Source organism: Ovis canadensis, chromosome 3 (assembly GCF_042477335.2).
Source record: "Ovis canadensis isolate MfBH-ARS-UI-01 breed Bighorn chromosome 3, ARS-UI_OviCan_v2, whole genome shotgun sequence".
Classification (NCBI taxonomy): domain Eukaryota; kingdom Metazoa; phylum Chordata; class Mammalia; order Artiodactyla; family Bovidae; genus Ovis; species Ovis canadensis.
In genome coordinates, this window is record NC_091247.1 from 89,405,623 (window position 1) to 89,549,801 (window position 144,179).

Below are 144,179 nucleotides of genomic sequence, written 5' to 3' on the forward strand. Positions count from 1 at the left end.
CCTCCCCAGCCACCGACCGCCTAAGGCCCCAAGCAGTAGGAGGGAGAAACTGGGGCCAGGAGAGGGACAGTGCAGGAGCAGGGAAAGTGCTCCAACACCGCTGTGGTCACTGCAATGTGGAGAAGTCTGTTGCCCACTTCAGTCTGCAGAGATCAAACCCTGAACCTTGGGAGTGGGAGCACTGACTCCAAGAACCTAGATTACCAGAGAACTAATCCCTCAATTCAGATCAGTAGCTCAGTCGTGTCCGACTCTTTGTGATCCCATGAATCGCAGCATGCCAGGACTCCCTGTCCATCACCATCTCCTGGAGTTCACTCAGACTCATGTCCATCGAGTCAGTGATGCCACCCAGCCATCTCATCCTCTGCAGTCCCCCTTGCCTCCTGCCCCCAATCTCTCCCAGCATCAGAGGCTTTTCCAATGAGTCAACACTATGCATGAGGTGGCCAAAGTCCTGAGTCTCAGCTTTAGCATTATCCCTTCCAAAGACTACCCAGGGCTGATCTTCTTTAGAATGGACTGGTTGGATCTCCTTGCAGTCCAAGGGACTCTCAAGAGTCTTCTCCAACACCACAGTTCAAAAGCATCAATTCTTCGGCGCTCAGCCTTCTTCACAGTCCAACTCTCACATCCATACATGACCACTGGAAAAACCATAGCCTTGAATAGATGGGCCTTAGTCGGCAAAGTAATGTCTCTGCTTTTGAATAAGCTATCTAGGTTGGTCATAACTTTTCTTCCAAGGAGTAACCGTCTTTTAATTTCATGACTACAGTCACCATCTGCAGTGATTTTGGAGTCCCCCAAAATAAAGTCTGACACTGTTTCCACTGTTTTCCCATGAAGTGATGGGACCAGATGCCATGGTCTTCATTTTCTGACTGTTGAGCTTTAAGCCAACTTTTTCACTCTCCACTTTCACTTTCATCAAGAGGCTTTTTAGTTCCTCTTCACTTTCTGCCATAAGGGTGGCGTCATCTCCATATCTGAGGTGATTGATATTTCTCCCAGCAATCTTGATTCCAGCTTGTGTTTCTTCCAGCCCAGCGTTTCTCATGATGTACTCTGCATATAAGGTAAATAAACAGGGTGACAATATAAAGCCTTGGCGTACTCCTTTTCCTATTTGAAACCAGTCTGTTGTTCCATGTTTAGTTCTAACTGTTGCTTCCTGACCTGCATACAGATTTCTCAAGAGGCAGGTTAGGTGGTCTGGTATTCCCATCTCTTTCAGAATTTTCCACAGTTAATTGTGACCCACACAGTCAAAGGCTTTGGCATAGTCAATAAAGCAGAAATAGATGTTTTTCTGGAACTCTCTTGCTTTTTCCATGATCCAGGGGATGTTGGCAATTTGATTTCTGGTTCCACTGCCTTTTCTAAAACCAGCTTGAACATCAGGAAGTTCACAGTTCACATACTGCTGAAGCTTGGTTTGGAGAATTTTGAGCATTACTTTAATAGCATGTGAGATGACTGCAATTGTGCAGTAGTTGGAGCATTCCTGACCTTTTCCAGTCCTGTGGCCACTGCTGAATTTTCCAAATTTGCTGGCATATTGAATGTAGCACTTTCATCATCTTTCAGGATTTGAAACAGCTCAACTAGAATTCCATCACCTCCACTAGCTTTGTTCATACTGATTGCTTTCTAAGGCCCACTTGACTTCACATTCCAGGATGTCTGGCTCTAGATGAGTGATCACACCATCATGATTATCTGGATCGTGAAGAGCTTTTTTGTACAGTTCTTCTGTGTATTCTTGCCACCTATTCTTAATATCTTCTGCTTCTGTTAGGTACAGACAATTTCTGTCCTTTGTCGAGCCCATCTTTGCATGAAATGTTCCCTTGGTCTCTCTAATTTTCTTGAAGAGATCTGTAGTCTTTCCCATTCTGTTCTTGTCCTCTATTTCTTTGCATTGGTCACTGAAAAGGCTTTCTTATCTCTGCTTGCTATTCTTTGGAACTCTGCATTCAGATGCTTATATCTTTCCTTTTCTCCTTTGCTTTTCGCCTCTCTTCATTTCATAGCTATTTGTAAGGCCTCCTGAGACAGCCATTTTGCTTTTTTGCATTTCTTTTCCATAGGGATGGTCTTGATCCCTGTCTCCTGTACAATGTCACAAACCTCACTCCATAGTTCATCAGGCACTCTATCTGTCAGATCTAGGCCCTTAAATCTATCTCTCACTTCCACTGTATAAGGGGTTTGATTTAGGTCATACCTGAATGGTCTAGCGGTTTTCCCTACTTTCTTCAATTTAAGTCTGAATTTGGGATTAAGGAGATCATGATCTGAAACACAGTCAGCTCCTGGTCTTGTTTTTGTTGACTGTATAGAGCTTCTCCATCTTTGGCTTCAGAGAATATAATTAATCTGATTTCGGTGTTGACCATCTGGTGATGTCCATGTGTAGTGTCTTCTCTTGTGTTGTTGGAAGAGGGTGTTTGCTATGACCAGTGCATTTTCTTGGCAAAACTCTATTAGTCTTTGCCCTGTTTCATTCTGCATTCCAAGGCCAAATTTGCCTGTTACTCCAGGTATTTCTTGACTTCCTACTTTTGCATTCCAGTCCCCTGTAATGAAAAGGACATCTGTCTTGGGTGTTAGTTCTAAACGGTCTTTTAGATCTTCATAGAACCGTTCAACTTCAGTTCCTTCAGCATTACTGTTTGGGGCATAGACTTGGATTCCTGTGATATTGAATGGCTTGCTTTGGAAATGAACCAACCTTACGAGGGCAGAAACCAAAAGCAAAAAAGAATTCAACCTTCTTCAAGGGAAACATTGAACTTGAAGCCTGTAACAAGGAGACCTCAAACACAATAACATTTAAAAAAAAAAAAAGATAAGGCAGAGAAATACTGCACAAATAAAGGAACAAACTAAAAACACAGAAGTCCAAACAAATGAAGAGGAAATAGTAAAATTATGTGGAAAAGAATTCAGATTAATGAAAACAAAGATGATCAAAAACCTTAAAAACAAAATGGAGAAAATGCAGGAATCAATTAACAAAGACCTAGAAGAATTAAAGAATAAATGTACAGAAACAAACAACACAATTACTGAAATTAAAGAATACTCTAGAAGGAATCAATAGCAGAATATCTGAAGCAGAAGAACGAATCAGTGAGCTGGAAGTTAAAATGGTAGAAATAACTTCTGAACAGCAGAATAAAGTAAAAGGAATGAAGAGAGCTGAGGACAGTCTCAGAGACCTCTGGGACCACATCAAATGCACCAACATTCAAGTTATAGGGGTCAGAATAAGAAGAGGGAAAGAAAGGGTATGAGAAAATTTTTGAAGAGATTATAGTTTTAAATTTCCCCACATAGGAAAAGAAATAGCCAATCAAGTCCAAGAGGCACAGGGAGTCCCATACAGGGTAAATCCAAGGAGAAACACACCAAGACACATACTAATCAAACTAATAAAGACTAAACACAAAGAGAGAATATTAAAAGATTAAACACAAAAATATTAAAAGAATATCAAGTTAACAAAGACTAAACACAAAGAAAGAATATTAAGAATATTAAAAACTAACAAAGACTAAGCACAAAGAAAGAATATTAAAAGAATATTAAGCACATATTAATTAAACTAACAAAGACTAAACAGAAAGAATAAATATTAAAAGGGAGAAGCAACAAGTAACATATAAGGGAGACCCCATATGCTTAACAGCTGGTCTTTCAGCAGAAACTGTGCAGGTCAGAATGGAATGGCAGGATATATTTAAAGTACTGAAAGGGAATAACCTACCACCAAGATTACTGTACCCAGCAAGGATCTCATTCAAAATTAATGGAAAAATAAAAAGCTTTTCAGACAAGCCAAAGTTAAGAGAATTCAGTACCACCAAATCAGCTTTATAAGAAATGTTAAACGGACTTATATAGTCAAGAAAAACAACAGAAGAAACAACATCTACAAAATCAACCCCAAGCAATTTGAAAATGGCAATAGGAACATATATGTCACTAATTACTTTAAATGTAAATGGATTAAATGCTCCAACCAAAAGACACAGACTGGCTGAATGGATATAAAAACAAGACTCAAATATATGCTGTCTACAAGAAACCAACTTCAGACCTAAAGACACATATAGACTGAAAGTGAGAGGATGGAAAAATATATTCCATGCAAATGGAGAGCAAAAGAGAGCTGGAGTAGCAATTCTCAAATCAGACAAAGCAGACGTTAAAATAGAGAATATTACAAGAGATAAGGAAGGAGACAATAGATATATCAAGGGATCAATCCAAGAGGAAAACATAACTATTGCAAATATCTATGCACCCAACTTAGGAGCACCTCAATACATAAGGCAAACACAGACATAAAAGGAGAAACTGAGAGTAACACAATAAAGTAGGAGACTTTAACACTCCACTTACACCAAAGGACAGATCATCAAAAAAGAAAATTAATAAGGAAACACAAGCCTTAAAGGACACATTAGACGAGATGGATCTCATTGATATCTTCAGGACATTCCATCTGAATGCAGAATACACCTTCTTTTCAAGTGCACGTGAAACGTTCTCCAGGATAGACCACATCTTGGGTCACAAATCAAACCTCAGTAAATTTAAGAAAATTGAAATTGTGTCAAGCATCTTCACGACCACAATGCTATGAGACTAGATATCAGTTACAAGAAAAAAAAAAACTGTAAGTAACACAAACACATAGATATTAAACAACATGTTTCTAAATAACCAACAGATTGCTGAGGAAATAAAAAGGGAAATAAAAAAATTTCTAGAAAAAAATGACAATGAGAACATGACAACTCAAAACCTATGGGATGCACCAAAAGCAGTTCTATGAGGGAAGTTTATAACAATACAATCTTACCTCAGGAAACAAGAAAACACCGAATAGACAACCTAACTTTACACCTAAAGCAAAAGAAAAAAGAAGAAAAAAAAAAAGTATGGGAAGGAAAGAAATCATAAAGATCCGAGCAGAAATAAGTGAAAAAGAAATGAAAGAAACAATAGTAAAGAATAAAAAACTAAAACCTGGTTCTTCCAGAAGATAACTGATAAACCCTTAGCCAGAATCATCAAGAGAAAAAGAGACGAATCAAATCAACAAACTTAGAAATGAAAAAGGAGAGGTTACAATAGACATTGCAGATATACAAAGGATTATAAAAGACTATTAACAACTATATGGCAATAAAATAGATAACCTGGAAGAAATGGACAGATTCTTAAAAAAGTTTAATCTTCCAAGACTGAACCAGGAAGAAATAGAAATTATAAACAACCCAATTCAAAGTACTGAAATGAAACTGTGATCAAAAAATCTCTTAAAAAACAAAAGCCCAGGACAAGATGGCTTCACAGGAGAATTCTATCAAACATTTAAAGAAGAGCTAATGCCTATCCTTCTAAAACTCTTTCAAAAAATTGCAGAGGAAGGAACACTTCCAAATTCATTTTATGAGGCCACCATCACCCTGATACCAAAGCCAGAAAAAGACAACACAAAAAAAGAAAACTACAGGCTGATATCACTGATGAACATAGATGCAAAAATCCTCAATGAAAATTTTAGCAAATAGAATGCAAGAATATATCAAAAAGCTCATACACCATGATCAAGTTTGATTTATTCCAGGGATGCAAGGATTCTTTAATATAAGGAAATCAATCAATGCGATACACCATATTAACAAATTGAAAGATAAAACCATATGATTATCTCAATAGATGCATAAAAAGCCTTTGACAAAATCAGCACCTATTTATGATTAAAACCCTTCAAAAAATGGGCATAGCAGGAACCTACCTCAACATAGTAAAGGCCATATATGATAAGCCTATAGCAAACATTATTCTCAATGATGAAAAACTGAAAGCATTCCCCATAAGATCAGGAACAAGACAGGGTGTCCACTTTTGCCACTATTACTTCAAAGTAGTTCTGGAAGTCTTAGCAACAGGAATCAGAGAATAAAAAGAAATAAAAGGAAACCAGATCAGAAAAGAAGAAGCAAAGCTCTCACTGTTTGCACATGACATGATACTGTACATAGAAAACCTTGGAGATAGTATCAGAAAATTACTAATCAGCGAATTTAGCAAAGTTGCAAGATACACAATCAATACAAGAAATCACTTGCATTTCTATATACTAGCAATTAAAAAATCAGAAAGAGTAAATAAGGAATCAATTCCATTCACCATTGCAACAAAAAGAATTAAATATCCAGGAATAAACTTACCTAAGGAGACAAAAGAACTGTACACAGAAAATTATAAGACATTAATCTAGTCAAGACTATGGTTTTTCCTGTGGTAATGTATGGATGTGAGAGTTGGACTGTGAAGAAGGCTGAGTGCTTTTGAACTGTGGTGTTGGAGAAGACTCTTGAGAGTCCCTTGGACTGTAAGGAGATCCAACCAATCCATTCTGAAGGAGATCAAACCTATCCCAGGGAAGGAATGATGCTAAAGCTGAAACTCCAGTATTTTGGCCACCTCATGCGAAGAGTTGACTCATTGGAAAAGATTCTGATGCTGGGAGAGATTGGGGGCAGGAGGAGAAGGGGACGACAGAGGATGAGATGGCTGGATGGCATCACTGACTTGATGGACGTGAGTCTGAGTGAACTCCAGGAGTTGGTGATGGACAGGGAGGCCTGGCATGCTGTGATTCATGAGGTTGCAATGAATCAGACACAACTGAATGACTGAACTGAACTGAACTGAATGAAACAAATCAAAGATGACATAAGCAGATGGAGAGATATTCCATTTTCCTGGGTAGGAAGAATCAATATTGTGAAAATGACTCTACTACCAAATGCAATCTACAGATTTAATGCAATCCCTATCAAATTACCAATGTCATTTTTCACAGAACTAGAAAAAAAAAATTCACAATTCATATGGAAACCAAAAGACCCTGAATAGCCAAAGCAGTTTTGAGAAAGAAGAATGGAGATGGATGAATCAGACTTCCTGACTTCTGGTTATACCACAAAGCTACAGTCATCAAGACAGTATGTTACTGGCACAAAAACAGAAATATAGACCAATGGAACAAGATAGAGAGCCCAGAAATAAACCCATGCACCTAGGGTACTTTATTTTTGACAAAGGAGGCAAGAATATACAATGGGGCAAAGACAGCCTCTTAAATAAATAGTGCTGGGAAAACTGGACATCTACAAGTAAAATAGTGAAATGAGAACACTTCCTAACACCATACACAAAGATTAACTTCAAATGGATTAAAGACCTAAATGTAAGGACAGAAACTATAAAACTCTTAGAGGAAAACATAGGCAGAACACTCGATGACATAAATAAAAGCAAGATCTTCTATAACCCACTTCCTAGAGTAACAGGAACAAAAACAAAAGTAAACAAGTGGGACCTGATTAAACTTAAAAGCTCTTGCACAGCAAAGGAAACTATAAGCAAGGTGAAAACCCTCAGAATGGGAGAAAATAATAGCAAATGAAACAACTTAAAAATGATTAACTTCCAAAATATACAAACAACTCTCACAACTCAATACTGGAAAAACAAACAGCCCAATCAAAAAATGGGAAAAAAACCTAAACAGACATTCCTCCAAAAAATACATACAGATGGCTGACAAACACATGAAAAGATCCTCAACATCACTCATTATTAGAGAAATGCAAATCAAAACCAAAATGAGATGTCACCTCAAAACGGTCAGAATGGCCATCATCAAAAAGTCTACAAACAATAGATGCTGGAAAGGATGTGGAGAAGAGGGAACACTCTTGCACTTTTGGTGGGAATGTAAATTGATACAGCCACTATGGAAGATGTATGGATATTCCTTTAAAAACTAGGAATAAAACCACTATATGACCCAGCAATCCCACTCCTAGGTATATACCCTGAGGAAACCAAAATTGAAACAGACATATGTATCCCATTGTTCATCACAGCACTGTTTACAATATCCAGGACCTGGAAGCAACCTAGATGTACATCAACAGATGAATGGATAAAGAAGTAGTGGTATATATACACAATGGAATATTACTCAGCCATAAAAAGGAACACATTTGAGTCAGTTCTAATGAGGTGGATGAACCTAGAACCTATTATACAGAGTGAAGTGTGTTAGAAAGAGAAAGATAAATATATTCTAACACATATATAAAGAATCTAGAAAAATGGTACTTAAGAATTTATTTACAAGGCAACAATGGAGAAACAGACATAGAGAATAGACCTATGGACATCAGGAGAGGGGAGGAGAGGGTGAGATGTATGGAAAGGGTAACATGGAAACTAACATTACCATATGTAAAATAGACAGCCAACTGGAATTTGCTGTATGGCTCAGGAAACTCAAACAGGGGCTCTCTATCAACCTAGAGGTGTGGGAAGTGGAGGGAGGTGGGAGGGAGTTTCAAAAGGGTGGGGATATATGTACACCTATGGCAAGAATACACAGAAGAACTGTACAAAAAAGATCTTCATGATCACTCACCTAGAGCCAGACATCCTGGAATGTGAAGTCAAGTGGGCCTTAGAAAGCATCACTATGAACAAAGCTAGTGGAGGTGATGGAATTCCAGTTGAGCTATTTCAAATCCTGAAAGATGATGCTGTGAAAGTGCTGCACTCAATATGCCAGCAAATTTGGAAAACTCAGCAGTGGCCAGAGGACTGGAAAAGGTCAGTTTTCATTCCAATCCCAAAGAAAGGCAATGCCAAAGAATGCTCAAATTACCACACAATTGCACTCATCTCACATGCTAGTAAAGTAATGCTCAAAATTCTCCAAGCCAGGCTTCAGCAATATGTGAACTGTGAACTTCCTGATGTTCAAGCTGATTTTAGAAAAGGCAGAGGAACCAGAGATGAAATTGCCAACATCTGCTGGATCATGCAAAAAGCAAGAGAGTTCCAGAAAAACATCTATTTCTGCTTTATTGACTAGGCCAAAGCCTTTGACTGTGTGGATCACAGTAAACTGTGGAAAATTCTGAAAGAGATGGGAATACCAGACCACCTGACCTACCTCTTGAGAAACCTATATGCAGGACAGGAAGCAACAGTTAGTACTGGACATGGGAAAACAGTCTGGCTCCAGATAGGAAAAGGAGTATGTCGAGGCTGTATACTGTCACCCTGCTCATTTAACTTCTATGTAGAGTACATCATGAGACACACTGGGCTGGAAGAAACACAGGCTGGAATCAAGATTGCAGGGAGAAGTATCAATAATCTCAGATATGCAGATGACACCACTCTTAAGGCAGAAAGTGAAGAGGAACTAAAAAGCCTCTTGTTGAACGTGAAAGTGGAGAGTGAAAAAGTTGGCTTAAAGCTCAACGTTCAGAAAATGAAGATTATGTCATCTGGTCCCATCACTTCATGGGAAATAGATGGGGAAACAGTTTAAACAGTATCAGACTTTATCTTTTTGGGTTCCAAAATCACTGCAGATGGTGACTGCAGCCATGAAATTAAAAGATGCTTCCTCCTTGAAAGGAAAGATATCACCAACCTAGATAGCATATTAAACAGCAGAGTCATTCCTTTGCCAACAAAGGTCCATCTAGTCAAGGCTATGGTTTTCCCAGTGGTCATGTATGGGTGTGAGAGTTGGACTCTGAAGAAAGCTGAGTGCCAAAGAATTGATGCTTTTGAACTGTGGTGTTGGAGAAGACTCTTGAGAGTCCCTGGGGCTGAAAGGAGATCCAACCTGTCCATTCTAAAGATCAGCCCTGGGATTTCTTTGGAAGGAATGATGCTAAAGCTGAAACTCCAGTACTTTGGCCACCTCATGTGAAGAGTTGACTCATTGGAAAAGACTCTGATGCTGGGAGGGATTGAGGCAAGGAGGAAAAGGGGATGACAGAGGATGAGATAGCTGGATGGCATCACTGACTCGATGGACGTGAGTTTGAATGAACTCCGGGAATTGGTGATAGACAAGGAGTCGTGGCGTGCTGCAATTCATGGGGTCGCAAAGAATCAGACACGACTGAGTGATTGAGCTGAACTGAACTGATGGCTGATTCATTTTGAGTTTTGACAGAAAACAGCAAAATTCTGTAAAGCAATTATACTTTAATAAAAAATAAATAAATTTAAAGAAGAGACAAGCTATCTTAAATCAAAGATAATATGTTTTAAAATATCAAATTTATTTATGATTAAAAATTAGACTTATTTATGTGTGTTTGATTCCTTGATGAAAAATTGTGTGTGCTACATATGTTAATCAGCAAAACTATCCACCAAGCACTTATAATTGGCACCTTTTTAGATGCAACCTGTAATTTTTTTGAAGTGTGAATTTATCTATTAGTTATTCAGTAAGTTATATAGAAAGTAGCATAGCTGAGGGAAGTGGCTATGTTGATGCAGTAAGAATGCCATGAGCTCACCAACTCCCACAGACACTCAAAAATTATAATAATTATGTAATTAAAATTATTATAAAAATTATAATACATGATAATTACAGAATATCAACATAAATGATGTGAAGACTAGCAGAAAAGATATTTCACAACTGAAGATATATTGAAGGAATAACAATGAGATGGGTATGAGGGCAAACTCTTGGAACAGTCCAGACCTGAATCTCTGGAGAACTGAGCCACATGGAGAAGGAATACTACAACTGTGAAAGTTCTCTCCCAAATGTAAGAATCTGAGGCCCCACACTGGGCTTCCATGCCCTGGGATCCTGCACCAGAAAGAAGAGTACCCAAAATATCTGGCTTTGAAAGGCAGCAGGTCTTGTGTTTAAGATAGCCAGCATGCTGCAAGAAAGAGAGTACCTGGTCTTAATGGATATGTGCAAGATTTCACACATTCTGAGATCCAGCACAGAGGGAGTAATTGGAAAGGAGCCTGGGTCTGACTCACTTGATGATCTTAGAGAGCCTCCTCAAGAGACAGGAGGCAACTAGGACTCCCCCTGGGGACATAATTGCTGGTGGGAGCCAATTTGGGTAGTTTTTTTCTACCACAAGGACACTGGTGCTGGAAAACACCATTTTGTGGCCCTCCTACTGTATTAGTTCCAGGAGCTTACCCACCTATCAGTGGATTGACACCAGTCCTGTGACCTCCTGGGACAAGTAGTCAACCCTACCAGGACACAACACCACCCACAGCCAGTTGGCACCAGCTCTGAGACCCTTAGCCACGAACCTTGGATCCTGGCTCATCCTACAAGCAAGCTGGTGCCAGAATAGAATCCTCTGGGCCCCACAGCCAGTCATACAAGGACAAGGCCCTACCCATTAGAGGCTCTGTGCAGCAGGACCAGGGACAGCTTTGCCTACCAGCAAGTCCATGGTAGTCAGCCCAGCCACAATAGAAGGGCCCAAACAGCCCACATAGGGGGCACCCTTAGAGCACATAGCTCTGGTGAACAGAGGGACATGTGTTGTTGGGCACCATGGAATGTCTCCAACATAAGACCACTTCTTCAAGATTGGAAAACTTAGCAAACCTACCTAATTCATACAAATAAACACAGAGGATTAGGCAAAATGTGGAGACAGAATAATGTTCCAAATGAAAGAACAACACAAAACCTCACAAAAATAACTAAGCTAAGTCTTTATCAATTGACCTGATAAAGAGTTCAAGATAATGAACATAAAGACGCTTTCTGAATTCAGGATGAGAATGGATGCACACAGTGAGAAGTTTAACAAAGAGTTCAAAAACCTAAAGAGAAACAAACAGAACTGAAGAATATAATAACTGGAATTAAAAAATACTCTAAAAAGGAATCAGTGGTAGACTAGATAATATACAGGAACTGAGCAGTTAACTGAAAAGCAGAGTGGTAGAAATCACCCAAGCTGAACCAAAAGAAAGAAAGAAAGAAAAAGAAAAAGAATTTTAAAAACATGAGGATACTTTTGAAAACCTCAGAGAGAGCATCAAGCTTACACACATTTGCATTATAAGCGTCTCTGAAGGAGAAGAGAGAGAAAGGCAGAGGGAACTCATTTGAAGAAATAGCTGAAAACTTCCCTAACCTAGGAAAGGACATCCAGGTCTAGGAACCAACAAACAAGATGAAATCAAATAGGCCCGTTTCAAGACACATTATGATTAAAATGGCAAAAATTAAAGATAAAGAATATTAAAAAAACAGCAAGGGAAAGCAAAAGTTTCATAAGGGTAACTCCCATAAGGCTGTCAGCTGACTTTTCACCAGAAACTCTGCACGCCAGAAGGGAGTAGCATGGTACATTGAAAGTGATAAAAAGGAAAACCAACAACCAAGAATACTCTACCAGGCAAGGCTTTTATTCAGATTTGAGGGCAAGATCAAAATTTTATAGAGAAGCAAAAGCTAAGAGTTCAGCATCACCAAACCAGCTTTATAAGAAATGTTAAAGGAAATTTTCTAAGAGGAAAACAAAAGGTCAAACCTCAAAATGTGAAAATTATGAAAGGAAAAATAATCTCATTGATCAAAGCAAATATACAGTAAAGGTAGTAAAGAATTCAGGTATAAAGCTGGTAGGGAGGTTAAAGATAATAGTAGTAAAATCATATATATCTATGATAAATGGTTAAGGGATACATAAGACAATCAGATGTAAAATATGATATCAAAAACAATAATCATGAGGAGAAGTGAATTAAGTATGGAGGGTTGTTAAAATGCATTTGAAATTAAAAGATCAGCAACTTTAAACATTTACATTTGGAGTATATTCAGATGCCAGTATTTAAATGCTAAAGCATTTTTACTGATAGTAAATACTAGTTCAGAGTGGATAGAGATAAATAAAACTGAGAAACAGGAGACTGTCTCTCACCTAGGGAGGAGTGAGTTTTAGATTAAGGTTTGAAAGTTGGCTCAAATTGGGGAGACAGAGACATTTAAGATGAAAAGAGAATTTAAATAGATTCAGAAGTAATATGAGTTTATGAACCAGCATAAAATAGTATACAAAATAAAACTGAAAAGACAAAAGTAGAAGAAAGATGTTGAGTGATCTTGAAAATTAATGCTGTATAGGGAGAAACAGCTTGAACAAAACCTTGAAAGTCAGGCAGGGATTGTAATATACATGGTTGAAAACAATGCTGTTAAAAGCTTTTGAGATGAGAAGAGATGTTTTTAAAGCAGGGCTTAAGGAAGCTGGATGTGCAGAGGCTAACACAGGATGGAGGCTAGAGCAAAGGCCTCTGCGGGGACCTCACTCTGCGATGGATGTGCCAACAGTAGAACTGAGTAGAAGTCGGGGAAGAAAACTCAGCAGTGTGATGTGGTGACAGAAACAAATTAGGCATCATACAGGAGGCTGCGTCCCAAGTGATGCCAAGATCTCTTATCTGGCTGACTGGAAACATGAACTCTCCTCAGAGAAAAGGAACATAGGGAAGGGGTGAAGTCCGTATACCGTCTGAGTTGGTTCAGTGCAAATATGCAGGTCCAGACATCCCTCCATCATTCTGAAGTCACATGACTGGTGAGTGGGGTGGGCATTGGAACAACACACAAGCAGAGACAAGTACAAGAGCAATACACTAGCAAATCTTCATTTTAAAGGGACCAATAAGACTGAGGGACAATAAACCCAGATAAGCAAAAGTTTCACCTCAAAGAAAGCCACATCATTAAGAGCAGGTAGGTTTGGAGACCAGCCTTGGCAGTTTTCTCCTTGTGTTTGTTTATTTTCCTTGCTATAAGGCAATGTCAAAGATTTGAAGTATATAATAAACCCAAGAGAGGAGAAAAGCACCCACTTATATCACTTCGTGGTCTAGTCACTAAGCCATATCCAATTCTTGCGACCCCATGGACTGTAGCCCACCAGGCTCCTCTGGCCATGGGATTTTCCAGGAAAGAATACTGGAGTGGGTTGTCATGTCCTTCTCCAGTATATCACTTTACACCTTTACAAGGTGAGAAGTAAGAAGGAGGGAGGAAAACGCTTCTCTGGAAAAGGATGTTTGAAGATATGATAAGAAATGAGTTATGCGAATGGAGGAGCAAATCACACAAGAAAAAAAAAAAGATGACACTAAGAACTCTCTTAGTCAAGAAACTATTAATAACATCAACCACTGAGTAAGTTAAAAAATAAACAGGATAGGAAGAAATGTAAGACAGTTACTCCAAGTATAACATTATAGGATAAAAATGACAATATTAATATACTGTACACATACTATGTGTAAGTCTTTTGTCTCAAATTTTACATGGAGTCAATTACCCAGACAAGAGATATAGGTGAGAAAAAATTAAGCTTAGGCAGAGTAAGCGATGAAGCAGAAATTACACAGCTTAAAAGTTCTAGAAACAGAATATGAATCTTCCTTATACTTGCCATACAATGTTCCACTTTCTACAAAGTGGGGAAAGTAGTATTTCGCACATGTGGGTGGGTGTGATGGTCAGAAAGATTTTGTAAAGAAAAACACTTGGCATACCTTCTAGACCATCAGTTCAGTTCAGTTCAGTCACTCAGTGGTGTCCAATTCTTTGCGACCCCATGAATTGCAGCACGCCAGGCCTCCCTGTCCATCACCAACTCCCGGAGTTCACTCAGACTCACGTTCATAGAGTCAGTGATGCCATCCAGCCATCTCATCCTTGGTCGTCCCCTTCTTCTCCTGCCCCCAATCCCTCCCACCATCAAAGTCTTTTCCAATGAGTCAACTCTTCGCATCAGGTGGCCAAAGTATCGGAGCTTCGGCTTCAGCATCAGTCCTTCCAATGAATATTTAGGACTGATTTCCTTTAGGATTGACCGGTTGAATCTCCTTGCAGTCCAAGGGACTCTCAAAAGTCCTCACCAGCACCACTGTTCAAAAGCACCAATTCTTCGGTGCTTAGCTTTCTTTATAACTCCAACTCTCACATCCATACGTGACTAGTGGAAAAACCATAGCCTTGACTTGATGGACATTTGTTGGCAAAGTAATGTCTCTGCTTTTTAATATGATGTCTAGGTTGGTAATAACTTTGCTTCCAAGGAGTAAGCATTTTTTAATTTTATAGTTGCTGTCACCATCTGCTGTGATTTTGGAGCCCCCCAAAATAAATCTGTCACTGTTTCCACAGCTATTTGCCATGAAGTGATGGGACTGGATGCCATGAGCTTAGTTTTCTGAATGTTTAGTTTTAAGCCAACTTTTTCACTCTCTTCTTTCATTTTCATCAAGAGGCTCTTTAGTTCTTCTTCACTTTCTGCCATAAGGATGGTGCCATCTGCATATCTGAGGTTGTTATTTCTCCCAGCAATCTTGATTCCAACCTGTGTTTGATTCAGCCCAGCGTGTCTCATCATGTACTCTGCATATAAGTTAAATAAGCAGGGTGACAATATACAGCCTTGATGTACTCCCTTTCCTATTTGGAACCAGTCTGTTGTTCCATGTCCGGTTCTAACTGTTGCTTCCTGACCTGCAAACAGATTTCTCAGGAGGCAGGTCAGGTGGTCTGGTATTCCCATCTCTTTCAGAATTTTCCACCGTTTGTTGTGATCCACACAGTCAAAGGCTTTGGCATACTTATTAAAGCAGAAGTTGATGCTTTCCTGGAACTCTCTTGCTTTTTCCATGATCCAAAGGATGCTGGCAATTTGATCTCTGGCTCCTCTGCCTCTTCTAATTCCAGCTTAAACATCTGGAAGTTCACGGTTCACGTAATTTTGAAGCCTGGCTTGGAGAATTTTGAGCATTACTTTGCTAGCATGTGACATGAGTGCAATTGTGCGGTAATTTGAGCATTCTTTGGCATTGCCTCGCTTTGGGATTGGAATGAAAATTGACCTTTTCCAGTCCTGTAGCCACTGCTGAGTTTTCCAAATTTGCTGTCATATTGAGTGCAGCACTTTCACAGCATCATCTTTCAGGATTTGAAATAGCTCAACTGGAATTCCATCACATCTACTAGCTTTGTTCATAGTGATGTTTCCTAAGACCCACTTGACTTTGCATTCCAGGATGTCTGGCTCTAGGTGCGTGATCATACCACCATGATTATCTGGGTCATGAAGATGTTTTTTGTACAGTTCTTCTGTGTATTCTTACCACCTCTTCTTAATATCTTCTGCTTCTGTTAGGTCCATACCATTTCTGTCCTTTTGTGCCCATCTTTGCATTAAATGTTCCCTTGGTATCTCTAAGTTTTTTGAAAAGATCTCTAGTCTTTCCCATTCTATTGTTTTCCTCTGTTTCTTTGCACTGATCGCTGAGGAAGGCTTTCTTAAAATCCAGATGCTTATGTGAAACTGACATAAACCGGTTACATAGGAAGCCTTATAGATCTCAGGTTCACTGCCTTCCCTTCTGTTATTCCATTCTCAGATTGCTGAATCCAGAAGAAATGTGCATAATTTTCCACAGGAAGTGTTGTGGCTTTTTAGTTTTGCTTGCCTGGAATCCATTTTACATTCTGAATCCACTCTATAATATTCCGTTAACTATCATTATCTCTCTTCCTTCATTATTTGTTTGCATAGCCCTTATAATCATCATGTAGTATACTATGCATTATTTCTTGCTTGCATTTGCTACCTGTCTCCCCTGATAGAATATAAACTATGCAAGTGTCTTGATTGTTTTGTCTTGTTTTGTTTCTTTCTTTCTTTTTGATTACTGTCCTTTGATAGTCAGCATCTAGAAAAGATGCATAATAGGTCCTAAAAAACCTGATGAATGGATGAACAGATAAATGCATATATGAAGGGGCTTTCACTCCCTACTTAGTGTGGATAAACTGGCAGTTTATATTTGAATGTTACATCTCCTTCTTTTTAGTTTATTGTATATGTTTGTTTCATTTCACTCAAATAAATTCTTACCATTCTCACTTCATGAATGCATTCAGACATTCATTTGGTAGGCACTTACTGAGCACCACTGGACAACTAGCATTCTTTCTCAAGCGGCTCTTCTGCTGTCTCCATAAAAGGCTGAGTAAGGAACTACCCCAAATATTATTATAGAAACATATAGTCTCCTTTAGTTAAGATTCTGATGTCCAGAGTGGGAAGTCCAGTGAAGTAGCATTCTTAGAGAATGTAATTTTGGCAAAGGTTGTCTCTCAGGCTGTTAACAAGAGGTCCAAGTCTACTAGCAAGAATCTGCTCAGTCAGTAGTGTAGACATCTAGCCAATTACAGCCACTGGTTATAAATATGTCACTAGGCTGCTTTTTGGAACTTTCCTTTAAAGATATTTGGAGTATACCCATTACCCTCAGTATATTCTTGTCTTCTTTAGTCCTGCTCCCTGGAACATAATGCCACCTGGACCATGAGAACATGACAACACAGAAAAATGATAAGAAAGTGAAGACTAATGAAGCTTTGAGCTTGAGGAGGATTTGAGTTTATCTTCCATCTTACTTCTGAACCACATGATACTAGACTTTCAAAAAAAAGAAAGCTATAACTTATTTATAACTTTATTACTTGGGGATTTTATAATATCCATGAATAGAATTATTTCTAACAAATACAAATTCAAATTCAAATACAAACTCTGTCATTTATTAATTTTATGAGCATGCACAGAGTCCTTAGTTTTCTTATCTTTAAATGAAGAATACTCAATCTTTCAGTTTAAAGAATACTCAATCAGCTTCTCTGGTTGCTCAGTGGTAAAGAACCCATCTGCTATGAAGGAGACCTGGATTTGACCCCTGGGTTGGGAAGATCCTCTGGAGGTGACGGCATGGCAGGGGAGTAGGCATGGCAACCTACTCCAGTATTCTTGCCTAGAGAATCTCCATGGACAGAGGATCTTAACAGGCTCCAGTCCATGGGGTTGCAAAGAGTCAGACACAACTGAGTGACTAAGGACAGCACAGTACATTAACTCTAGTCACTAAACTCTAACCATCTCTCAGAATAATCCATATACAAGATTATTATGAGGGTTAAATAAGATAATTGATAGAAATAAATTAGCCTTGTGTCTGATGCAAAGTAAGTGTTCAGTAAATGATAGCTGCTATTTTTATTGTAAACATAACAATCCCTATATCCAATTGCTTGAATGAAGACTTAGGGAATTTTTTGAAAATTTCTAATAAAGAAATATACAATATTTGTTTGCTTTTTAAATATATGAGCTGTTCTTAAACCTGAGAGGATTGTAGGATTCATCGTACTGGAGGAAAAAACAAAAGTTTCTGTATCTCACAGCAGAAATGCAAAATGTCATAAATCAATGCAGCTTTTCCAGTTGATTCATATTAAAGTACAAATGTATGTTCTAAGATCCAATGCCTTTAGAATAAAGAAATGAGAGACATACTCTGGATTGTTTATTATAATTACAACATTCCAAAATAAAATTAGGGTGATTTAGGAATATTGTTGGAGTATTAAAATATGGTTAGTATAAAAGATAAGATCAATCATGAAAGTCAGCATGTAGGCATGATATTCAACCTAGTACCTGATATTAGGTACCAGATACATTCCCATGTTTGCCTAGTAGGCAAACTAAATGGAAAACAAGACTAGTTAAAAGAGATTATTGTCTGTGAGAGAAGGTATGCTAGGTTGCTTCCCAGGTGGCGCTAGTGGTAAAGAACCTGACTACTAGTGCAGGAAACATAAGAGACGTGGGTTCAATCCCTGGGTCAGGAAGATCCCCTAGAGGAGGACATGGCAACCCACTCCAGTATTCTTGCCTGGAGAACCCCATGGACAGAGCATTCTGGAGGGCTACAGTCCATGGGGTTGCACAGATTCAGACATGACTGAAGTGACTTAGCAAGCACGCTGGTGAAAAAAAGATTTAGTGTATACAAAATTTATTTCACAATAGAAATTAGGAAAAAATATCTTATCTTCAAATAGTGATATTCTGAGCTGCAACCAATCTCAGAGGATTAAAGAACTAGGACTAAGCCTAGATTAATTACTTATCTGTAGTTTCACTGATCACATTGCCTATGTCTTCAGGTTTAGGAAGGCTTGATTTTTGTGATTTAATGAAAAATTTTTATCTTGAATTCAATTTTCTTGATAATCATAGAAAAAGAGAATTTGTTTTTGAAGTTAGGGATGTGTATGTATGTGTGTGTGTGTTTTCAGAAATAGTATTGGCAAGGGGATTATCAACACATATGTTACTATTCAGAGTAGCCAAAATCCCTATATTTTTCCACCCTACTTTTCATACTATGCATATGTTTACAAACACATATGTTCACACATCCCACATAAACATTCCCTGGAGTACATGTATGTGTGTTCACTCAGTCGTGTCCAACTCTTTGTGACCATGTGAACTGTAGTCCACTAGGCTCCTCCATCTATGGAATTCTCCAGGCAAGAATACTGGAGTGGATTGTCATTTCCTCACCTCTGGGGAACAAACCTGTATCTCCTGTGTCTCCTATCAGGCAGGTGGATTCTTTCTCTACCAATGAGCCACTTGGGAAGCCTCTCTCTGAAGTATACTTATCATTAAATTTTTACTAGTTAAAAATAAAAATAGTTTTTGCAGGGATAAGTGAGATTAATTAGTGGTAAAAGTGATGAAAGAGCCACCCAAATTGAGACCTAACACCTTACTCTTGTGAGATTGGTTTTAGCTGACAATATCATTAAATATACTACACAAAATAAAAAAAAGGAAGTTGTGTTAATTTAAAAAGCTCATATGGGTTCCTTGTGTATCTGGAAATATTTGAATATATTATGTATTAGTATTCATCCATGTCACAGGAAAATGGCATACACAGAACAACTCATTTCCAAACGTATTTTAACAAAGTGATTAACAATCCTAAAGGAAACTGAGCTAAGTTATTTATATTTGAATCAGAATTACATATTATAGTTACTTGGGCTTTTGTTTTTCCTCTGGGGCTTATTAAAATGCTCAGAATAAAATGTATATGTCAATTCCTGTACTCTTATTTACATTCAAAACTGGAAAAAGAGTTGGTTAGGGATATACTTCCTCTCATCACATTCAAAAGGAAGAGACAGCCCTCAAACCAGCAAAAATAAATAAATCTGCTGCAAATCCTTTATATTTTTTGTCCCCCATCAGCAATTTTGGAAAACCTTTCCACTGTCTTCTTCATTTGATTTTGGTACAGGAAGCCACACAAGTTGTTGCTTGGGGAGAAGTCACAGCAATAAATCCAGAAAATTCTATTTACCTTATAAGGAAAACATAGGAACATACACACACATAGGAAAGGTGTCTTTTCCCCTAGAGATAATTCATCAGTGTTGGGCAAACCTTCAAATTTGCATTTTCAATATATGTTCCCTCTTAATTTACCAAAAACTGATTTGTTTACTGAAGGACACAACAAGCCATCTTTCCAGATTATATAGCTGAAAGAGTCAACATTTGCTGGGCTGTTTAAATTCTGGAGTTTCTCAAGAAATGCTAGAGACACTGTAACTTTCAGATGATCTTAAGTCTTATGTTTTGTAAGAGTTATGCTGGTTCATCTTTATCTTTACATTGAATCACTTCCTGAAGGTACATGGGCAGCTGTAGTGCTGGGAGAAGTGGCATTTTGCCCGGGTATCCAAGGCACAGACATCACCATGTCTGTGTAGACATCTGCATAGACAGCCAGAATTGCATCAGCATGTAATTCTGTAGTTTTGGCACAATTTTTAAATTTGAAGCAATATATGTTTTTCTAATATCACTTAGAGTTCTTCTACCAGAATTCCTTGTTGTTAATGTTCAGTCATCCAGTTGTGTCTGACTCTTAGTGACTACAGCACGCCAGGCCTCCCTGTCCCTCACCATCTCCTGGAGTTTGCCCAGGTTCATGTCTTTGCATTGGTTATGCCATCCAGCTGTCTCATCCTCTGACTCCCTCTTCTCCTTCTGCCCTCAATCTTTCCCAGCATCAGAGACTTTTCCAATGAATCATCCATTTGCATGATGATCAAAATACTGGAGCTTCAGCTTCAGCATCAGTCCTTCCAGTGAATATTCAGGGTTTATCTCCCTTAAGATTGACTGGTTTGATCTCCTTGCTGTCTAGGGGACTTTCAGGATATTCTCTAGCACCAGAGTTTGAAAGCATCAACTCTTTGGTGTTCTTCCTTATTTACGGTCCAGCTCTCAAAACCATTTGTGACCACTGGGAAGACCATAGCCTTGACTATACAGACCTTTGTTGACAGAGTAATATCTCTGCTTTTCAACACACTGTGTAGGTTTGTCATCACTTTCCTGTCAAGAAGCAATCATCTTCTGATTTCACGTCTGCAGTCACTGTCCACAGTGATTTCAGAGCCCAAGAAGAGGAAATCTGATGCTATTTCCACCATTTCCCCTTTAATTTGCCATGCAGTATTGGGTTGGATGCCATGATCCTAGTTTTTTTCACATTTCGTCTTAACCTGGCTCATTCACTCTCCTTCACTCTCATCAAGAGGCTCTTTAGTTCCTCTTTGCTTTCTGCCATTAGAGTGGTATTATCTGCATATCTGAGGTTGTTGATGTTTCTCTGGCTTATCTTGGTTCCAGCTTGTAATGCATCCAGCCCAGCATTTCTCATGAAGTGCTGCTCAGTGTATAGGTTAAATGAACAGTAACCAGAATCCCTTGACAGGCCAGCAGAAGTGTTGAATACATGATGGCACATTCAACTCTGTGAGTGTATGCTCCCCCATCCATTCCTACTAATTGATTAGTATAATAAGGACTTTTGCTATCTGGGGGAAAAAAAAGATTAAGGTACCTAAAACAGTGTCCCTTGAAAGATAGCTTAATCAGTCCTTCTCCATGTTTGGGCAATTACATGAGAATGTTCTTAGCCTAGAGTTCAATAAGCTTATTAAGTCCACTGAACACCTCAGGTGTACTCAAAGCACAAATAGAAGAAAAGAGGTGTAGCAATCTAATGAATAAAGACCTAATTTCAAACAAAGTACATGTAGTTATTATCTGTAGAATCTTAGACAAAATGTAGTTTCTCAAAATACAATTTTCTCATCTCTAAAATGGGGAAAATTAATACTTGCCTTATTGGTGTTACTCAGCTGAGGACAAATATTGCTTAAAACTGGGTAACAGATAGCTCAGTTCAGTTCAGTCGCTCAGTCATATCTGACTTTCTGTGACCCCATGAACCGCAGCATGCCAAGCCTCCCTGTCCATCACCAACTCCCGGAGTCCACCCAAACCCATGTCCATCGAGTCGGTGATGCTATCCAACCATCTCATCCTCTGCCATCCCCTTCTCCTCCTGACCTCAACCTTTCCCATCATCAAGGTCTTTTCAAATCAGTCAGATCTTCACATTAGGTGGCCAAAGTATTGGAGTTTCAGCTTCAACATCAGTCCTTCCAATGAACACCCAAGACTGATCTCCTTTAATATCGACTGCTGGATCTCCTTGCAGTCCAAGGTACTCTCAAGAGTCTTATCCAACACCACAGTTTAAAAGCATCAATTCTTCAGTGCTCAGCTTTCTTTATAGTCCAATTCTCACACCCATACAGATAGCTCAACACTGTAAATACCCTGGAGTAGGAAATGACAACCTATTCCAGTATTATCGCCTGGGAAATCCCACTGAGAAAGAGATGCCCGGCAAGTTACAGTCCATGGGGTTGCAAAGAGTCAGACATGACCCACACACAGACAATGTATGGCTCAAGACTGTAGCCACTATAGAGATAGTATAACTTGTTGTTTTAGACATAGTGAGCACACAGTAAATGTTTGCCAATCTAAAATCAGAGACGCATTTAAGCCTAAATTTAAGGCCCTATGTTATGTGCTGTCCTGACATCTGATACATATGTGAGGGTTTCAAATGGCCTAATGACAATTGCCCTATCCCCTCTACTTTGTGGATGAGGTCCTCTAGCTCAACAATCCTCCTTATCATGGGGACAAGGTACAGTTGCTGCTTATCTCTGAGTAGCAGGTTTCAGTTCTTTGCTAGTCCTTTGAATTATTAAAAACAACAACAACAACAAACCTCCCACTCCCCACATGAATAAGGAGTCACCTCATCCTCTCAGTTCTAAAAAGGCTGCCTCTGACAGCACCTAGTTGTTCACTCTTCCCTAGTGCAACCCCATGTGGCCATGCATGGCATGTGGGTCCTCTTCTCCATACTGTGAATATATGTGATCAATAAATTGCTGTCTATTTCATCTGTCGAATGTCTGATGTTTTCTGTGTGTGACCATGTGACCATCCCCATAGTCACAGTTATTTGGGAATTTTTCCCTTACCAAATGGGTGATCAGGAAATGATTTAAACAATAGGTAAATATTAATAAAAGAAGATGAGCGAATGAGGGGCAAAGGGGAAGAAAATAGGAGAATGCATATAATGGGAAACTATGATCATAAAGAGACTCACAGGGAGAGGGTATTATATAGCCAGCCAAAATAGCCTTAAAAACTGCTTCTTCCTAAACTCTGTGGCTCAGGGGTAAAGAATCTGCCTGCCAATTCAAGAGAAAGGGGTTCAGTCTTTGGGTAGGGAAGATCCTTTTGAGAAGGAAATGGCAAACCATCCAGTATTCTTGCCTGGGAAATCCTATGGACAGAAGATCCTGACAGGCTACCCCTAGTCCATGGGGTTGCATTGAGTCATACAGGACTAAGCAACTAAACAACAATATTCTTAATATATTCAAAGAAAAGGGAAAGGGACTTAATAATATTTTTCAACACAAATCATTACATGGATTGATGGGGACATTTTTTTCAAATACAAACTGGCAATTTTTTTTTTGTTTTTATAGATGAAGAGAAAGAAATAGAAGTCTTGTATGCATTTATTTAAGACCTATTTTGTAAGATCAGCAAATGTAACTGCTGTCATTTAGTGTATCAGCGTGGGTTGGTGAATGTGGGCAGAGAGCCTTGTTCTTGTGAAGAAATCTCACTTTGGAGGCTGACATTTACTGATTTTATATTAGTTATGTCTTCTTTGCATTGCTCAGAGGACAGGAGGGCTTCATAAATACAATCTTAATTAAATATAAGGACTGGGTGGTGGATTTGAGATGAAGAGGTGGGGAAGGCCCACATTGCCATGTTCTTTAATGAATCAGTATGGTTAAATAAATGGGAAAGTCATGATAAATCCCCTGCAAAAGTTCACTCTGTGTTTTAGGAAGATGCTGCATGTAATTAAAATATTTATGAAACAGTCCTCTGCTTCTCTACAGGGAATAATCAGGAGAGGAACAGCAGAATTTGCTTTTTCCTTAGAAATTGGGTAACAGATAACATAATTTTTTGACATAAAATTTTACTTTGTTACATTCATAAAAATCTGTCCTCTTAAGTCAAAAAGTCTGACATCGTATCCAGCTATAATGAGGGACAAGTAATAGTCTTCTTCATGTAACTGAAAAAATAAAAAGTAAAAAAAGAAACTCATGAGTAGCCTCCCAAACTCCCTTAGCTCAAAATTGCCATAATATCTCCTAAGGTACTTATTTTGTCTTTTAGATCATATGCATATTTATATATTTATTCATCGATATCATCAGGAACATCTGCTTCTGCTGCTGCTAAGTCACTTGTTCAGTAGTGTCTGACTCTGTTCGACCCCAAAGATGGCAGTCCACGAGGCTCCCCCGTCCCTGGAATTCTCCAGGCAAGAATAATGGAGTGGGTTGCCATTTCCTTCTCCATTGCATGAAAGTGAAAACTGAAAGTGAAGTCGCTCAGTCGTGTCCAACTCCTAGTGATATCATGGACTGCAGCCTACCAGGCTCCTCCATCCATGGGATTTTCCAGGCAAGAGTACTGGAGTGGGTGCCACTGCCTTCTCCATCAAGAACATCTGACATGCTGTATTACTTCTTTTTCCCCCTCCCATTAATTCCTTCTTTAAAAGATTCTCATAAGAAACAAAAAAAGATTGAAGCGTCTTACTTACAGAGGATCATTCTCCCCTTTCATACTAATTCCTTTCTCATTCTCCAATATCTCCCAGGATATGAGATTTTCACCCTCCTTTAATGGGGTCAGAGGTACTATTTCTGTAAACAGTGAATTTCATTAAAATTGATCTGGTCTGTAGAGTGATAGTGCTGGATGCAGGTCTGATCTTTAAACTGCTTATATACTGAGTTACATTTTAAAGAAAGTATAACCCAATCTCATCTCACTGCTCTTTGGTTATTGATACATTACAATTTTTTTAGCTGACGTAGGCTTTATTGAATCAGCTAAACAAAAAATAAGGCCTTATGAGGTACCAGGATTAGCCCAGTGAATTTTTATTATAAAAATCAATCCTCTGTGTGCATACATGTGTGTCATAAATGCACACTTCTTGGGGGTGGGGCTGAGAATGGTTTTGAAACGAAAGAAAGAACAGAGAAAGTAGGATGCAAAGGCATTAAAAGTAACACCAGTTACAATGCTGTTTTGCAGAGGAAGAACTCTAGTTTTGAATCTTTGCTAAGATTCATAGTTTGTTTCTATACATTTCCCAGTGATTATATCAACTCCCTCAGCATTCTCTCTCTCTCTCTGACTTCTCCACTGTTATTACCATGTCCTTACCAGAAACACTGGCTAACATAAAATCTGGTGCTTATTTTTCATGAACATGGTTGAAGTCATTAAAAAAAAAAAAAGCAACAAGAGCAAGACAAATAGCCCATCTCCACTACTGCTTTGTTTAAACTCAGTTCATATTATATTGGAAATATTTCTTTGACTGTTTTTTGTTTGTTTGTTTGTTTTGCTGTTTTTAAACCCAGATGGCACTACTGGTAAAGAACTTGCCTGCCAGTACAGAATACATAGGAGACATGGGTTCGATCCCTGGGTCAGGAAGATCCTGTGGTGGAGGGCATGGCAATCTGCTCTAATATTCTTGCTAGGAGAATCCCATGGACAGAGGGGCCTGGTAGGCTATAGCCCACAGCATCACAGAGTCAGACATGGCTGAAGCAACTTAGCACAAACCATCATGTATGCGAAAGGTCCAGAGAAACCAGAAATTAACAAGACCCTGACAGAAGTGGCACTAAGATAAGATTATGAAACAGATAGAAGAGAATGTAAAAGAAATCAAAGTTTTATAGGGAAACCAAGAAATGGAGATAACCTTTGTTTGATCTTTTAATTCTGTTAACAAAAAAGAAAACAAAATGTCTTGGAGGAGGGCATTTTAAGTGCACCAAAGTTTCTTGAATTTGAAAATAACTATAATGGAATATGAATTTTGTATTCTTTGAGATTTTAATGCTGGGAGAGGTGAGAAATATCATTCGAAGCCAAATTTGATGCCTGATAAAAATCATTGTGCTTAATCAGTGCTATACTTGTCTTTGTTTCCATTTCTGGAAAGATAACTGATGCTCCCAGGGAAGAAACCACACCTCCAAGCATCCATACAACCGAAATATTAACATTAGATCTTGGGATTCCATTGTCTGTGCCTCTCTTGCTACTTCACCAACGCTTCACTGGAAGACACTGTTCTCATCTCTAACCAGCCCCTATCAACCCATTCAACATTAATTGGCTTACTTCCAAAAGCAGATTTTCCTGAGCATTTTCAAAGGGATTAGGCACATTACTTCTATTACAATATGACTGCAGGCAGAACAAGAGGCTAATTTAGTTTCCTCTTAAATTGGATTCTTTCTTATATTAAAGTTGATTATTGAAGGATCTGATTGGGCTCCTGTAAAAGTCCAAGTTAAGATCAGCTGACTATCTGGTTGATGGCCTCATTCTTGCCCATATTTGTGTTTAGGCATCTTCAATTTCAAGATGCCCTTAGGCAGTTCTTCCATGAAGAAATTTCCATTCCTGTTAATACTTCTATCAGCTGAAAGTACTTTTTAAAATTCTATATTGAGTGGGTATATTGCACTCTACTGAGCAAAATGGAGCATATAAAAATAAGGTTGATTGGGGCTTTGCTTTCAGAGTTACAATCTAATGGAAGAGTTGTCTTGCACATAAGCACTCATTTCCTGGGGGTTCGCTTTCATATCATTCACGTCGTTATGACTTCGCCCCAGAGCAAAATCTAACCAATCTTATAAATAACTTATTGTAATGAATCAATCTTCTTTGAAAATTAACAATGCTTTTAAAAAATACTTCTATTTTTTGGCCACTACATGCAGCATGTGGGATCCTAGTTCCCCAACCAGGGACTGAACCCATAACCCCTGCAGTGGAAGCAAAGAGTCCCAACTACTGGACCACCAGAGAAGTTCCAACAATTGCTTTTAAATAATAACTCTCTGGAGAAATTAATAACCCAGATGAATAACTCCAAAAGAAGGAATGTCAGGAATTCTAGCACATTGCTTTTAGAGGCTTTAGAGAGGCAACAACAGCATCACTTAAGTGACATCTGCCTACTTCTATCTAGCTATATGGCTAACTCTGATATGTGATATGTCATTCACACTAGCAATCAACTAAATTTTGATCCATAAATCAGACCCACTGCATATGTAAGACAGTGGCATTACTTTTAATTTTCACCTTCTACATACGGCTTACTGTGTTTGGTGTCTTTACAAGATGGTATTTTAGGAGAAAAGCAGTCCTTATGTGGCCTGAATAATGTCAGACTTTTCACATTATTAGTATGCAGCTTTGGGTTATGGAACAAGGTTGCCAGCAGACTTGAAGATGTGTTTAGAATACACACAGTGCTAAGAGCCTTTTCAATGATTCACAGAAGTTACAGTTTTTACTTTTATTAAGCTAGAGCAATTGAAGAGGAAAGATACTTTGCTTTTTCTTTAGGAAAGAGGGGATAAGGGGAGGCCTAGTATCTTAACCCAAAACCAAAATATTGAGTATATGCAAATTTGCCCTTTTACAGTAATATAAACCAAATTGTTCACTTCCACACAGAGGAAAAAGGGATTCCCAAGGTCATGTTTCCTGAATGCTTCACTGTACAATGACAATTCAATGACCTTTCTGAAGTATACATATATGAAGATCAACCTGATTTGTTTAGTCACTGGTAATGTTATCATGATCACCCATAAATATCAATTATATGAAAAGGAAAAGAAAAAAAATAAAGACACATTCAGCTATTTAAAATAAACTACAATCTTCGTGGTGCAGCAGAAACTGGCATAACACTTTGAATCAACTATAATATAATATTGAATCAACTATACTCCAATAAATACTTTTAAAAATAAAAAAGTAAAATAAAATAAACTACTATCATCTCCATTTTAATAAACTTTACATGACTATCTTAATAAACGATTTTCCCTTGAATCTTCCCTTAGACATTTATGATTAAAGTCTGATAATCTGAAGACAAAATAAGAAGATAAAGAAGACAAATGTTTGCAAACAGCTTTTGCATATGTGTAAGTAAGTCCACTTTTGAAAGTTAGCAATTTGGGAAACAATTTGAAAACACTGGGACAAGAAATATACTATACAGAACATTATCATATAACATTCCTAATGCTTCAGGAAAATTATAAACACCTACTATAGACTAAATTAAGACTAAATCTCAAGCATTATAGTTGAGCTGCAATTATTACTAATTATTAAGGGTAAATATTTTTTAAACTACCTTAATAAAATATTCAGAAACATGAGTATCTGTGCCACAAGCATAGCCTTTAAATATTAAAATTTAGCACTCTGTCTAGTGAGGTTTCAGGAATGTTTACCTCCTAGGAGGGTGTTTAGGAATCCTTTTGGTTCAGAAATCACTTAAAAGTCTACAACAAAAAGAGAGCATCTCCTGAAACTGTATGAAGTTAAATTTTTTCCTTGATAATAAGAACAGTAACACCCAAATTGGAACAGTTATGTACAAATATAACTATATATGCATTCTCTTCAACTAAAGATAGCCATGGTTAATAGTTTAATTTTATACTTTAAGGTCTTTGAATGCAGTTAAAATCATACAATATGTTAATATATATTTTTCACTTAAATATAATTGGGATTTCCTTATAAATTAAGGTTTCAGTTCAAAGAGAGTAGAAAATATGTTTTCTTTAAAGGACTCAAGAATAATACTCACCCTCCATTTTGATTTAGAACTCAAGGAGCATCTTTGATCCTGGTCAACAGAAGCTGAGAGGAAGTCATTACTATTCGACAATTCAATATGTGAATTTTTTTTTAATATGTAGAACAGAAAGATTTGAAGAACTATATAAAAGAAACTGGGGATAAACACAAAAACTTGTCATAATACCATGCATCACTGTAGTAATAGGACTATTTTGGTTTACAGTTCAGCTCTCAGAAACTGGTTTAGAAACTACCCAACTCAATAAAATAAGAGCAATCTCATCTTGTACTACTTATAAATGAAAAGTGCGTTTCAGTGGGTACACCTGCCATTTACTATGACAGGAATTTTCACAAATATGAATTAATTTAAATATTCAAACAACCCATATAAATTAAAATATCACTCCTAATATTAATACTCAGCCTCACAATAGCTAATAGTGATAATATTAATAGCAACCATTTTAGTACCTGCCACTCAAATACTCATTTCAGGCATTTCCTATGCGTTTGAAATGCATTATCTCATCTAAAACTTAGTCTGAAACATTATCATGAAGGTAGATATTTACTCCTATTTTATAGAACACAGAGGCTCAGAAAAATTAAGTAGTTTGTCTGATTCATTAAGCCATCAGATGGAAGGAACTGTCAGCATCAAACTCAGAGCAGTCTGATATCATCATCTGTACTTTCTCTTTCTACATATCCTGGTACATTACAGTTCTGAAACATCAACAGAGTAGGCAGATTCTGCATGGAATGATACTTCTGCTTGAAAATAAATATCAATATGCCTGCCTGAAATCCTCATCTCCTGGTATGATCCTTTTTTTTTTTTCCCATGAAAAATCTTAACAAGCAATGCTTTAGGTTGTGAAGAAGCAGAATATTGTTTTTAGCAGCAAGCTCAAAGTCGGTCCCCATTAAATGGAACTGGCAAAAGGACGTTAAAAATGCATGTGAGGTTCAACAATAATGTGTTCAACCGCTACACAACTGTTGGTAGGGACAAAATACAGAACACTAACCAGAGAGCAAATCCCAATGAGGATATAGAGCAACAGGAATTTTCACTTATTGCTAGGGGAAATTCAACATGGTATAGACACTTTGGAAGATGGTTTCTGGTTTCTTACATGACTAAACATATACACTCATCATACCATTCAGCAATCCCACTTCAATCTATTTACCCAAAGGATCTGAAAACTTATGTCTACACAAGAACCTGCACATGGAGGTTTATAGCAATTTAATATTACTCCTTGGAAGAAAAGTTATGACCAACCTAGATAGCATATTCAAGTTCAGTTCAGTTCAGTCGCTCAGTTGTGTCTGACTCTTTGCGACCCTATGAATCGCAGCACGCCAGGCCTCCCTGTCCATCACCAACTCCCAGAGTTCACTCAGATTGACTTCCATCGAGTCCGTGATGCCATCCAGCTATCTCATCCTGGATCGTCCCCTTCTCCTCCTGCCCTCAATACCTCCTAGCATCAGAGTCTTTTCCAATGAGTCAACTCTTCCCATGAGGTGGCCAAAGTACTGGAGCTTCAGCTTTAGCATCATTCCGTCCAAAGAAATCCCAGGGCTGATCTCCTTCAGAAGGAACTGGTTGGATCTACTTGCAGTCCAAGAGACTCTCAAGAGTCTTCTCCAACACCACAGTTCAAAAGCATCAATTCTTTGGTGCTCAGCCTCTTCACACTCCAACACTCACATCCATACATAACCAAAGGAAAAACCATAGCCTTGAATATATGGACCTTAGTCGGCAAAGTAATGACTCTGCTTTTGGATATACTATCTACATTGGTCATAACTTTTCTTCCAGGAGTAAGCGTCTTTTAATTTCATGGCTGTTCCACTGTTTCCCCATCTATTTCCCATGAAGTGATGGGACCGGATGCCATGATCTTCATTTTCTGAATGTTGAGCTTTAAGCCAACTTTTCTACTCTCCTCTTTCACTTTCATCAAGAGGCTTTTTAGCTCCTCTTCACTTTCTGCCATAAGGGTGGTGTCATCTGCATATCTGAGTTTATTGATATTTCTCCCAGCAATCTTCATTCCAGCTTGTGTTTCTTCCAGTCCAGTGTTTCTCATGACGTACTCTGCATAGAAGTTAAATAAGCAGGGTGACAATATACAGCCTTGACGTACTCCTTTTCCTATTTGGAACCAGTCTGCTGTTCCATGTCCAGTTCTAACTGTTGCTTCCTGACCTGCATACAGATTTCTCAAGAGGCAGGTCAGGTGGCCTGGTATGCCCATCTCTTTCAGAATTTCCCGCAGTTTATTGGGATCCACGCAGTCAAAGGCTTTGGCATAGTCACTAAAGCAGAAATAGATGTTTTTCTGGAACTCTCTTGCTTTTTCCATAGTCCAGCGGATGTTAGCAATTTGATCTTTGGTTCCTCTGCCTTTTCTAAAACCAGCTTGAACATCAGGGAGTCCACGGTTCATGTATTGCTGAAGCCTGGCTTGGATAATTTTGAGCATTACTTTACTAGCATGTGAGATGAGTGCAATTGTCTGGTAGTTTGAGGATTCTTTGGGATTGCCTTTCTTTGGGATTAGAATGAAAACTGACCTTTTCCAGTCCTCTGGCCACTGCTGAGTTTTCTAAACTTGCTGACATATTGAGGGCAGCACTTTCACAGCATCATCTTTCAGGATTTGAAACAGCTCAACTGGAATTCAGTCACCTTCCACATGCTTGGTTCGTAGTGAGACCCACTTGACTTCACTTTCCAAGATGTCTGGCTCTTGATGAGTGATCCCATCATCATGATTATCTGGGTCGTGAAGAACGTTTTTGTATAGTTCTTCCATGTATTCTTGCCACCTCTTCTTAATATCTTCTGCTTCTGTTAGGTCCAGACAATTTCTGTCCTTTATTGAGCCCATCTTTGCATGAAATGTTCCCTTGGTATCTCTAATTTTCTTGAAGAGATCTCTAGTCTTTCCCATTCTGTTCTTTTCCTCTATTTCTTTGCATTGATTGCTGAAGAAGGCTTTCTTATCACTTTTTGCTATTTTTTGGAACTCTGCATTCAGATGCTTATATCTTTCCTTTTCTCCTTTGCTTTTTGCTTCTCTTCTTTTCACAGCTATTTGTAAGGACTCCCCAGATAGCCATTTTTCTTTTTTGCATTTTTTTCCCATGGGGATGGTCTTGATCCCTGTCTCCTGCACAATGTCACAAACCTCACTCCATAGTTCATCAGGCACTCTATCTGTCAGATCTAGGCCCTTTGATCTATCTCTCACTTTCACCGTATAATCAAAAGGGTTTAGATTTAGGTCATACCTGAATGCTCTAGTGGTTTTCCCTACTTTCTTCAATTTCAATCTGAATTTGGTAATAAGGAGTTCATGATCTGAGCCACAGTCAGCTCCTGGTCTTGTTTTTGTTGACTGTATAGAGCTTCTCCATCTTTGGCTGCAGAGAATATAATCAATCTGATTTCAGTGTTGACCATCTGGTGATGTCCATGTGTAGAGTCTTCTCTTGTGTTGTTGGAAGACGGTGTTTGCTATGACCAGTGCATTTTCTTGGCAAAACTCTATTATTCTTTTCCCTGCTTCATTCCGTATTCCAAGGCCAAATTTGCCTGTTACTCCAGGTGTTTCTTGACTTCCTACTTTTGCATTCCAGTTCCCTATAATGAAAAGGACATCTGTTTTGGGTGTTAGTTCTAAAAGGTCTTGTAGGTCTTCATAGAACCATTCAACTTCAGCTTCTTCAGCATTACTGTTTGGGGCATAGACTTGGATTCCTGTGATATTGAATGGTTTGCTTTGGAGACAAAGAGAGATCATTCTGTCATTTTGAGATTGTATCCAAGTACTGCATTTCAGACTCTTTGGTTGACCATCATGGTTAGTCCATTTCTTCTGAGGGATTGCTGCCCGCAGTAGTAGATATAATGGTCATCTGAGTTAAATTCACCCATTCCAGTCCATTTTAGTTTGCTGATTCCGAGACTGTCCACATTCACCCTTGCCATCTCTTGTTTGACCACTTCCAATTTGCCTTGATTCATGGACCTGACATTCCTGGTTCCTATGCAATATTGCTCTTTATAGCATCAGATTTTGCTTCTATCACCAGTCACATCCACAACTACGTACTGTTTTTGCTTTGGCTCCATCCCTTCATTCTTTCTGAAGTTATTTCTCCACTGATCTCCAGTAGCATATTGGGCACCTAATGACCTGGGGAGTTCCTCTTTCGGTATCCTATCATTTTGCCTTTTCATACTGTTCATGGCATTCTCAAGGCAAGAATCCTGAAGTAGCTTGCCATTCCCTTCTCCAGTGGATCACATTCTGTCAGACCTCTCCACCATGACCCACCCATCTTGGGTTGCCCTGCAGGCCTGGCTTGGTTTCATTGAATTAGACAAGGCTGTGGTCCTAGTGTGATTAGATTGACTAGTTTTCTGTGAGCATGGTTTCAGTGTGTCTGCCCTCTGATGCCCTCTTGCAACACCTACCATCTTACTTGAGTTTCTCTTACCTTGGGCGTGGGATATCTCTTCATGGCTGCTCCAGCAAAGCACAGCAGCTGCTCCTTACCTTGGAGGAGGGGTATCTTACCACCGCCATTCCTGACCTTCAATGTGGGATAGCTCCTTTAGGACCTCCTGCACCTGGACAGCCACCACTCCTCCATATGCTCCTCCCAGCCGCTGGCCCTGGCCTCGGTTGTGGGTGGCTCCTCCCAGCTGCCGCCCCTGGCCTCGGGCTCGGGGTGGCTCCTCAGGGTCACCGCCCCTGGCCTTGGGTGCGAGGTGTCTCCTTCCCGCCGCCCCTGACCTCAGATGCAGGATAGCTCCTCCCAGCCACTGCCCCGACCTCCGACGTGGGGTGTCTCCTCCCGGCTGCTGCCCCTGACCTCAGACTGGGGTAGGTCCTCCTGGCTGCGACCCCTGACCTCAGACACAGGCTAGCTCCTCTCGGGTGTTCCTGCGCATATTCAACAGCAGAGCCATTACTTTGCCGAATAAGGTCCGTCTAGTCAAGGCTATGGTTTTTCCAGTAGTTATGTATGGATGTGATAGTTGGACTGTGAAGAAGGCTGAGCACCAAAGAATTGATGCTTTTGAACTGTGGTGTTGGAGAAGACTCTTGAGAGTCTCTTGGACTGCAAGGAGATCCAACCAGTCCGTTCTGAAGGAGATCAGCCCTGGGATTTCTTTGGAAGGAATGATGCTAAAGCCGAAACTCCAGTACTTTGGCCACCTCATGTGAAGAGTTGACTCATTGGAAAAGACTTTGATGCTAGAAGGGATTGGGGGCAGGAGGAGAAAGGGGCGACCCAGAATGAGATGGCTGGATGGCATCACTGACTCGATGGAAGTCAATCTGAGTGATCTCTGGGAGTTGGTGATGGACAGGGAGGCCTGGCGTGCTGCAATTCATGGGGTCACAAATAGTCGGACACGACTGAGTGACTGGACTTAACTGAACTGATCTGAATCTTGTAATTGTCTAAATATGGCAACAATCCACAAGCCCTTCTGTAGGTGAATGAATAAATGAACTGTGGCATATCCAGGCTATTAAATAGTACTCAATACTATTTTAAAAAGAAATGAGTTGCCATGAAAAGACATGGAGGAAAATACAAATACATGAGGTCAACCTGAAAGACTACATACTGTATGATTCCAACTACATGATTCTGGACAAGGCAAAACTACAGGGACAGTAAAAAGATCAGTGCTTGCTAAGGATTAGGATGGTAGAAGGATGAAAAAATGCAGGTGAATACCAACAAGAAGGGGAACATCAGAAATTCACTTGTCCACTTTGCCTTGGCTTAGTCATGTTTATGCGTGTATGTCTAGATCAAGCAAAACGTAGGCAACCAGCATTATTTAGCTAGACAAAATTCATCCAGCATACAAAATAACTGTTTTGACTTGAGAATTTTCCAAGATGCAATTTGTATGAATCTTATTTATTGGCTAATCATTCAATCATATCTTTCCTAATTTGCCTGGATGAGCACAGTCTGAAGCACAGGGACTGGTGTGCTACTCTGAAAATGAGCCAGCAATAAAACACAACTGTGTGAGATCCTTTCATGGGTTGTTCACCCTTCAAAGCCACCAGCTGAGGTTGATTTTCTTTCTTCATTTCTAAGTTAACATCTTTCTTTTCTTGCCGTCATATTTTTGTCAATCTTGCCTTACAATTCCCTGTGTCTGCCAACATTTGACTGCATGAAGTAAATTTATTGTTTTCTCTGCTCGTCATTTTCCTCTCTACTTCCTTGATACTTTCAGACAAAAAAATGCTGTTTTTTTTTTCCCTTAAAATCATAGCAATGGGTTTCTCTTCTGTTGATTCTAAAGATAGGTGCTATCCACTTTACACTCACACTTACAGAGATAGATAAAAAAGTGATTTTAAAAGTTGGCCTCACATAAATATTTTTCTACACTTTTTTCTCTTATTCTGAGTAGTGTTGATAGTATATATGTGGAACATGAAAAAAATATAGCTACCTGTCACCTATCTCAATCATCTATCTGTGATGGTTAATTTTATGCATCAGCTTCACTGAGCACAGAGATACCCAGATAGCTGGTAAACATACCCATTATTTCTGAGTGTGTCTCTCTGATTATTTCTGGAAGAAATTAGCACCAGTGGGTCCCTTATGCCAGTAGCCCTCTGGTTCTCAGGCCTTCAGATTTGAATTACATCATTGGTTTCCTCATTCTCCAGCTGTCAGAACACCTACTGTGTGACCTCTTGTCTTCCATAATCTGGTGAGCCAATTTCTACAATAAATCTCTATATAGATATGTTTACATAAATATACATCTGCATAAATATATATATTTACATTCACTCTATTCATCTTGTTTCTCAGGAAAACCCTGACAAATACACTTTTCTATACATTAGGTTCAGTTCAGTTCAGTCGCTCAGTTGTGTCCGACTCTTTGTGACCTCATGAATCGCAGCACGCCAGGCCTCCCTGTCCATCACCAACTCCTGGAGTTCACTCATACTCACGTCCATCGAGTCAGTGATGCCATCCAGCCATCTCATCCTCTGTCGTCCCCTTCTCCTCCTGCCCCCAATCCCTCCCACCATCAGAGTCTTTTCCAATGAGTCAACTCTTCGCATGAGGTGGCCAAAATACTAGAGTTGTAGCTTCAGCATCATTCCCTCCAATGAAATCCCAGGGCTGATCTCCCTCAGAATGGATTGGTTGGATCTCCTTGCAGTCCAAGAGACTCTCAAGAGTCCTCCAACACCACAGTTCAAAAGCATCAATTCTTCGGCGGCACTCAGCCTTCTTCACAGTCCAACTCTCACATCCATACATGACCAAAGGAAAAACCATAGCCTTGAATAGATGGACCTTTGTTGGCAAAGTAACACCTCTGGTTTTCAATATGCTATCTAGGTTGGTCATAACTTTTCTTCCAAGGAGTAAGTGTCTTTTAATTTCATGGCTGCAATCACCATCTGCAGTGATTTTTGGAGCCCCAAAATATAAAGTCTGACACTGTTTCCCAACTATTTCCCATGAAGTGATGGGAAAAGATGGCATGATCTTAGTTTTCTGAATGTTGAGCTTTAGGCCAAACTTTTCACTCTCCTCTTTCACTTTCATCAAGAGGCTTTTTAGCTCCTCTTCACTTTCTTCCATAAGGGTGGTGTCATCTGCCTATCTGAGGTTATTGATATTTCTCCCAGCAATTTTCATTCCAGCTTGTGTTTCTTGCAATCCAGCGTTTCTCATGATGTACTCTGCATATAAGTTAAATAAGCAGGGTGACAATATACAGCCTTGACGTACTCCTTTTCCTATTTGGAACCAGTCTGTTGTTCCATGTCCAGTTCTAACTGTTGCTTCCTGACCTGCATATAGGTTTCTCAAGAGGCAGGTCAGGTGGTCTGGTATTCCCATCTCTTTCAGAATTTTCCACAGTTCATTGTGATCCACACAGTCAAAAGCTTTGGCATAGTCAATAAAGCAGAAATAGATGTTTTTCTGGAACTCTTTTGCATTTTTGATGATCCAGCAGATTTTGGCAATTTGATCTTTGGTTCCTCTGCCTTTTCTAAGACCAGCTTGAACATCTGTAAGTTCACGGTTCACGTATTGCTGAAGCCTGGCTTGGATAATTTTGAGCATTACTTTACTAGCATGTGAGATGAGTGCAATTGTGCAGTAGTTTGAGCATTCTTTGGGATTGCCTTTCTTTGGGATTGGAATGAAAACTGACCTTTTCCAGTCCTGTGGCCACTGCTGAGTTTTCCAAATTTGCTGGCATACTGAGTGCAGCACTTTCACAGCATCATCTTTCAGGATTTGAAATAGCTCAACTGGAACTCCATAACCTCCACTAGCTTTGTTCATAGTGATGTTTTCCAAGGCCCACTTGACTTCACATTCCAGAATGTCTGGCGATAGGTGAGTGATCACATCATCGTGATTATCTGGGTCATTAAGATCTTTTTTTGTACAGTTCTTCTGTGTAGTCTTGCCACCTCTTCTTAATATCTTCTGCTTCTGTTCCGGTATATATAAATATACACATGGTATATATGCGCATATATGTTATAGTAACATATATTAGGGCTTCCCTTGTAGCTCAGTTGGTAAAGAATCTTCCTGCAGTGCAGGAGACCCGGGTTCGACCCCTGGTTTGGGAAGATCCCCTGGAGAAGGAATTGCAACACACTCCAGTATCCTTGTCTGGAAAATCTCATGGTCAGAGGAACCTTGTGGATTGCAGTCCATGGGGTCACAAAGAGTCGGGCACGACTGAGCGACTAACACACACACACAACATATATTATACTTCGGCTACCTCATGCGAAGAGTTGATTCATTGAAAAAGACCCTTATGCTGAGAGGGATTGGGGGCAGGAGGAGAAGGGGACAACAGAGGATGAGATGGCTGGATGACATCACTGACTCAATGCACATGATTTTGGGTGAACTCCAGGAGTTGGTGATGGACAGGGAGGCCTGGCATGCTGCAATTCATGGAGTCACAGAGTCAGACACGACTGAGTGACTGAACTGAACTGAACTGAACTGAAGATATGTTATAACAATGTTAAAGTCTTGGAAATTGAAAATGAAAGTTCAGTGAGATTTTTGTATGCAAAGCCCAAATGAGATACTAGGCAGTCATTTTATTGAAGTACACATTATTTAATCCCTGGTATATCTATTTCTATTTTTAAAAGATTTTAAAAATATGTATAAACCTTTAAGGTCTTCCCTGGAGGCTCAGTGGTAAAGAATCTGCCTGCAATGAAGGCGAAGCAGGAGACACGGTTGATCCCTGTTTTGGGAGGATTCCCCTGGAGGAAGGTATGGCGACCTATTTCAATATTCTTGCCTGGAGAATCCCATGGACAGCAAAGTCTAATGGGCTGCAGTTCAGATAGTGGCAAAGAGTTATACATGACTGAGATAACTGAGCATGCATGCATGAAGATTTAAAGAAAGAAACAACATCAAAACCAAAAATAATTTGGAGAAAATTTGGTTTATTTTTGCTATGCTTGGTGTTGTTTTAAACACAGTCTCTATTAAATGGTCCAGGTGAGTATAATAGTCAGGGTTCTTCATAACCAATAGGAATATATATCTATATAAACACATATATTTATATACTACTGCATATGTATTATATTTATATGTATATATAATTGTATATTCATATATAGGTAACTGAGAGAGAAAGAGATTTATTATAAGCAGTTAGCTCATGCAATTACAGAGGCAGAGAAGCCCCATATCTGCATGTGACAAGATGAGAGCTGGAGACTCAGTAATACAGTTCTAGTCCACATCCAAAGCTCTGAGAACCACAAGAGCCAATGCTGTAAGTTCCACTCTAAGTGCAGGAGAAGATCAATGTCTCAGCTCAACAGCCAGGCAAGAGGGATTCCTTTTTACTCAAACTTTTCAGGTCTTCACTTGCTTAGATGAGGTCCACCAAGGGAGAACACATGCTTTATGCAGCCTGTCTATCCAAATGTTGATCCCATCCAAAAACACCCTTAATGAGACACACAGAATAATGTTTGATCAACTATCTGGGCACCCCACAGTCCAGACAAGTTGACACAAAAAATTTTACTATTAGAGTGAGTGTTTTTGGAGTAACCAAAGTTTACTAAGAAAGAAAACAAAGTAACCTGAGCTATTATCTTGAAGGCTTGAGTAATGATGTCATTATTAAGTATATTTTTAATCAATTTTTGTTAAAGAAACTAATCATCATATTATAATGATTTTTTTCCCTCAAGCATTTATTGAGTACCTATTGCATTCTTGGTCTTCATGTGTATTTGGTAAGGGGAATGAATAATTTTACTACAGTACTATTTTAATTCATAAAATCTTGCTATCTTTATAAATGTTCAAAAATGGGAGATTACTTGAATCAACTATGGCACATAGATACATTAAGCACAGTGCAGTTATAAAAATAATAAAGGCCTCTATGAGCTGATACACAGTGTGTCTAAAAGATACTAAGCAAAAAAAAAAAAAAAACTTCAAAAATATGTACATGTATGTGTATACACACATACCTATATATTTAAGCATACATGACCTGAATGAAATTCAGGATCTGAGAATGGTTCCCTTCAGAGGTAAAATACAAGCATTTATCTCACGACTGAAGAAACAGAGACTCAGTCAGACAATGGCCTGCCTCCTAGATCGGAGATCAAATAAGCAGCAATATCTTCTACTTCCCCGCATGTACAGACTTGCAATGAACTGGGAGAAAGTTAGCATAAATCCTGCTGGAATGACTAGTAACTACAGTGTTTTCATTGTACCCCAGTTCTAGATGAAGATACTCTGCCTAGATGTATGAAGATAGATGTATCTTCTAGATGAAGATAGTACCTGCTGGTGGTTATCTTTACAAAAGAGTGATTTCCCCACAAGTTATAACATCATACACTCACTTTGGAGAATAAGTCAGATAAGTGATTTTGAAAGGACGAGTGGGAATGATTACCATAGGCTGCTTCACCTTAAAACCAAAAGAAACAGAATCCTCATCACAAACAACATTCTTCTCTAGCAGGTCATTTGTTGTTTTGCACATTGTGTCCACTTACACGATTTTGCTTCTTATTTGAATTCAGAGATAAAGTTGGAGATTATAGAACTGTGGGAGTTACTGAACACAGCTTTCAATTTTAAAGAAATGTATATTGATTACTCCCTTGGATGCACATAGAAAATGATTCGGTGTACATCAAAAATTATTTTTTTAAACCCTCAACAATACTCAACACAAAACAAAGATAGACCTTGTCTCATTTTTTTACAGTGTAGTAAAGGGAGGACAAATAGATGAAGCCTCACCAAAGATTAGAAGATGTTATTAATTTAATTCACTCACTGTGGGTGTGATTACAGCAATTTTTCACAATTTCGTTCAACCCCAAATGTTTACAACATCTTTCTTACTGACTCTATATTTCTAAATCCAAAACTAAATTTCCATTAATAAAAGAGTACAAAATCAATGAATTGATTTTTAAGGTACCCAGGTAGATGAAACTCTTTCAGTATATAAAGCATGAATTTAGAGAACACATAAATGTGTGTGTGTACATGTGCCTGCATGTGTGTGTGTGTGTGTGAGAGAGAAGTGAAAGTTTCATACATTCTTCTGCTTCTTTTCTAAGATTATATCAAGCAAAGGGAAGAATGAGGGCTCCAGAATAATTGTATTAGTCTCTCCTTTACTCCACAGAGTACTGGAGTTTCAGATTTAGCATTGTTCCTTCCAAAGAAATCCCATGGTTGATCTCCTTCAGAATGGACTGGTTGGATCTCCTTGCAGTCCAAGGGACTCTCAAGAGTCTTCTCCAACACCACAGTTCAAAAGCATCAATTCTTCGGCGCTCAGCCTTCTTCACAGTCCAACTCTCACATCCATACATGACCACTGGAAAAACCATAGCCTTGACTAGACGGACCTTAGTCGGCAAAGTAATGTCTCTGCTTTTGAATATACTAACTAGGTTGGTCATAACTTTTCTTCCAAGGAGTAAGCGTCTTTTAATTTCATGGCTGCAATCACCATCTGCAGTGATTTTGGAGCCCCCCGAAATAAAGTCTGACACTGTTTCCACTGTTTCCCCATCATCATGTGAAGAGTTGACTCATTGGAAAAGACTTTGATTTGGGGAGGATTGGGGGCAGGAGGAGAAGGGGACGACAGAGGATGAGATGGCTGGATGGCATCACTGACTTGATGGACACGAGTCTGAGTGAACTCCGGGAGTTGGTGATGGACAGGGTGGCCTGGCGTGCTGTGATTCATGGGGTCGCAAAGAGTGGGACATGACTGAGCGACTGAACTGAACTGAACTGAGCTTACTCCACAAACTTCCATAAAAGTATAGTTTCATTGCTAGGATTCCAGCTTCTTCTCTATCCGACTGAGTTTACAGATCTCAATTCTCCAGTCTATAGGACAGAGACTTTTTCACAATTCCTATCTCATAATTCATGGTAGGTTACATGGTTACTGCCCTTCAGAACACAAAATTTTGATGTTTATTTTTGAATGAATATATAATCTTACCATCAGCTCAAAATTTGAAGTTCCTTTAAGTAAACCTATTTAAATGATCTTATCTCCAAATGAATACATACTTTGCAGTACAAAATAGAAATAGTCCTTGTTATGGGCTTCACTCATAGCTCAGTGGTTAAAGAATCTGCCTGCAATGCAGGAAATCCTGGTTTGGGAAGATTCCCCCAAAGAAGGAAATGGCAACCCACTCCAGTATTCTTGCCAGCAGAATCCCATGGGAAGAGGAGCCTGGCGGGCTATAGTTCATGGGGTCACATGAGTCAGATATGACTTAGTAACTAAACCACTAGTCCTTGTTATTTCACCTGGTAATGCAGGATAACAAAATGACTATGCAAGCTGAAACTGTAAAAAACAACCTCAGAAATCAATGAGAAAAATTTGAAAAGTCTTGTGATGGTTATATGGTTTTTCTAAATGTTAAAACTCTCTTACCGTTGGTTATTAATGTATGCAAAATTTAAGAATAGTAAAACTAATATTTACTTAGTATAATGCAATTTTAAAATTAGAAACATTAATAATCTGTGTAATTTCTTTTTGAGAAGATATGAACTATTAAAGTTAGTTTGAACAATATATGCCTTCTCATTACATAATTACAGTATAGAACAAGCATCATTTATCTGACTTGGTAATTTATCATGTTCCATTCTAAGTTGGGATATCTAAAATTTTATTCTTTGTATATTTAATACTTTGAGATATCTCCCAGAGTTCTTTTACTGCGAAGCTTTTTTGCCATTGCTAATTCCTCTAGGATATTTCATCTTTCTCATCACAACTGTTTCTCAGTTGTGTTCATAAGTCTCTATTCACTAACTTTGTCTGGAATAGTAGTGGTATGAACATTTCCATATTCAGTACTTCTTTTCTAAATCCTTTATATTCTATATGAATTTCAGTTTCAGCATTACTTTTCATTTCTATGTTGCACTTTCATCTTTTGAGGACAATATCCTCTTTCAATTACCCATTTTTGTAAAATTGTATGTGGATTCACATCACTGGAAGTCAAGGAGGAAACATATTTTGCTACCTGTATGTGAAGTGAATAACAAAAAAAATCATGCAGCAAATAATTATTGACAGGTCTTTAAAGAAATGATGTGACTATCCACTTATCATGATGGACTCCTGTTATTCACATAATGATTTGTGGACTGAAAAGGTAGCAATGAATTTTGCACTTCATTTTATTATTTTGGTAAATGAAACTTAAACTACACTGTGGAGAAGCTGATCTATTTCACTAAACTGTGGTAATAAATTCATGGATATTAAAAAATGCAAAGCAAGGATTCCCTATATATTTTTATACAGAAATATGCATGTATTTATGCATGTAAGATTTCTTTCAATATGAAAAAAAAACTTGTTCAAAAAATAATTTAAGGCAAATAATCCTAAAAATTAGTTTGATCTTTAAGATTCCTTTTCCTTTCACTCTTCGTTGAAAATTATCAGAACAGGTGTGGTGAGACAGCAATCTGGAACTTCAAAACATGTGACAGGAAGCACCTTTCCAGGCCAACTGCTCCTTGGCACTATCAACATCCAGTAAAGATGGTCTGTGTAAGCCCGTTCAAAAGTATCTTTTCTCCTGTAAATAAACAGATGTCAGCAGCCTTTAACTCTGCAAAATTCCATTCCATTTGTTAAATTTACTTCACACAAAAATGGAGTCGATGACCATCAATGTACATACCATAACTAGCGTTAAAAAACCTAACTGTTACTATATAGCATTGAACTTCATGCTCTTAGAGCAGCAAAAAACAAGATGATTGCTTGCTGTGCAGTAGTGCCTTCACGGATCTCTTTAATCATCAGAGAAACTATAGAATACTGGAGAAAACTCAGAGATAAGCTCTGAGATACCCCTTACTCGGATTCAAATGTAAGAGCACCTTCAGCTCATGGATGCATGATTTTTCAACAGCACAGAAAAGTGCTGCTGCTTGTTCATCTTCCTGTCATTGTTGTCCTCTTCCTTTTAACATCACTAAAGTATATCTGAACCACAGTCATTTTCTGTTAGCTGAGTTATGTCAACCATTTGTGCTGATGAAAAGATCATGTGTGTCAGATAGTGGCAGCATTGGACATTCTAGGAAAGGTGAGGTTGAGCTGGGAGTTTGGGTTACATATAGGTCTTAGAAATACCAATTATCCCGGTTAATCAGTGTAAGAGAGAATGGTAGACAGAAAAATGTTGCTATAATAAGTTCACTTCTTAGAAAGTCTGAGGCTAAAGAAGATAGAGATACTAAGGTCAGTAGAGGTGGTCTAATAGAAAAGATAAATGTCACTTTCAGCAAATTCAGTTCAGTTCAGTTCAGTCACTCAGTTGTGTCCAACTCTTTGCGACCCCATGAATCGCAGCACGCCAGGCCTCCCTGTCCATCACCAACTCCTGGAGTTCACTCAGACTCACATCCATCGAGTCTGTGATGCCATCCAGCCATCTCACCCTCTGCCGTCCCCTTCTCCTCCTGCCCCCAATCCCTCCCAGCATCAGAGTCTTTTCCAATGAGTCAACGCTTCGCATGAGGTGACCAAAGTACTGGAGTTTTAGCTTTAGCATCATTCCTTCCAAAGAAATCAGCAAATTAGTTAATAGCAGTCTTTTACTAATAGTGTACACAAAATAGATGATGACTTTAGCACTGGCACTGGAAATATCCAGCAATGGAGTTCAGAGACAACTCTCAAAGAATGCAATTAAACACTACCTGAGAATTGAAAAGAGCAACAAAGTCACCCCAGATCCAGACACAAAAATGAATTGCACTTGAGAACAACTGACACATAATTCCCCACTTCCTAAAGTTGTCCATTAGTTTTAGATTCAAATATGAAAAGAAATCCACTAGAGAAAATAGCTACATGTGGAATAGTCATTATGATGAAGGGAATAGCTGTCTAATTTATTATAATGAAAATTGTGAGTTTGCACCTACTCTGGTGGAAAGTTGAACTATGATAGTTTGGAAAAAAAACTGCATTCTGACAGATTGGCAATATCCATCATAGGCATTAGCAGCATGACTTGCAGCATATGTGTATTTTCCAGTTCTGGACTAACCCTATAGTAGGAGTAAAGGGAAGGATTAATGTTCAAGGACAGTGAGTTGGAGGTAAAAGACAAACAAGCTTCTATAATTAATCTTATTCAGAATCTCACTCTGAAAATTCTTCCTTCTGCTTTTCTTTCCCAGTGGGACATCACAAGTGCCTTGGCTATCTGTGGAGGACTTCAGAAATGCTTAGTGTGGGGTGAGTTAGAAGTTAATCCTAGGGTATGCCAAGATTACAGAAAAAGCAGCACTTGTGTATAAGAAAATCCTATTTGCTTTTCCCTCTAGAGTTAGAATACCAGGGTGTTGGTGCTCTGGGGATATTAAATTATTTATATGAGGGTTATTAGTGTGTGGTTAGCGAGTCCTTATTGAAAGTTATACATGCCAGCAACCTGCAGTGAAGCTATGTAAGACAGTGTTCTTGTTAAATTATTAAGATATAAAATGAATAATGAAGGCTCTTTTAGTGGAAACTAACCTGAATAAAAAGCTGTTCAAGATAGGGAAAGAAAAGTGAGAGTTGGGTAATGAGTCATTCTATCCCTTATGGGAAAGTAAAGCAATCTTTTTCATAAATTAGTGGATGATGGATATATTCATAGCAGATGACACACAAAGCAGCAATATTTGGACCTACTGTACTCGGAACTTTTAACAAGGGCATCATTGAGGGCGCTGATGTTCTCCCTACCAGTGTTTTATTGGACTATGGTACTGTTTTGCCTGTCTTCTATATCCATAAACCTTACTTCCATCCAGATGTGTCTTTCAACTTAGCCTTATCTTATCCATGGGAAGGGAAAACATAGGCAGTTCTTGAAACAAATACAAGGATAGCTCATTTGTTAATGTTTTTTCTTGGACCTTCTATTCACACTCTGTTGTTCCAAGGTTCCTACTTTATTATTGTTGTTGTTGTCATTTAGTTGCTAAGTCTTGTCTGACTCTTTGCAACTCCATGGACTGTAGCCCACCAGACTCCTCTGTCCATGGGATTTCCCAGGCAAGAATACTGGAGTGGGTGCCATTTCCTTTTCCAGGGGATCTTCCCAACCCAGGGATCCAAGCTGTGTCTCTTGTGTGTCCTGTACTGGCAGTCAGTGGGAGGTGGATTCTCTACCACTGAGCCACCAGAGAAGCCATTTTCTTATCACCTCTGTGTTAATATGATTTCTAACCTTTATTGGGTATTATCTCCCTTCCTAGGTCTCTGACTCATGTCCCTTCATTCCTATTATATTAGCTTACAATTGCTGCTGTAATAAATTACAGCTAAAGAACCTTAAAGGAATACAAATGTATGATCTTTCTGATCTTGAGATCAAAATTCTAAAATGGCTTGGCAAGATTTCATTCTTTCTGTAAGTGCTAAAGAAGAACCTATTCACTTGCCTTTTCCAGCTTCAAGAGACTCCCCATATTTATTGGTTTATAATCTTGCATCATTCTGGTCCATGTTTCTATCATCATATACCTTTCTCTCCCTTTGCTTCCATAATCACATCATTTTCTCTGACTCTGACTTTTCTGATTCCTTGTTATAAGAACTTTATGACTACACTAGGCCAAAATAATCTGAGATAATCTCCACATATCAAAATCCTTAATTTAGTCTCTCCTTTAATGAGCCTTTTGCCAGTTAAAGTAGCACACTGACAGATTCTGGGGATTAAGATATGGACATCTTTAGGAACAATTTTCCAATCTTCCACATCTATGAACTTTTTTGATCTTGTCATTTTGATATATCTTAACCCATGTCTGAGAACTTGCTATTTCATGTAGCTCTTATACCTGCATTTCTTTCATGTGATCTCTCATGTTTCCTGCACTTGAACTTGGTTTACCAGTTTGGACCCTTTCCACTTGGCTTTGTTTAAATTGGTGTCTCTAAATCCAATCCTTTGGCCAGAAAAATTTCCTTCTTTCTTGTGTTGAACTTTAGGATTTAGAGTCAATCAGTCTATTTAAGAGCCAAGCATCCCTCTCATAGATAAAGGCAGAAATTCTTCATCAACTCACAGATTCTGAGCCTGTGGTCCTATCCAACTGTCCCCATTTTTAATCCTTCACATTCTTATGGAAAGAACATGTCCCTGCCCTATAACTTTAACTATAACTAAGTCTAACCCTAGAGTCCATGTGTGTTTTATTCCTAATCCCAGCATCTGTAGCCTGGACCTGCCCCATGGCTGAAAGCCTGTCTGAGACACTTTGAGTTGGCATCTTGAACAAGTGGAATTTGTCAGGAATTTCTCATTGTGTTTGGTGCAATGTAAGCCAATCATTCAATGTAAACCAGAGTAGCAAAAAGTAAGAGAAGTGGGAAAAAGAGAACCCAAAACAAGCAAACCAAAAGCCTCTGGCCTATTTAAAGTGAAATGTTTTATTTAGTCTTTCTCACCTTTTTATCCTTACCTACTCTGTGTCTATGCCTATGGAACAGCAAGTTCTCAGGCACCAGAGCAAATACCTTGCAAATACAGAAATATCTGACAATGCTGTGCTTGCCATTTGTCCAGTAGATGTCATGTGATTTCCCATGAGCTTGTGATTATTATGCTGACTACCTGGCCATAGAGGTGGCTTCAGTTTACCACAATTTGCAAAATCTCTCTACAGATCTGATGTTCTGATTTACAACACCAATATTTGTCCCAAATGTCCACAAGGAGATTTCTAAACTGTAATTCATGGAGCCACATATGGAAAAGGAATTTTCTGCTCAATTGTTTGTAAAACTTGAAGAAGTGTTTCTTCCATGAAAAAAGACATCATTACCCTTTTGAATGATTCATCAAATCGAGGGAAAAGATAGAAAAAAGTCTTGGGTAGTTAGAAAAATGACATTCAAATAAAACGTCATTTTATAACATTATTTGTTTTCATTACACCACATAAAATGTGTTCTGAAATGATAAATAACATTAAATAAAAGATTTTGGTGTGTTTTTGTGCTTGTTTTGTATACTTAAGGCTCATGTCAGTTAAAGGGTCTGAGACACAGTCTTCTATCTAGAATTTTCCCTCTCTTTGCATAAGTTCCAATGTACATTTTCTCTTCCATTAACATTAAGTTCTTAATGACATTTTTCTATGTAGTCTCATTTTTTTGTGGTTTCTATGTTAAGAGAATTAAGCACAAAAAGAAACCAATGAAAAGGAAGACAGAGGAAAAAATAAAATACAGTGATGTATGTAAACAAAGATGAAATTTGGTGTAGACATAAATTTGAGAATGTTGTAACAGCCATTGGAAAGACGAAGGACATTCAAGTTTCCTTGCAAGAGAGAACTGTTTTAAAAATTGAGAGAACATTATTTAAACATGAGTCACTTCCTGGGTGCTAAATCTAAAATATTTCAATTTTCTATGCTTCTGCTATCCTCTCCTGCCAGGTTTCCTGGATTTTGTGTGATTCAAAACCTTCAGATGAAACTTAGATGATGGAATCTTTTGGAAATATTATTTACGTAAAACATAATTTTGTTCTACTTTCTAAATTACTACCTTTATTTTTTTGACAAGTATAGCAAATGAAAAATTGGGGATGGAAAAGTTGGTTCACTGGTGTTTAGTTCTGTTTTCTGACTGAAATAGGAATATAACTATATTCATATGGCTGGCATTGGTCCACTTTTCAGGGCTTCAGTTCAGTTCACTTCAGTCGCTCAGTCATGTCCGACTCTTTGCGACCCCATGAATCGCAACATGCCAGGCCTCCCTGTTCATCACCATCTCCCGGAGTTCACTCAGACTCATGTCCATCGAGTCCATGATGCCATCCAGCCATCTCATCCTCGGTCGTCCCCTTCTCCTCCTGCCCCCAATCCCTCCCAGCATCAAAGTCTTTTCCAGTGAGTCAACCCTTTGCATGAGGTGGCCAAAGTACTGGAGCTTCAGCTTTAGCATCATTCCTTCCAAAGAATTCCCAGGGCTGATCTCCTTCAGAATGGACTGGTTGGATTTCCTTGCAGTCCAAGGGACTCTCAAAGAGTCTTCTCCAACACCACAGTTCAAAAACATCAATTCTTTGGTGCTCAGCCTTCTTCACAGTCCAACTCTCACATCCATACATGACCACAGGAAAAACGATAGCCTTGAATAGACAGATCTTAGTCGGCAAAGTAATGTCTCTGCTTTTGAATATACTATCTAGGTTGGTCATAACTTTTCTTCCAAGGAGTAAGCGTCTTTTAATTTCATGGCTGCATTCACCATCTGCAGTGATTTTGGAGCCCCAAAATATAAAGTCTGACACTGTTTCTACTTTTTCCCCATCTATTTCCCACGAAGTGATGGGACCGGATACCATGATCTTCGTTTTCTGAATGTTGAGCTTTAAGCCAACTTTTTCACTTTCCTCTTTCACTTTCATCAAGAGGCTTTTTAGCTCCTCTTCACTTTCTGCCATAAGGGTGGTGTCATCTGCATATCTGAGGTTATTGATATTTCTCCCAGCAATCTTGATTCCAGCTTGTGTTTCTTGCAGTCCAGCGTTTCTCATGATGTACTCTGCATAGAAGTTAAATAAGCAGGGTGACAACATACAGCCTTGACGTACTCCTTTTCCTATTTGGAACCAGTCTGTTGTTCCATGTCCAGTTCTACCTGTTGCTTCCTGACCTGCATACAGATTTCTCAAGAGGCAGATCAGGTGGTCTGGTATTCCCATCTCTCTCAGAATCTTCCACCGTTTATTGTGATCCACATAGTCAAAGTCTTTGGCATAGTCAATAAAGCAGAAATAGATGTTTTTTCTGGAAGTCTCTTGCTTTTTCCATGATCCAGCGGATGTTGGCAATTTGTTCTCTGGTTCCTCTGCCTTTTCTAAATCCAGCTTGAACATCAGGAATTTCATGGTTCACATATTGCTGAAGCCTGGCTTGGCGAATTTTGAGCATTACTTTACTAGCATGTGAGATGAGTGCAATTGTGCAGTAGTTTGTGCATTCTTTTGCATTGCCTTTCTTTGGAATTGGAATGGAATCTGACCTTTTCCAGTCCTCTGGCCACTGCTGAGTTTTTCAAATTTGCTAGCCTATTGAGTGAAGCACTTTCACAGCATCATCTTTCAGGATTTCAAATAGCTCTACTGGAATTCCATCACCTACACTAGCTTTGTTCGTAGTGATGCTTTCTAAGGCCCACTTGACTTCACTTTCCAAGATATCTGGCTCTAGATGAGTGATCACATCATGATTATCTGGGTCGTGAATAGCTATTTTGTACAATTCTTCTGTGTATTCTTACCACCTCTTCTTAATATCTTCTGCTTCTTTTAGGTCCATACCGTTTCTGTCCTTTATCAAGTGCATCTTTGCATGAAATGTTCCCTTGGTATCTCTAATTTTCTTGAAGAGATCTCTAGTCTTTCCCATTCTGTTCTTTTCCTCTATTTCTTTGCATTGATCGCTGAAGAAGGCTTTCTTATCTCTTCTTAAATAGATAATGTTATAGGTATTAATTAAGATTTTCATCTTAAAAAAAATCTTTCCATGAGGAAGCAGAACACTTCTGACATTTTTTTTTTCTTTCGGACACAGTCTTAATTTTTTTAATTGGAATAAGTTTAAATTACAGAGAAGCACTGATATTTTCCCTAAGAAAGTGGTTAGCAAAAAGAATGAGGATAATTCACAGTATTTTCAGAACAAGAAATATATGCCAACCCCCAAAGGACCAAATATGTCATAAAACTCTTAAAATCACAAGACACTCATGCTATTGCCAGAGCATTCAGGAATGAGACAGAGGGTGGTTACATCAGGGGAGTGAAGCTGGAATAGAAGAAGCTTTGGGAATTTTTTCCCTATTGAATAATTACAATTCTATTATAATTTCTATATACACAGAAGTGATCATGTGTGTACAGAGTAATATTTTGAATGTTATTTCAATGTTATTTTAGGTTTCTATACTGCCAAACATTGATTGCAGAACACAAGATTTGTGTGTCTACACAAAAGTGTTTTCATGTAGTTGAGGAGAGAGCCTGAAATATTTGTTAGGCTTCCCTGGTGGCTCAGAGGTTAAAGTATCTGCCTGCAATGCAGGAGACCTGGGTTCAATCCCTGGGTTGGGAAGATCCCCTGGAGAAGGAAATGGCAACCCACTCCAGTATTCTTGCCTGGAGAATCCCATGGACAGAGGAGCCCGGTGGGCCACAGTCCACGGGGTCGCAAAGAGTCGGACACAACTGAACGACTTTACTTTCACAGTAATTTTGGTACATGTCCTACAGATTTTTAAAAAATCTAGTTATTCTACTCAGAGTGTACAATACAGTAATAAACTAGTACTTTTCTTGATAGAACAAGCTTATTTTTACTGTAGTAAATATGTAACACATTTGGTAATATACATGTTTTAATGCTATTCTCTCAAATCATCCCACCCTTGCCTTAATGCATTAATACATAGTATTTGTCTTTCTCTTTCTGACATATTTCACTCTGTATAATATGCTCCAAGTTCATCCACCTCATAAATTTGCCACTTTAATGATTTTTTTTGTTTTGTTTTGTTTCGTTTTTTTAGTTTTTTAGTTTTTAAATTTTAAAATCTTTAATTCTTACATGCGTTCCCAAACATGAACCCCCCTCCCACCTCCCTCCCCATAACATCTCTCTGGGTCATCCCCATGCACCAGCCCCAAGCTGACATTTTTAAATAGGATATTAATGAGAAATCATGAACAATGGTTTCTCTCCTGGACTTTTCATCCAATATGTTAGAAATGAAATTGTGATGGTTTGTTCTGTCTCTGGGATAGTGTTCTTCTGTCATCCTCCAGGACAGGCTGTCATCTGGAGCACAATCATTTTCTCCACAGGAGCCAGCACTTTCCCACTCATCCATAGCTTTTTTCTACTCTTTTCTAAAATGTATACATTTTGACAAGAGGTTATAAATCTGTGACTTTACAGAGGAGACACCTGAAATAATTAGCCTTTTCCCTAGAGGAGCTCTCTTAGAAATTTTCTACAGATGCTACCGAAGGTATAAATATTATAAATTACTCCCCATTTGGCATTTGTCTCTTTTCTCACTATAATTCCATTAACTCTCCTAATGTTGCCCAAGTCTGATCTTTCATCAATAAATAATTTTTGACCACGTGGTTTGTGTTTAAATAATTGCTTATTGAATTGCTTTCTGAAATTAAGAAGAACCTTTGGTCCATAACACAAGGCAGAAGAAAACAACTGAAGACTATTCCAAGAGTGGACTTGGTTTACTATGGTACGATTTTAAAAGTGTCAGTTACATAAACAAATCTGAATTTGCTATAATTCACTGATTCAAGGCATCAATCAACAAACACTGCTAAAGCGCCTACTTTTAGTCCCAGCAACTTATGTTCATTTATATTTCATGTTTCCTGCAGTCAATCTTATCTCTTTCTCCTTCAAATATATATAATGCTTTCTCCAAATGTAGATATTATCTCTTTCTGATCAACTCCTATTCTACTTGTAATTAACCAATTATGATGATCCCAGTGCCTGTATTGTTTGTAATGATTGAGTTATTGCAGTGTCAAAAGTAGTGCTATCACCCTGAAACAGAATCAAAGACACTGTTCCATAAACTAATGAGCCTTCAATAATGACATCTTTCTGTCTGAGCTGATATAGATATTCATACTGTATACTTCCATTTGTTGATTCAGCAAATATATAATAGGTGCTAAACATCTACGAGATGTACTAGGCTTTAGCAGGCATGTGAATGGGAGATTAGAATACATTTGGAGATCTCCTTTTCAACTCCATGAATGATATATTTTGGATATGGAAACTCATTTTCATCAAATTTCATTCGTTATTTTTAAAAATTTCTTCCAGACTAATTCAATAAGGGGCTGTACACTGTAGTGGCTAAGAGTATGGGCCATGAAGTCCTACAGTCAGAGTTCAAATCCCACCCTTGCTAGCTAGATGACCTTGGACAAATTAGTTAATGTCCCTCTGTCTCATTTTTCTCATTGATAAAATATATAAGAATTGGGTCATATAAAAACAGTAACACTTCTGAAACATTACCACAGCTCTTGGCACATGGAATATTTGTTACACATACAAAAAAAAAAAGAGAGAGTGATAGAACAAAATTAATTCTTCATTGGGGTAGTTTCATAATTGGTTTCTTTAAACATGTGAAAGTGACTGAGAATAGTATTCTTTTGTGATCCTGTCCTTACATTTTGTAACTTGCTATTTTTGCTTATTGAACTTGGGATTCTAATTTAGAAAAAGAATGTGTGCTGAGATTGGAGATCTGCATTCTCACTAAGCTTGGAAAATCTTAAAAGCATAAGATTTTACCTCAGTGAGGACTTGAAAATGATTAGAACAACCTCTCTTCTGGTGGAAGCACAAATTATTGCAGTCATTTAGTTGAAGCAAGATAATTGTTTCTCAGTTCCTGATTCAGTTTACCACAATCTTCTGTGACCTAGTAGAGATTACAGCATGTGTAAATATCAACAGAGCACATGAAATTCACAGTGAATGTATAAGGAATTATAGCCTCTTCATGGGAGTGTTTCTTGTTTTTCCAATATGAATGAAAATATTCTGTCTCCTTTGGAACCACCAGTGTTGACTCCATCTGAAACCACTTAACAAGAGAGAAGGGTATGAAATTGACTCTCATATATTGTATATCCAGGTGCTGTTTCTATTATTACAGAGTTAGTTATATTTGAATTTGTTTAAATTATTCTCTTGCTGTCAAAGTTCATGATTATTTGTAATTTTTATTGGGCCTTGTTTGTTTTGTTGTTGTCATAGATAAAATAAGAAAGAAGTAAAAATTTGAATTAATGTATCTATCTTTCATGGTTATGAAATATAATTACCTTATTTCTTATGTACATAAGGAAATATATGGTTTGTGTGTGTGTGTGTGTGTGTGTGTGTGTGTGTGTGTATAACAAACTTATGACTCTGTGGATGCTGTAATATTGTTGTCTTTTGGATTGAGTTGGGCAGTGATATTACTCACAGTTTAAAACTCAGCCTTCACATGTATTTTTCTTAAACATTAAAGATGCTATATAACTGGCAATTCCAATATCAAATATTTTGGCTGGAAAACTGATTATTTAATTTTAAACTGTGTTTTTCTTTATTCCACTAACATTCATATAAATAAAGCAGCTCATTTATCTCTCTAATTTTTAAGTTATAATGTATTTTTCATGATATGTCAACTCAACTTATCTGTCAGCACTATTCTGACAAATGATGCTTCCTTTAGCATAGTTTGACTGCTCATAGGCTAAGCGAGCCCCTTTGTTACATTCTGTTAATTACTCTACATTTGTTTTTCCAGGTGATGTATTGTTGAGCAAATACACCAACAAGATGGAAAACCTCCTTTGCCTACGAGTTTGAATAAGGATGAATGTGTTTAGAGGTCATAATTCTCTGATGTAAAGTGGGTCTGTAGACTCTGTCCTGAAGAGAAACAAGTTTGTGTTACCTATAAAATGTGGCTTGCCCATGCTTAATTCTATTAAAGCTAGTATCCATAGAGTCTATCAAAATTATTTTAAAATGTCAAAATACAAATCACCACTATCCTCATATCATTTTTTCTGATACTACTTTGAATTACCAGCATTTGGCTTGATAGTTTAAAATGCAACCAAAATAAATTTTGTTGATAAATAAGCAACGTTGATAAATAAGATAAATAAGCAATGATCATCAATACCAGATTAAACAGCTTAAAAATTAAAAATAAATAAACGCTGATGTTTGCTGAAGTCCACTGTGAAAACATTGCTCAAGTTTTCTTTTTGTTAAGTGGCATTTCTTCCAAATGGCTTACATTACTTCTCATACAGTAGGTAGGCAAATTAGTCTAAAGGAATCTCTTTTCTAATTTCGTTTCCTTCAAAAGGAGTTTTTTTCACTATTTCACCTTCTTGACTTTCCTGTCCTTGTATTGATGGGGTAGTATATTTCTATTACCTTTGCAGTCCTTTTTCATTCCCCTTACAATTGAATTTAATTTAGCCTGCCATTCTAGACATGAAGTGTTGGTCCAACTGAGTTATTTAAGCTCAAAAAAGTACAGGATTTTTACTATCCCAATTCACTCTTTACATGTGACAAGTTTGTCAAAGATGGAAGCCCAGGGTTATTTTCAAAAGAGGAAACAATTCTGTTGTGTTTGTGACTTTGGATAATGCATATAATAGAACTGATAACCATCCTTACCGCTGACCCCTATGATCTCCCAGACCATCTATCAGCTGTTAATCTATGAAATTTATCGTACATTTTTCCTTTCATCTTAACCTTACATTAAATGTTTTTTTGCCATATAGATATCTGAGCCACTTGAATACAAATAGCCTATTAAAGTTACATGGCCTAAAGGTTATTTCAGTGCAGAGAGCATAGTTTTTACCTCAACATCTGTTACAAACATGATTCACTATCTAAGCAATATGTGTATATCTCTATGGTAAACATGTGAGAATACGATTACAGCCAAACAATATAGGAGGTTCTTTTCCCTATGTCATATGAGAAATTACAGGAGTCCAGACTAAATGAGTGGCAATGGAAATGTATAAAACACACGTGATTAAAGAGACCAAAGCTGTAGAGATCAATAAGATTTGATGTACTATTAGAAGGGGCAAATTAGAGAATAAAATTGTTAAGGAAACAGCTGGATATTATACCTGTTATACCTGTCTTTTGAAGTCTTACCTAGGAGGTAAATAGATCTGATACTCTTGAAATATCTTGCAATGCTGTTAATCAGTACTTTCTGTAATCAGTGCTCCAATGTAATTATGACTTTTTTTACAATGAAATAATGGACATAGAAGAAATGTGTTATATGTTTTAAAATAGTACAAGGTGGATATCTGGAGATTTTAAATAACCTTGTGTTTGTTAAAAGAAAAGTGTTACTCAACCTTAAAATTAAGCTGGAACTGAAACCAAGTACAGACATTTTAAAAGTTTACTCTAGCTCTACTCTAGATTCTCTCAGAACAATACTATTTATTCTGTATAATCTACATAGCATAACATAACATAGTTGACAATGTTGGAGACATTTCAAAGTTGACATTGCTGGTATACTTTCTGTCAAAGTGTCAGTGTCTAATTGAAACTTGAGAATCTTTAAAAACAGAAAAGCTATTATTTATCTTTTAAAAAAGTGTTTATATCTTCAAATGATCTCTTAAAAGAAACTTTGCCAAAGATTATCTTTTTTTATGGGTAAAGAGGAAAATTACTTCATCCAAGTATAAGTAATATGAATAAGAAAATTTTCATTGCAAAAAATTTGCTAAGGTCCTTTTATTTAGCTCAATTGCACTCAATTGGCTATAGTGATAAACTTCAGAGTTAGCAGCAGTGGAATCTTTTTCCATGTAATATCAAGCTGATACTGAAGAAAATTGCTGCTATATTTTCTAAGTTATTAACCTTTACAATGAGATATATTTTATGCATAGAAAAGAATATTTTCCTATATTTTAGTGTGAACTTTAGTTAGAGATACTAATCAAATAAATAAATTGAAATCAAGCCATACACAGATGTTTTCTTTTGTCCTTTCTACATTTGCCTAACATTAATCTACATATTGGGAAAATGCAGGAAATGTTTAAAATTCTTTTACTGATTATAATAAAAGTGTTTGTATGACTTGAAGTATATGCGTTGTTTTTTTTTTTAAGTGTGTGATGGAATCCTGTTGTAATTAAAACCCCTCAAAATCATTATGTCTGAATTACTTCATTCAAACTCCCTATTCCTTCACGGTGGTTCAAGCCAACTTCCTGACAAAAAGCAATCACAAATGCTTTTATCCATTTGCTTCCGTCTGCCTTAGAGGATTTTCCATAGTATTGCATTCCCAGGTTACCCAAATTTCCTCTTTTAATGTTCCCACAAGTTGATCTCCCATAAATACTTCCACAATTTAACCCTTCCCAAAACCTTGCTCAGATTTATCATGGTCTGCTTGAGAACTTCTTTCTTCTAACCTATCTGGATACAGCACTCCTGCAGCTAAACTGAAGAGTTCTCTCAGTTTATGCACTTATCCTGCATAAAACCTCCCTTTGTAAATAATTTATTCCAGACTTTAATTTGACAGTTGTTATCTTTTTCACATTTATCATCCCCTATCACACACAGTAAAATGCATGAGTTTAGATTAAGACAGCTAGAGCATAAAATAAAGTTCCAAGCATGTGACTTGATTCCCTAAAATTCAGTTTTTGCATCTGCATTATAGGAACAATAATATTTATTACAGAGTATTGTGTGACTCTAACATGAATAATACAAGACACTTTGCTAAAAGCCTAACACATTGAAAGAATTGAAAATTTAACCATTCTCATTCTCAATAACTTTATTTTTCTACTGTTTATGTGTATCTCCAGGAATTGTAAAATAAGGTGAGATACAGTGAAATAGGCATGGGATTTGAAGTTAAACATATCTGTATTAGTAATCTGACATAATTTATTAGCTATGTGACTTTGAGTAAGTGTCTTACCCTCTTTAAGCTTTATAGTGATGATTCAATAACAATATAATATCATTATATATATGTATATATATATATAATATGCAGCAGCTAAAATAACATTTTTCCTTATTAAATGTCTACTGAAAATGTAAATGAGTGATATACATTTGCTCTTAATAGTGCCAAAATATTTTCAAAGAACCATTCACAAAGGTTTATTTATCATATATGGACAGTAAACTGTACTAGGCACTAGGAAAAATTTCAAATAGGCCTGGTAAGGACCATTATCTATTTGTGTGGTATACAATATAGCACTGCCTGTCATTAGATTGGTTAAAAATTCTTTGTAACCTTAACAGGTATCTCTGCTCAAACTTAAATTATAATTCATATACATCTGATATTTCTGGAAAATTGATGAGTCAAGCCTTCCCCTAATCAATTTCTATAATTTTCCCCCATACATAATTATTTTAAGCCACCTGAGACAAAGGCACCCCACTCCAGTACTCTTGCCTGGGAAGTCCCATGGACGGAGGAGCCTGGTCGGCTGCAGTCCATGGGGTCGCTAGGAGTCGGACACGACTAAGCGACTTCACTTTCACTTTTCACTTTCATGCATTGGAGAAGGAAATGGTAACCCACTCTAGTGTTCTTGCCTGGAGAATCCCAGGGACAGAGGAACCTGGTGGGCTTCCGTCTATGGGGTCCAACAGAGTCAGACAAGACTGATGCGACTTAGAAGCAGCAGCAGCGGCAGCGGCAGAGACAGTTATAAATGCAGCCATAAGAAAAGAAAAAAAAAATAATGTTTAGAGTGAGATATTAAAACATTGATCCCTGGGTAAGGAAGATCTCCTGGAGGAGGAGGACATGGCGACCCACTTCAGTATTCTTGCCGGGAGAATCCCATGGACAGAGAAGACTGGTGGGCTGCAGTCTATAGGGTTGTGAAGAATCAGTTACAACTGAAGTGACTTAGCATACGCACATGCATTCAGGGTCAGCAGTAGAAATGCTTGCAAGGTAGATTCTGAAATAAACCACAGGGGAAGAGCACCGATGAAGGTGAGTGGAATGGTTGGAAAGCATCCATGGTTCCAGGCTGATTGACAGAGAATAGCACTGGAAAGTTTTGAGCCTTGATGTGGAGATGGTGGGTCTGGATTATATACAAGATGATGATTTTGACAAACTCAATCATATAATCTGTAATTTCCCCCCCCACTGCAAGGTTGTGTGTTAGTAAAAAGAAAATATTATTTGGGTCTTACATATTAGTATCAATAATAACAACTATAACAATCAAAATAAGAATAGTTCATTTTAATATTTATCAGATTAAATGTGCATTTCTTTTTCGTAACTTTTTATTTTTTACTGCACAGCATATGAGATCCTAGTTGCCAACTGACCCCTTGCCCTCTTCATTGGAAGCTCAAAGTCTCAACCACTGAATCTCCAGGAAAGCCCCATTTTTTTTAATTAACTATTTTTAAAATGTGCATTTCCAAAGTTAAGTTCTCATTACTTACTAACTTCTCAAAGGGTAGTATTTCAATGAATTTTATGAAGTCAACAGGATATGCATTATAAGCATATAAACATTAATTGCATTAAAACATTTCTAATATATCTTTAAGTATATGATCCCTCCAAAACTTTTCATTATTTTTTTCAAAATCATGTAGTGATAAAATTGCCCATAAATAAAAAGTGATACAATATATATGAATGTACAAGGTGCTACCTTGAAACTAGCTTATAAAAATTAATGGTTAATAAATGCATTTTATGAACTGTTTTCAGTTCATAAAATGCATTTATTTAACTTACTCTTGAAATATCTGACAGTTAAAAGCATACTATTATCACACTGGAATAAAATTCAATTAAATCACAAAGTTACATTCCTTCCTTCAGAAATTTTCAGAGAAACAAGGAACAGCTTTTGAATAGAGATCTTGTCTAGATATTCTGTGGAATTATGCTGGGAATATAATGAAGGTGAAGAATTAATTGGAAAAAACAAGCTGCAACACTGTAATGCTATTTCTAAAAACAGATATGATGATTGACACATGCCCATGAAATTTTTGAATGAAAGTAAATGGAAATCTCTTGCCACTTGACATTAAAATTCCAACAGCAAGTATCTATAGCTGTATCCCAAGCTGAGTAATTCTGTTTCATCCATAGCATAAGCATTTGATGATTTTATGCTTCTCAGTATGTTCTGCTTTCACAATTTCACCCAGGACTACATTAAAAAAAATTCTAATACTAAAATGGCAAAATCAGAGAAAGTCAGAAAAAAGGCAACCAAATAAAATTGAAACAAAGTAGACACATGGAGAGAGAGCTTTCAACACACAAATAAATAAGCCTTCACCTTGAATGACCATTGAATTCTATATTAAAAACAGTCTACACATATTTAAGAGAAAAAACCCTAGTATGAGCTTCAGGCTCAGTGATTGCTAGGCATTGCATGCAAAAATGTAGTGAAAAGGAGAGGGAAAATATCTGCTGCTATGATGAGTGATGGGCAGGCCTATGACCAGGAGTTATTTTCTATCTTTTCATAAAATCTTCCAGTTGAACTCAGAGTGACAAAAAATATCTCGGTCCAGGTTATTCTGGGATCTCTTTGGTTTCCTAAGTTTGATATTGGCTAGTAGGCATCAAGCTTAATAACTCCCAAAGTCCTTTAGATACCTTGCTACTTCAGCATTAAAAGAAAATGTGGCCAAATTGTTTTAAATTGCTTAATCAAGTTTGCCATGCTAGTTTGTTTTAATATATGCTGCTAAAAAAAACAAACAAACAAAAAACAAACAAACAAAAAAAAAACTAGAATTAAGAGTTAAGAGTAAGAAATATGATTCAGAAAAATAAATTTCAAAAAAAGTATACCAATTAAACTGAAGAAGTAAGCCATGATCTTCAAGCCTTGAATACGTATTCAATTAAAAGAAAGGGGCCAACAGCTGCTATGTTACATAAGCTGCTAAACTTTCATACAGCACAGTCTGCTGGAGAAACAAATCTTGTGATCCTAGCTGCATGAGTAAGGTTATGGGCAGGTGCATAAGCTAGCTGGGAATCAGTCGGCAAGATGGGCACAAATTGTAAAGGAGCAAATTCTGCCTCTCAGAGATGTTCTGTACTGCCCATTAATAGTCTTTTTTGGAAAGTTCAGTGAGCAACGAAAAGATAGGCCACTGGGTCTCACTGTGTTACTCTATGTGCATTACATATTCTGGAAAAACTAGGATGAGAGAAGGATGCAGTTTGTGATATTTCTCCCCTTTGCCCTCATTCTTGTGGGTCCTTGCAGTAAACCTCCCTCGGAGAAGATAATCTGTGTATCCCTTGAAACATCAAAGTACTTGATCTTTTATGAGAGACAGACGGAAGAATATAAGCATTTACACTCTGAAACTGTTGTAGTATGAGAGACCATTGCCAAATCAGGGTGAATTCAGAGTAAAAATTTTTTTAAAAAAAGTTAAGTTTCAGTAATAGTATTTCAGTATTTTAGTATTGAAGAGAATTTTGAAACCTACAGAGCATCATATGCAGCTTTTATCACATTTTTGATCCCCAAAGTAGCTTTTATACTACTTTGATCCCCAGTTCAGTTCAGTTCAGTCACTCAGTCGTGTCCAACTCTTTGCGACCCCATGGACTGCAGCACTCCATGCCTCCCTGTCCATCACCAGCTCCCAGAGTTTACTCAAACTCATATCCATTGAGTCAGTGATGCCATCCAACCATCTCATCCTCTGTCATCCTCTTCTCCTCTCACCTTCAATCTTTCCCAGCATCAGGGTCTTTTACAATGAGTCAGCTCTTTGCATCAGGTGGCCAAAATATTGGAGTTTCAGCTTCAACATCATTCCTTCCAATGAATATTCAGGACTGATTTCCTTTAAGATGAACTGGTTGGATCTTTTTGCAATCCAAGGGGCTCTCAAGAGTCTTCTTAAACACCACAGTTCAAAAGCATCAATTCTTTGGCACTCAGCTTTCTTTATAGTCCAACTCTCAGATCCATAAATGACTACTGGAAAAACCATAGCCTTGACTAGACAGACCTTTGTTGGAAAAGTAATGTCTCTGCTTTTTTATATTCTGTCTAGGTTGGTCATAACTTTTCTTCCAAGGAATAAGCGTCTTTTAATTTCATAGCTGCAGTCACCATCTGCAGTGATTTTGGAGCCCCCCAAAATAAAGTCTGCCACTGTTTCCACTCTTTCTCCATCTATTTGTCATGAAGTGATGGGACCAAATGCCAAAAGTCCCATTTTAATCCCCAAAGTAGCCCCCAATAGAGGAATAACCATTATAATTTTACAGGTGAAGAAACTTTAGCCAATAGAAATTAAAAGATTTTTTTCCTACTTTATTAACAAGGATGAGTGGTTAGGATTGGGACAGAAATGTTCTGAATCTATTCAATAATTCCAGTCAGGTGTACCTGTGTTTACATACATCTGGGCATACTATGTAATCTGCCTTGAAATGGATCTCTTCAAGTGTTGCCATACAATTGAATATCTATTCATAAGTGATCCACCTTAAAAATGAACATTGCTGTGTAAGTGAGAAGAGTTAGAAACCTTGGTAAAGTTGTGTATAGTGTGAAAAGACTTTTTCATTTTCATTTTTAAATCAAATTGGCAAGGTTATAATGGGACAAATGAAATTTCATTTGACTTGCAGAGTTTTGATTTAAAAGAAGAACTGAATATTTTGTAATGCAAAGTGAATAGTAGTGTACTTAGGAAAATTGATTCCATCAAACCACATCTATGCATGAATTGGTTATAATCCCATGACTCTTCTTTTGATGCAAGAGTAAGGACAAGAATAGCAATGGCTAACATTAGTAGTGCTTATTCTATCAGACACTGTCCTAAATACTTTATGTATAGTAACTTTTTTCAATCTCATAATAGCCTTACTTCATGGCTAATAGATGAGGAAACAATGGAAACAGTGACAGATTTTTATTTTCTTGGGCTCCAAAATCACTGCTGATGGTGACTGTAGCCATGATATTAAAAGACATTTGCTCTTTGGAAGTAAAGCTATGACAATCCTAGACAGCATATTAAAAAGCAGAGACATCAATTCACTGACAAAGGTCTGTTCTAGTCAAAGCAGTGGTTTTTCCTGTAGTCATGTACAGATGTTAGAGTTGGACATAAAGGCTGAGTGCCAAAGAATTGATGATGCTGGAGAAGTGTTGCTGGAGAAGACTTTTGAGAGACCCTTGGATTGCAAGGCGATCAAACGAGTGAGTCAATCCTAAGGAAAATCAACCCTGAATATTCATTGGCAAGGACTGATGCTGAAGTTGAAGCTTCAATTCTTAGGCCACATGATGTAAAGAGCCAACTCACTAGAAAAGACCCTGATGCTGGGAAAGATTCAGGGCAGGAAGAGAAGGGGGTGACAGATGATGAGATGGTTGGATTGCATCATTGACTCAATGGACATGAATTTGAACAAACTCTGAGAGATACTGAAGAACAGGGAAGCCTGGAGTGCTGCAGTCCATGGAGCAATGAAGAGTTGGACACGACTAAGTAACTGAAAAACAACAATAGCTTTAGAAAAAAAAGAACAGTTTTCATCCTCAATAATCCTCATGAGAACACTGATCTCCTCTCATCTCTATGAAACTGAGACCTGGGAAATAAATAAGTTGTTTGAGGTTGCATAGTGGGTACGTAACAGAGCTGGGTTTTGCCTCTGGAAGCTAGCTGCAGATTGAATGCAATTCAAGAAGAAAGTGACCAGTCTTTCATAAAAATAGGATTAGGTAACAGAGAAGAAGCACAGAAACTCTGAAGTCACACAGAATCAGTTAGATTTCTATCTCTGTCACTGCCCTGCTGTGCTACTCTGAGCAAGAGGCTTACCCCATCTCTGCCACAGTTTATTTACCTGTAAAGTGGAGATGTTAGGGAAACCCTTTTTTATAGGATCATTAGAAAGTTCAATGTTTCATTGCATTTTAGGTAATGAATAAACAAAAATTGTAGAAGAGCAGAAATCCTACCTAAAAATAATTTATTCAAAAACCTTAATTTAAAAAAAAATGAGGAAGCTGAAGCCCAAAGGGGTTAATGATCAAGTTTAAATCATGTTTTCAGTGGCCAAACAAAAGTAGAAGCCAGGTCTTTCAACTCTATGTTTAGGGTCCTTTGAACCACAAAGGAGTAAATAAAGGATTTTATCTATCAATTTGTTTCAGTTCAATTTTTCAAGTTCACTATTGATATATTTTTGATTTACATTGCCTGAGAGAGGAAAATGTTTGATATTTTAGGGTTTAAAAAATGATATTTTCTTTTTACTCGGTCAACATCATGAAAAATCACTATGTGCAACAAGATAACAAACACTTTGTCCGAGCTGAGGGTGCCAGATCAGATTCTAACACCAAGACCTAGCTCAAGGGTGAAGCAAGTTCCGGATTTTTAGAGAATACCTTTTTATTTATTTATTTTTTTATCATGAATGAACTATAAAGTAAACTACACATTTGTTGTCAAGTCTCACGTCAGTCCATTCGGAAGGAGATTAGCCCTGGGTGTTCTTTGGAAGGAATGATGCTAAAGCTGAAATTCCAGTACTTTGGCCACCTCATGCGAAGAGTTTACTCATTGGAAAAGACTCTGATGCTGGGAGGGATCAGGGACAGGAGGAGAAGGGGACGACAGAGGATGAGATGGCTGGATGGCATCACCAACTCGATGGACGTGAGTTTGAGTGAACTCCAGGAGATGGTGATGGACAGGGAGGCCTGGTGTGCTGAGATTCATGGGGTTGCAAAGAGTTGGACAAGGCTGAGCGACTGAGCTGAACTGAACTCATGTATTATTAAATAGATACAAAGAATCATGCTGATGTAATTTAATTTAAAAATTACACATCATGCCTTAAAACAAATCAGCTCTCTTATGCTACTATGCTGTTTTGTTTTGTTTTGTTATCCCTTTTTCTGTTTTCCACAATTAAAGATATTTAAAGCACTGTATGAGCTAGCAGAGAAGGCTGGGATGGCAAATTTATAGTATGATTGTGGCCAGATCTCATGTTTGAGCAAACAATCAATACAATCCAAAATGTGGTCTAATGATTACAATCCCTCTTGACAAATAATATATCATTGGAAAAGCAATAGCTTTATAATAATGTGACAAATATTATTTCCGAATTTCAAAGTCAGCAGTAAAGTCTGAGGTCCTCTATTTATATTCTAATCTTTCACTAGGTTCTACACTATCAATTTACCAAGTTTAGTGTTAACCTTGGGTATTTAAAGGACACTCTTTGGAGTAAATCATCTGTTTGTCCTTTAGAACAGTGAGTTCAAGTTAAATGCAGACTCATGGGAAAACCTGTTTTTAAAACAGAGTCAGTGTTTTATAATTTTACATTTTATGAAGTACACTTTTAAAATAAATTTTTTTCTATTTCTGTCATATTTTTAAGATAACCTGGCATCAGAATTACTGATGAATTTGAAATTATATATATATATATACATATATATATGTCCTATGTACATTTTCTAATTTTTATATAATATTTATTTTTATTTTATATAAAATTTATTATATATATATAATATGAATTGGGCTTTCTTTGTGGCTCAGTCAATGGTAAAGATCCTGCCTGCCAATGCATGAAACCTAAGAAATGTGGGTTCAATCCCTGGGTTGGGAAAATGCCCTGGAAGAGGGCATGGCAACCCATTCCAGTATTCTTGCCTGGAGAATGCCAGGGACAGAGAAGCCTAGTGGGCTGCAATCCATAGTGTTGCAAAGAGTCAGCATGACTTAGTGACCAAAACAAACAAAACATACATAAATTAATTAAATAAATACATGTGATAGAATAATGGGTAAAGGATCCACTTGACTTAGATTGAGTTTTGAATACCTACTAACTTCAAAATAAAGCAATAATCAGCTACAAATCTATTATAACTCAGTTTTCTCTCCTTGAAAATTCACTTTGCATTTTCTGACCATAGCTTGATTTAGTGTCACTGTATGATTCCAAGGAAGAAGCTAATTTTCTGAAAAATTATAAATGAAAGAATCAATTTTTCTATAGATTAGCTAATTTAAATTTCATGTGATTCAGTGAGCCAGAAAAGATTATTGGACCTTTTTGTTAATATAGCTTTGGTTCAACTGATAACAAAACCTGTATTAAAGCATTTTTTATAAATGATAAACTTCTAGAGTATTTGTGTTTGAGACTGTACCTTATATAGACAGAGGGGCAATATTTTTTTTTCTTTTAAATAACTTTCATATAACATTCCCTGGTGAGTAAGGATAGAGGACATGAAACATATTTTAATGTTTTTATCATTGAATTAACTCTTTCTTACTAAATTTATGTTTGAGGCTGGGAAACATGGGGAATAAGGCTAAAACAAAAAGAAAGAAGGAAAGAAAGAAATGAGTCATCAAAAATTGTGATTTCCAACTAACTAATGTGGTTTATAGCCCTTGGTGCATTTATGAAAAGTGAAGGGAAAAAATTCTGCTACTGAAGAAAAAAGTTGTTTTGGATATTGTTTGGTTTCTATGTAGTTTTGAACCACAAAAAGCAAAACTGATGCTATTGGTTGAGTTAACTGAATAATTGCTGGCATGTGACATTTGTGTTACCTAGGTATAGAACAAACGGAATATATTAAACTTGAAAAAAATAATCCAATCAATTTCTGTTTTAATTGTCCAGATACTTCAAGCAAGTTCTATTGGTGATAGTATTTAAAATCTATACTGAATTGTGTAGAAGTCTTACATTTAATTAGAGATAAATTCCAGTAACTTAAAATGAGTGAACAGCTTAGAGTTCCAATTTACATGCTACTCTTTATTGCTATCTTGGTACAAAGCTCATCTGCCTATATTTTAATGGAAGGGTTTTGGTACCTTTTGTTTTTAACTTTTCCCATATATGTATTTCTTTATAGTTTGTTGGAATGGTTGGCAATAATTTCTCTTACCATGGTAACAAAATAATGGGAAAAGATAGATAAATGACATATATGAAGACTAATAAACAACGAGCTAGAATATATCACATTGTCAGTTAAAGATCAATTGTAAAATGTGATCCAGAGAAATAGAGTAGAGAGAATCAATACCAGAAAGTCATTACATCAATATTTGAAAACTGGTTAGAATATCACATAGGATCTGCGATTTAATATACAGCAGAGAAATCTGAATGATTAAGGATTCAAATATCTCTTCCTTGACTGAATGCAGGATGTTAACAAACAGGGTCATGATGAGATGTGATAGGAAGGGATAGTACTTTTCTGGAAGTCCAAAGTATGCTACTTTACCATTTTATGTGGACATGGAGAATTATAGTTTGGAGTGGATGTGGAAGTGAGACCATATATGAGACATGACAAATGGCAAAATGATCATTTGCTCTCCTTCTCCATTTTTCCAGCCATCTTCTCCTTCTTTCCTTTCAGTTTATATGGGTTATATATTCAGTTTCATGCTGTTATATAATCAGGTTACCTTACACAAAACTGATAGACCCAATAGAGGGTATTTGACCCAATATTTACTTTAAAATAATAATTATTTTTTCAAGGATTAGTTGACACAAAAGTTTAGAAGACTCAAGGCAGTCTCTTAGGTATATGAAGCTGGAAAAATATGTGATCTGTAAGTCCCTAGCTTTCAGAGACCATGTGGAGAAAGCTGGTCTGTATCTAGAGCAAAAGGAGTAAGGCAAATACGCATGATAGAAAAGGCTTCACTCCCTGAGAGCAGTTCTTTTGGCCGAAGGAGCATGTAAATTTCTGCTCCAAGAAACTAGAAGTCATACCCATTCCTCTGCGTGCATGAGTGCTAAGTCACTTCAGTCATGTCTGACTCTATGCAGCCCTATGGACTGTAGCCACCAGGCCCCTCTGTATGTGGGATTCTCCAGTTCCTCTAGTAGTGTCCAAAATTATCAGTGATATAAAGCTTGATGAATCATCCTCCCTTCTATTAAGCCAGCAGAGGTACGTCTGAATGTAGTAGCACTGTTAGTCGCTCAGTCATGTCTGACTCTTCCAACCCCATCAACTATAGCCTGCCAGGCTTCTCTGTCCATAAAATTCTCCAACCAAGAATACTGGAGTGGGTAGCCATTCCTTTTTCCAGGGGATCTTCCCAACCCAGGGATCAACCCTAGGTCTCCTGCATTGCAGGCAGATTTTTGCAGTCTGAACCACCAAGGAAGCCACATCTGAAATCAATATCATGTGAAAAAATTCAGGATGCTTTAATATATTAGGATAAAACTAGAAGGTCTCAGGGGCCCTTCATCTTTTTTTAAGGCAATATTGATATAATTGAACTTAGAGTCAGCAGGAAGCTGGTGCTGATTTGGGGCTAAAAGCATCATCCCATACTAGGTAATTGATGGGTGTTAGGTCAACTTATGGTACTGCAATATTTTACTGGTTGAAAGTGCTGTAAGTGAAAGAAATACAGGAAAACTTAGTTACACATTGTACTTCGTATAATTCATAGATAAAGAAAATTCTTACAAGGAAACTTTAGTGTTCCCTGGCTATTCCTAATTTAGTATTTAAAAGCACTTAGAGGTTATATTGACAGTTGAAGGAAATGGGATAGGAGGAACCCAATGCTTGATAACAGTTTCACAATAAATTCTATTAAGTCTACTTTATATTTCAGTTAAATTAGTATGACAATATTATAAAGAATGAACAATTGGATGACTTTTCCTGGATGGAAATCTGGGGGAAAATATTGATAGGAAGAAAAGAAACATCTTTTCAGGTGGTTCCACCACCACCTACAGAATGCCCTAAAATCTCACTGTGTTAGTTCGAAAAAAGGTAATTCCTAACATTAAATTTATTTTTAAATTTAGGTTTTCATAAGCAATACAGATAAAATCTGTTCCAAATCTATTTAATTTTTAAAATGTTTACCTAGAACTCTGTAATAGTTACCTAATTAATGAAAAAGGTTTATTGTCAATGGGTACATATCAGAATAACTGACTCCAAATTTGCATGTGAAGAAAATAATAGCAAAATATTTGAATTCTTGGTAGGCTTAGCATTTAAAGTAATAATAATTCCTTATGTATGAAAAAGAAAATTTTTTATACATTTGAGTATTTTTTATAAAATACCAAAGGTGCCATTGATTGAGGAAAGTCTATTATACATCAAGTGCTTTCTCTATTTTACTTTACATACACTATTTAATATCCACAAACTTATAAAGTACTATAATTCCAATTTAAAGAACAAAAAAAGAAAGTATGAAGTTAAGACAATATTGGCTTTACAAAGCAGTTTTTCAATAAGCATTTTTTGAGTACTTGCTATACATATACTATATGATGGGTGCTACTGGGGCTTCCCTGTTGGCTCAATGATAAAGAATCCACTTGCCAATGAAGGAGACATGAGACATATTTCATCCTGGGTCAGGAAGATCCCCTAGAGGAGGGCATGGAAACCCACCCCAGAATTCTTGCCTGGAGAATCGCATGGACAGAGGAGCCTCGTGGGCTACAGTGCATGGGGTCACAAGAGTTGGACACAACTGAAGTGACTTAGCATGCACACATAGATTAAATGACGACTAAAAACCAATCCTTTTCACTAAAGAATATGGCCACCACGTTGCACAGTATGTGGGAAGTGCACAGTATGTGCACAGTATGTGCACAGCTGGGAAGAACTGAAGCGGGTTGTCTGTGAGTCGACATCCTTGCTCTTTATGTAATTTTACAACACCCTCCCTCTACTTACTGCTTCCCCCTCCCACCAAAAAGACTAAAATACAAAGTGCCACATGGAATAACCGAAACCAGACCTAATTCTAAAGAGAGTTTTCCATTTGGCTACAACAGCATGTGGGATTCCTTGTTTTTGAGAGAACAAAATGTCAGCAGTAAGGCTAATGAACTGAAAGTCTCCTGTCTCCTTAGATGAGTAGTGTGCAATGGGACCTCTGATAGATGAGAATAAATAGAAGGCATTAAATCATTTGCTCTCTGAGCACACTTTCCAAAATACCTTTCTCATAAGTTCTTAGCCTGGAATTTGTAATTCAGAAGGCATCATGATCTTGTAGACCTTTGCCAATTACAGGTCTCATTTTCAGTCCCTGAATCATAAAAACCTCCCTTTTTATTTCCTGAATGATTCTCCTACATCTCCAAACTCTCTAAAATGCTATTCTCTTTCTGAAGTAATCTTCTTTGAGATCTCTTGTTAATTTTCTCCCCTTAGCCTGAATTCCATTTATTAAAAGTGTTCCAACAGTAGAAAAGATTTTCTGGAAGATCCTGAAGAGGATCATTTTCATATAGATAAAATGGCTAAAGGAAAGTGAAACAGAAGCCTAGTTCAGTTGCCTTTTGATTAGACTGGCATGTTCTATTTAGTTGTAATCTATTTAACTGTTTGCAAAGTTGATATAAATCCAAACATCATAAAATGGAACTAGAATATGGACAATTCTGTTTTAAACAGAACTCTCCATCCAGAAATGTCTTCAATGTGAGTTACACCAGGAATGTTAAAGTAAACGAAAACATGCACTAGCTTTCATTTCTTGAAAACTCAGTGTGTGCCAATGTCCTCTTTGTATATTACTTAATTAATTTAATCTTTTAAAAATCCTAGGTGATAAATTTTATTATTAGCCCTGTTTATTATAATAAAAATAAATTATTATTTATTTATTATTATCCCTGTTTCATAAGTGTGGAAATGGGATGAAAGGGAAGTAGTTAATTTACCAAATTCTCATAGTTAAAAAGTGATACAATTAATATTTCAGCTCAGTCCAGTTCAGTCGCTCAGTCATGTCCGACTCTTTGCAGCACACCAGGCTTCCCTGTCCATCATCAACTCCCGGAGTTCACCCAAACCCATGTCTACTGAGTCAGTGATGCCATCCAGTCATCTCGTTCTCTGTCATCCCCTTCTTCTCTGGCCCTCAATCTTTCCCAGCATCAGGGTCTTTTCAAATGAGTCAGCTCTCCGCATCAGGTGGCCAAAGTATTGGAGCTTCATCTTCAATATAAGTCCCTCCAATGAACACCCAGGACTGATCTCCTTTAGGATGGACTGATTGGATCTCCTTGCAGTCCAAGGAACTCTCAAGAGTCTTCTCCAACACCACAGTTCAAAAGCATCAATTCTTCAGCACTCAGCTTTCTTCACAATCCAACTCTCACATCCATACATGACTACTGGAAAAACCATAGCCTTGGCTAGATGGACCTTTGTTGGCAAAGGAATGTCTCTGCTTTTCAATATACTGTCTAGGTTGGTTATAACTTTCCAAGGAGCAAGTGTCTTTTAATTTCATGGCTGCAGTCACCATCTGCAGTGATTTTGGAGCCCAGAAAAATAAAGTCAGCCACTGTTTCTACTGTTTCTCCATCTATTTCCCATGAAGTGATGGGACCAGATGCCATGATCTTCGTTTTCTGAATGTTGAGCTTGAAGCCAACTTTTTCACCCTCCTCTTTCACTTTCATCAAGAGGCTCTTTAGTTCTTCTTCACTTTCTGCCATAAAGGTGGTGTCATCTGTATGTCTTCTATAGAAATACTCATCATGTGATAATAATTTTTCAAAAAGTAAAGATAATGAGGTAAGTTCTATGACCCAGTATAAGACCATAAAAGGTAAACTCTATTGAGTCCATTTCTTGATGCCCATCTGCTCAGAATATTTTGGCTGAAATTATTGCCAAACTCTGACATATTATTAGCCCACTAAACTTCTGGTTTGCTAGTTTAAAAATGCACTAATTTTAATTAACCTACTATTTCAGTCACTTATTTCTAAATTTATTCAGGCTACAAATATGATTTAGTCTACAAGTTAGGTATTTTAGAAAGCATTGCCTTGAATTATTAAATAAAATTTAATACTATTTAATCTGTCTCTTATGTTTTATGACTTTTAATTGCCTGTCTATTCATTTTTTAAATTTTGTTTCATCAAAAACAAAATCTTTCCTTTTGAATATATAAAATTGGCCCAGTACCTGCTAACTCTGCATGCAAGTGCTTTTGAATTATGACCTTAACTACTTAAATGGATCTGGACCGGTTAATAAATGCCATTTTTTAGATCTAATCACACTTTTAGAAAATATTATGAAATATAGAAATTTCTACCAAATTTTATTCTTCAAATTTAGAAAATATTTTGACAGCTGTCTTCAAAATGCTAACTTTATAAAGAGAGAAAAAGTTCTTATGCCTGGCTTCTACAGACTGTAACTTCTAAAATACAGTAAGTCCCCTACATATGAATCTTCATGTTTTGAACCCTCAAAGAAGAGAATGTACACTGGCATGTTTAATCATATAAGTGAGTTCATGTGTCTAACATACATTATCGTATGTGTGAAGCCTCTACAAGTGGTTGTGCTTTTGCATAATTTACTGTACACTACTTTATAGAGGACAGTAGTACAGTATCTTTAGTTCAAGCCTAACTTGAGCTTTTACTCAATCAAGCATAAAAACAGTGGTGATGTAGCTGGTACTGCTAACAAGTACCAGCTGTTGTAGTGCACTAGTGTACCTTCAAGTTACTGCACTATTATGATTTAAAAAAAAAAAGCATTTTATTTACCTTTTACATTTGCTTTCAATGTATTATTTGTGTGAAATGTATTATAAACCTATCAAAGTACAGTACTATATAGCTGTTTGTATTAGTTAGACTAAATTTCTTGGACTTAACGAACAAAATTGGACCTAATGAACATATGCTCAGAACTTGCCACATGTAGGAAACTTACTATAATATGAAAATTTACACCAGTAATTTCCTTAGTCAAACTGTGTACTATCAACATGATATATTTTTCAGGGGAGTAATTCAATTCATTTTTGGTTTTAAAATATTAAAGGAAATCATTAATGATCATTCCAATCTATTACATTTTCAAATAACCGCATTGTGATTTGGGACAAGTCTGTGTGTTGATAGTGAAAAATTTCCATTTCTTACTCTTTGTACCCATGTGCCATACACACACATAACATGCATAACACACATGTGCATACCACAAAAGAATACTTATACATATGTAAAGATATATACATTCAGTGATAGCTCTTTCCCACTCTATGTACATGTGTGTATAAGCATATATGCATATATGTAAACAATTAAAACTAAATTTAATTGAACCACAAATATGCATTAAATGGTACTGAATTGGTTAAAAAGCAACCATGCCCCAAGGGGAAAAAAAATCAAGACCTCAAAAAAACCTTCCATTTAACTATCATAAACCATACCCAGTCTTCTCTTGGGTAAGTAGATAATGTTCTATGACTTCATCTCTTCCCATTTTCCTGCTCTACAGAAACTTTGGTGCTAGTCTGACACTGGCACTTCCTCTGAAGCCGGTGGTCGTAGGGTCACATTTCAACTCTGTGAGTAAAATGGAATGAGAGAAAAACTAGAGCCTGCAAAACTACAATGACTATAATTTTACAGTTTCAGATTCCCTGAACCTGTCTCTGGGAACCATAATTAATGCAATACATTCATTAACTTCTCTCAGGGGTAAAAGAAGGACCTAACTGAAACCTTTTAAAGCAGTTTCACAGTGAAATGGAAATGATATTGTGTTTTATCTCCCAGCCCCACCTTTACATTGTCACAGATTATTAATGTTTCATAAAAATGTTATGAATCTTCATGTTAATATCCTTACAGTTGATGAATTTAGGTCAATAATGACAACTGAATCTTTAATTAGTAGTGTTTAAGAGAATGCTTTTTCTGGCATGAGAGGCTGAAAAATTAGGATCTGAAATGATTCTACAATTAGTGATAGTCATTTTATAATTCTCAAGAACTTCTGGACCAGTATAGATAAATTTAAGACAAAGAAATTACTTTATATTCTAATAAGTAACAAGTTGATTCATAAAATGATGGTACTGACAGCTTAGATAAAATAAGCTAATTCATTCTTTCCCCATAATTGTTGTGTTTCACATCACTCTGTGAACAATGCAGGTATGAGTCTCAGATAGTACCTGTTTTTTCAACTCTCCCTTCTTCTCCTTCTCTTTTCCTCTTTCCTCCTCCTGTTGCTGCTGTGGCAAAATAAGATAACCTGAATTCTGAGCTCTGCTTAAACTGTCTTTTTGAAGAATCCTTACTTATTATTTACTGATTTGCCTACACTGATTTGAATGTCTCAAATCCAGTAAGTGCCATCATCAAAGGAAGACCATTTTAGCAGGGCTCAGAATCATCAAAGGAATTTCATGTAGTTATGCTAGGATTAATTTACTTAACAAGTATTTGCTGCACATCTACTATATGCCAACACTATGTACTAGATAATCAGACTTCAGTGTATGAGATAGACCAACCATTCTATTCATTGAATTTATTTATTATTCAGTTTATTGTCTAGTTTCCATGCAACTTATTTGACCTGCAGGTTATATTAGAGTATATTTACAAATATATGGGGATTTTCTAGTCAATTTTTTTTGTTATTAATTTCTAATTTAATTTCATTGTAGTTACCCTCTCTGATTTTAATGTTCTGAGGATTGATGAGATTTACACAGAATATGGTCAATTTTGGTAAACATTCCATGTGTACTTGAGAAGAGTGTTTATTATGCAATTGTATTGAAGAGTGCTTAATATATTTTGATTAGGTCAAGTTTATTAATATGGTTTTTCATATTTTCTATATCTTATATCATTTTTTTCTACTTGTTTGATCAGTTACAGAGAGAGGCAGATTAACTCCCCTATTCTAATTATTGTGAATTTTTTGTGAGTCTTCTTAAAAATTTAATTTGCAATTAAATTTAAAATTATGATCCCCTAGAAAAGTAAGGCATTTTATTATTATAAAATATCCCTCTTAATTAAATTAATATCTCCTAAATACGGTCTACTTAACTGGATATAAATATATTAATATAGCTAAACCAGTTTTGTCTTGGTTAATTCATTCAAGTTCAGTTGCTCAGTGGTGTCCAACTCTTTGTAATCCCATGAATTGTAGCACGCCAAGCCTCCCTATCCATCGCCAACTCCCAGAGTTCACCCAGATTCCCATCCATCGAGTCAGTGATGCCATCCAGCCATCTCATCCTCTGTCGTCCCCTTCTCCTCCTGCCCCCAATCCCTCCCAACATCAGGGTCTTTTCCAATGAGTCAACTCTTTGAATGAGATGGCCAAAGTATTGGAGTTTCAGCTTCAGCATCAGTCTTTTCAAAGAACACCCAGGACTGATCTCCTTTACGATGGACTGGTTGGATCTCCTTGAAGTCCAAGAGACTCTCAAGAGTCTTCTCCAACACCACAGTTCAAAAGCATCAATTCCTCGGCACTCAGCTTTCTTCACAGACCAACTCTCACATCCATGCATGACCACTGGAAAAACTATAGCCTTGACTAGACACACATTTGTTGGCAAAGTAATGTCTCTGCTTTTCAATATGCTGTCTAGGTTGGTCATAACTTTCCTTCCAAGGAGTAAGCGTCTTTTAATTTCATGGCTGCGATCACCATCCACAGGGATTTTGGAGCCCAAAAAAATAAAGTCTGACACTGTCTCCACTGTTTCCCCATCTATTTCCCATGAAGTGATGGGACCAGATGCCATGATCTTCGTTTTCTGAATGTTGAGCTTGAAGCCAACTTTTTCACTCTCCTCTTTCACTTTTATCAAAAGGCTTTTTAGTTCCTCTTCACTTTCTGCCATAAGGGTAGTGTCATCTACATATCTGAGGTTATTGCTATTTCTCCCGGCAATCTTGATTCCAGCTTGTGCTTTTTCCAGCCCAGCGTTTCTCATGATGTACTCTGCATATAAGTTAAATAAGCAGGGTGACAATATACAGCATTGACATACTTCTTTTCCCATTTGGAGCCAGTCTGTTGTTCCTTCCAGTTCTAACTGTTGCTTCCTGACCTGCATATAGGTTTCCCAAGAGGCAGGTCTTGGTTAGTGGTGCATATTAAATCTTTCTGTGTTGTGTAACTTCCCTGTATCCTATTTTAACTGTGTCTATTATTTGTATTATATAGTTTTATTTTATTTAAACTTAAACCCCTTCTTATATTTAACTGAGTGGTCTATTTGCATTTGGTACAACTATTACTGTATTGAGTTTAAATCTACTGTTTCATAATTTGCTGTCTTGCCTGAGAAATGCCTCTTTTGATCTCTCTTCTTGCCTTCTTTTATATTGACAACATTTAATTACCCCATTTTTTTTCTTTCTTTGTTTTATAGTTACTCCACGGGTTGCAAGAGCTGGACATGACTTAATGACTAAACCACCACCACATTATTTGTTTTTACCATTATTCTATGGTTAGCCTAGAAATTATAAATTTTGACATCAAGTTCTAATAAAAATCCATATTTTAATTGTTTGCTGATCATGATATGACTTATTAACACATTTAACATTTTAATATAATAGTTTATTACTTATATTAAGCACTTTATTATGTTTTGTTACATTTTAGAAAATTGAGGGTTTCATATTATATGTAAATAAATTTTTTGAGTGTTGGAAATGGATAGTTAGAACATAAAATACCTATATTTAAGAATAAATTCACAATAGATAAATTATCATAAAAAACAGGATTAGATTTATTCCTTCCCTTCTTACTAGAGAACTGTGAGAGTCATATCCAAAATATGACATTAATTTTTATTTCTTATATGAAAGTTCAATATCTTATCAACAGTTTCTAAATAAATAGACACAATCCCAAGGAGCTTGACATTCAATTAAATGCATATAAAGAAAATTTTAAAGATTATTGTAGAAAATAGTACTATGTGTTCATAAGGAATGACTTTTAAAAGTGTTCTTAGTTAAAAAAATAAAAATAAAAAAACCTTGCTGTCGTACAGGCATGGGTTGGAAAAGAATTTCCAGACAAGAGGCAGAACAAAACAAGAATAAAGTTTATTAGAGTGGGGAAAGGAGAGTTGCTAAGAGCACAGCTGACTGGCTTCCTGATAATCAGGGAGAGCTGATGTTTAACAGGGGTTCTTGATTCATTTTTATACCTTGTGTGTAAGGAGCAGGATAGGGGTCTTGCAGGTCGTTTGCTAATTGGATGAGGTAGGTATCTTGGAGGGAGCAGGTGGAGAGGAAGGCAAATAGCTTCAACCTATAGGGGAAAAGAGGGGAGGCAGGTTATACTGGTCTGTAGGACCTGGAATTCATTAACAGTTCCAACACTGGGTATGGGAGAGATGGTCAATAAGGGTCTGGTTTTTCCATTCCTGCATTCCAAGACCCTGCTTCATTCTATCTGCTCTCGCATGCCAAGACCCTCCTTGATTTCATCTTCTCTTTTGTCCTTCGGTCACCACAAAACTTTGGTAAGAATTTGGTTATAGTTTTCAAGTAGGCTAACAAAAAACTTCCAGAAATATTACAATGCAATCTAGTGAAAGACTAGAGATCTCTTCAGGAAAATTAGAGATACCAAGGGAACATTTCATGCAAAGATGGGCTCAATAAAGGACAGAAATTATAGGGACCTAACAGAAGCAGAAGATATTAAGGGGTGGCAAGAATACACAGAACTGTACAAAAAAGATCTTCACAACCCAGATAATCATGATGGTGTGATCACTCACCTAGAGCCAGATATTGTGGGATGTAAAGTCAAGTGGGCCTTAGGAAGCATGACTACGAACAAAGCCAGTGGAGGTGATGGAATTCCAGTTGAACTCTTTCAAATCCTTAAAGATGGATGTTCTGAAAGTGCTGCACTCAATATGTCAGCAAATGTGGGAAACTCAGCAGTGGCCACAGAAATGGAAAAGGTCAGTTTTCATTCCAATCCCAAAGCAAGGAAATGCCAAAGAATGCTCAAACTACTGCACAATTGCACTCATCTCACATGCTAGTCAAGTCATGCTTAAAATTTTCCAAGCCAGGCTTCAGCAATATGTGAACCATGAACTTCCAGATGTTCAAGCTGGTTTTAAAAAAGCAGAGGAACCAGAGATCATATTGCCAATATTCACTGGATCATCGAAAAAGCAAGAGTTCCAGAAAAACATCTATTTATGCTTCACTGACTATGCCAAAGCCATTGACTATGTGGATCACAATAAACTGTAGAAAATTCTGATAGAAATGGGAGTACCAGACCACCTGACCTGCCTCTTGAGAAACCTGTACGCAAGTCAGGAAACACAAGGTAGAACTGGACATGGAAAAATAGACTGGTTCAAAATAGGAAAAAGAGTATGTCAAGGCTGTGTATTGTCACCCTGCTTATTTAACTTACATGCAGAGTACATCATGAGAAAAGCTGGGCTGGAAGAAGCACAAGCTGGAATCAAGATTACCAGGAGAAATATAAATAACCTCTGATATGCAGATGACACCACCCTTATGGTAGAAAGTGAAGAGAAGCTAAAAAGCCTCTTGATGAAAGTGAAAGAGGAGAGTGAATAAGTTGGCTTAAAGCTCGACATTCAGAAAATGAAGATCAGGGCATCCGGTCTCATCACTTCATGGGAAATAGATGGGTAAACACTGGAAACAGTGTCAGACTATTATTTTGGGCTCCAAAATCACTGCAGATGTTGATTGTAGCCATGAAATTAAAAGACGCTTACTCCTTGGAAGAAAAGTTATGACCAACCTAGATAGTATATTCAAAAGCAGAGACATTACTTTGCAGACTAAGGTCCGTCTAGTCAAGGCTATGGTTTTTCCTGTGGTCATGTATGGATGTGAGAGGTGGGCTTGAAGAAGGCTGAGTGCCGAGGAATTGATGCTTTTGAACTGTGGTGTTGGAGAAGACCCTTGAGAGTCCCTTGGACTGCAAGGAGATCCAACCAGTCCATTCTGAAGATCAACCCTGGGATTTCTTTGGAAGGAATGGTACTGAAGCTGAAACTCCAGTACTTTGGCCACCTCATGCGAAGAGTTGACTCATTAGAAAAGACTCTTATGCTGGGAGGGATTGGGGGCAGGGGGAGAAGGGGACGACCCAGGATGAGATGGCTGGATGGCATCACGGACTCTATGGACGTGAGTCTGAGTGAACTCTGGGAGATGGTTATGGATAGGGAGGCCTAGTGTGCTGCGATTCATGGGGTCTCAAAGAGTCGGACACGACTGAGCGACTGAACTAAACTGATACACAGAAGACATCACCCTTATGGCAAAAAGTGAAGAAGAACTAAAAAGCCTCTTGATGAAAGTGGAAGAGGAGAGTGAAAAAGTTGGCTTCAAGCTCAACATTCAGAAAACGAAGATCATGGCATCTGGTCCCATCACTTCATGGGAAATAGATGGGGACACAGTGAAAGCAGTGGCTGACTTTATTTTTCTGGGCTCCAAAATCACTGTAGTTGGTGATCACAGCCATGAAATTAAAAGATGCTTACTCCTTGGAAGGAAAGTTATGACCAACCTAGACATTATATTGAAAACCAGAGACATTACTCTGTCAACAAAGGTCCATCTAGTCAAGGCTATGGTTTTTCCAGTGGTCATGTATGGATGTTAAAGTTAGACTATAAAGAAAGCTGAGCACCGAAGAATTGATGCTTTTGAATTGTGCTGTTAGAGAAGACTCTTGAGAGTCACTGGGACTGCAAGGAGATCCAATTTGTCCATCCTAAAGGAGATCAGTCCTGGGTGTTCATTGAAAGGAGTGATGTTGAAACTGAAACTCCAATACTTTGGCCACCTGATGCAAAGAGCTGACTCATTTGAGAAACCCTTATGCTGGGAAAGATTGAGGGCAGAAAAAGAAGGGGACAGCAGAGGATGAAATGGTTGGATGGCATCACCAACTCAATGGATATGGGTTTGGGTGGACTCTGGGAGTTGGACAGGGAGGCTTGGTGTGCTGAGGTTCATGGATCGCAAAGAGTCAAACATGACTGAGTGATTGAACCGAACTGAACTGAATCTGTTGTACAATTGAGGATATATTTTTAATTTTTCTGAAAAGATTATCTTGACAAAATATTATTTGTGGAGCAAGGCAACAGTATACTGTAGTAGATTCTGCTGTTGTCCAGCCTGTTACCCTCCTACTTCAGGATTTTAGCATATTTCTGTAGTATTTCTTTTTTTTAAATTTTTTCTTTACTTTAAAATACTGTATTGGTATTGCCATACATTGACATGAATACAGCATGGTTGTATACAAGCTCCCAATCCTGAATCCCCCTCCCACCTCCCACCCCATATCATCTCTCTGGATCATCCCCATGCACCAGCCCCAAGCATCCTGTATCCTGTATCGAACATAGATTGGCACTTCATTTCTTACATGGTAGTATACATGTTTCAATGCCATTCTCCTAAATTATCCCACCCTTTCCCTCTCCCTCAGAGTCAAAAAGTCCGTTTTTACATCTGTGTCTCTTTTGCTGTCTCGCATACAGGGTCATCATTACCATCTTTCTAAATTCCATATATATGTGTCAGTATACTGTATTGGTGTTTCTCTTTCTGACTTACTTCACTCTGTATAATTGGCTCCAGTTTCATCCACCTCTTTAGACCTGATTCAAACGTATTCTTTTTAATGGCTGAGTCATATTCTATTGTGTATATGTACCACATCTTTCTTATCCATTCATCTGCTGATGGACATCTAGGTTGTTTCCATGTCCTGGCTATTATAAACAGTGCTGCGATGAACATTGGGGTACATGTGTCTCTTTCAATTCTGGTTTCCTCGGTGTGTATGCCCAGCAGTGGGATTGCTGGGTCATAAGGTAGTTCTATTTGCAATTTTTAAAGGAATCTCCACACTGTTTTCCATAGTGGCTGTACTAGTTTGCATTCCCACCAACAGTGTAACAGGGTTCCCTTTTCTCCACATCCTCTCCAGCATTTATTGCTTGTAGACTTTTGGATCGCAGCCATTCTGATTGGTGTGAAATGGTACCTCATTGTGGTCTTGATTTGCATTTCTCTGATAATGAGTGATGTTCAGCATCTTTTCATGTGTTTGTTAGCCATCTGTATGTCTACTTTGGAGAAATGCCTATTTAGTTCTTTGGCCCATTTTTTGATTGGGTCGTTTATTTTTCTGGAGTTGAGCTGCATAAGTTGCTTGTATATTTTTCAGATTAGTTGTTTGTCAGTTGCTTCATTTGCTATTGTTTTCTCCCATTCAGAAGGCTGTCTTTTCACCTTACTTATAGTTTCCTTTGTTGTGCAGAAGCTTTTAATTTTAATTAGAACCCATTTGTTTATTTTTGCTTTTATTTCCAGTATTCTGGGAGGTGGATCAGAGAGGATCCTGCTGTGATTTATGTCGGAGAGTGTTTTGCCTATGTTCTCCTCTAGGAGTTTTATAGTTTCTGGTCTTATGTTTAGATGGTTAATCCATTTTGAGTTTATTTTTATGTGTGGTGTTAGAAAGTGATCTAGTTTCATTCTTTTACACGTGGTTGACCAGTTTTCCCAGCACCACTTGTTAAAGAGATTGTCTTTACTCCATTGTATATTCTTGCCTCCTTTGTGAAAGATAAGTTGTCCATAGGTGTGTGGATTTTTCTCTGGGCTTTCTATTTTGTTCCATTGATCTATATTTCTGTCTTTGTGCCAGTACCATACTGTCTTAATTACTGTGGCTTTGTAGTAGAGCCTGAAATCAGGCAAGTTGATTCCTCCAGTTCCATTCTTCTTTCTCAAGATTGCTTTGGCTATTCCAGGTTTTTTGTATTTCCATACAAATCTTGAAATTATTTGTTCTAGTTCTGTGAAAAATACCGTTGGTAGCTTGATAGGAATTGCATTGAACCTGTAGATTGCTTTGGGTAGTATACTCATTTTCACTATATTGATTCTTCCGATCCATGAACATGGTATATTTCTCCATCTATTAGTGTCCTCTTTGATTTCTTTCATCAGTGTTTTATAGTTTTCAATATATAGGTCTTTAGTTTCTTTAGGTAAATATATTCCTACGTATTTTATTCTTTTCATTGCAATGGTGAATGGAATTTTTTCCTTAATTTCTTTTTCTACTTTCTCATTATTAGTCTATAGGAGTGCAAGGGAATTCTGAGTGTTGATTTTATATCCTGCAACTTTACTATATTCATTGATTAGCTCTAGAAATTTTGTGGTGGAGTCTTTAGGATTTTCTATGTAGAGGATCATGTCATCTGCAAACAGTGAGAGTTTTGCTTCTTCTTTTCCAATTTGGATTCCTTTTATTTCTTTTTCTGCTCTGATTGCTGTGGCCAAAACTTCCAGAACTATGTTGAATAGTAGCGGTGAAAGTGGGCTCCCTTGTAATGTTCCTGACTTTAGGGGAAATGCTTTCAATTTTTCACCATTGAGGATAATGTTTGCTGTGGGTTTGTCATATATAGCTTTTATTATGTTGAGGTATGTTCCTTCTAGTCCTGCTTTCTGGAGAGTTTTTATCATAAACGGATGTTGGATTTTGTCAAAGGCCCTCTCTGCATCTATTGAGATAATTATATGGCTTTTATTTTTCAATTTGTTAATGTGGTGAATTGAAGAATCCTTGCATCCCTGGGATAAAGCCCACTTGGTCATGGTGTATGATCTTTTTAATGTGTTGTTGGATTCTGATTGCTAGGATTTTGTTAAGGATTTTTGCATCTATGTTCATCAGTGATATTGGCCTGTAGTTTTCTTTTTTTGTGGTGTCTTTGTCAGGTTTTGAAATTAGGGTGATGGTGGCCTCATAAAATGAGTTTGGAAGCTTACCTTCCTCTGCAAATTTCTGGAAGAGTTTCAGTAGGATAGGTGTTAGCTCTTCTCGAAATTTTTGGTAGAATTCATCTGTGAACCCATCTGGACCTGGGCCTTTGTTTGCTGGAAGATTTCAGATTACAGTTTCAATTTCCGTGCTTGTGATGGGTCTGTTAAGATTTTCTATTTCTTCCTGGTTCAGTTTTGGAAAGTTGCACTTTTCTAAGAATTTGTCCATTTCTTCCAAGTTGTCCATTTTATTGGCATATAATTGCTGATAGTAGTCTCTTATGATCCTTTGTATTTCTGTGTTGTCTGTTGTGATCTCTCCATATTCATTTCTAATTTTATTGATTTTATTCTTCTCCCCTTGTTTCTTGATGAGTTTAGCTAATGGTTTGTCAATTTTATTTATCCTTTCAAAGAACCAGCTTTTGGCTTTGTTGATTTTTGCTGTGGCCTCTTTTGTTTCTTTTACATTTATTTCGGCCCTAAGTTTTAAGATTTCTTTCCTTCTACTAACTCTGGGGTTCTCCATTTCTTCCTCTTCTAGTTGCTTTAGGTGTAGAGTTAGGTTATTTATTTTACTTTTTTCCTGTTTCTTGAGGTACGCCTGTATTGCTATGAACTTTCCTTTTAGCACTGCTTTTATAGTATCCCGCAGATTTTGGGTTGTTGTGTTTTCATTTTCATTTGTTTCTATGCATAATTTGATTTCTTTCTTGATTTCTTCTGTGATTTGTTGGTTATTCAGAAGGGTGTTGTTCAGCCTCCATATGTTGGAATTTTTAATAGTTTTTCTCCTGTAATTGAGATCTAATCTTAATGCATTATGGTCAGAAAAGATGCTCAGAATGATTTCGATTGTTTTGAATTTGTCAAGGTTAGATTTATGGCCCAGGATGTGATCTATCCTGGAGAAGGTTCCATGAGCACTTGAGAAAAAGGTGAAATTCATTGTTTTGGGGTGAAATGTCCTATAGATATCAATTAGGTCTAACTAGTCTATTGTATCATTTAAAGTTTGCGTTTCTTTGTTAGTTTTCTGTTTAGTTGATCTGTCCATAGGTGTGAGTGTGGTATTAAAGTCTCCCACTATTATTGTGTTATTGTTAATTTCCCCTTTCATGCTTGTTAGCATTTGTCTTACATATTGTTGTGCTCCTATGTTGGGAGCATATATATTTATAATTGTTATATCTTCTTGGATTGATCCTTTGATCATTATGTAGTATCCTTCTTTGTCTCTTTTCACAGCCTTTGTTTTAAAGTCTATTTTATCGGATATGAGTATTGCTACACCTGCTTTCTTTTGGTCTCTATCTGCGTGGAATATCTTTTTCCAGCCCTTCACTTTCAGTCTGTATGTGTCCCTTGTTTTGAGGTGGGTCTCTTGTAGGCAGTAGGGGTCTTGTTTTTGTATCCATTCAGCCAGTCTTTGCCTTTAGGTTGGGGCATTCAACCCATTTATGTTAAAGGTAATTATTGATAAGTGTGATCCCATTGGGTTCGGGTTTATACTCCCTTTTTGTGTTTCCTGTCTAGAAAATATCCTTTAGTATTTGTTGGAGAGCTGGTTTGGTGGTGCTGAAATCTCTCAGCTTTTGCTTGTCTGTAAAGCTTTTTATTTCTCCTTCATATTTGAATGAGATCCTTATTGGGTACAGTAATCTGGGCTGTAGGTTATTTGTTTTTTCATCACTTTAAGTATGTCTTGCCATTCCCTCCTGGCCTGAAGAGTTTCTATTGAAAGATCTGCAGTTATCCTTATGGGAATCCCCTTGTGTGTTATTTGTTGTTTTTCCCTTGCTGCTTTTAATATTTGTTCTTTGTGTTTGATCTTTGTTAATTTGATTAATATATGTCTTGGGGTGTGTCGCCTTGGATTTATCCTGTTTGGAACTCTCTGTGTTTCTTGGACTTGGGTGATTGTTTCTTCCCCATTTTAGGGAAGTTTTCAACTATTATCTCCTCAAGAATTTTCTCATGGTCTTCTTTTTGTCTTCTTCTTCTGGGACTCCTATAATTCAAAGATTGAAGCTTTTCATATTTTCTTGGACGTCTCTGAGGTTGTCCTCACTTCTTTTAATTCTTTTTTCTTTTTTCCTCTCTGATTCATTTATTTCTACCATTCTATCTTCTATTTCACTAATCCTATCTTCTGCCTCCGTTATTCTACTATTTGTTGCCTCCAGAGTGTTTCTGATCTCATTTATTGCATTATTCATTAGATATTGACTCTTTTGTATTTCTTCTAGGTCCTTGTTAAACCTTTCCTGCATCTTCTCAATCCTTGTCACTAGGCTATTTATCTGTGATTCCATTTTGATTTCAAGATTTTGGATCATTTTCACTATCAATATTCAGAATTCTTTCTCAGTTAGATTCCCTATCTCTTCCTCTTTGGTTTGGTTTGGTGGGCATTTCTCCTGTTCCTTTACCTGCTGGGTATTCCTCCGTCTCTTCATCTTGGTTATATTGCTGCATTTGGGGTGGCCTTTCTATATTCTGGGAATTTGTGGAGTTCTCTTTATTATGGAGTTTCCTCACTATGGGTGGGGTTGTATCAGTGGCTTGTCAAGGTTTTTTGATTAGGGAGGCTTGTGTCAGAGTTCTGGTGGGTGGAGCTGGATTTCTTCTCTCTGGAGTGCTATGAACTGTCCAGTAATGGGTTGTGAAATGTCAGTGGTTTGGGAGTAACTTTGGGCTGCCTGTATATTGAAGCTCAGGGGTGTGTTCCTGTGTTGCTGGAGAATTTGCATGGTATGTCTTGCTCTGGAACTTGGAACTTCACCACCTTGGGTGGTGCTTGGTTTCAGTGTAGGTATGGAGACATTTGATGAGCTCCTATTGATTAATGTTCCCTGGATTCAGGATTTCTCTGATGTTCTTAGGATTTGGACTTAAGCCTCCTATTTCTGGTTTTCAGTTTTATTTTTACCCTAGCCTCAGGACTTCTTCATCTATACAGCACTGATGATAAAGCATCTAAGTTAAAGATAAAAGGTTTCTCCACATTGAGGGTCACCCGTAGAGGTTCACTGAGTTACACAGAGAAGAGAAGAGGGAGGGGGTAGTTACAGGTGACTGGAATGAGATGAGGTGGGATCAAAAGAGGAGATAGCAAGCTAGCCAGTAATCACTTCCTTATGTATGCTCCACAGTCTGGACCACTCAGAGGTGTTCACGGAGTTATACAGGGAAGAGGAGAGGGAGGAAATAGACAGAGGTGGCCAGGAGGATAGAAGAGGGAAATGAAAGGGAGAGAGAGAGATCCGGCCAGTAACCCATTCCCTGAGTGTTCTCCACTGTCTGGAACACACAGAGATTCTCAGGATTGAGTAGAGAAGAGAAGGGGGAGGGAGGAGACAGAGGCCACCTGGTGGAGAAAAAGGAGAGTCCAAAGGAGGAGAGAGTGGTCAAGCCAGTAATCTCACTCTCAGGTAAAATTGGGTACTGAAGATTGGGTTTTTACATGTACAAAATTAACAACAAGTACCAAAAAGCAAACACTAAAAAAAATCTGGAGTAGATATTTGATTTTTTAAAATACACTATTAAAGAAAAGAAGAAGAAGAAGAGGAAAAAAGAAAGAAAAAACAAGCAAACAAACAAAACAAACAAAAAAACACCACCACCAACAACAACAACAAAAAAAAGCCACAAGAATTATTAAAAATAATAATTAGAGAAATAGATTACTTAAAATTTAAAAATTTAAGAAAGTTTAAAAAAGACAAACAAAAGAAGAAGAAAAAACAATCACGCATCCTCATCAACTCAAAAAAACCCACAAAACCCAAAAAATTGATTGTAAAAGTAGTAAAGGTATATCTGGCCCTTTCTCTGGTGTTGTGGGTTGTGTGGGGACACTTCCAAGGCGGTTCCCTCTGTTTAACTTCCTCTGTTTGCTGGTCTCTTCAGTGTCTGATTTCTGTCTTGACACGGGGAGGGCAGTGGTGGATACACTAGGCTCATTATTCAGTCGCGCTGTGGGGAAGGAGGGATGCTGCAAACAAATATTACTGGCGTGTGCTTGCGGTGTCTCATCCACTCTGGGCTTGCCCCTGCTCATGGTGCACACCGCTCAGGCTCTATGTAGCTCCGCCGGGGAACCGTCTGAGGCTGGCCCTAGGCTTCACGCATCTCCCCAGTCTAAGCCGCCCAGGCTCGCGCTCCGAAAGCCCTCAGAGGCGCAGATTTGGTTGGGCCTGCGTTTTGTGCCCTTCCCAGATCCGAGTGGCTCAGGAGTTTGGCGAGTGCAATTGCTGCAACTGTGGCCTTTCCCTACTGCTCAGTTTTCTGGGTGTACCACTGGCGTTCCTTCTCAGGCAGATGCTGACTGTCAAGAACCCCCAGAAGTCTTAGTTAACAAAGAAACCTGCTTGCATTTTGGTAGGTAGTGTCTCACTTGGGCTGTCATTGCCCCCTTCCAGCCCTTAAGGCTCTGGCTGCCTGTCACCGGAGGAGGATGGTCTGCAGCCTGCTATTTCCGATCCGTCCTTTGTTCTGTGCGCGGTCCTGGTGGTGTTGAATGTTCGAGTGTTTCGCATGGTAGCTATCCCACAGTCTGGTTTGCTAGCCCAAGTTAGTTTGCTCTGTCCACACACGGGGCGTTCCAGCCCAATTCTCAAAAAAAAAAAAAAAAAAAAACACTGCAGCCTGCACCTCCCGCGGCCCGATTCTTAAAAAGCACGGCTGGCTGCGCCTCCCATTCCTCCCTGCCCAGCCCTCACTTCCTAGTGGCGGATGCAGGCGTCTGCACTGCTTTTCCGCTGGGGGAGTTACTGTTGGGATCATAATCTTTTTTTTTTTACAATTATTTATTTATTTTTCCTTCCTGTTATGTTGCCCTCTGTGCTTCCAAAGCTCACCACGGACAGCTGCGAGAATGTTTCTTGGTGTTTGGAAACCTCTCTTTTTAAGAGTCTCTTCCTGGGACAGCATTCCCTTCCTGGGACGGAGCTCCCTCCCTACATCCTTTGTCTCTTTTTTCGTCTTATTATATTTTTTCCCTACCTGTTTTTGAAGCCAATGATCTGCTCTGCTGGGTGCCTGATGTTCTCTGCCAGCATTCAGAAGTTGTTTTGTGGAATTTACTCAGTGTTGAAATGTTCTTTTGATGAATTTTTGAGGGTGAAAGTGGTCTCCCCGTCCTATTCCTCCACCATCTTAGGACTGCCCCCATTTCTGTAGTATTCCAATGGCTACTATGTGAATTGCTTTACCTGACTCTGAGTCTCTGACTGTTAAAGCTTAAATTGCTTTAGTGCACTGCAGATTTGGTATCACAGAAAAGTAATGGCTTACCAAAGCAGCTTTCTACTAATAACTGATCTAACTTGGTGTATTAACACTATAAATACCAGTTTCCTGACACATCTGGGAAAATGACTGAGATTTCTCCCTCAAAGAGAGAAATCTTTGAGGTACTTTAAGCTCCCTCTACCCAATTAGATAATTTGTTTGACAACATATTCTTTATTATCTCACTCCCTTTCCTGGTACAATGACTACTTTGTTACTGTGTTTCCTGAAATTCTCACAAGTAAACTACATCCTCTTCTGGGGGAACCCAAATTAAGACTATTGTTACTAGAAGTGGTTTTATTTTTTTAATATAAATTCATTTATTTTAATTGGAGGCTAATTACTTTACAATATTGTATTGGTTTTGCCGTACATCAACATGAATCTGCCACAAGTATGCACGTGTTCCCCATCCTGAACCCCCCCTCCCTCCTCCCCCCTCCCTCCCTGTACCATCCCTCTAGGTCGTCTCAGTGCACCAGCCCCAAGCATCTAGTATCATACATCGAATCTGGATTGGCGATTCGTTTCATATATGATATTATACATGTTTCAATGCCATTCTCTGAAACCATCCCACCCTCTCCCTCTCCCACAGAGTCCAAAAGACTGTTCTATACATCTATGTCTCTTTTGCTGTCTCGCATACAGGGTTATCGTTATCATCTTACTAAATTCCATATATATGCATTAGCATACTGTATTGACGGCACTGTATTGCAATGGCACTCCACTCCAGTATTCTTGCCTGGAAAATCCCATAGATGGAAGAGCCTGGTAGGCTGCAGTCCATGAGGTCGCTAAAAGTCGGACACAACTGAGCGACTTGACTTTCACGTTTCACTTTAATGCATTGTAGAAGGAAATGGCAACCCACTCCAGTGTTCTTGCCTAGAGAATCCCAGGGACTGCGGAGCCAGGTGGGCTGCCATCTATGGGGTCACAGAGTCGGACACAACTGAAGTGACTTAGCAGTAGCAGTACTGTATTGAAGTGGTTTTAGAAAGTAGATCTTCAGGATAAAATTTTGAAATTTGATCACTCACTGGCTAGAGACTTCTAGGACCCCATTACTAGTAGTAAGTGAGTAATGATAGCATGCCAAATGCTGTAGCATTACAATAACCAAGACTCTTACCTGTGGTGAATTAGGAGGAAAGTAGAATGAAATGTACCGGTTTGTATAATATTTTTAGAGATATGAGGCCATAATTATTATAGGAATCTTAGGACTTACTGGTCATTAAGTAATAAAAAGAAACAAACAGTCAAGTCAACTCATGCCATCATCAACACAAAATATGACTAAGCAAGTCACAAGACTATAGCAGGACTAAACAGCCTCATTTCTTGCAAGGTATAAAGAAAGCTAAATTCATATCCTGGTAAGTCTTCTATACTCAAGTCAGAGCCCTGACAGGGAAAGAGTGAGACTTTAAGACCTTAGATGAAATACCTAAGTAGACTGTTTCAGAGAACCTTGAGACCTGAGATTTCCCAGAAATCTGCTAGCAGAAACAGCACACTCTTCTTATCAGACAATCACTGTATTTCTTTTTCTGGAAAACATGGAAAGACTTCACTTGAGGCAGATGTCTTGTACAACCATGCTTGTTTACTTGTTTCCTCCTCCAGAGTTGCTCCTAATGCTTTTACACCAGTAACTATAATTATGAGTCAGCATGGTCCAAATGGGGAAGTACTATACCTGTCATATCAATTATCAATGGCTGCATTAGAGATTACTACAATATTAGCAGCTTTAAAGAACAGGCATATACCTGTGTTCAGTCACTCAGTTGTGTCTGACTCTTTGCGACCCTATGAAGTGTAGCCCACCAGGCTCCTCTGTCCATGGGAGTTTTTCTGGGCAGGAATACTAAAGAGGGTTGACATTTCTTCCTCTGTGATATCTTCCTTACTGGTGATCAAACCCAGATCTCCTGCGTCTCCTGCACTACAGGCAGATTCATTACTGCTGAGTCACTGAGGAAGCCCTCTGTATGTCAGTCTAGTCATAGTTTAGCTATATCATCTTCTTTGTTTCTTACATGGTTGCTAACAAAGTAACACTGAAGCTAGAGCTTCAGTCTCAACTGAGGCTTAATTGAAGAAGAAATTCCTTCCAAGCTCATATAGTTTTGGGAAGCACTCTGACTCTTTAGGCTGCTGAATCATAGTTTCATAAGGGTATTACCTGACTTATAACAACAACAACAACAACACACACGTGCACACACACACGCACACACACACACATGTTATGAAACTTTAGAAACAAACGATCAAGGTGCTTATGTCATCTATCCAAGGTGAAATCACAACCATGTACCAATTTTCAGGGAGTCTATTCCAGAAGAGGCCACATTATTTTAATGAATACTCCAAAAAACAAAGCAAATATAAATAACACCAAATCCCATAATCTTTCCTCAAAGGATCTAGAGAAATTTACCAGGACCTGTTTCTGTATATTGAAACCTGATAGACACAGAGTCTGAACTAACTACATCCTGGGGAAACCAAAGTGTCATCATACACACTTAGTTAGAATTCAAACACGTGGAGGCTAGGAATACTGACGTTCATTCATCTTATTGTGGATTTAATGGTTCCACAGAGCCCTCACCTCTGAACCCCAGAGGCATCTGTCAGTCCATGAATGTATAATCAGGATGACTATACATACTGAATTGGCAGAGCTCTTGTTCTTATAATCTGACCTGTGGATGTGTGCAATAATGGTAGGAAAATTCAATTAAAAGCACCCTGAAACTTCCTTCTTTCAGACAAGTTAGTAAATCAAAAGCAATATTGCATCCCAAATAGAAGCACAAAGTGGCAGAGACCCAAACATATAGATAGGAGTGATGTTATTTATTTTAAACCTATTTACTTGACCAGTCTGTATTCCTTCCTACTCAAAAAAAAAAAAAGAAGAAAGAAAAAAAGAAAAATCAAGCATGGCAAATAATAGCAAGTAACATCCACTTAACCATGTGTTATTTCAAATTGCAGCTGCTTTGCCAGATGTGTAACTTTACTGGAACAGATCTTTACAGCCTTAACAATTGATATACAGTTTTTGATCTAGCAAATGTGCCCCCCTGCCAATACTAATCAGGAAAGAGAATTAGAAGCAGTTTACACTTACTTGGAATAGATGGTACTATGCTCAGAGTCTTTCCCCAAAACAGCATTAACCCTACTGATTTTGGCCAAATATAGTGGGGGGGGAGGGGAATCGTATCATTTAACTACTACATAAAATGCATAGCTAGTTCTTTATAATAATGTCATCATGTTAATTGGACCTAATAAATAGGAAATCCCAATTACTTTGCATGACATGTGCCTCAGAGAGTGAGAGAAAAACCTATATTATGTAACCTAGATTTATGGAGCTTACAAATAAGGAATTTTTTATAGAAATCTGATAACTGATGCATATCAGGACTTTCCCACCAAAATTAAAGGATAAGTCATTATACCTTGAACCTCTTATGATTATCAAGCAGTCACTTTAATTGGTAGGCCACTATAGATGTTGAGGACAGCACATAAAGACTTAGTAACATTGGTCACATCCATTTATTGGGTGACTCAGAAATCTGTCAGGTTTGAGTGGGTCCAGAGGATTCTGTATTACTTTCAGGCTGGCATACGAGCATCCCAGCAACCCTGTCTGTAAGGCCATATGGAGTTCATGGTGCTGGAAGCATCCATGTTAGAAAAGGATATCATGTGGAATCTCTAGCATAGAGTATATCTGAAGCAGAGAATTACTAACCATTAGAAAAGCAGCTTCTTGCAATTTTCTGGACCATAACAGAGACTGAGAAGCTAGTATCTATTTAAGGGTCAGGACTACAACTGGTACTACTTATCTGAACTGGAAAGTATCAACCTATCAAGTAATAAAGTTGTACAGATGCAACATAATTTCATGCAATGAAAATAATACATGTATGATTAGGTTTGAAGAAGATCAGAGACCATAAGTAATTTTAAAAAAGAGCCAGACCAGAGTACAAGTTGATCTAATTTCTTTGCTCCAACATCTCTACTTCAGCTTACATTTATAACATGATAGGGAATTCCTTATTCCCAAGTGTGGATATAACATGGTCCAGATTCTTGGAACGGTTGAACTGCTGTAAGAAAATACATTTATGTTAGTCAAAAGCAGATTATCACAAGAATGGCCTCAAATATTGTATTGAAAAGAAATCTTCCCAAAGGGCAGAGCAGATGCCCTAGGTCATCAATTTGATGTAAAAGGAGACAAATAAATCCCTGGGTAGAGACAAATAGCCTATTTGTTGGTCAAGAATCTGGAACGAGCAAAACTGGAAAACAGAGATTTAAAGAAAAAAAATGAACATCTTTCAATGAGAAAGTAAACAAAATTCAAGGATCTTTGTGTCTCATGGCACTGCTCACCAAGAATATTCATAACAGAGAAAATAGACAGACAACTGGCCAAATAGACACATACAATGGTGGTTAGATATTCTCAGACTCAGTCACCCAGGTGTTTGCATAATAATCCCATGAATGGAGTTCCCAGAGTGAGAGAGAGGGAGGCTGTGTATACGACTTTCATCATGGGTTCCTTGGCATTAAGAAAAAACTAGCCAGTGCTGCTACAGAATGTATAATCAATGAGCTTAGCTTAGACTGATGCTGACCCCTGGATATTATGGTTCTTCCTGATAGCTCAGTTAGTATCAATTTAATACCTCTAATCCCCTAATTCACCCTTCTTTGACTGCTCTGAGAAATAACTGGAACTTAACCCTATTAAGTTTTTATTTGGCCAGCTAATGCAAAGTTTAGCTTTGTCAACAGAACATGCTGGAATTACTACAACACTATAACAAGAGAAGGACCCTCTCCTTGGTACTGGTGTACTTTTATTTTCTCATGATGTGGCTCCCAAGAAGTCAGTGTGCCTGAAGCCTGGTGATAAACACTCTCCAGTGGTTTCTTGGAAACTTTAAAGGTCTTTCCTTATGAACAGTTCAAGACCATACCCTCTGGCAAATTTCTTCTCCATGATCTTCAGCATATGTATATGGTAGCCACATTTTCTTTACTGGAATTTGAGTCTTATCCTGGGGGCTGCTGTCTCTCCTAAGTTCCCAGTTCCCTTCTGTTCACTCTCTCAGCCCTACACATAGTAGCAAGTCCTCTTTAACTCTCTTTAATAGTTAAAAATGTTTTATATCAAATTTTCCCTGTTTAAGTTACTAGTATGATTTCTATATCCTAACTGGATCCTGAAAATCCACATGCTATCCCTCAAAGAAACTAACCAAGTACTTTTTGGCTAGTTAACTATGCTCTTTCCTTTACATGATGGATGGACAATGATTCACCTTTACTGAGATTCTAAAATTTTCCAGATTAAACTTTGAGTTTCCCCTTTTCCTTGCCTTGGACACAACACTATTGAAAAAATTCACAACACAAGTTCAACAAGGAAGACTTAACTAAAAACTTAATTTAAAAAACTGTAATATTTATTTCAAATCCTAAAAGATGCTGCTGGTAAAGTGCTTCACTCAATATGTCAGTAAATTTGGAAAACTCGGCAGTGGCCACAGGACTGCAAAAGTTCAGTTTTCATTCCAATCCCAAAGAAAGGCAATGCCAAAGAATGCCCAAACTACCGCATAACTGAACTCATGTCACATGCTACCAAAATGATGCTCAAAATTCTCCAAGTCAGACTTCAACAGTATATGAACCATGAACTTCCAGATGTTCAAGCTGGATTTAGAAAAGGCAAAAGAACAAGACAGCAAATTACCAACATCCATTGGATCATCAAAAAAGCAAGAGAGTTCCAGAAAAAACATCTGCTTATGTTTTATTGACTGCAGCAAAGCCTTTGACTGTATGGATCACCACAAATTGTGGAAAATTCTTAAAGAGAAGGGAATACCAGATCACCTGACCTGCCTGCTGAGAAACCTGTATGCAGGTCAAGAAGCAATAGTTAGAATTGGACATGGAATAAGACACTGGCTCCAAATCAGGAAAAGAGTATGTCAAGGCTGTATACTGTGACCTTATTTATTAAATTATATGCAGAGTACATCATGAGAAATGCCAGGCTGGATGAAGCACAAGCTGGAATCAAGATTGCTAGGAGAAATATCAATAACCTTAGATATGCAGATGACACCGCCCTTATGGTAGAAATTAAAGGAGAATAAAAGAGCCTCTTGATGAAATGAAAAAGGAGAGTGAAAAAGTTGGCTTCAAACTCAACATTCAGAAAACCAAGATTATGGCACCCAGTCTATTAGGTAATTAGAATAGGAAAAAGGAGTCCAGAATGGTGATGGCTAAAAAGGGAAAAGCCAGTGAAAATAGAACAAAGGAAGGTCTGTATTATGCCCAGTGTCCGAGTCCCCAAAACTGAGAGAATAAGATGTCCACAGCAATAGAAAATCATAAAGGGGTTTATTGCTAGCTCGAGCTAGGGCTCAAGTCTCATCCAGCACAGTGGAGTCTTGATGAGAGCCCGGAGCTCTGAATCACAGCTGCTTATATACAGGTGGTCTTTTGTCTCAGCAATAGTGTAGTTGGCATGTGGTGATTGACTCAACCTTGGGTCATCGTGGTGATTGATTTAACCTTGGCGTCATCAGGGGTGACCTTGGTGGGGCTTCCCAGAATTATGACTCATGCTTACAAGAACCTGAGGCTTAGGCCTAGTGTGGCCTGTTGAGCCTGTCATGGCTCAGGTCAGGTCCCAACAGTCTGAGGATCAGAGTAAGGACCTCAGGTAGAACAAATAGCAGTCCTGGTTAGCCCAATTTACATAGGGCAGGAAAAAAAAAAAAAGACATAAAAATAGGAGCCAAATGGCCAAGAGTCTCTCTCTCCCTCGTGCGCACACATTCTCTTTTTCTCTCTCTCTTTTCTATTCTCATCTTTTGGGTCCACATGCTCTCATGCTTCAAGGATGTATTTTCCTTTTATTTTCTAAATAAAACTGAGCTGTAACACGGAGCTGTAACACTGATCTGTCCAAGAGCTATAACACGGTCTGTCTGAGAGCTGTGACATGCTGAGGACTTTAACGTCCATCGCTTCAAGTTTTTGTTGAGACGAGACAGAACTGAGGAAAATCACACTCTCCTGACATCTATGGTGCTGTGACTCAGATTTAACATGGCTGAAGCAACCTTGGCATGGCCCCCACAAGCAGGAGGCCAAGCACAGCAGGAGCCCAACTCTGCGAAAGCTCCCACACTAGAAGTGGAACACAAAGAAAACTCAGTTCAGGGGAAGTGACAAGAAGCCCATAGTGCTGAAAACCAGAACAGTGAAAAAATAACTCAGCAGAAAACTCATGTGGCTCAGTCTCAGATTCCAGAAGACCTCCAGTTAAGGTAGGAGGTCCTCATTCCTGTGGCTGGAGGGACATATGCCTAATGAAATCTTAATTCCTTTACAATCTCTCGTTTCTTGTTTCCTTGAACCCCCTGCGAACAGGTGAGTGGCAGTGGGTGCAATTCAGGGACTCTGGAGTTGTTACTCCTTGGTCCCAAAGTTACTCCTTGGTATGTCCCAAAGTTTTCACTGTCTGCTGAGCCCCAGTAGCTGTTACCCAAGCCAGTTGGGGTTCTTCTATCCTTAATCTTCTTTGTACCAAGGACAAACCATTGAAAACTATGAGCACAGGTCAGGTATTTAGTAAATTGTTCCAGCAGGTTATGAAGGGGATTCCTTAGCACATTTTTCCCAGTGCTTTTTCCTCCCGTCCTTCAGCTTCTCTCACGTGGGACTTGAGCCCAGCCAAAACCCATGATGCCTGGTCAGGACTTAATGAAGCTCAGGCCCTGATGTCTCATTGCAAAAATTCAGTGAGAGACACAGTGATAGGTAAGAGGTGGATTTGTTAGGATTCAGAGAGAAGGGTGTGGGCTCTCTGCAGGATGTGGGCTATTGCAGAGAGAAAATGTTTCTGCCATGGAATGTGTTGTGGCTAGGTTTTGTGAGCTGGGTGAATTCATATGCTAATGAACAGAAGGATCATTCCAACCATTGCGGAACCACCCACTCCTCCTCCATCTTTTGACAGTATCTTGGAGCTGTCCATGGGAAGAGTTGACTCATCAGAAAAGACTCTGATGCTGGGAGGGATTGGGGGCAGGAGGAGAAGGGAACGACAGAGGATGAGATGGCTGGATGGCATCACCAACTCGATGGACATAAGTTTGGGTGAACTCCAGGAGTTGGTGATGGACAGGGAGGCCTGGCGTGCTGCAATTCATGGAGTCGTAAAGAGTCGGACACAACTGAGTGACTGAACTGAACTGGAGCTGTCCTGCCATCTCTGGGTGTTTCAGTTAGCTTACAGATTGGGGATTAAGGTTTATTTGAATTTGACTTGTCATCTTGGACCCAATTGATTGTAATGCCCTTGCACTATGTCATTCTTTCAAAAGTTGTGCCCTGCCTCCTTCCCTCCTGTTTCATGCTCTTTTCCTGAGCCACATCCAGACCCACAAGGTTGCCTCTACAATCTTCTGGAGGGACAACCAGAAAATAGCTGGCCCTTGGGAGGAAAATACTGTATAATATCCAATCCCTGTAGATATTCAAGCCTCCATCTTCCATATTTCCTACCACATAAGCAACATCAGCTTCTCTCAGTAAACCCGCTAGGGTGGGCAACAGGTACGCAATGCTAGAACTCCATCTGTTGGCATCTCTTCAAAGCCAATTGGGCTTCCAGGGATAATTGTCACTTTGGGAGTTAGCCCTGCAGGCCATTTGGGCCCAAACCCTTACCACCCTTTTCCTAAGGTTTCAGACATACTCCAGGATCAAATCTCCATTCCACTTTTATGGAACTTCTGGTCTGTTGCCTCTCACTAATTTGTTCTTAAGCTAATTACTAACTCCTACAACCAGTACCCTGTCCCCTTGTAGGCAACCAGTCTATTATTAAAATACTCTTAAAATACTCTTAATGCCCATATCAGGGCTAGACAACCCACTCCTTTGTTATTACCTAAAGTGGGTCTATGACAACCAAATGTTTACCATTGGAAACAGCCTAAGCTGATCTTATGGAGGAAAAGTGGAGGATATTGGTGATTTACAATCCCTTAGAGCAATATGAGCGTAAGGCTTATGACCCTTTCACTGTTGCCCAGTCTCAGAGCACAGGCTTGGATTGCTTTACATCAAGGTATGTATTCCCATCTGCAGTGAAGTGAAGTGAAGTTACTCAGTTGTGTCCGACTCTTTGCGACCCCAGAGCCTACCAGGATCCTCTGTCCATGGGATTTTCCAGGCAAGAATACTGGAGTGGGTTGCCATTTCCTTCTCCAGGAGATCTTCCTGACCCAGGGATCAAACCCAGATCTCTTGCATTGTAGGCAGACACTTTACCGTCTGAGCCACCTGTGGTGAACAAAGTGTCAATGAGTTAAAATTACAACCCCTTAATCCTACCCAGCACTGGTCACGCTGGAGAATTTGGGGATGCCTAACTCCAGTCCTGGGTCCCAAGAGGTCAACATACCTTGACCTACCTAGGAATCTGGTCCTTGAAATGCTGTCACGCTTCAACCTGCTCTGGGATCCACCAGTCTAGGGGTCCCAGAAGGTTGTCACTCCTCGACCTGCCCAGGGACCCAATTTTCGGGGGGCCAACCTGCTTCGACCTGCCTGGGGATTCTATCTCCAGGAGGCTGTCACCACTCAGCCTGCCTGCAGATCTGCACCGTGACCCAGGGATGCCTGGCTCTCAGGTTGCAACAGTACTGGCTAAGATAAGCTTCAGAAAGACTCACCTCCAAGGAAGTCCACCCATGGAAATAGAAGGAAGCCTATTAGTTGTGGGACTGTGCCCAGTCTCAGCAATAACTCAGGAGCCCAATGAGACCCCATTGATTTTCTGGAAAGGCTAAAAGAGGCTAAAAGTTTACCAACCTGGAGTTAAGCTCTTATGAGGGACAGATGCTTTTAAAGGACAAATTCCTGTCCCAGTGTGCATTAGATATCATAATAAAGTTACAGCAGCTACAGCAGCAGGACCTTGCTGCCTCTTTAGATGAGATGGTCCAGACAGCCACCAATACCTTTTATAACAGAGAACAGGAGGAGGAAGCCAAGGCCTAGGAGAGGGAGAAAAGGAAAGAGACATTTATGCCCAGACGCTGGCTGCCCTCCAGGGAAGCCCTATGGCAAACCCTAAGTCCTTGAAGGACAAGGCATGAGGCAAATGCCTAATCTGTACACAGGTGAGACATTGGGCCAAAGAGTGCCCAAACCATGATATGGCTCCTAAACTGGCTTGCTATAAATGCCATCAACTGGACTCTGCCCAAGAGCCCCAGGGACCCAAGAGCCTCAAGGTCAAGCACCAAGCCTTCCTTCACGATGGTTCAACAGGACTGAAGCCGCCCACTCTAGCCAGCCCACCTGTCACAGATAACCATCACAGGGCTGGAGCCAAGGGTGCAAATGGATGTGGCAGGTAGGCCTGAGAATTTCTTGGTTGACACAGGGGCTATCTACTCTATCCTGATTGCCTACTCCAGAAACTTCTCCTCCCAAACCTGTACCATTTCGGGTGCTACAGGAAAAACAGTTACAAAAAGATTCACCTGAGCACTTTGTTGCTAGGATGGACAAATATTTTCCCACCAGTCTAGTAGTCCCTGACTGTCCTCCCCTCTTATTGGGAAGAAATCTCTCCCTGCCTTCGAAACCTTGCAGCTATTGCAGTCCTGATAGAAAATGCTTTAAAACTCTCTTTTGAGGGCAAACTATTTGTACCAGCCACCAAGTGAAACAACTCCTTAATAGTAGAGGCCATTTATGGATGTCTGATCAAAGAATCCTCAGATATAAAGTACTGCTGATGGAAAATCCAGGCCCCATTATATCCCCTTGTGAAGTTCCTAACCAAACCATGCTCCTGCCTACCCTCAAGGTCTCTCTCTCCTTTCACTCTTGCCTAGAGACCTTGGACCACTGGACAAAACCCCAAGAGGGACTGTCAGAAGATCCTCTGACCAATCCTGAGGAAATATGGTACGCTGACAGAAGCATCTTTGACTTAGATGGAAAAAGAAGAGCCAGATATGAAGTAGTCTCCAATTTCAAGACCATAGAGGCTTCTTTGCCACCAGTTACTTTAGCCCAATTGTCTGGGCTCATAGCCCTGACTGGAGCTTTAAAGCTGGAGAAAGGAAAAAGAGTAGCCATTTACCCTGACTCCAAGTATGACTTTCTGATGCTGCATGCAGATGCTGCTATTTGGAAATAAAGGGGCCACTTGACCACCCGAGGGTTCCCATCATCAAATATGGTGATCAAATTCTTAGACTCTTGGAGGCAGTCCATCTGCCCACTGAGGTTTCAGTCTCCCACTGTAAAGGACACCAAAAAGGGAGCAAGGAAATGGCACGACGGAACGAAGCAGCTGATCAGGCAGCTAAGAGAACAGCATTACAGAACAATGACCTAATAGGAGTTGCTACCTTAGTTCTATGGACTAATTTGCCAGACACTCCTTTATATACTGAAGGTGGGACTCTTAAATCTAAGAGTGAGGGCTTTCAAGAAGATCATATGGGGTGGTTCCAAAAGGAGGGACTCCTTTTTCTGCCTGGAAACCTCCAATGGAAGTTGGTTAATTCCTTACATGCCACCACTCATCTAGGGGAAATGGCCCTCCAAAGATTACTAGAAATGTCCTTAAGAGGACCAGGCCTCCAAACAACTATAAGGCAAGTGGTCTCCTCTTATCCCACTTGCCAATTAAACAGCCCCCAAGGAGCTCAAAGACCCCTGCTAGCCCAACCCATCCAATGATGTGGGACTAACCCAGGAGAGGACTGGCAGATGGACTTCACCCAGATGCCAGTTTCTCAAGGATATAAATACCTATTAATCATGATGGATACATTCACAGGATGGATTGAAGGCTTTTCCACCTGGACTGAGAGGGCTGAGAAGGTGGTAAAAAAAAAAAAAAAAAAAAAAAAAAAAAAAAAAAAACTGCTCCATGAAATCATTCTGAGATTTGGTCTGCCCAGGTCATTACAAAGTGACAATGGGACATCATTTACCTCTAAGGTCACTGAAGTGGTCTCTAAAGCATTGGACATTACTTAATATTTCTATTGTGCCTGTAGGCCTCAGTCTTCATGAAAAGTAAAAAGAGCCAACCAATTCTTAAAATCAGTGATAAAAAAGATAACCCAGGAGACCTCCCTGGGATGGGAAGGGGCTTTATCAGTTACTCTCCTCTACACCCAAATTGACTTCTTTGGTGGCTCAGATGGTAAAGCGTCTGTCTACAATGTGGGAGACCCGGGCTCGATCCCTGGGTTGGGAATATCCCCTGGAGAAGGAAATGGCAATCCACTCCAGGACTATTGCCTGGATAATCCCATGGACAGAGGAGCCTGGTAGGCTACAGTCCATAGGATCGCAAAGAGTCAGACACACCTGAGCGACTTCACTTCACACCCGAATTGCCCCTAAGGAACAGGTTGGTTTTAGTCCTTATGAGATGCTATATGGGAGACCTTTTGTTTATGTCAATGACCTCTTCATATATCCAGAGGCTCAGACCCTCCAGGCTTATCCCATGGCCACTGGGCAATTCCAACAGGATATATGCTTGTGAGGTGTGAACCAGGACCCAGAAGATTCTAAGGAGTCACCACTTCCAGGAACCCAAGTCCTAATTAAAGTCTGGAAAGATGAGTCCCAAAAGGCTCAACTCCAGCCCACATGGAAGGACCCCTACCCTGTAATTCTTTATATCCCCACAGAAGTCAAGGTACCAGAACATGACTCCTGGATTCACTACTCATGAGTAGTGAAGAAAACAGAAGAGGACACTCAGTACACCTGTGAGCCCCTGGGAGATCTCAGATACCTCTTCAGAACTATAAATGAGTGCAATTCTAATGAACACCTCCAAAATCTAATTGCTGGGGATAAGATTTCTCAAGTCAGCTCTAAACAGCCAACACAGCTTGGCAGGGATTGTACTCCACAACAGACAGGAGATAAATCTTCTGATCCCTGAACAAGGAGGAACTTGAGCCATCCTGGCATGGGTGTTTGGAGTTGGCTAATGCCCCTACTAGTTCTTGTTATGCCATATTGATGCTGCTTATGATTGTACCATGTATTATCAATTGTCTAACCCGTTTTGTCTGTGCCCAGATCAACAAGCTACAACATGCAGTGCCAGTTCAACAAGGATATATAAAACTACAGCCGACCACAGAAAATATCATTCACCCTTAAATGGACACCGCTATAAGGACTCTGAGGCCTGAGACTAGCAAGAGGGGGAGACCCAATGCCCCTCGCCATCCCAGTTCAACAGGAAGTAGTCAGAAAGACCTCGATAGCCCTATTTCCAAAGAACTGGGCCTCCCATCTCTTGAGAGGGGAATGTTAGGTAGTTAGAATAGGAAAAAAGAGTCCAGAATGGCGGTGGCTAAAAGACAAGGAAGAGAAAAGCCATGAAAATAGAGCAAAGGAAGGTCTGAGGACCAGAGTGAGGACCTCAGATAGAACAAATAGCACTCCTGGCTAGCCCAATTTACATAGGGCAGGCCCAAGGGGAGGGAAAAAACATATAGAAAGAGGAGCCAAATGGCTGGAGGGTCTCTCTCTCCAATGTGCGCTTGCTTGCTCTCTCTTATCTTTGCATCTTTTGTGTTGGCATGCCCTCGTGCCTCGAGGATGTATTTTCCTTTTATTTTCTAAATAAAACTGAGTTGTATCACAGAGCTGTAACACTTATCTGCCCAAGAGCTATAGCATGGTCTGTCCGAGAGCCGAGAGCTATAACATGGTCTGTCTGAGAGGTGTGACACACTGAAGGCTTTAATGTCCATCACTTCAGATCTTTGTAGAGAAGAGACAGACCGAGGAAAATTTCACACTCCTCTGACACGGTCCCATCACTTCATGGCAAACAGATAGGGAAACAATGGAACAGTGAGAGACTTCATTTTGGGGGGCTCCAAAATCACTGCACATGGTGACTGCAGCCATGAAATTAAAAGATGCTTACTCCTTGAAAGGAAAGTTATGACCAACCTAAACAGAAGATCAAAAAGCAGAGACATTACTTTGCCAACAAAGGTCCAAATAGTCAAAGCTATGGCTTTTCCAGTAGTCATATATGGGTGTGAGAGTTGGACTATAAAGAAAGCTGAGGACCAAATAATTGATGCTTTTGAACTGTGGTGTTGGAGAAGACTCTTGAGAGTCCCTTGGACTGCAAGGAAATCCAACCAGTTAATCATAAAGGAGATCAGTCCTGAATATTCATTGGAAGGACTGATACTGAAGCTGAAGCTCCAATACTTTGGCCACCTGATATGAAGAACTGTCTCTTTGAAAAAGACCCTGATGCTGGGAAAGATCAAAGGCAGAAGGAGAAGGGGATGACAGAGGATGAGATAGTTGGATGCCATCACTGACTCGATGGACATGAGTTTGAGTAAGCTTTGGGAGTTGGTGATGAATAGGGAAGCCTGGTGTGCTGAAGTCCATTGAGTCACAAAGAGTCGGACATGACTGAGTGACTGAACTGAACTGATTATAATAGGTGAAAGAGTATGAGTTTAACTCCATTGAAATAAAACTGAAACAAAAAGAAGTGTTTTTCAGCGCAGAGATGAGCTAGTGGAAAGCCATTGGAGGACATTACAGGGGAAGCTGGTCAATGCTTAGTCTATGGAAGTCAGGCTCCTACTCTCCCAGTGAGATCCTTGGTGATTACATTTCAAAAAGATGGCTCCCAGGATCTAGAGAAAGAGTCTTTGTTTCTAAAATCCTCAAGAGGCTAGAGAAAATCTACACGTCAAAGAAACAGAGAAAGTACTTATAATGCCATTTTCTAAAGTAAATGCTCTAAGATAAGAGGTTGGGAGCTAAAGTTAGAAAGAAACTTGTCAAAAATTTATTCAGTTTGAGAGGAATATTAAGGCTATCTTGATCAGAGCTCAGAGTGCCTGATTTATTGTCAGTAGATCTTGTATGATATCACTCGATCAAAAAAAAAAAAAACAAATATGAGGTAAACAATGAACATACCCTCATGTTCATTGAGGGGATGGGGGATGGGATACCCCATTTCAAATACACCTCATCACTTAGAAGACACCAGCCTGGTAAAATGTTTATATGAGCTCTTAAATACATAGCTGAGATACCAGCTTGGGGATGATGCTATTCATGGTTGAGTGCTATCCTTCAAGGCATGAAATACAGTTGATACAATGGACATTATTTGATGTTATAGCCATAAGAGAATAAATTAACCTAAGAAACAGGAGATAAAGCAGTGGTCCTTCTCAGTACACTTTCAGGTGTGCACATAGGGATTTTGTACTTCCTGTATCTATAACTTTAAGCTCTGCTAGACCAGAGGTCCTAGTTCTAAGAAAGTACTCTTTTAACAAGTAACAAAGTAAGTGTTCCAGAAAACCTAAATGCAGGATTGCTGCCTGATTATCTTGAACTTCCAAACATAAGAGAACAAGAAAGCAAAGCAAACAAGCACAATGTTATTATGCTAGCAGGAATAAGAATCTGATTCAGTTCAGTTCAGTCACTCAGTCGTGTCTGACTCTTGGTAACCCCATGGAATGCAGCACACCAGGCTTTCCTTCCATCACCAACTCCTGGAGCTTGCTCAAACTCACATCCAGTGAGTCGGTGATGCCATCCAGCCATCTCATACTCTGTCGTCCCCTTCTCCTCCTGCCTTCAATCCCTCCCAGCATCAGGGTCTTTTCCAATGAGTCAGTTCTTCATGTCAGGTGGCCAAAGTATTGGAGCTTCAGCTTCAGTATCAGTCCTTCCAATGAATACTAGGGACTGATTTCCTTTAGGATTGACTGATTTGATCTCCTTGCAATCCAAGTGACTCTCAAGAGTCTTCTCCAACACCATAGTTCAAAGCATCAGTTCTTTGGTGGTCAGCTTTCTTTATAGTCCAACTCTCACATCCATACATAACTACTGGAAAAAACATAGCTTTGACTAGATGGACTTTGTTGGCAAAGAATCTGATTATGAAGAGATAAAATGGTGCCACATAATGGAGGTGTGTTTGCCTGATCGGTCACTCGGTCATGGGAAACTCTCTGCAGTCCCATGGACTGTAGCCCACCAGGTTCCTGTGTCCATGGAATTCTCTAGGCAAGAATACTGGAGTGAGTTGGTAGTTTTCTCTACTCCAGGGGATCTTCCCCACCCAAGGCCTGAACCCGTATCTCTTGCATCTCCTGAATTGGCAGGCTGATTCTTTACCACTGCACCATGATGGAGGTAGGGAGAGTTACAGTTAGAATTCAAGGTATTCCCCTGAGAGTCTCTTGGGGCTTTTCTTCCATGCTGAGAAATATTTATTAAAGCATAATTATACCAAATATGTCCTTACAATGGCAGTTTATTCAAAGACACAGGACCCTGAGGGATGAAGGTCTATGTTTTTACCTATCGAACAAGCAACAGACCTATTAGAAGGCTGGCTAGAGTAAAGAGAATGTAGAAAAAGAGTTGAGGGGGAATATGGAGATTAGTTTGTCTCATTTCTCCTATTATATTTTTAAAATAATACTGTCACTGGCCATCACATGAAAAAGTATACTGAAGTATACTGAAATATTTAATGTATTTAATATAGAACATGGGAGGATTTTGGAGAAGGAAATGGCAACCTACTCCAGTATTCTTACCTGAGAATTCCCACAGACAGAGGAGCCTGGTGGGCTATCGTCCATGGGATTGCAAAAGAATTAGACAAGACCTAGTGACCCAACAACAGTATCAGTGGGAGGATCTCACTAGGGCAAGGAGTAGGCTAGTGAAGATACTCTGGGTAGCCCACCCAAATCCCTTCATACCTTATTATTTAAGTGCCTACTAATTAATTTCCAATCGCCATTATTAGTACCTCATTGCCCAAGGACTTATCTGGAAATGTTTCTGCCCATGCACACAGCAGGCAGGTTATGACAATAACACTTTCAGGATTAGAACTCAATCATTGGCTCTGAGTTAACTTTAAAATACCCCAGTCCCTTTGTCCTAAAAGAAATATCTCTGAACCCTATAGTCTACAATGTTTCCTAGATTTCTGGTTTTCTATAACAGCAACTTGCTTGGTTGAATCCTTGTCTCAAAGTCTGCCTGTAGGGAAATCCAAATTAAAAAAAAAAAAAAAAAGATTCCAAGAACAGAGTGACTGGTTTTCTACATTTCATTTGGAAACATATCTTTCTAATACCTTTTCCCCCTCTTCTCTTCCTTCTCCTTGTTTTCTCCCTCCTTCATTTGGCAAACCAAACTTATGTTAGAATATAATTCATTTTTTGCAATGTGATAGTGCTAAATTCTTTATAACACTAGCTAGAGAAGATTTAATTTGTCAGTTAGCCTTTAATAACTTGTTTCCTCAGAGGTAAGACAGCATAGTGATATTTACTTCCAGAATATTTATTAGTAATAAATTATGTATTTCAGTTCTACATCTGGCATATATAAGATTCTCTCTTCAAGTAATCTACATTTATTTAATGATACATCTATTTCTTTAATAAGAGGCAGTCTAAAAAGATATTTTATACTTATGCCTGAATAATATATATAAATTAGCATTAATTGTATGGGTTTATATGATAATCTACACAGCATATGCAAGAAAGTAGCATTAGGATTATATTCACTTAAATATATTAAATGATCATGGCAGTGCTCTGTATAATACCATCAAACTCAAACCACCCAAAGTTTCATGAATAACATCATGGATAAATAAGTTGTAAAACAGTTATCTCATAGAATACAATGCAGGAATAAAAAGTAACAGTGTATAGCTATTAGCAACAATATAGATATTCCCACAAATACAACCTTGAGTGAAAAAAGCCAGTCACACAGAGAAAAATTACATACACTATTTTTTGTTCTATTAACATAAAATGAAAAAGTAGGCAAAATAATCTGTGTTACAGTCAGGATAGTAATTAATCTGAAAGATATGTAGAGATAAAAAGTAAATATAAGGAAGGCTTTTGGTATGCTGAAAATATTCTGGTTTTTCATCTGGATATTGGTTACACATAGCTGTGCAGCTTGTGAAAATTTAATGAGTTTTAGAGTTATAAGAACTTTGTGTATGTGCACACATTAATAAAAAAGTTAAGAAAAACTAAATAAAGTTAAAATTAGAATATTTTTCTAAATGTTATCTGGCACAACTAGGTTTTTCAAATAGTTGAGTTCATTATTTAAATACATCAAAACATTTTCTTTGACATTCATCATGATTTCAGCTGAAATATTTTATTATTGTCAAGTAATTGATTCCTATTGTATGATCATTTATCGGGTAGTTCTATGTTATTTGAAACTCCAACATCTTATAATAAGAATCAGAATACTTTTTAAACTCAGTTAAAATTCATGAAAGGCTTGACAGATTCTGATTCAAAACATTAAATGTATCCTTCAAATTAATTTTCTTGGTATTACTTTGAAATGTTTTAAAATTGGCTTTCAACTTTTTAATTTCATTACATAAATTGTAACAGACAGATAATATTTCTTGGATACTTATATTCTCATTATATTCTTTTATCTTTCTTTGTTCTTTTGACTTTTTTCTTATATTTCAAGACAAAAATTGCTTATCAGTGTATCTTAATATCAGATGATAAACTTTATTGTATTTAATATTTTGATTTGTTAGAGATTTGAATGATTATAATGACAGGGAAGAAGTGCCAGTAGTCAAGAGTGAAAAAGGACTCTTTCCATGTTAATATCAAGATGATGTACAACTTGTGAAATTTGGTTTATCAAAGTTTATGTTATCTTTACCAAAAATGTAAAATACACTTATGTTTATAAAATCTACATTGATTTATTGATTCCTCACTCACCATTTATAGAGCAAGTATTTTAAGTCAAATAACTGAAGCCTGAATTGAAAGAGTGCATTGTCTCATGGGAGTGATATAAAACAAAAACTATATTATGTTTCAATTGTATTACCACAGAAAATAGAGGTTTGAAGAATTTCTAGGCAAGCACTGTGGACTCTTTCTGGGTTAGTAAGTGATGGCTATTTTATCATATTTCATTGAGATCGTGCAGCCAAATTAGCAATTAATGGTTACTCTCCCATTCATTCATTCATCTATTCATTCATTAATTTCCTTAGCTCTAGGTTTTCTTCTCCACTCAAGGTCAGCTCCTAAAGCATTTTGCTTCCATCTGCATAAAGCCACAGGTAAACTTATGCTGCTTGCTATACCTACTAAGTAAGCCAACACAAGATCCAAAATTTATTTCCTCCATCAGTTTAACAAAGATGACCTCTCTGTGGTCTTAGATGATATGCCAGACATTGGAAAAAGATCAAGGGGAAATAAACAAGAAAACAGTTTCCAAACAAAAGGAACTAAAACTGAACTCTTAAAGAGATGAATAAATGTTGGGCTTCTCTAGTGGCACAGAGGTAAAGAATTCGCCTATAATGCAGGGGATGTGCGTTCAACCCCTGGGTCAGGAAGATCCCCTGGAGAAGGAAATGGCAACCCACTCCTGTATTCTTGCCCAGGAAATCCCATGGCCAGAGGAGCCTGGCAGGCTATAGTTCATGGGATTGCAAAAGAGTCAGACATGACTTCGTGACTACACAACAGCAACAACAACAAAATACTGGGGGGCAAAGTAGAAGGGACGGTAGCGTTAAGGAAAGATATCTGATAAATTTTTACTAAAGTGATAAACTTGTTGAAACAGGGCTTCCTTTCAGGTAGCAACGGCCTTTCTGGGAATAGCCAATGTAATATAATGATGACTAGTACAAGCTTTGTATGACACTTGGTGTTTTATGTCTGAAGAGATGGACTATGTTTGACATCAGAGGCTGCTTGAAGTCCTTTATATCACATTAAATCAATCTGTCATTTTGGGAACCCAGCCACCATGTTATTAGAAAGCACAGATCACATGAAGAGACCAGTAATACACATTTTGGTCAATAGTTTCAACTAAGATCTCAGTTAACAGCCAGTATCACCACCAGATAGGTAAGCAATCAAGTCTTCAAGATGATTTCAGAACCCAGACATCTAGTTGCCCCAGAACCTAGACACAGAGTAGAACAAGGATGAGCTATCTCCACTTGAGCCCTGGAGACTGGCACAAACTACAGATGAATGAGTATAAAATATATTTGTGTATGTGTGTCCATTCTAAAGGAAATCAGTCCTGGGTTTTCATTAGAAGGACTGATGGTAAAGCTGAAACTCCAATACTTTGGCCACCTCATGCGAAGAGTTTATTCATTGGAAAAGACTCTGATGCTGGGAGGGATTGGGGGCAAGAGGAGAAGGGGACGACAGAGGATGAGATGGCTGGATGGCATCACCAACTCAAAGAACATGAGTTTAGATGAACTCCGGGAGTTGGTGATGGACAGGGAGGCCTGGGGTGCTGCAATTCATGGGGTCTCAAAGAGTCGGACACAACTGAGCTACTAAACTGAACTGAAGCCACTAACTTGTTGGGGGGGGGGGAGAACCTTTTTTTTTTTTAATCTGTACATCATAACTAGAAAGATCAATATAACTGTGTGAGGCAAAGTAGCTCTGAAATGAGACTAAGAAACATTCATTTGTACAGGGTTTTCGTTGTGGTACAAGGGCTTCTCATTGAAAAATGTGGACTCTCTAGTTGGGCTCTCCATTGGCAGCATGGAATCTTATTTCCTTGACCAGGGATCAAATCTGCATTCCCAGCATTGGAAGACAGATTCTCAAGTCTTTGAAATACTCTTTTTCTTTTTAATATTTATTTTTACTTTATTTTGCTTTATAATACTGTATTGGTTTTGCCATACATTGACATCAATCTGCCACGGGTGTACATGAGTTCCCAATCCTGAACCCCGCTCCCACCTCCCACCCCATATCATCTCTCTGGATCATCCCAGCGCACCAGCCCAAGCATCCTATATCCTGTATCGAACATAGACTGGTGATTCATTTCTTACATGATAGTATACATGTTTCCAATGCCATTCTCCCTAATCATCCCAACCTCTCCTTCTCCCACAGAGTTCAAAATACCATTCTATACATCTGTGTCTCTTTTGCTGTCTTGCATACAGGGTTATCATTACCATCTTTCTAAATTTCATATATATGTGTTAGTATATTGTATTGGTGTTTTTCTTTCTGGCTTACATTGCTATGTATAATAGGCTCCAGTTTCATCCACCTCACTAGAACTGATTCAAATGTATTCTTTTTAATGGCTGAGTCATACTCTATTGTGTATATGTACCACAGCTTTCTTATCCATTCATCTACTAATGCACATCTAGGTTGTTTCCATGTCCTGGCTATTACAAACAGTACTGTGATGAACACTGGGGTACACGTGTCTCTTTCAATTCTGGTTTCCTTGGTGTGTATGCACAGAAGTGGGATTGCTGGGTCATAAGGGAGTTCTATTTGCAATTTTTAAAGGAATCTCCACACTGTTCTCCATAGTGGCTGTACTAGTTTGCATTCCCACCAACAGTGTAACAGGGTTCCCTTTTCTCCACATCGTCTCCAGCATTTATTGCTTGTAGACTTTTGGATCACAGCCATTCTGACTGGTGTGAAATGGTACCTCATTGTGATCTTGATTTGCATGTCTCTGATAATGAGTGATGTTGAGCATCTTTTCATGTGTTTGTTAGCCATCCGTATGTCTTCTTTGGAGAAATGTCTATTTAGTTCTTTGGCCCATTTTTTGATTGGGTCGTTTATTTTTCTGGAGTTGAGCTGCATACGTTGCTTGTATATTTTTGAGATTAGTTGTTTGTCAGTTGCTTCATTTACTATTATTTTCTCCCATTCTGAAGGCTGTCTTTTCACCTTGCTTATAGTTTCCTTTGTTGTGCAGAAGCTTTTAATTTTAATTAGAACCCATTTGTTTATTTTTGCTTTTATTTCCAGTATTCTGGGAGGTGGATCAGAGAGGATCCTGCTGTGATTTAAGTCAGAGAGTGTTTTGCCTATGTTCTCCTCTAGGAGTTTTATAGTTTCTGGTCTTACGTTTAGATCTTTAATCTATTTTGAGTTTATTTTTGTGTATGGTGTTAGAAAGTGATCTAGTTTCATTCTTTTACACGTGGTTGACCAGTTTCCCCAGCACCACTTGTTAAAGATTGTCTTTAATCCATTGTATATTCTTGCCTTCTTTGTCAAAGATAAGGTTTCCATAGGTGTGTAGATTTATCTCTGGGCTTTCGATTTTGTTCCATTGATCTATATTTCTGTCTTTGTGTCAGTGCCATACCGCCTTGATGACTGTGTCTTTGTAGTAGAGCCTGAAGTCAGGCAGGTTGATTCCTCTAGTTCTATTCTTCTTTTCCAATATTGCTTTGGTTATTCGAGGTTTTTTGTATTTCCATACAAATCTTGAAATTATTTGTTCTATTTCTGTGAAAAATACTGCTGGAAGCTTGATAGGGATTGCATTGAATCTGTAAATTGCTTTGTGTAGTATACTCATTTTCACTATATTGATTCTTCCGATCCATGAACATGGTATATTTCTCCATCTATTAGTGTCCTTTTGATTTCTTTCATCAGTGTTTTATAGTTTTCAATATACAGGTCTTTAGTTTCTTTAGGTAGATATATTCCTAAGTATTTTATTCTTTTTGTTGCAATGGTGAATGTAATTTTTTCATTAATTTCTTTTTCTACTTTCTCATTATTAGTGTATAGGAATTTCTATAGTGCAAGGGATTTCTATTAGTACAAGGGATTTCTGTGTGTTGATTTTATATCCTGCAACTTTACTATATTCATTGATTATCTCTAGTCATTTTCTGCTGGAGTCTTTAGGGTTTTTTATGTAGAGGATCATGTCATCTGTAAACAGTGAGAGTTTTACTTCTTTTCCAATTTGGATTCCTTTTATTTCATTTCCTGCTCTGATTGCTGTGGCCAAAACTTCCAGATCTATGTTGAATAGTAGCAGTGAAAGTGGACACCCTTGCCTTGTTCCTGACTTTAGGGGAAATGCTTTCAATTTTTCACCATTGAGGATAAAGTTTGCTGTGGGTACATCTATTGAGATAATCATATGGCTTTTCTTTTTCAATTCATTAATGTGGTGAATTACATTGATTGATTTGCAGATATTGAAGAATCGTTGCTTCCCTGGGATAAAGCCCACTCGGTCATGGTGTATGATCTTTATAATGTGTTGTTGGATTCTGATTGCTAGAATTTTGTTAAGAATTTTTGCGTCTATATACATCAGTGATATTGGCCTGTAGTATTATTTTTCTGTGGCATCTTTGTCAGGTTTTGGTATTAGAGTAATGGTGGCCTCATAGAATGAGTTTGGAAGTTAATTTCCTCTGAAATTTTCTGGAAGAGTTTGAGTAGGATAGGTGTTAGCTCTTCTTTAAATTTTTGGTAGAATTCATCTGTGAAGCCATCTGTTCCTGGGCTTTTGTTTGCTGGAAGATTTCTGATTACAGTTTCAATTTCCGTGCTTGTGATGGGTCTGTTAAGATTTTCTATTTCTTCCTGGTTCAGTTTTGGAAAGTTGTATTTTTCTAAGAATTTGTCAATTTCTTCCATGTTGTCCATTTTATTGGCATATAATTGCTGATAGTAGTCTCTTATGATCCTTTGTATTTCTGTGTTGTCTGTTGTGATCTCTCCATTTTCATTTCTAATTTTATTGATTTGAATTTTCTCCCTTTGATTCTTGATGAGTCTCGCTAATGGTTTGTCAATTTTATTTATCCTTTCAAAGAACCAGCTTTTGGCTTTGTTGATTTTTGATATGGTCTCTTTTGTTTCTTTTGCATTTATTTCTGCCCTAATTTTTAAGATTCTTTCCTTCTACTAACTCTGGGGTTCTCCATTTCTTCCTTTTCTAGTTGCTTTAGGTGTAGAGTTAGGTTATTTATTTGACTTTTTTCCTGTTTCTTGAGGTATGCCTGTATTGCTGTGAACTTTCCTTTTAGCACTGCTTTTATAGTGTCCCACAAATTTTGGGTTGTTGTGTTTTGATTTTCATTCGTTTCTATGCATATTTTGATTTCTTTTTTGATTTCTTCTGTGATTTGTTGGTTATTCAGAAGCGTGTTGTTCAGCCTCCATATGTTGGAATATTTAATAGTTTTTCTCCTATAATTGAGATCTAATCTTAATGCATTATGGTCAGAAAAGATGCTTGGAATGATTTCAACTTTTTTGAATTTATCAGGGTTAGATTTATGGCCCAGGATGTGCTCTATACTGGAGAAGGTTCCGTGAGCACTTGAGAAAAGGGGAAATTCATTGTTTTGGGGTGAAATGTCCTATAGATATCAATTAGGTCTAACTGGTCTATTGTATCATTTATTTTTATTTTTATTTTTTTAATTTTAAAATCTTTAATTTTTACATGCATTCCCAAACATGAACCCCCCTCCCACCTCCCTCCCCATACCGTTTCTTTGTTAATTTTTTGTTTGGTTGATCTGTCCATAGGTGTGAGTGTGGTATTAAAGTCTCCCACTATTATTGTGTTATTGTTAATTTCCCCTTTCATGCTTGTTAGCATTTGTCTTACATATTGTTGTGCTCCTATGTTGGGTGCATATATATTTATAATTGTTATATCTTCTTCTTGGATTGATCCTTTGATCATTATGTAGTGTCCTTCTTTGTCTCTTTTCACAGCCTTTGTTTTAAAGTCTATTTTATCAGATATGAGTATTGCTACTCCTGCTTTCTTTTGGTCTCTATTTGCGTGGAATATCTTTTTCCAGCCCTTCACTTTCAGTCTGTATGTGTCCGTTGTTTTGAGGTGGGTCTCTTGTAGGCAGCATATAGAGGGGTCTTGTTTTTGTATCCATTCAGCCAGTCTTTGCCTTTTGGTTGGGGCATTCAACCCATTTACATTTAAGGTAATTATTGATAAGCATGATCCCATTGTCATTTACTTTATTGTTTTGGGTTTGGGTTTATACACCCTTTTTGTGTTTCCTGTCTAGAGAATATCCATTACCATTTGTTGGAGAGCTGGTTTGGTGGTGCTGAAATCTCTCAGCTTTTGCTTGTCTGTAAAGCTTTTGATTTCTCCTTCATATGTAAATGGGATCCTTGTTGGGTACAGTAATCTGGGCTGTAGGTTATTTGTTTTTTCATCACTTTAAGTATGTCTTGCCATTCCCTTCTGGCCTGAAGAGTTTCTATTGAAAGATCTGCAGCTATCCTTATGGGAATTCCCTTGTGTGTTATTTGTTGTTTTTCCCTTGCTGCTTTTAATATTTGTTCTTTGTGGTTGATCTTTGTTAATTTGATTAATATATGTCTCGGGGTGTTTCGCCTTGGGTTTATCCTGTTTGGAACTCTCTGGGTTTCTTGGACTTGGGCCATTGTTTCCTTCCCCATTTTAGAGAAGTTTTCAACTATTATTTCAAGAATTTTCTCATGGTCTTTCTTTTTGTCTTCTTCTTCTGGGACTCCTACAATTCGAATGTTGGAGTGTTTCATATTGTCCTGGAGGTCTCTGAGATTGTCCTCATTTCTTTTAATTCTTTGTTCTTTTTTCCTCTCTGATTCATTTATTTCTACCATTCTATCTTCTATTTCACTAATCCTATCTTCTGCCTCCGATATTTCACTACTTGTTGCCTCCAGAGTGTTTCTGATCTCGCTTATTGCATTATTCATTATATATTGACTCTTTTCTATTTCTTCTAGGTCCTTGTTAAACCTTTCATGCATTTTCTCAATCCTTGTCTCCAGGCTATTTATCCGTGTTTTCATTTTGATTTCAAGATTTTGGATCATTTTCACTGTCAATATTCAAAATTCTTTCTCAGGTAAATTCCCTATCTCTTCCTCTTTTGTTTGGTTTGGTGGGCTTTTCTCCTGTTCCTTTACCTGCTGAGTATTCCTCTATCTCTTCATCTTGGTTATACTGCTGCGTTTGGGGTGGCCTTTCTGTATTCTGGGAATTTGTGGAGTTCTCTTTATTATGGAGTTTCCTCGCTGTGGGTGGGATTGTATCAGTGGCTTGTCAAGGTTTCTGGTTTAGGGAAGCTTGTGTCTGAGTTCTGGTGGGTGGAGCTGGATTTCTTCTCTCTGGAGTGCAATGAAGTGTACAGTAATGAGTTATGAGATGTCAATGGTTTTGGAGTAACTTTAAGCTGCCTGTATATTGAAGCTCAGGGGTGTGTTCCTGTGTTGCTGGGGAATTTGCGTGGTATATATTGCTCTGGAACTTGTTGGCCCTTGGGTGGAGCTTGGTTTCAGTGTAGGTATGGAGGCGTTTGATGAGCTCCTATCAATTAATATTCCCTGGATTCAGGATTTCTCTGATGTTCTCAGGATTTTGACTTAAGCCTCCTGCTTCTGGTTTTCAGTTTTATTTTACAGTAGCCTCAAGACTTCTCCATCTATACAGCACCAATGATAAAACACCTACGTTAAAGATGAAAAGTTTCTCCACACTGAGGGACACCCAGAGAGGTTCACTGATTTACATGGAGAAGAGAAGAGGGAGGGGGAAGTTAGAGGTGACTGGAATGAGATGAGGTGGGATCAAAAGAAGGAGAGAGCAAGCTAGCCAGTAATCACTTCCTTATGTGCGCTCCACAGACTGGACCGCTCAGAGATGTTCACAGAATTATACACGGAAGAGAAGAGGGAGGAAGTAGACAGAGGTGGCCAAGAGGATAAAAGAGAGAATGAAAAGGAGAGAGACAGAACCAGCCAGTAACCAGTTCCCTAAGTGTTCTCCATCGTCTGGAACACACAGGTTCACAGAGTTGGGTAGAGAAGAGAATGGGGAGGGAGGAGATAGAGACAACCTGGTGGAGAAAAAGGAGAGTCCAAAGGAGGAGAGAGTGGTCAAGCCAGTAATCTCGCTCTCAGGTAACCTTGGGTACTGAAGATTGGGTTTTTAAATGTACAAAATTCACAACAAATACCAAAAAGCAAAGATTAAAAATCTAGAGTAGAGGCTGGATTTTCAAAAATACAATATTAAAGAAAGGAAGAAGAAGAAAAAAAACAAAATCACAAGAATTATTTTAAAAAACAACAACTACATATATATATATATATATATATATATATACATACACACAGCACTTGCTTTAAAAATAGGATCTTTTCTTTTTTGAAAAGTAATAGCAGGTTATAAAAATAAAAATTAAAGGAGAAATACAGGACTTAAAATTTTTAAAAAGTTAAATTAAAAAAAAGAAGAAAAAGAAAAGAACAAAAAAGAATCAAACAGCCACATCAACCAAAAAAAAAAAAAGAGAGAGAGAATGATCGTAAAAATAGTAAAGATAAATCTGGGACTTTCTCTGGTGTTGTGGGCAGTGTGGGGTCACTTCCAAGGCAGTTCCTTCTGTTTAGCTTCGTCTGTTTGCTGGTCTCTTCAGTGTCTGATTTCCGCCCTGACACAAGATGGGGGGTGGTGGACACTTTTTTTTTTTTAGGCTCACTTGTTCAGTGGTGCTGTAGGGAGGGAGGGATGCTGCAAACAAATAACACTGGTGTGTGCTCGCAGTGTCTCAGCCACGCATGCTCACAGTGCACACCACTCAGGCTCTACGTTGCTCCACCGGGAACCATCTGAGGCTGGCCCTAGGCTGCATGAACCTCCCTGATCTAAGCCACTCCAGCTTGGCTCTCAGGTAGCCCTCAGAGGTGCAGATTCGGTTGGGCCTGCGTTTTGTGCCTTTCCCAAGTCCAAGTAGCTCAGGTGTTTGGTGAGTGCAGTTGCTGTGGCTTATCACCTTTCCCTTCCCTGCTGCTCAGTTTTCTGGGTGTACCACTGGCACCCTTTTTGAGGCGGATGGTGACTGTCCAGAACCCCAAGAAGTCTTAGCAAAGAAGCCTGCTTGCAGTTTGGTAGGAAACGTCTCTCCAGGGCTGCAATTGCCCTCTTCCAGCCCTTATGGCTCTGGCTGCCTGTCACAGGAGGGAGATGGTCTGCAGCCGGCTATTTCTGTTCCATCCTTTGTTCTGTGCATGGTTCTGGTGGTGTCTTATGTTAGAGCTTTTTGCATGGTAGCTATCCCACCATCTGGTATGCTAGCCCAAGTTAGTTCATTCTGGTTACATTTGGGGCATTCCCGCCCTATTCTTAAAAAGCACTGCAGCCCGCGCCTCCCTGCCCAGCCCCCACTTGCTAGTGGCGGATGCAGGCCTCTGTGCTGCTTCTCCACTGGGGGAGTTACCGTTGGGCTTGTAATCTGTTGGTTTTAATTATTTATTTATTTTTCTTCCTTGTTATGTTGCCCTCTGTGCTTCCAAGGCTCACCACAGACTCGGCAGCAAGAGTGTTTCCTGGTGTTTGGAAACTTCTCTCTTTTTAAGACTCCATTTCTGGGACTCCCTTCCCAGGACGGAGCTCCCTTACTACCTCCTTTGTCTCTTTTTTTGTCTTTTATATTTTTTCCTACCTGTTTTTGAGTACAATGATCTGCTTTTCTGGGTGTCTGATGTCTTCTGCCAGCATTCAGAAGTTGTTTTGTGGAATTTACTCAGCGTTGAAATGTTCTTCTGATGAATTTGTGAGGGAGAAAGTGGTCTCCCTGTCCTATTCCTCCGCCATCTTCAGACCACCCCTTGAAATACTCTTGAAAGAGCACACAGATTAGTAAAGCAGCATAAGATGAGCACATGAGTGTCTCCAGTATAAAGACGAATATGATATGTTTTTAAAATGTGTTACCAGTGTCATAATGGCCCTGAAGTTTGTTAAGATAGGACATGTACAAATTTTGTAGTTAGGAGGAGTTAAGGAGTTAAGGAGGAGGTGGGATTTGAGATGTGCTTTGTATCATTTACTTCCAGGAAAACTATATATTTTTATTCTTATACAAAATTTGTGTGTTGATAATTTATGGCAATTGTGCAGGTCTAAAAAACGTATTTTTTAAAAAATGTTCCCATTCTCAGTCAATATTCTGTCTAAAGTATGGGGTGAGAGTCTCTCATAAGGATTCTATACTAAAATCTTTAGAGTATGCAAAGGGATAAATAATACATATTTACTTACGGACAGGTCATGGTGGAGAGGTCAGACAAAATGTGGTCCACTGGAGAAGGGAATGGCAAGTCACTTCAGTATTTTTGCCTTGAGAAACACATGAACAATAGGAAAAGGCAAAGTGAGAAGATACCAAAAGAGGAACTCCCCAGGTCATTAGCTGCCTAATATGCTACTGGATTTCAGTGGAGAAATAACTCCAGAAAGAATGAAGGGAGGGAGCCAAAGCCAAAACAGTACCCAGTTGTGGATGTGACTGGTGACAGAAGCAAGGTCCAATGCTGTAAAGAGCAATATTGCATAGGAACCTGGAATGTCAGGTCCATGAATCAAGGCAAATTGGAAGTGGTCAAACAAGAGATGGCAAGGGTGAACGTCGACATTCTAGGAATCAGCGAAATAAAATGGCCTGGAATGGGTGAATTTAACTCAGATGACCATTACGTCTACCTTGTGGGCAGGAATCCCTCAGAAGAAATGGAGTAGCCATCATGGTCAACAAAAGAGTCCAAAATACAGTACTTGGATGCATCCTCAAAAACGACAAAACGATCTCTGTTCATCTCCAAGGCAAACCATTCAATATCACAGTTATCCAAGTCTATGCCCCAACCAGTAACACTGAAGAAACTGAAGTTGAACGGTTTTATGAAGACCTACAATGTCTTGTAGAACTAACACCCAAAAAAGATGTCCTTTTCATTATAGGGGACTGGAATGCAAAAGTAGGAAGTCAAGAAACACCTGGAGGAACAGGCAAATTTGGCCTTCGAATGTGGAATGAAGCAGGGCAAAGGCTAATAGAGTTTTGCCAAGAAAATGCACTGGTCATAGCAAACACCCTCTTCCAACAACACAAGAGAAGACTCTACACATGGACATCACCAGATGGTCAACACCGAAATCAGATTGATTATATTCTTTGCAGCCAAAGATGGAGAAGCTCTATACAGTAAACAAAAACAAGACCGGGAGCTAACTGTGGCTCAGATCATGAACTCCTTATTGCAAAATTCAGAATTAAATTGAAGAAAGTAGGGAAAACAGCTAGACCATTCAGGTATGACCTAAATCAAATCCCTTATGATTATACAGTGGAAGTGAGAAATAGATTTAAGGGCCTAGATCTGATACATAGAGTGTCTGATGAACTATCGAATGAGGTTCATGACATTGTACAGGAGACAGGGATCAAGACCATCCCCATGGAAAAGAAATGCAAAAAAGCAAAATGGCTGTCTGGGGAGGCCTTAAAAATGGCTCTGAAAAGAAGAGAGGCAAAAAGCAAAGGAGAAAAGGAAAGATACAGGCGTCTGAATGCAGAGTTCCAAAGAAAAGCAAGAAGAGATAAGAAAGCCTTCTTCAGTGATCAATGCAAAGAAATAGAGGAAAACAACAGAATGGGAAAGACTAGAGATCTCTTCAAGAAAATTAGAGATACCAAGGGAACATTTCATGCAAAGATGGGCTCGATAAAGGATAGAAATGGTCTGGACCTAACAGAAGCAGAAGATATTAAGAAGAGGTGGCAAGAATACACGGAAGAACTGTACAGAAAAGATCTTCACAACCCAGGTAATCATCATGATGTGATCACTAATCTAGAGCCAAACATCTTGGAATGTGAAGTCAAGTGGACCTTAGAAAGCATCACTACGAACAAAGCTAGTGGAGGTGATGGAATTCCAGTTGAGTTGTTTCAAATCCTGAAAGATGATGCTGTGAAAGTGCTGCACTCAATATGCCAGCAAATTTGGAAAACTCAGCAGAGGCCACAGGACTGGAAAAGGTCAGTTTTCATTCCAATTCCAAAGAAAGGCAATGCCAAAGAATGCTCAAACTAACGCACAATTGCACTCATCTCACATGCTAGTAAAGTCATGCTCAAAATTCTCCAAGCCAGACTTCAGCAATTTGTGAACCATGAACTCCCTGATGTTCAAGCTGGTTTTAGAAAAGGCAGAGGAACCAGAGATGAAATTGCCAACATCTGCTGGATCATCGAAAGAGCAAGAGAGTTCCAGAAAAACATCTAATTCTGCTTTATTGACTATGCCAATGCCTTTGACTGTGCAGATCACAATAAACTGTGGAAAATTCTGAAAGAGATGGGAATACCAGGCCACCTGACCTGCCTCTTGAGAAACCTGTATGCAGGCCAGGAAGCAACAGTTAGAACTGGACATGGAACAACAGACTGGTTCCAAATAGGAAAAGGAGTACGTCAAGGCTGTATATTGTCACCCTGCTTCTTTAACTTCTATGCAGAGTACATCTTGAGAAACGCTGGACTGGAAGAAACAGAAGCTGGAATCAAGATTGGCGGAAGAAAATCAATAACCTCAGATATGCAAATGATCCCACCCTTATGGCAGAAAGTGAAGAGGCGCTAAAAAGCCTCTTGACAAAAGTGAAAGAGGAGAGTGAAAAACTTGGCTTCAAGCTCAAGATTCAGAAAACAAAGATCATGGCATCCGGTCTCATCACTTCAATGGAAATAGATGGGGAAACGGTGGAAACAGTGTCAGACTTTATTTTGGGGGGCTCCAAAATCACTGCGGGTGGTGACTACAGCCATGAAATTAAAAGATGCTTACTCCTTGGAAGAAAATTATGACCAACCTAGATAGTATATTCCAAAGCAGAGACATTACTTTGCTGACTAAGTTCTGTCTAGTCAAGGCTATGGTTTTTCCTGTGGTCATGTATGGATGTGAGAGTTGGACTGTGAAGGAGGCTGAGCACCAAAGAATTGATGCTTTTGAACTGTGGTGTTGGAAAAGACTCTTGAGGGTCCCTTGGACTGCAAGGAGATCCAACGAGTCCATTCTGAAGGAGATCAACTGTGGGATTTCTTTGGAAGGACTGATGCTAAAGCTGAAGCTCTAGTACTTTGGCCACCTCATGCGAAGAGCTGACTCATTGGAAAAGACTCTGATGCTGGGAGAGATTGGGGGCAGTAGAAGGGGACGAACGAGGATGAGATGGCTGGATGGCATCACGGACTCTATTGACGTGAGTCTGAGTGAACTGCGGGAGATGGTGATGGACAGAGAGGCCCGGCGTGCTGTGATTCATGGGGTCGCATAGAGTCGGACATGACTGAGGAACTGAACTCAACTGTACTGAACTGAACTGCTTCTTATCTTTCGCCAGGGTCTAGGTGATACTTGAGGTACCTGAAAGATAATAAGGTATACTTGATGATTTAACCCATGAACAAAATATCGTCTATCAGAGGAATTTGTGATCTGAGCAGTTAAGGAAGGGTAGATCTGAAAACTGCTCAGAATTAAAAATACAGATTTTATTCTTCTCTTTTTTGCCCTCCTCCAGTTAAGTGCTTCTCACCTGCTAGTGAATATCCCACTGTGGATGCCTCTAGGAGAATTACCTTCTAACTATCAAACCAGAGTTATCTTGAATAGGCTCACATTACTAAGATGTTTCAATTTATATCTAGAATTGTCAAGTAGTGAAGTGCCCTCAAGGCTAAGTCAGAACACAAACTGTAAGAGTTTCATAACTTAGATATGTCTCAAAAACAACAGAAACCCAAAAAAGAGATCTACACAGACTTTGTACAATCTTTTAGGACAAATTTATCTTAAAGAACTTTTTGTAAGGTTGAACTTATCAGACAATTGTTCATTTTTCAACATTGAATAAAAACAGAATTGAAATAGCTAGTGAGTAATCTTAAATACTTGAATATTCCAATATTACTAAGCTATATGATGGTCAGTTTTCTCGATTAGTGATCTCGTGCTCTGCCTCCTAGTCTAAAAAGCAAAGAAACCCATTGATTCAATTTTTTCTATCATGATAATCTGCTGACACTTTAGTACTTAAATTGGTTCAATCACACTAAAAACACATTACTTTCTCCTTTGTTATGAAAGCTAAAACTGATGAATTAGCCTGCAGTCTCATTCAATATAGATTTTCCTAAAGCCCCACACTGATTATCAGCTATATTAAAATAATATAAACGATTATGCCCTCTGGATGATAAGGTACTGAGAGGAAGGATATTTCACCAAAAATCAAAAGCATACATGTAACTATTTCCCATATCTGTAATTAAAATAAGAATAAATTATAATGTTCAACTGAAAGAATGTGCTTCCCTAAAAGGTGCGTTTGGCAAAATTTGGAGACATTTTTGTTGTGCCAACTGGATGGAATTTGTTAGGCAGTCAGCAATTCTGCTAATTGACAAATAAGGATGGCCCCAAAACAAATAATTGTCTGCTCCAGAATGTCAATAATACCAAGGTCAAAAAATTCTAACAACCTTCTGAATGGGAAAAGATATCTGCAAATGATATATCTGATAAAATGTTATTATTAAAAATATACAAAGAACTCATACAACTCAATACAAAATAATAAAAACAAACAAGCAATTCAATTAAAAATTGGGCAGAAGAACTGAAAAGATATTTTTCCAAAGAAGATACACAGATGGCCAACGGACACGTGAAAAGATGCTCAATATTAATCATCAGGGGATACAAATCAAAATTATAATGAGATATCACCTTATACTTATCAGAATGGCTATAAATAAGAACAGCAAATAACACGTTTTGTGAGATAATAGAAAAAAAGGAATTCCTGCACACTGTTGCTTAGAATGTACATTGGTGCAGCCACAATGAAAAACAGTATGAAATTTCCTTAAAAAAGTAAAAATGAAATTACCATATGTTCTAGCAAATTCCATTTCTGGGTATTTATCTAAAGAAAACAACCCACTAATTTTAAGAGATACTCACCATTTTGTTCATCATGGCATTCTTTACAACAGCCAAGATAGGAAATCAACCTAAGCACATATCAACAGATAAATGGATAAAGATGAGGTGTGTAAATGCAATGGAATATTAGTTAGTCATTTAAAAAGAATGAAATCTTGCCATTTTCAACAACATGGATGAATCTAGGTAGTGTTATGCTAAATAAGTGAGACAAAGGAAAACAAATACTGTATGATTTCACTTTTGTGTGGAATCTAAAAAAAAAAAAAAAAACAAACAAAAAACAAAAAAAAATGAAGCAAAGTAGAAACAGACTCATAAATAGAGAGAAACAAACTGGTGATCACCACAGGGGAAAGGGAAATAAGTGAAGAGGATAAAGAGGTACCAACCTCCATTCACACAATAAATAAGTCATGAGGATGCAATGTATGGCACAGAGAATACACTTAACAATATGAAAACAACTTTGTATGGTAACAGACAGTTACTAACCATATCATGAAGCTCATTGCATAATGTGTATAAGTGTCAAACCACTATGTTGCATACCTGAAACCAATATTGTATGCCAATTATATTTCAATTATAAAGAGAAAAAGAAAACTGCTGTATACTCTATTCCTCTTGTTAAAAATACTTTTAAAATTTTTATTTAGATTGTAAACATCCAAGCAAGAGTTAGTACATTTACTCTTCATACTTTTAATTTTTAGATAAAATATTTCACTTTTTATTTAAAATGCTTAAAATTAATAAATTAGTGATTGTGAATAAAGATGTTCCTTAAAACAAAACAAAAAATATTTATTGATCCATTGAAGTTCAAGAAAAGTACTTGAAAAAATCAGTAGTTTGAGTACAGATGAGTGCTGTTTGTATCTGAAGCTTTCTTAAATGAGCTGTTGTTTAGTGGTTCAATGATGTCCAATTTTTTGCAACTCTATGGACTGTAGCCTGCCAGGGTCCTCTGTCCATGGGATTTCCCAGGCAAGAATATCATAGTGGGTTGCTATTTCTTTCTCCAGGGGACCTTCCCAAACCACAGATTGAACCCCCTGCCCCTGCATTGGCAGGTGGATTCTTTACCACTAAGTTATCAGGGAAGCCTTTCTTAAATGGGTATCCAGGAGTAAAACTAACTGATGGGATATTGAAAAGATTAATTTGACATGTCTTGTAAGGTGGTTTGAGCTTAACTCCTCTTGAATATATAGGGGAACCTGAGGAGGCATGGAATTGCAAAGAGTTGGACATGACTGAGTGACTAGACTGAACTGAAAGAGGAATGGAGGTGATCTTAGCTGCATAATCTAGTTATCATTATTCACAGTGGCAGAGATTCTTGCTTAAGTGAAAGCATGTACCTGGCTCACTTCCATCATTTCAGTCAGCAAATTGAGAATCTATCTGAAGTAGTAATCTAAAAACTCGATAAAATTTTTAAAAACAGAGAGAAAAAGAAGGAAGGAAAGAAAGAAAAGAGATTGAAATAAGAAGCCTATAAATATTAATATTGAAAATAATCTCTGTCTGAAGATATCTCTTTCTAAGTGATGGTATTTGAAAAATCTCCATTATGGCAGTGATTTTCTTTTTATTCTGAACTTGCTTCTCTGTCTTTTATGACTTAAATGAACTCACCTTGAAGACAGATGAGTCTTTTGTATAAAATATTTGAAAATGGATTGGAAGAGAAAGTTGTAAAAAATTCCTACTTTAAAAAATAGAGTTAGTTATCGTTGCACAATAATATAAAGTGGCTCTTTTTAAATTCTAAACATTTTGAATTCTGTGAAAACTCATTTTATAATTTCAGGTGTACAATATAGCTTTATATTTTAAATACAATTTAACAGAATTGATAAAACCTGCATAATTATTCCATTAACCTCTGGAAACATTCTCACTTCCTCCTTCAACTTGGTACCTGGATGAAAACAAACCAGGGGACCTTATTTATTTGTTATCCGTGTCTCATTTACAAGCCAATTAATTTACATTTTCAGCATTTCAATTACATGACTCCATTACTGCCCAAACAATTTGTAGAGAATAGCCTTCTAAGTTCAAACTATTCTGAAACAAAAAATTCTGAGTTTTCTGTCATTTGAGAAACCAAAAAAAGGTACATGTTAATAAGACAGGTGACATAAACCCGAAAATATACTATTATGTTTTGGGGGGCTTCCCCGATGGCTCAGTGGGTAAAGAGTCTGTCTGTAATGCAAGAGATGTAGGAGACGCAGGTTTAATCCTTAGGTCAGGAAGATCCCCTGAAATAGGAAATGGCAACCCACTTCAGTACTTTTGCCTGGGAAATCGCATGAACAGAGAAGCCTGGCGGGTTGTAGTCCAAAGGGTGGCAAAGAGTTGGACATGTCTGAGTGACTGAGTGAATATTTTTAGTCCAAATGAACCGTATATTTTATCAGAAATTATACAATTAGCATTCTAATTTAGGATCTTCAAAAACACAAATTCAAAGAAACCAATATCTAGAACAATGCCACTGCCCGTAGGTGGCAGATTCATGTCAATGTATGGCAAAACCAATACAGTATTGTAAAGTAAAATAAAGTAAAAATTAAAATTAAAAAAAAAAGAGCAGCTCAGTGTACATCTGCTATTCTGACTGGGCAGATTGCCATCCTTTCTCAAAACCAAATTTCTCTTCCTCTGGCACATGGCCAGACAGGGGAGTGTGGCCATTTAATGCAAGAGATCCATATAATTTTGTTAATCTTGTTAATCAAAGTTTAGTCTTGTTAATCAAAGAGAAACATGTACTTCCTGGGCTGGTCCATTGAAACCTTCCCAGGCATGAGCTTGTTTCCCTTCCAGTTGCCTGGAATGGAGATGGTTCCAGGGTGACATTGATCCTTGAATTTCTGGCTAAAGGAGAACTGGCTGGCTCTGAGTAGCTGCTTTAACATTACATGAGAGCGAAATGAAACTTCAGAATGCAAGTCATAAAGCATGAGGGTTTATTAGCACCTTTAGAAGTAAAAACCCTCTGATATATGGAATCATGGAAATAAGCTGTTTGAGGAATATGTCGGCACATGCACACACACACACACACATTTCTGATAAATATATATATATATATAATATTTATATTTATATGCCTATAAGCATGCATGCATGTGAAGTCACTTCAGAAGCATCTGACTCTGCAACCCCATGGACTGTAGCCCTCCAGGCTCCTTTGTCCATGGGATTCTCCAAGCAAGAATAATGGAGTGGGTTGCCATTTCCTTCTGCAGGGGATCTTCCCAACCCAGGGATCAAACTGGGCTCTCTTACGTCCTTTGCATAGACAGGCAGATTCTTTACCACTAGCACCACCTGGGAAGCTCTTTGTATGTGTATAGTTACATATATATGTGTATATAAATGCACACATATATATCAAAGCATACACATAAGCATACATATGTTTTGCTTTCTTCAACAAATACTCTTTATGGCATTTATTATTGTTCACTATAAGATGATTAAGAAATTTAAATTCAAGCTAAGAATTAAAAGACCTTTTCATCTTGTTGCTCTCCGTTTACTCTGAATTCTTGACTACTCTTGTTCACATAAATCTTGGACTGATACAGGAAGCAAAGATTTCTGTTTGATCATTATGCTGTTTTGTTTGCTTTATCGAATTTTCCTTTACTCCTAAGGAATCAACTTGCGGCAGATCCGCTTGGCTTCACTTTTCACTCCAACCTTATCTTTTTTGCCCTTGACTTTTCTGTCACTAGTATTTGGGGGTCATAAAACTTTTACCTCAAAAGAACTAAGCATTTGACTTTCCTAAATATTATATAAACCTGAACATTTTGAATGTTCTCTTTTGATTAGACCAATAAGTCATTACTTGCTTGATATTCCCTTTATAAAAAGTCCTTTTTTTCATTTTAAGCAGCTGAACTGAATAAAATGATGTGTTGTTTTTTTTTTTTTATTCTCTCTGAACTGTTAACTAGCATGTATAAAAATATAGGTAAGAATGTCAAAATTATATGCATCTGGTGACATTTTTATTCATGATGTGAATGCTACTGCATATTCTTTTCCACTATGATAGCTTTTACAAGGTACACCATGCCATTGGCCTTTTATTTCACTGTGAGGTTTGCCATGTTCACAAAACGCTGACAGCTCTACTCTGACTGGCAAGATTTCAGAGGATAGGGTGACAGTGTGGCTAAGCTAAGCTTCACAATCGGTTGTCTTTGCTATGTTAACATGAAAAGTCAGAGAGCGCAAGGAAGACTGAATAGAGTTTCAGATAAAAAGGAAATAAAGACCTAAGGACCTGTCACATAACACCTATTTTCCTGAGTAAAAGTAACTTAGATATAATAAAGAACAGTGGCTTTGAAGTCAGAAAGACCTACATTCACATATTCTAATCTCTCTCAGTTTCAGTGTCTTCATCTTAAACAAACAAAAAAAAAAGAGAGAGACAAAAGTATCTATAATAGAAACATTATGAAATTAAGTGAAAAATGTGTGAACAATCCAACTTTTCATTTGTCACTCAGAAGAATTATTTTTTATTGAAAACTTTAACATGCCAAACACTGTTCTAGGTACATAGACAAAAATCTTTGCCCCATGGGGCATACTTTCTTGTAGGAGAAGCTGAGAATAGAAAAGATAAATAAATGAGACATGTGGTACACTGCTGGATATAGAATATGAGAGTCACAAAGGCATCAGGATGACTGCAAGGTTTTTACATGAGCAACTGCAAGAATGTTACTTGTGTGTGTGTGTATGTGTCTGTGTGTGTGTCTGTGTGTGTTAAGTCACTTCAGGCATGTCTGACTCTGTGCGACCCCATGGACTGTAGCCCACCAGGCTCTTCTGTCCATGGGATTCTCTAGGCAAGTATACTGAAGTGGATTGCATGCCATTCTTCAGAGGATCTTCCCATTCCAGGGATCAAACCTGTATCTCTTATGTCTCCTACATTGACAAGCTAGTTCTTTACCACTAGCACCACCTGTGAGCCAATGTAGTACATTAGATAGTGGAAAGATTAAGAGATATTGAAAAGGAAGAAGAAAAATGATAAAAGAGGAATGAAAAGGGTTGCAGTTAGAATAATAGGATGGCTTAAAGAATCAGGACAAGCACATGAAACGGTGATGTTACAATAAAGTCAGAGAGCTAACTGTGTGGATATTTGAAGACAAGCATTCTAAGGAGAAGAAAGAGCAAATACAAAAAGATGAAGGCAAAAGCATGTCTGACCTATTTCTAGAACAACAAGGAAACTGTGACTTAAGCAGAGGGAGAGAGAGTGGAAGTGTGAAATGGGAGTCAGAAATATTATGGATGGTCTTAGTGGCCTTTCAGGGCTTTAACTTCTACTCCAATGGAGATGACACACCTGAAGTATATGGAGCAGAAAAGTGACATGATCTGACTGACAAGTAGAAAAGTAGGTTGTTGCTGTTGTTGTTAGTCACTAAGTCATGTCCAACCCCATGCAGCCCCTTGGACAGTAGTAGCCCACCAGGCTCCTCTGTCCATGAAATTCTCCAGGCCAGGCAAGAATACTAGAGTGGATTGCCATTTCCTTCTCCAAGGGATCTTCCCAACCAAGATAGACAAGTTTAAAAGCTTTTTTTATTAGACATGGTCAAAGATCAGAGTCCTTTGGTCCAGAGTGGAAGCAATTGAGGTGATAAGAGGTAGTTAAATTTTGTACCTAACTTGAAGGCTGCATAGACAGGACTCTCTGAGGGGCTGGATATAGAATGTGAGAGTCACAAAGGCATCAAGATGACTGCAAGGTTTTTACATGAGCAACTGCAAGAATGTTACTTCTTTTCTCTTTCCCCCCCATCTTTTTTTTTTTTTCTCTTTGACTTTCTCATATTTGGGAGCTTATGGTTTGATAATAAATGATCTTTTATCTTCTAAAAAAATTATTTCCAATAAGCTTATAAATTAAGAGTCTATTTCAGTAACATAACCAAAGAACTCGATGCCAGAATTGTCTGGAAGATCTCAGCTGTGTTCTAAGACCTGCATTTTAGCAATATTCAAAAATATATTTTGTCTTATACTGTATCTTATGATACAATATTGATAACGGGATACTTCCCTTGCTCAAAAATTGATTTTGTAATACTCTACCTATATTATTTAAGGTTCTATTTTGTGTAGATTAAATTATAAACATCATTTGTTGACCTATTTCTTTTTAGATTAGGTTAAAATAGGTTGTGGTATTTTAGTGTAACAAAGGCTTTGTTGCTGTTCACTCAGTCATATCTGACTCTTCCATGACCCTATGGACTGTAACCTATGGGGCATGGGATTTCCCAGGCAAAAGCACTGGAGTGGGTTGCCATTTCCTTCTCCATGGGATCTTCCTGACCCAGGGATTGAACCCACGTCTCTTATGTCTCATACATTGGGAGGCAGATTCTTTACCACTATGCCACCTGGGAAGCCCTTATTGCCCTATACATTCTTAAAAGTGGAGTATTAAAACCTTCAACTAGGCTGGTGCACAGGGATGACCCAGAGAAATGTTATGGGGAGGGAGGTGGGAGGGGGGTTCATGTTTGGGAATGCATGTACACCCGTGGTGGATTCATGTCAATGTATGGCAAAACCAATACAGTATTGTAAAGTAAAATAAAAATAAAAATTTAAAAAAATAAAAATAAATAAAATAAAACCTTTCAACTGTATGATAGAATTATCTATTTATCTCTTCAATTCTGTCCCTTTCTGCTTCATATATTTTGGGGTTCTTTTGTTAGGTGCATATAATTTTATAATTGTTATGCTTCCAAGATGAATTTATCCTTTCATCCTGTTTTATTTTTACACTAGTGACAATCTTTGTCTCAAATTCTGGATTATTAGTATAGCCAGTTCAGATCTCTTTGAGTAGTTTATGAATGGTATATCTTTTTTCATCCTTTTACTTTGAATCTATTTGCATCTTTGAAGTGAAACTTTTTCTCATGTTGCTTTTTATATATTTTTCCAAATATATATATGTATAAATATATATACATATATATGTATAAATATATATGTATATATGTATATATATAAAATATATATGTCTTTTGATTGACATGTGTAATTCATTCCTTTAGTTATAATTAGTAATAATATAGAATTTATGTATGCCAAGTTGCTAATGTTATTTATATATTTTATGTGTTTTTGTCCACATTCTCTATGAATAGAAATGTCTCTATTCCTTATCACTTCTTCTGTGTTAAATAGATATTTTCTCATACACCGTTCTTATTCCCTTGTTTTATTTTCTTTTTATTTTCAGATTATTTCCTAGTGGTTACCCTAGGAATTACATTTGTCATCTTAATCATGTTTGTATCAAAGCCAAATTAATTTTAAAAGCATACAAATTTTTTCTTCTATTAGCTCTATAACTTCCTCCCTTTCATGTATCAATATAATATAAATTGGATCTTTATACATTATAAGCTCATCCCTATACAAAATCTGAATAAGTAATTATTTAGAGTAAAATGGATTTCAGGAAATACTTTGACTGTAAGGCTACCACAAAAAAATGTAACAAACTCTCAGAAACTAATTAGGTTCTAGTCTAATCTGTCCCAAAGAAGGCAACAAATTTTAGTTTGACTTTATATACATTAATTCTTTATCATTTTACTGGATTCTTTACCACTGAGCCACCAGGGAAGTCTTAACATACATAAAGATTCACTATTTATCCTAAAAATGGAATTCAGTGTCAAGCTTGCATACATTATTGTTAGAGGTAAGGAAATGTTAAATTGAAGTCCTATAATACAATTTCCAAACCTTAACCTATTCATGCAGAGGTAATAAGATACTTTAAAGTAAGATAACAGTCCATGGGATCTCAAAGAGTTGGACACGACTGAGCCACTGAACTGAACCACAGATGTAGAGAAGCTTCTCTATACTGTTCTTAATCCTTCAGGTTATGCGTTTGAGTATTTAAAATCCCTCACTCAGGTTCAATGATTCGCTGAAGGGACTCCAGCATTCAGGAAATCCATACATTTACAGTGACAGTTTACTATAGCAAAAGGGGAAAACATGCATAGGGCAGGATCCAGGAGACACTAAGTGCAAGCTTCTAATTCTTGTCATAGTGGAGTCATGTAAACAAAACCTGATTTCTCCCAGAAACAATATGTGACAATATGCACAAAGCATTGCCAACTAGGGAAGTTCACCTGAGTCTTGGTGTGGACCATCACAAAAGCATGGCTTACTGTTAGTCACCAGCCCCACCAAAAGTCCAAGCTGATTCTGTGTGGCCCAAGGCCCCCATGTGAACAGCAATGCTCTCGTCAGAGAGGATATAATAAAGGCTTAGAAGTAACCTGCCAGGAGCAAAGCAAAGCCTCCTTCTTTGGAACATGCAGTGTAGACAACTCAGACTTGCTAAGCTAAGCTTTTACTCCATAGGACTCTGGCATGAGAAGCCACTGGACAGATCTGAGTCTCATGGAAAAGACCCCCACTTCTGGGAGAGTCTGAGATCTCATACATATGCCAAATATTTATTATCACTCTAGGACAAAAAATCCAGTACTCTTGCCTGGAAAATCCCATGGATAGAGGAGCTTGGTAGGCTGCAGTCCATGGGGTTGCTGAGAGTCGGACACGAATGAGCGACTTGACTTTCACTTTTCACTTTCATGCATTGGAGAAGGAAATGGCAACCCACTCCAGTATTCTTGCCTAGAGAATCCCAGGGATGGGGGGAGCCTGGTGGGCTGCCATCTATGGGGTCGCACAGAGTCGGACACGACTGAAGCAACTTAGCAGCAGCAGCAGCAGCAGGACAAAAAACTGCCCCACTGGGTTTTCATAGTCAAGAAAAACATTATTTCCCTAGACAGTTCTTTCCCTGCAACTAAACAGCCTTGTGGTGACTCAGTAAGCCATCTATACAATAAATCTTTACTACATACTACTTACTGGGTATCTGGAAATAAAAACAATGTAGTATCTTCCCTCAAGGAAATCACAATCAAGTATTGAGAGAACAAAGAAGGGCTTAAATATGGCCAAATAGGTGCTTTGAAAAGCATAAGCATAGGGCAAAATGATGAACAGGGAAAGGATCCCTAACTCAGCTAGAGCAGACAGAAATCTCTGCTTGTAAGAAGGAACATTACATCTGAATTTTTAAGGAGGAATAGGAGAAAAAGAGAAGAAAATATATTACTGTAAGAAATCAGCCCTTTCACATTAATGAAATTACAAGATAAAATGAAGAGCTCTGAGAAAACTTTGAGAAAGTTAGTTTGGATGAGCTAAGGAGTACCGGGACCACATAAACCATGATGACCGTGGAAACGTGGAAGAGTCAGGACTATATAATATCCAATGTTGGTCCATTTTCTGACATACTAAACTTTTTAGCTGTCTCATTTCCGCACAAAGGTGCAAATTCAAATAAGTACCAATAAAGAAATTTTAATTGAACAATGGAATATTCTAAAGTTACTTAAGCACAATCTTTTACCTTGTTTCTAAATGTGATTTTTTAATTCTAGAATATCATATTTTCTATTTGTATATATTTAAACAAACAAATATAAGAAATCTTCAGCAGGCGTAAGTTGGGTTTATGTAAACCAGTAATAAAATCTCAGAGAGATTCAGAAGGTTAATGCTTAGGAGAATAAAGTAATATTAATAAGAATATACCAAACTGTCTGATGTGAATCTATGAAAAATGTCAGATGGAGAATTTCATTTCATAGCCCACTGTGCTATTATTACACCCCTCATTTTGAGCAAGATGAGTCATTTTGTATCACTTCACAGTTCTTGCATCCAATAGGAACAGAGAAATTCAGAAATAATTTGAACTATATCAGATCTTAACCACTTATGTATGCAACTTTTGCTATTTGCATCTTAGAAATGGCAAAATATGCCTCCTGGTGGTGAATGGCAGGTACACATCAATTGTAACTTCCTTGTCACAGAGAGCATAGGGGTGGAACCAATTTCAAAATCATCCCTGAAGCATCAGCTCTTTCATGATTTCCCTAAAATACTGTGAAAAGAAGGTTAGAACTTTAGGAAAACACCAGGCTAGAAGACCTGAGTTAAATCAGATGCCACAGTAATACAGTGATGATCATTTCTCCAAGTCAACCAGACAGACATAACAAAGTATCAGTAAAAACTCTAAAAACATGATGTGATTCCCCAGAGGGTTTTGTAGATATTCAGTGGTTATGACATTTGAGACAGTCTTTAGTTTAATATGCCTCTTCTAAGACACTCAAAATTATAACATAATAATGGATTCTTCTCAATGTGCATAAATTGAGGACTGATGGGAACAATCTTAGTACAATTAAAAAAGGACAGAGAAAGGGGAGCATTTTCTCTCAGTGAATAAATTCGAGTGTAGAGGACAAGTCTCCTAGAATTACTTCTCCATCATATGTTGTCAAGATGTGCCTTTTGAGGCCCACTGCCTATTTCTATTCCTCCTTGATGCATTTGAGCCCACTGTAGTTAAAATCCTCATATAAATGCAAAATAAATAAAAAGACATTTCTGAATCTGGTCACACAAAAGACTGAAGGGTTTTTAAAGTGTACTTCTTTAAAAAAAATGTTAAATAGCATCTATAAGAATCCACCTACAATGCAGGAGACCCTGGTTCAATTCCTGGGTTGGGAAGATCCACTGGAGAAGGGATAGGCTGCCCACTCCAGTATTCTTGGGCTTCCCTCGTGGCTCAGCTGGTAAAGAATCTTCCTGCAATGTGCAAGATCTGGGTTTGACTCCTACATTGGAAAGATTCCCCTGGAAAAGGGAAAGGCTACCCATTCCAGTATGCTGGCCTGGAAAATTCCATGGACTGTAGAGTCCATGGAGTTGCAAACAGTTGGACACAATTGAGCGACTTTCACTCACTCACTCATGGCAAGATTGTGTATGTGCTTATTGCTCAGTCGTGTCTAATTCTTGCAACCCCATGGACTGTAGCCTGCCAGGCTCCTCTGTTCATGGAATTTTCCAGGCAAGAATACTAGAATAGGTTGCCATTTCCTCCTCCAGGAGATCTTTCCAACCCAGGGATCGAACCATCATCCCCTGTGTCTCCTGCTTTGGAAGCCAAATCCTTGGCTGCTGAGCCACCGGGGAAGCCCCTATTGCAAGATTATGTTCTTCCAAAAACAAAGGTGAAATGATTGCTAGGATGTATTTTGGAGATTTTTCTCAATGCCTCACCTTTAGATAACAATTAGGACAAGTTAATTTGTTCCTCATACTCCAATCCAATTCTCTCAATAACTCTGGAAAGATTTACACATGATCACGCACATGCTTTAACTAATATAGGTAATTCTCCTTATTACTATTTAAATGAATATGTGCTGTCAGTTGAATTCAGTGAATGTTTGCCATTTGTGAAAGCCAGAGATTAATAATAGGCTGTTTGAAAGAATAGATTTATTCTCTGGCCTCCTTGGCAGAATGAAAATGTTAAAGGCTGAATGTTGAATTCATTGCTCACAATTAATCCCCTTTGATAATGTGTGTATTGTGGGCATGTTGTAAGTCTGAATGGTCAGCATTCATGTTAGTCTGAAGGATCAGCCCTGAAAGTGATGTTGGAGCCTGGCTCAAATCATCCACAAAATACATAGCTGACTGAGTAGGAGATGGAGGTCATTAAGGGAGATGGGAGCAATTCTTTAACAGTAGCCACCCAGCTATAATTTATAGGGAAAGTAAATGGTTCTGAATGATCCCATATCTGTCAAAATCTATTCCTATCAGTCCTACAAATTCTACCTAACACTTGAGGTAAGCAAAAACTGATGATCTTTATAGGAAATCAATGAATACCATAGGGTCTAATATGAAAAGGAATAGAATTTTAAAAAAAGATTTAATGAAAACTTAAAGCTGTTTGGCAGCAACATGGACCAAATTATTTTGGAGCTATGAGAGTCTCTGAAACAAACTGTTAAGTTATTATGCATAAAGTTGATAGACAGGTCATCACTGCACTCCTCCCCTATAAATAGATGTCTGTGTTCTTTTTCTTTAATATAACTGTGAGATGTACTGATAGTTATAGTAGAGAATAGGAATAGATCAAAACAGATATAGCTATCTGTAGTGTTTGTCAAGTTTTACAATCTTTTGTGAAGAAATTACCACCTAGAACAGGTGTGTTAGACACCTGTGGCTCATAGATCACTGTCTATGGCCTTTTTCTTTTTTTTTTTTTTTTTGGTAAATTGTTTCATTAGAACATAGCCATACTTGTTCACTTTGGGTTTTATCTGTGTCTGTTTTCACACTACAAAAAGTAGGGGTTTTTTTTTTTTTCACTACAAAAAGGCAGAGTTGAATAGTTACAGTAAAGATTGAAAACCCTAAAATATTTACTACCTGGCTGTTTTCAGAAAAACTTTGTTGTATTTTGTCCACAACTTGTAGATAGCATTGCAATGCACCCACCCATTAACCCTGCACCCACTGATAGCACAAGGATCTAGGAAGTTTAGGACCTGAACTGAAAAGAAGCATCTCTAAACTAGAGATTTCTGTGAGGGTCTCCCCAAGATGAGCCCATGCCACCCCCAGAGTTATTATGCCCGTGATGGTTCTGCCACCAGACAGGGTGGCCGAATAGGAAAGACCTTCAGTCCTTGTGTCGTGGACTCACATTTTATGGAGAAGACATATATTCAATGTACAATTACACAACTAGGTTTTCGCTGATTTTAAAATAGCATTTTTAAATGATCCAGTGTACATAAGTTATAACTTTGTGGAGTTGCGAACAGTGACAGAGCTGAGAATGATGGATGAAATTGAGTAGTGAGTACAAGAACAGACGGGGAGTGTGTTGAAAGGATCAGTGTGTATGAGGTCCTGAGGCAGAAGGAGTTTCATGACTTCAAAGAAGAATGTGATGTACAGTCAAAAAAGAGAAATGTATTTAAAAGCATGGCTAAATAGGTCTAAGAATTTATCTCAAAAAATACTCATTTATTGGGATTCCCCAAAATTCACCTCTAAGGTTTTACTGAAAAACCTCACTATGCTTAACAGTTTAGACTAGGAGAGGGCTCGGTGATCTTCGAAAAACTATGTGCCAAGAAGGAAAGAAATCAAGAAGTAATGACTGCTTGCCTCTGAGGACACACATGATGACATCATAGAGAGAATTCTTATGGTGGCAAAGTGAATGGGCTCTGAGGGACCACTTGGCTATCTTGATTCACTTTGTTCTCCTGTTGGTGATTCCTGGCAGAGGGCTCATTATTCACAGTAAAGGGTCAGAAGCCTTAAGGAGTCTGTGGAGCAGGGAGTGGGCCTAAAACTCCCCCATGGCCTTCTCAATAAAAACTGTAGACTATATAAAAATCTTTATATAGAATAAAGAAGAATCTCTCTGCCTACTCTACTTCCTAATTTCCAAGGAATATTCAGAAATAAAAATATTCACACTTTTGCCTTGAATCAAACTCTTTTTTTTAACATCCAGTTTTCCACTTTCTACCTGCCACAGATCAGCTGCCAGAAATAGTAACTTGGAGTAAATAGGTCAATGGGTGAATTCCTGGTTACATACCTAGCAACTTGTGAGGAACAAGGGAATAAATAACTATAGTAGTAATTCAAGCAACTTGTTAACTTTTGGGGTGAAGCAAGGTTATCTGCCATACCTGGAGGAAAGGCTTCTAAAAAGTGATAAGATTCTAATCTAATTAGAGAAATTAAATTCCTTCATCATTCTACCTGAACCAGAGACTTCCTTACCTAGAAAAAAAAGAGTTTGCCCTATTTATCTCCTTCAAGTGAACATGGTGTGTTGGCATGGAAATGAGGTGTGATATAGTATTTCCCTAAGATATAAATAGATGATTTAAAAATACAGAAAAACAAGCAAAATGAACACCAATGAAAGAAAAGGGAAATCATAATTCATTCTTTTTGGCTGCAAAAGGAATCAGATGAATGTCTATTTTTTGTGGAAACATATCTTCTACCCATCCTATTTATCCTTCAATCTTTCTGAGCTCTCTCAGCAAACCTTCAGTCAACATCTGATATCTCATATGCATCTTCTCATAGGTCAAATTTCATCTCTCTCCTTTCTCTCTCCCTACTTCTCAAGCCATCTCCTTTTTCTATCCTCTTTTTAAAATTATAGATGCCATAATTTTTCTCCACTTATCCCATTCTTGTTGTATATCAAAGCACAGAAACATAAACATATACAATGACTCAGATCATTCAATAACATACCACTTGGTCTTTGAAAAAGGCAGCTGTTCTTTATCATAGAAGTATGTTTTTTTTTAATAATCTCAATTTTCAGATTGCATTTAAATCATCGATGCACTTAAATTTTCTAGATAATCTATATGTATTAGTTTCCTAGAGTTGCTGTGATAAACTGCCACCAACTGAGTGACTTAAAATAGAATAACTGTATTAATACCACAGCTCTGGAAGCTAGAAGTCCAAAATCAAGGCATCAGCAATGCCAACGTTCTCTCTGAAGGCTCCTGGGGATGAGTCTCCCTTGCCTCTCCCTAGCTTCTCCTGGTTGCTGGCGATCCTTAGCATTTCCTGGTTTGTAGATGCATCGCTTCAGTCTCTACCTCTGTCGTCACATGGTAATCTTTCCATATGTCTTTATGCCATCTTCCCCCTTTGCCTGTGGATCTTTGTTTCTTCATATGACATACTCCCCTTTATGTGAATGTATCTGAATATCCTCACCTTTAAGAATGCCAGTTACTGAATTGGGGCCTACCTTAGCTGAGGATGAATTCACCTTAACTCGCTTACATCCGCAAAGACTGAATTCCTAAATATGTTCACATTCACAGATGCTACATTTTTTAGGAAAGCAAAAGTGTAGTTGCTCAGTCATGTCCAGCTCTACCCCATGGACTATGGCCTACCAGGCTCCACTGTCCATGGGATTCTCCAGGGAAAAATACTGAAGTGGGTTACCATTCCCTTCTCCAAGGGATCTTCCCAATATAGGGATTAAACCTGGATCTTCCACATTGCAGGCTGATTCTTTACCACGTGAGCCACCAGAGAAGCTCTGATTTTTTAGGAGGGCACAACCAAACCATAACAATATTGATTATTATTTTCTTGAAATAGTTGTCATGTCTATTCTATTTTCGTTTTTAATCACTCAATATATGTATTAAATACTTATAGATTAGTTTTTAGAATCCTTTTATCTTCCCCAAATATTCTTCTTGGAAATGTCAAATCTTTTTCCTTCATTCTACCAACTTAGGATGTAATGACTAAGTCAGTCTATGTCATTTTCTGACTTTCATAAAATTATCAAATTTTGATCATATTATTTTTCACATTTATTTGAAAGATAGAACTATTCTAAATTGAATGAACTATATCTTCACATTTGATTCTCAAGATTTAGGCTTTTGTTGAACCTACTTCCAATCTGATGTTATTCAATTATCCTTTATGATTCTTCTCACTTTTTACTTCCTTTGTTCTGCTTTTCATTTCCTGCTTTGTCCCCATTTTCCCAAGTAACACTGTAATTTAGATGTAAGCACAGCCATCTGTGGCTCAGATGGTAAAGAATCCACCTGCAATGCAGGAGACCAGGATTTGATCCCTGGGTTGGGAAGATTCCCTGGAGAAAGGACTGGCTGGCCTCTCTTGTATTCTTCCCTGGGAAATTCCATGGATGGAGGAGCCTGGAGGGCTACAGTCCATGGGGTTGCAAAGAGTTGGACACAACTCTTTCTTTTTCACTTTTCTATCACAATATGTGAACAGATTACATATCTAATTTTTTTGCTTGCTGTGTCAGATAAAACAGTTCAGAAAAGAAAACTGACATCTGTTAGATTCTCTTTGTTTATAAGTTGTAAAAGAAAGTGATCATATAGAGATGATATGGGGAAGGTGGTGGGAGGGGGGTTCAGGGTTGGGAACTCATATACACCTGTGGTGGATTCATGTCAATGTATGGCAAAACCAATACAGTAATGTAAAGTAAAAAAATAAAATTTAAATTAAAAAAAAAAAGAAAGTGATCAGAAAGAGAATAATTCTGGAAATGCTGCTTTAGGTGCATGAAAGGTAGTGCCAGGAAATTTCAAACTCATGCATTTCAGGCACTCTTGAGAGCTACCAGTAGTTGTCTAAGGCAAAAAAAAAAAAAAAAAAAAAAATCTATGGTAGTTTCCAGGAAATGTTTCTGAATTCATGAAGGAGCAAAGAATTGTAGATACAGAAGGAACTACAGCATATGTTTGAGGTCTGTGCTCCTGTCTGAAGTTATAATATTCATAGCTTCTGAAACTGGTTTCCCTGCTTGAGCAAAAAGGGAGAGTAACATAGAAGTCAGCAAAGTCTGCTTCAGATTCCTAGCACATGTAAACACACACACACTCACACGTAGATACACATACACACATACATACACACAGAGCTGCTGTTCTAGGCCTGGGAACAGCAATAGTATCAGTACAAATGTAAAATTATGAGATAACAATACAATAATACAAAAGCAAATATTTTGGGTCTTTATATGTGATACATTTTCTCCTATTCTTACTCCTCTGCCTTCTGGGCCACTTGGAAAAGCAACCAATTTTCAAGTGGTAGCTGCAAATTCCAGACTTCATTTACAGCTGAGGTGATAGCTTGATCACTTTTTTATTATTAATTGTTGGAGCTTGGACAAATGAGTCATGGGTCTTGAGGAACATCCTAAGTATCAGATTCTAAAACCTGTACAGTTACTTCAAACACTGACCATGTGGAAGTCTTAAGTCTGAGACAGCAGGCTGCATACCACCATGTCACACAATGCTAACCCCCTCCCTGGTCTGCTTCTTGGATTCAGTCTGGAGATTAAGATCAGTTTGGCAATCCTACAGCAAAGGCAGCAAGAGGGAGATGAACTGGAAATCTGCTCAGACCAACATATCACATGGTCAATGTTCATTTCTTTTTCTGTTTCATATCATGGACTCTTATTTAAATAAGTAAATTTAATTAAGCATTTTAAATACCTAATTGTCAAAGTAACTGAAATTGGTCTTGCTATTTTGATTTCATGGAAGCCCATAGGGAGAATTTGCAACTTCCCATAGTTGAAGAAAATGCCTAAAAGACTTTCAATTGAACATTTCCTGTTAACTTAATCAATATACATGGGGGACAGAAAGTGCTAAATCAAAGTTTTAAAAATTGTTTAAGCAGGAGAACATGACTTTATGAGGGACAGTGAATAAGAGACTGTAATTTGATGGGTTCTAAAAAGTATGTCTCTTCTTAAAGATGGTGAGTCTAAACAATGAACAATGAAGCCCTATTCCATGCTTCAGAGAATACAGTATCTGTGTATTCATAGATAAAGGCAGGAATGCTCTCACCACCATAGAAGGAAATTTATAATACTATCTGAGGAATCTCTTCTAAAGACTGCAGAAGTAAACATATCCAGATGTGATAAAGCTGCTGAAATTTCTTCTTGAAAATGATAAATTATACATCAATAAAAGGATCTTACCTGTCGAATTGGTAAGTGGTCTATCTTCTTAGAAGAATAAGTCAATATCTTCTGACTTGTCAAAAAGTATTCAACACATGAATTTTTATCCTGCTTCTTGTGAAAAGAATTAACAGGTTAGCATTAAAAATTCAAACTTATTTAATGAGTGCCTTGTTTGTTGTTGTTCATTGGCTAAGTCATGTCCAACTCTTTGCAACACCGTGGGCTATAGACTGCCAGGCTCCCTGGGATTTCCCAGGCAAGAATACTGGAGTCAGTTGCCATTTCCTACTCCAGAGGATCTTCCCTACTCGGGGATTAATGTATGTCTCTTGCATCTCCTGCATTGGCAGGTGGATTCTTTACCACTGAACCAGCAGAGAAGTCCTTTTGAATGCCTGCCTACTTTATACTAAACATCATTGTGAAGATTTAGAGGCCACAAATAAAAGATATTGCATTTGTCCCAAGAACATTACAATATACTAAGGAGACTTGCATTTAGATAAAGCAAAACAGTTAGATACAAGGCTTGCTATCACGGAGTCGAGGACAGAAGCTAATGACAGCATAGTGGATAGAGCTCCCACAGCTGGGCAAGGAAGAGTCTGGAGGCCTTCCCAGAGGAGTGGAGTAGAAGCATAGTAAGACAACAAGTTTTTAAAGTACAGTATTTTATGTTACTTTTCTTATAGAAGTTCCCTGTCCCCAACTGTACAAGCTTCAAGTCTCATAAAACCTGGAACATCCCCTGGATATGACTTGAAGATTGAAACCTCTAGAAAGGAAAATTCAAAATATGCAGCCAATACTAGCAACTGTAGAACTATATAATTTGCCCATTGCAGTGGACAAAATCTAAGATTTTTCAAAATCTTTGTAAGATGGAAAAAGAAATACAAAATCACAAATGAGTACTAAAAGCTGGCATGATTTAGAAGGAAAAATATCCCAGAATGAGTTGAAGTCTCAAGAAAAACAATATATATTATATTGAAATTCATACTATAGCCATATATGAAACTCGTAATACCAGTGTTTAAGGAAAATGATAAAATGTTAGCAGATGTAGGCAGAAGGCATTCCTACTCAAATCTAATTTTAAGTTCAGTCTTTGAGAGTCAGGAAAATAATCTTCATAATAGAAAGGTATGAGAGGTCTCAAACAAGTGATAAAATGATCTAAGATTTACAGTTAGCAAGAAAAAAAAAGAACACATAGGATACTAAAGAGACTACAAAAGTGCTGTAGTGGTTTGAACATTGCAATTATAAAGGAGAGAGATAGCATACTTGGAAAATGGGTGACTGAGCAAATGTTCTGAGTTTTCAAAATGAGGATAGAAAAGATAAGTTATTTGAGAAAATTACAATCTTAGGAGTGAGAAACCAGCGAAACTTTAAATTACCAAAGAGAATGTATTTTTAAGGTATATGATAATCCCTATAATCTAGTTGGGTGCATTAGCAATCCATAATAACAAGCCTGCCTCAATCACATTTTAGATGAAATTGCTAGGCATCTCAGTTAGTAGCAGATCCACTGTATAAACATCAAGACATGCACATACGACAGGAACTTCCTTCATACAAAGCAAAAATGGAGTGATTTTAGGATACCTATTTATTTTTAAGTTCTGTTAAAATCTAAAGGGAAGCTACTGGTGAAATGCCATGTGATTCTGCTCTAGGTTTTGAAATGGTTGTTTGGGGATTTTGCTTTTTGCTTTTTTTTTTTTTTTCAAATTTAAAAACCTTGAAGGCAGAATTATCAAGTTTTTAAGTGCAACAAGAGAGGGAAAATGCTAATTTACTAGGCAACAAGGTCAACGTCCTTTTATTTAGGTCAAAACTAAAGAGAGAAAATGAAAGATCATGATAGTCTTCTGTTAGATGTCCGAGTATATGATAGGGTGGGACACCTGCTCTACGAGGCACTGATCGAAATATAGGTACAGAGTAAACCAAGAAAGTAATGATGCTGCCAACACAAACTCTAATGCAAAGTCAGTATGTAAGAAAATGCTCCCATTGTGGGGAAAGGGGTTTTGTTGCAGCAAAGAGCAGAATATGTATGACAAAGAGAGTTTAAATCTCAAGAGCTGTGTTAACAGGGACAGAAAAGAACTAGAGAATAATCAGAGGACAAAAGGATAGAGATTTATACATTTTGGGGTTCAGATGTGGTTGCTACACACGATATTTAAAGAATTGTTTGAGTTGATTATTTAATCTAAAAAGGAGAAGAGCAAAAAGATATGATAGAGTGTTTGCACATTTTAAAAAATCATGTGGAATAGGGGGAAAAGTCCTTAGGATTAGGAGAAAACTTCTGTGTTCTCCAGTTTTACAATTTGCCATCATTCACAGCCTATGTCAGAGAGGAAGCACTCTGTGAAACTGTCCAACAATTGTAGGAATATGCTTTTCTAAAATGTTTTTGTGGCTTTCACTGCTACGACTTTTATCACATGTGTATTGGAATTATGTGTTTATGACTGAAGAGAAAAGAGAACAATCGATTCAAATTCACAGCAAATCAAATTTCAGTTTAACTTAAGCAAGTACTTTCAAGAAAACAGAGGTCTTTAAGAATGAAATGAAATCTGGTATTTTGAGATAAAGTGCTCATTTTAAATGGTTCTGAAGTGAAAATTCATCTAAGAGGGGTTTTTCATCAGGGTGGGCTGGGAAAGTAGTATGAGATGGACAAAATGACAGCAAGGCTTTCTTTCAAGTGGTTTCCTTTCCATATCCTTCCCTTCTGCCCTTCTTTCCCTGCCACATTTTTTGATGTTCTCTTTCCATTCCCATTACCTACATGACTATCACATCCTAGGATTCTTTAGAGGTAAGGCTTTCACTGGCACCAAAACATTACTTCATTTGCTTTAATAAAATCCCATTATGTGAGCAGCCTTTGAGGCTCAAAGACTTCTAACCAGTGGAGCAGGTAAACACGAGAGTGAACGTGGATTTAGAATACCCATATTTAGCGTTTACTTCAACTCGTGCACCATACGACTTTTGGTAACATAGCTTCAATGCATTTAATGTTAAATTATAGTAAACCTCAATTAGCATTATACTGTGAGATCACCTATAAGATACAAACGTTAAGCAGTATTACTAGTATAATTTTTAGGATCACTCTACTGTCATTGCCTTCAGTATATGTGGACTAATGTCATTTTTGTGGACAGGCATGTGTTAGGATATAGTGGATACATATAATACCCAGCTTCTCTTGCTTCATCTATAAGTCATTTCCCTCTCCCAGAGAAAATAAGACAATAATATCATTTAGTGCACAGTCTCGAAAGGTCCTCATTTTCAGTATTACATAAAATGCACATTCCTGTTAAAGATTACTCTAAACACTCCACTTTGTTTTCGGTGCGTAACACTGGTAACACACAGCTCTGAAGAAGCTATACCATGCTTAACTGCCTTGTCAAAATAGACACACATACCCAAGCACTGGTGACTTTGCTCTTGTGTCTTTGGAGGTCTTCCTGACCTTTGACAGGGAACCACATTTAACATCTTGCAACAACCCACAAAAGAATATAATCTAAGAGGGAAAAAAGTCACTATGCTGCACACTCAAAACTAATGCAATACCTATTGCAAAACAATTACACCTCAACTGAAAAAAAAATAATTGGCACCATGCATTTCATATAGTGCAGTGCTTTTGAAAAACAGCCATAATTTTTGACACTTCTTCCAAAGGAGCAAGGGTCTAATTCTTCTCCCAGTGATTATGGGCTGGTAATAACAACTCACTTACAGTGAATAAAAGGCAGTGGAAGTGATGAGGTGTGACTTCCAGGGTCAGACTAGTAATAGTGATACAGCTGCACCTGTTAGTCTCAGAACATGTGCCTTAGGAGTCCTGATCCCTCAGTGACCTTGCAGGGGCCCTTCAGGAAGGCCAGGTTGGGAGGTTCCCTAGGGATAGGGTAAATACCTGGGGAGTCTCAGCTGCCCCAGCCCCTGATGTTTGTCTCCCAGTCAGTCCCTGGAACCAGACATGGGAATGAGGAAGCCTTCAAAGTGACCCCTGTTTTAGCCACCAACTGACTACAACCTTGTGAGGGACCCCAAGTGACAATAGCCCAGCTCTGTTGCTTTCATATTCCTGACCCACAACATTGACAAGAGCTAGTTTACAACTATAGCTGTTTTATCACTAAAATTTGAGCTGATTTGTCATGCATTGATACATAAAAATACACATGTCAGCTAAGAATACAATGAGAGGTATTGTAACCTTGGTTTCAGAAATGAGAAAAACTAAGCAACAGTTAGAACTGGACATGGAACAACAGACTGGTTCCAAATAGGAAAAGGAGTACGTCAAGGCTGTATATTGTCACCCTGCTTATTTAACTTATATGCAGAGTACATCATGAGAAATGCTGGACTGGAGGAAACACAACCTGGAATCAAGATTGCCGGGAGAAATATCAATAACCTCAAATATGCAGATGACACCACCCTTATGGCAGAAAGTGAAGAGGACCTAAAAAGCCTCTTGATGAAAGTGAAAGAGGAGAGTGAAAAAGTTGGCTTAAAGCTCAACATTCAGAAAATGAAGACCATGGCATCCGGTCCCATCACTCCATGGGAAATAGATGGGGAAACAGTGGAAACAGTGTCAGACTTTATTTGTGGGGCTCCAAAATCACTGCAGATGTTGATTGCAGCCATGAAATTAAAAGATGCTTACTCCTTGGAAGAAAAGTTATGAGCAACCTAGATAGCATATTCAAAAGCAGAGACATTACTTTGCCGAATAAGGTCCATCTAGTCAAGGCTATGGTTTTTCCAGTAGTCATGTATATGATGTGAGAGTTGGACTGTGAAGAAGGCTGAGCACTGAAGAATTGATGCTTTTGAACTGTGGTGTTGGAGAAGACTCTTGAGAGTCCCTTGGACTGCAAGGAGATCCAACCAGTCCATTCTGAAGGAGATCAGCCCTGGGATTTCTTTGGAAGGAATGATGCTAAAGCTGAAACTCCAGTACTTTGGCCACCTCATGAGAAGAGTTGACTCATTGGAAAAGACTTTGATGCTGGGAGGGATTGGGGGCAGGAGGAAAAGGGGACGACCGAGGATGGGATGGCTGGGTGGCATCACTCACTCGATAGTCGTGAGTCTGAGTGAACTCGGGGAAATGGTGATGGAAGGGAGGCCTGGCGTGCTGCAATTCATGGGGTTGCAAAGAGTCGGAAACGACTGAGCGACTGAACTGAACTGAACTGAAATGAAAGTTGAGAGAACCTATGAAATTCAAGTTGCCACTCAGAAGACACAGAGCAGGGTTACAAATGCATGTTCACGTGACTCCAGAGTCCGTGCTCCATTCACCA